The following is a 135,434-nucleotide window of genomic DNA, read 5'->3' as shown; positions in this document are numbered from 1 at the left end:
TCAGGCCGGCGCCGAGCAGCAGGGGGCTCCGGGCCGCTGCGGCTGGCGCCGGGCACCAGCGAGAGCCGCGGCCGCCACGGCGTGCGCCCCGGCCGCGGGGTTGGTGTGCGCTTCGAAACGCTCTTGACCAGGGCTCTGGGGTCTCGGTGATCGTTCCCTCTGAAAGCCGTTCGGCTTGCTGTTACTCCTGCCTGCAGAGGGTTCAAATGAACTCTAAATTTGTCCGCTTGAGAGCGACGATCGGTTTACTGGAGAACAAGTGATTTCTGCCCCGACGGCGGACACTTTGTGGTCAGTTTTCAATTACCACTTAAGTTGCATTAGCTTTTGAATACAATTTCAGATTAGCAACACTTTTCACTTAACAGAAGAAACATGTTGTAATGGCTCAGTGGAGAAGATGTTTTCAACAGTCTGCTAACAGTCGCTTTTGCTTCAAAAGTGTGAAAAACTTTCTCCGCACAGAAACCTAGAGGAAAGCAGAGTTCTCTCCCCGTATTTCTCAGTTGCTCCCACAGTTTAGTTCACATCAAAACCAGAAGCTCAGGATATGTATTAAAGCTTATAATAACCAGCTGCCACAACGTTAATAATCAGAAAAATGATACTAAAGCCTCTAAGTATGCTGGGAAAGTATGCCTCAATCCTGGTAGCTCAAGTTACCTCCCCGAAGTGCTACTCTGCCGCTAAGGAAAGGGTCTTCCCAGAAAGAACAAAACGCTCTGGTTGTGTTGTGCCACACGTGGAAATGTTCAAGAGCTTGCAGCTCTTGCCTGCGTTGTGTGCCTGCTTGGGGCAGCCCTGCTCCTGTCAGAGGTCATGGGAGGCTCTATAAAATACGTTGTCATGAAGGATTAATCCATCACAGCTCGGCCTCGTACATACTGCAAACCCTCCTTCCAGTGCGTGGCCTGGTACTGTGGAAGAAGGTATGAGACCACTGTGGAAGATGGCAGCTTTAAAGCTGAGGAGAGTAGCCCAAAGTATGGAAAGGAACAAAACCAGAGCTAATGCTTTACGACACTGATAGCAGGCTCTTCTATTGAGACCATGTCCGGACAAGCACAGGGAGCACTCCTTGCACCCCAGGGTTCCAGAGTGCTGCTGGTGCTGCTTGTTCTCCACCTGTAGCATGAGCTGCCGTGTTTCAACTGTTCCAACAATATCAACAGGCATGTGTTTTGTGTATAAAATGCCAATTACTCTTCTTCCCAAAGTTTGTTTTCCTGTAACATTTTTCCATCTGTATTTTCAAAATAGGCATCCAACCTTGTTGTAAAGTTATTTGCAGAGAGAGTAACAAGAAAAGCTTCTCAGCAATTAAAAGATGGAAATATAAAACAAAGTGGCAGTTTTTTTCTATGTCTAGGAATGAAATCTAAGCTTCAGGAGTTTTAACTGCCAAGAAAGAAGAGATGCTGTGACCTTTCTGTTAGGACTTCTTGCTGTGAGCTGACCCGTGTGGGAGTGTAGAGGCAGAGGAAGAGCAGCAAATATTCTGTGATCTGTTTTTAAAGTTACAGGGGTTTTTTTTAACTAGACCTGATGCTTCCTTCCATCTCTTGCATCAGCTAGTCAATATAAAAGCATAGTTGTTTGTGTGTAAGAATTGCTTTTCTTATGAGTAGCACTGTAAGATCACGGGTAAAGTTTTCAGGAATTCCCTCCCTCCAGATAAACCTAATATTTGTACCTACAATGAGCCCTATCAATCTGTAATACTCCTGGGGAAATGCAGCAGAAACTTTCAGTGCCTGCTTTTGAGGTTCCCCAAGGCAAAGCGCAGACTGAACAGAAGCATGTGCCCAACCCAGAACCAAATGCCTGGCCTGGGCCAAGCCTGTCCTACACTGCGCCCTTGCACCAGAGGCCCCCTCCCTGTTTGGGGTCCGCAGCGGCTGCTCCCCGTCTGCCCGCTGCAGAACCCAAGTGCCTGCCTTCTCTGCGGGGGCGCTGCCCACTAGTGAACTCTGGGGATCTTCAGATGCTTCCTTGTCTCTGGGCTGAAAATCTGTGATGAGATATTGTGGTGTTGTGTGGGCAGTCGGTATGGAAAGGCAGGGTCTTTCGGCTGCTTTTCAGTGAGCATCGCTATCAGCAGAAAGGCTGTAATCCACATGAGGGTACCGTCTACAAATACTTATATTCTGTTTTCACCCTGTTAACCAGCATATAGGTTGTATTTATATCTGTTGCTGTTTTTTCAGTCTGAAGATCAGAGTGTGCATGAAAAGGGCCTTCACTTTAGAGCAGTCGGTGGGGTGGGGATACACTTCGCTTTGATGTTTTTTCTTTCACACTTTCTCTAGAATTCCTGTCTGAGTAGGGAACTTTCTTAATTAAATACTAATGTAACTGACTGGGCTGTGTAGAAATGTGTGAGATTTTGATAATTTACTTTGGTTCCATTTGTTCACAAAAGTTACTGTTTTGCACTGTGGCTTTAATCTGATTTTTCTATTACTTTTATTCTTCGATGGATTAGCTGTCATTTTTTTCTTATAAAACCCTGATTTTAGTGGCTTGTAGCTTTGCAGTCATTTGAAGTGGATGAATTATTTCATAAGCCGACCAAAGATGGTAGGGGTGTAGGGTGAACCTAAAAGCTCAACTTTATACCTGTGAGCTCACAAGACACATATGTGGCAGCATATCTGGTTTTGTAGCCTTTGTAAATCATAGAAAATGACATAGGAGCAACAGTAAAAGGACGTTGTCAAGATTGTCTCCCAGCTCATTTGCTTAAATGTGTGCTGTGGAACAGGTGTGGCAGAAGACACAGGAATCGCAGAAGGGAAATGCTGTGGGTTTTGAACCAGCTTTCTGATTTGGGGCGATATGGTTAATGGCCTTCAGTTGCTGGGGTTAGTAACGCTGGCTCACTGTCAGCGCCCCAGAAATGCCATTCTCCAACCTGGCTTCTTGCCTTAACTTTCCTTTTTTTTTTTTGCTTTGGTTGCAGAGTATGGATAACATCAAACCAGGAAGTTTAAACAGTAAATATGTTTAATGATCCAAGTGCCTCTGATTTTTTGTGTCACCCTCACTTAAAAAAAAAACAAAAAGAGCGAGCAAGCAAGCAGGGGTAACAGGAAGGAACATGCAATCCCTGTTTGCTAAAGATGAACATAGCCTCGGGGGCATCAAAAAGCTTTTGCACATATCAAAAAATATTAAAGAGTTGTTCAGGGAGGGTGGGGTTTTTTGAGCTTTGTTTTTCTTAGCGTTTTCTACTCCCTCTTCTTTATTCCCAAGTAAGCTTACCGCTGATCTTTTAGGCGTATTGTAAAGCCCCGTCTCTGTTCCCAGGCGTTTGAGGAGGAAGAGGGCAGCTGAGGGCTGGGGGAATGTCGGGGTTGGGATTAGTACATAGCAAAGAGGTTTATCTTCCCTTTGCACATAGAGGAAATTACTAGGATTGCTTGTGTTGTTGGTGTTAATTTGTCTTTCTTAATATATGTCTAGGTGCCTAGAGCTTTTTGTGTTTCCATAAATTTAAGTAAACAAACCTACAGATAAGAAAAATATTCATCTTGCTATTGCAGCTACATAGACTGGGTTAGATTCTCAAAAGTTGCCATTTGGACTCCCTCTTTCCTTAAGTGGGTTGTGAACTTACATCCCCTTCAATAAATTAATAAAACTGCTGGTTATTAAGGACAATTTGAAAAAGATTTTTTTTTTAACTGTCTATGTGTCTAAATACCTAATTAACCATTAAGTTTCTGTGCTGCTTACAAGTTCTTCAAACATTTTAGCAACGGAAGGTATTCCCACCACCTAAGAACTGGCATGTAACTATGTGAAGGGTAGTTATTAGCAGGCTGCCCACAGAATCAACTAAGAGAAGTTTCTCCCCCACATCTCACCTTCTGGAAGGGTCCTTTGCTTTACATTACCCATCCAGGGAACTGGGGACTTGGCTTTTTCTAAATAAGCTGCTCGCGTAAGTGCCTTACGTCAGGCAGCATGATCACTTCCTCCTTCACCAAGACTCAAATATGACGATTTTAAAAATAGGAATGTCACCTTCACCTCCGTTCTTTTCCTGAAGTCTATATCATATATTTGTACCACTTCATTTTCAAAAAGAAGTGGAAGCCTGTTGGCTCCAGCCCTAACTACATCAGTGGCTCTGAGCTGAAACCTGTTTGAATTGGATCATGGGGTACGTACAAAGACAGCATACCCTCAGAAAAGATTCACCTGATGTTTCACAGCTCGAATCATTAGTCATAACCTCTGTAACCTTCCTTGACACAGTGTTGTGTTTCTAAGTTGTGAGCGGTGGTGGTCCTCATGCCTTCCTGGTCCCCGGGATATTCTGTACCTGCCTTGCTCCCAGCGGGGGTGAGAGCAGCTTTCAGCCTCCCCGGATCCGTACCCCCAGGGCACAAAGAACTCTTGCCCTGGCTTTCTTTCCCAGCACATAATCACTGCGCTACTGCTCAAAAGAAAAGAGTAAACAGCAAGAGAAGGCAACTCGCCGGATCCTCGTTTCAGTGAAGAGCCCCGAGGTGGATCCCCAGCTTTGCGTTAGTGCATTAGCACCAAGCGGCCACAGCAGACGGAGGGTTAGGGCTGCAGCTACGGGCTGATCCCTCTGAAACATTCATGCCTGTTCCCACCGGTGGTGGTCCTGAACCGCTGCTGCTGACGGCATGCTGTGCCGCAGTAACTGCCAGGCTGGGCTCCCCTCCCTCCTAACCAGAGCTGGCAGGGCAGGCTTGCCTGCGAAAACACTTCCTGGGTGAGGGTTTCTAACCCATGAAAATTATTTCCACTCTCCGCAAAACTCCATTTGCCAGCATTTGCATTTATAATTAAAAAAATTTCTTTGTGCCTGATAGTGGCTTTAATCTGTCCCATTCTTTTAGATTAAGAGGTTACTAGCTAATCAAAAATTCCTCTTCATTAAGAATTTTTAAATCACTTTCAAAAAAACCACTTTTTATTAGTCAGAGGAAATCTATTACATGACACGAAGTCTAAGGACCTAGTTAACAATTTAACTTTCCAAGTTACTTATGTTTTTGAAATATGAGATGTTTCAGATTGTTTCTTGTTTCCAATAAGTGATGATAAAGAATAAATTAGAAAAGTAAAATGAAGATATAGAAAAATTCTTATGCATTTATTTCATTTTTACACATTATTTTTTTACTTTTAAAATATAATTTAGCTAAAATTTATAAACAGAAAGGCATTAGCAAAACCCTTTTTATTTAAAAAACAAATGCATTGACAATGTGGAAGTTTTTCCCCAAGCTTTTCTTGAGCAAAGAAATTAATTGTAAAAAACCCTTTCTATAGTCTTACTTTTGAAAAAAAAAAAACCAAACCCAAACACTTTCCACAGGGAAATGTCTAACCAGATATTCCTAATTAGCTTTGGGAGGAAGTGACTAGTTTGTTCATTTTCCAGATCAACAACAGCTTTCAATAAAGCTGAGGAAAGCTGGTTTTGGTCCTGTAACCAGAAAGACCAAATTTAATATATCAGATATTTACTTGAAGGGCAAATGATGCCCGTTGAATGGAGTAGAGGAAACAATTTCTACCTGCAAAGGGCACAGTTCATTCCAACATATCATTACAGTTGGTTGGAGGAGGGTATTCCACTTCAGTGTGTATATCTGAGAGAGGGACATCTGGAAATAATGAAAAATTATCAACTGCTGCATAGCAAGAATCGTAAGGAAATATATGTTTCTTGGTGATCTTAATAATTATTAAGGGGACAGCTGGGCAGTAAAGCAAATATTCACTCTCAGGTGCTGGATTAATTGCACTGCGCTTAACTACAGTGTAAACAGGATGCCATGATTTTTAATTCCCCTTTCTGTTCTAGGAGTTGAAATGTGCTGGCATGATGTAAAATATCCGTCCCACTCCATTGCCCCGCTGGCTGTGTTGGGGGTTGATTGGTGCCACAAGAGGTATGCTCAAACCTCCTCTCCTGCCGTATCTCTTCCTTTGGATAGCTCACCTGAGTTTCCAGCTCATCTGCATCACTTTATCTTCAAGTACTTACTCTTCTGCACAACAGCTCCCACTGATGCATGTTGGTGTTGTGAAGTCTGAGAAACACGGGAAAGCAGAATTCTTGGATGTGGAATTGAGAGGGGACAAGCAGAATTCAAAACCACCAAAGCGAATGGACACTTTCAAATTTTTTTATAATAAAATTCCTGGGAATCTTTCAGTGCTGTAGCAAAGTCTGACACCTTGAATACTGACTCAAATATGTTTTCAGAATACTGCAACACAAGTCATTGTATTAAAAGTTATGTTTGTAATACACTGTGTCTTTATATGGTCTCATTTGGAAGTCTCAAAGCAACACACAGGTCCCTTTAGTTAAATCCCATAGTCTTGTAGGCAGGCAGGCAGGTGAAGGAGGCTGACTCGGTCTTATCATCCAACAGCCAAAGTGAAATTACTTCTCCCTTAGCATAACCAGTATCAGATTCACCTCATTCACCTGATGGCAAATACATTCCCATCAGTAATGCCAAAGTTTGGCCCCGAGGGTTCCAGTGAGTGAAAGCAGCACAGGAGCAAAGTGGCATCCCAAACCCAACTGAAAGTGAGTGTAAGAAGAAAACACATTTCTCCCTGTTTTTGAAACATTGGTTGGCAAAGGACTAGGTAGTGTGTCTTATTAGTTCTCGTATTTCTGTAAGAAAAGATCCGTAGTACTTCAGCAGTGGCCGAAGAACGATGTTGCTATGGTGACTTTTTGTTGTGTGGCAGGCAAGCGTAATAGTCAGCTGATTTGTCCATAAGGTCTAGCATATTAGTCAGTCTAGATTTTGTAGGGCTTTTTGTACCTTTATGAAAGCTGATACAAAAGACTGCCTGATGAGAAAATTACTAAATTTGGGCAAGAGAAAAAGAGAAGTGATGAAATACGGAGATATCATTTAAGTGGAATACAGAGTTCTTCACCTGGCCAATTAATAGTTGCTGATGTTGAAAAGATGCCATTGCCCAGCACTCTTCAGAGTCAACCCATTGACATATTAATAGTCTAGGCTGGTATTAACAAACTGAATATTTCATCATTAATTACATCAACAATCACATAAATTGAGTTTGTTCCAGAGCCACTTTGCAGGACTCAGTCAATTGATGAGGAGATGCTGAAAGAGGAAAATATTAAATAGGCTTTTCCCCTCATTTTACAGAAAGTAGTATTTCTAAAGACACATATGAGTGCTTTTTAGATTTATACTGACTACTATTTAGGCTGTGAGTCTGAAATCCTTAGACAGTAATAGATGTTTGCCAAGTCCTTGTGCTTCATTGAATTAGTGACTGCTAATGATTTGTATGTTTTTCCTCATGAAAGGGCAGAGTTGTTACAATTACTTATCTAATGCTGCAAGTGCTCATACTTTGCAGAACTCAAGAAAGGCATTGTGCTTGCTCCATGGGCATTCTCCTCACAGTGAAGCACAGGAGCACATCAGTGCAGATACGCCAGCGAAGGGTTCATTAAAGACAGTGGTTTTGAGGAAAGATTTGAAGTCAGGAAGCACTTAGGGACAGTCCTGAAGCCCACTGAGGCAGACGGAAAGAAAGGCTGAATCCAACAATGAATAGCGTAAGTGGAGCGAATGCACCGGAGTGTTAAAGGAATGCAGGAAGTAGAGAGAAGGGAGAGGGCTACCATCAGCGTAGAAGAATGGGGAATCATTGTCCGAGACAACAGAAAATCAGGTGGAAAAATCTTAATGTCCCTCTTAACGCTGGAGTCCCTAACTCACCACCTTGCCACTGGAACTGAGATGAAGATATGTCAGTTTTAATTGCTCCTCACTGAAGTACTGGTTCTGCATTAACCTGTTGGCTATAATGTAATCACTCCTCTGTCATTTCCTGCAGCACTGTAATCTAATACTGCACAAGCATCTCACCATGTTCACATCCTCTATTGAATAATTGTGGCTTCAGTTTCATGATGCATAGTCTGTTCAATCGGCCTGTAATTGCAGCACTATCTGGAGGTATGGTTGATATACCTATGTAATTATGTTTACTGTTAATAATGCAAATTGAATCTGTTGGGTTAGTGAAATCAGTCATCCTCACTGGCAAGCAGCAGTTTCCACAGATGATTTCTTCAGCTGCCAAGGGACTGTTTTTTCTAGTTCTACTTTGCTCATTCACACAAAAGTTACTCTTATTAAAAGATAACTTTGAACATAAGAACCAAAGCCCCATTGTGGAAGCGTGAGCACTTAACTACAGAGGCTGCGCAGAAACCTTGTCCATCCAAAACAGCTGGAGAAGGCCCTGAATTCAGTGGAATGAGTGTGGTACTGGCATGCAAAGTGAGAAGTGAGAAATGCATTAATTCCTGTTTGTGTTGCATGTTGCTTCATATGGGCTTTTCTAATAATGGGCAGGGTGGTAAATTCAGGAGTATTTGGAGATGCCAGTCGCCCCTGGAAAGGCACAGGAGCCCAACAGGTGTTGTGGCACTGAAGCCCTATTTTATCCTCTTCAAAGAAGTCTGTTGGAAAAAACTGTGTCACTCCCTGACACAGATTCTTTCCCCCTAGTCCCATATAAAGTCAGCCTTGGCAAAAGTTTTCAGATATAGGTTTATAGTTAGTGAAATGGGCCATGTTCCCTGCTGTAAAAATAGCTCTCTACTTCAGTTTTCTTCATACTGTATTACTCAAATGTTATGCCTACCAGGATAATATACTTCATTTTCTAGTAAAAAGTGTTTAGAGACCATATGAATTTGATTTGTAGGATTATTCAATTTTTCAATAACATCAAACTGCACTGGGGTCATACTATGACATTTTGGGTGTCAGCTTTTCTTCCATAATCTTCTGATCTAGAAGCTATGCTATTCACTCTAAATTGCATTTGAAACACATAAAATCACCTGTCGTATTAGTGATTTCTTGAATGGCAACATGAAGAGGTTGTAATGCTCTGGCGACGGGCTGATGTGCACAGTTCTTCATGTCAAAAGTATTACACTGCATCAGTGTGAGGACTGCAACTGTCTGCTGTGATCATTTGGTAGGATTTGTCTGTATCCCCCTAACACAAGAGAAAGGCTTCCACCAAAGATATGTAGAATTATGCAAGTTAGAGGTAGAAGAGACATTACCTTTTGCAGAATATGTTTCTCAATCTGCAGAAAAAATTGATATAACCTATGAGAGTACCCCAAGCTGAGGCTGAAGTGACATATCTGACACAGGCTACATGTGAATCAACAGCAAGATGCAAAATTCTCTAGTCTATTATACTGCTTTCATCGCTCTTAACACCTAAAGACAACTTTCTGCAGCAGCAGCGTATTGCTGGCAGGCCTCACATCCAAATAATGATCCTGCCCATACATATTTATACATGAAATGTGACTGCATCATGGCACAACTGTGGCTTCAGGAACCTCATGGAAGTGTTCTGGTTAATTAAATATGAAAGAGGAATAGTAGTTACAACAATGTCAGCATATTCTGCTGTCAGCTTTTGAAAGGAGAACTCTTTAGCTCATGGTGAACCAAACCTCCCCAGCCTGAGAATGAAAAAGGCGGATGGCCACTCAGAGAAACAATGGTCCTTTGCAAAACTAAAAGAATTCCAGCTAAAATGGTATGTTAAACACAGTGCACCACTGGCAATAATTACACAGGACTGTATCTATCTTTGCATCTAAGAGTATAATTTAATTTAGAAAACAATAATGTCTTCCCCTGACTGTTTGTACTTTTATTATCAATATCTGTCTTTGTGAGTGTATATGCTCCATCCACCTGTGCTTCCTTCTGATCAGCTTTAGAGATAACATGTTGTTTACCATGTATTGCCAGGATTCAGAGTAGAAAAGCATTTGCAATTTCAAAAACTGCCTGGTGTTGCGTGTCAGATTTAAGTTGTTTCTAATGAATTTCCTGGAGGTCTGGTTAGAAGTAAAATTCATTAAACACTTAAACGTTTCTGGACTGTCATTCTCATTTCAGTGATTCTCAGATAGAGTTTGCCAGCAGAGATCTTCATGTATATCTGTGCTTTTGTCTTCATGAAAAGATGCCCTTTTTGCTGGAGGTTATAATTTTTTTCCCCATTGTAACTCATTTATTGTTTGCTGTTGCTCCTACTGACAGTGCACATGTTCGCAGTGGTCATACAATCTAAGTAAACTGCCTCCCTACACAGAAAGGTCACAGCTGCAGAGAAAAATAAGCAAGACACTTATAAAACACAGGCCAGTTTAGCTCTATCCTAGATACATGATAAAGTGAGAGACTGAACAATGACAGAATGCAATGTGGTAATACAAATCACCAAGAAGGAAATATGTAGCATTGCAAAACCAATAATAAATAGAAAAAAAATCAAACTGACTAAGCAGTATCTAAACGTATGTCTGGGTATACACATGGCAACATCTGAGAAGAGCAAAATAAGTTTGTAAGCACCTGAAGAATATAACTGCTAAGAAGGGAGAGATAGTATGTAAATCAGAAAGAAGCAGAACATAATCTTAACTGCAGAAAATAAGCTGCCTAGAGATGAGCCTGTGGAGTATTCTTCTAAACAGAGCGTTGAAAATCTAGATCCGAAAGACATTTAAAGGGACAATGAGCCAAATGTTTGGGCACACACCACTGGCAATGTCTCACCCTGGCCATGAGTGGCTCTGGGTAGAGGGCAGGGACATTCTGCTTCCCAGCAGTATGTGGCACATCATTTCCTTCTGCCAAAGCCTGCTTTCTTGGGACTTCCCCATCAACAGGAATTACTCACTTTGTGGTCTTTTTAGCTCAGGATGCTCCTTTTGTAAATGAAGAATTGGTCATAAAGCATGAATAACATTTGAAAATGGATCTCTTGAGCACATTTAATTGAGACTGAATACAGCACTATTGCCATAAAATAAATTCAGTTCAGCCTCCAACAGCTGGGAACACTGCACAGTTTACGTTACACCATCCCAGAGTTCTCCCCCTCTTTTCTGCATTTAGGTGGTTGTTGGAAACCATTGGCTGGTACTATATTATAGTTATTCTGGGCAATTGATTGCCTATGGCTCTGTAAACTCCCTGAAAACAATTATTAACGAACCTGAGTACAGCTATTTACATAATGACTCTGGAGTTTTCTCAGTAAGTGCTCTCTGAATATGCAAATCTCTCCTCAGGTTGCCTGTGTGGTCCCTCAGCTCCAACTCTCCACCCATCACTTCAGGTTCCCATGTGATACAAAAGTGCACAAAGAAAGAACTGTCAAAAATGGAGCTTTCAAGGGGTGGTGTTATTTTCTTTACACAAAACTCCTGAATACCCCTCAAGGCATGCTCCCTCCATCCTCCTGTCTTGCAGCTGGCCTGCAGGGCCTGCAGGTTTGGGGCTGTGGCGAGACTGAAGAGTCCCTGCCCAGCTTGTTGGAGCTGGCCCTGGCCATGCGGCGACCATGCAGAGGGAAGAGCCTTGCTGGCTTCTGTGGGGCAGGGTTACAGAAAAGGTTACAGAAAACAGTCAAGGGGAATGAACCAAATTTGCTATTTCTTCCTTAGCAGCACTGTCAACTTGTTTCATACTTCATTCTTCTGTACAATTTAAGTTTTGAAGTTTCAGAATATTAGTATCAGGGCATTTTCCTAATAAATCCAAGCTTTTGGCTTTTCAGACTGGAGCATAGTTACTACTTTGTAAGTTAGAAGCACTTCCAAGTTGGTGCTGTAGCAATTAAATGGGAACTGTCACTGTTTCCCTAGAAGCTAGACAAGAGCCCTCTCCCATTGTTTTTGATTTCCGCTATTACTCCACCTCTGCTCTGCTCTGAACATGGGACTTTGTATGGAGATGAAATTGTTTTCTTCTCTACAATATGGGTAACAAATAACATTCATTTGTCTCTTCATTACACCTACTTGATAATAAGACACTATTTGCCTTTTTTCCAAACATAAACATCATTCCTCTGGAGCAACACCTGAGTCCTTGGAAGTGAGCATCCCAACAAAGGTGAAATCCCCATGCCAGGGCTTGGGTGAATGCAAACCATGTTATCTACAAACTGATTTCACAACAGAGAAGCAGGGCTCTCCTCTGAAACCTAGAGAGCAGCAGTGTATTCCCAGAAAGCCAGTAAGTCTCAGGAATCAGCTGTGATTACAGGGAGCGAAAACTTCTCCATTTTTATCCTGGTCTGTTCTTTAAAGATGCCACGTTTCTTCTATAGCAGGCAGTACACAGCATGTCTTAAACACAGCACAATGCCTGTGAATCTCATTCTGGAGGTCCTGACTTTTTCTATGCATTTCCCAGGGAAGCCCACACACCCAAGTCAAGGTCATGACTTCCATGAGATGATGAGAAAGAATTCAGAGTCATGTGATTCCAGAGGATTTTGGTGGGTATCTGAAGCCCAAATTGGCATTTACCCATTTGAGGGTCTAGATTTATGGCCTTTATAGTAATTGCAAACTGCTCTGTACTAGTATGAACCGTACTCAGGCAGAGGAGAAGCAGGCATGTTACTGTAAGTAATTGTGATACCCTGGTAAAACTCTTAATATTAAATATCGGTTCTTTAGCCAGAAAAACCTGTAGCCTGTATAGCCATGGTCTTTTTCACTTATGCTAGATCCCAAACTATTAATATGCTGACTTTAAAATATAAGGGAATTTAACAAGAATCTAATATGACTTATTGCCTCGTAAGGAGACTGTCTGTCTTTTTATTTACTAACTGCAATCTGTGTCTCCCCAGGGTATTTGGAGCAGCTGATCTGTCTTTTGCCTCATGACTGGGTTATTGGTTATATCACAACAGAATAAATGGTATCAAAATAAATGGTAGACAAGTGATCCATTTGTACAGTGAATGGCAGCACTGACAATTATGGTTTGTGTGGACTTCATTGAAAGTCTGCAAATTGTTCAATATCATACGCAAGGCAAACTAGAAGCAGGGATCTCTAGAGCTGGTGGATTTACTACCCCAACCAGATGTATTTTTCAGAGATCCTATTGCCAGTTGAAAAGTGATTGGCTATGTAATTACGGATATGATTACGAATATTAGATCAACAGGCTGATGATAATCATGGTAGCCAGATTTTAGTCTCTGGCAGAAATGAGATTAACAATTGAGAAGTCTTCTCATGGAGACTAACCAGATTTCCTGTACGACATAAGCATTCTTTATTAAGCTTGTCGAGCGAAAAGGCCACAAGACATCCTGAAATAGCAGTTCCAAGAAAACTATAATTCCTTCTATTTTTCCTCCTCTGAATAGGTCAGTGTCTGATGTTCCCATCAGTTTGTTCTATAGACTACTCATGCAGTGTGGAATGGGAGCCAGGTTTGATGAGCAATCCAGGCACGGCTGGGGAGGTGGCAGAGCTGGATCACTGCTAGGTGAGGTATCTCATCTGAATCTGGAGCAGGGCAACTCACATGGCTTCTGGACAAGCAGTGGGAGGCTGGTGTGTGGGCTATTTGGGGTAGCAGCCAGGTTTGAATTGCAGTGTCAGAAGTCACCAATGTCTGTGCCAAGCAGGCAAAGGTTTTGGCTGAAGGCAGTGCAGCTCCTGGGGAGGCAGCCATTCACTTGGGGTCTGCATGTTCATAGCACTGGATACCTTCTGTTTCTGCCAGTTCGCAGAGCCCAAACACTGTCCCCCTCGATGCTAAATCCATTGTGAGAGGCTCTTCCCAGAGTTTTCTGCTGTCTCCTCCTGATGATTTTTCTGTGGAGGCTGCTGACAGTCCAACCTCATGCTAACAGCTGCTGGCTGCAGTGCTTTTGTGTAACATTCACAGCGCTGCCAACCCCAAATCCCAAAGCCACACTGTAAACACTGAGATGAGAATCACAATCTTTTCCATGATTTTTAGAAACACATTCTAATGGTCCCTCAGCTCTATAACATTACAGAGTGCACCAGAACCTTGTGTTCAAGCTTTTCTTTGTGACCATGAAAGAGTACTTTCTTTTATAAAAGAAATGCAAGATGCTCCTGGATGACAGTAATGCAGGGGCTGGGAGTTCCAAGGAAAGTGTTCAATATTCTCAATACACCAATAAAATCAGCGGGTCTGACAAAAACCATTATTATTGCTGATTGCTTCAGGAGCAAAGTGGAGGCCTTGCAAAGAATGATAAAACAGTAAGAACAGGTTGGCTAGGCAGAGGGCAAAAATAGCTGAAGTGAAGAAAGGAGAGGCAGGGGAGCAGAGCTTTATAGGGGGGTGCTGCCTGGCTGCTAGCTGAAGTACAGAGGGATTTCAGCTGACTCCTGTCACCTATAGCCAGAGAAGGTATTTCCAGAAGAGGAAAGTGAGAATCTGGAGGAGATGTGTAACAGTGAATAGAAAAAAATGGGATCATCATTTCTTTTTCATCATTAGCTTGTGGCAGGAACATTGGAAAGTCAGTGTTTACATGCACCCCAAATAAAAAAGGAGTGTTGTGCAGGCAGAGGTCTGACATGTCCTCAATTAAAACCAGCAGGAATATGACATCTCTGTCTGTTCTGTAAGACTCCTTGGAGGAGGCAAAAATTGCTGGGGGAACCCTTAATCTTTTACTTGCTTTAATTTCCTAGGTTTGTAAACAATTCTATTCCCCCCATGGTAAAAGAGATGCAAGGGAGGAAAACAATCTCATGAGTTTCAGTTCTGGAGTGAGACATCCTGACAACAGCCTAGCCAGTCTTCCTAGGGATGTGGGGCTACTGGAGGGCTCCTGTACTCGCTGCTGGCAACTCAAAGACAGTATCACACAGAAATGTGAATGGCCAAGTGGTCAGAAGGACCAGGAGGGCTTACTTTTTCCTTCTCCTTTCCATTCTCCATGCATCATGACTGAACATACTGACAGCCTGGTGACTGAGGGTTTCTATACATGCCAAAGACAGCCTGGATTTCATCCCTACTTGAGTGACCTGGGGGGAGGGCTACACTTGAACAGACAGAACAGTTCAGTTTTCATGACCCTATCTCTCTCCATCCTTTCCCCTCAGCTCATGTGGTGTCCAGGCATCCCAGCTGCAAAATACCCTGAGGCAGAAGCATCAGCCCCAGAGGAACTGGGCATAGACAACTCACTTCCCAGAACAGCTGCTGAGAAACAATCAGCTACTGAAAGCATCCAGACCCAGCAGTCACCTGTAAATATGTAGTGACCGGCCCGGAGGGAAAATCACTGACTGCCACCCTTGTGCTCCCAGTCCTCCAGAACAGGCAAGCAATAAGGAGGAATGGAAACATACATAGTATCTCCTATGGTGTGTCAGGAAACTCCCTGCACATGCTGTTCAATAATAGACTTATATGCAGTTGGGCCACACCAAGGGACTAGCTCATTGATTTACTTTTCAGTGGGTGCACTGTTGAGAAAAAGAAGAGATGAGACTTTCCTCCCATGTGGCTTGTTGCAACTGATTGTTGTAGCGACTCACTGAGACCATGGAAAGTAGCTGATTAACATCTTTTTTTTTATTTAAATACCTGTTTGAAACATGTGAGTTGTTTGTTGCCTTTTTGGCCACCTCTGTGTTATCCCTGGTATGGTGGAGAAGTTCTTAAGCCCTTTGTCTATACAGCTAATTGAAAATAAACCACTACTGTCTGAGCATGAATGCAACACTCAGGACCAGGACTGGTTTGGGTCATTAGGCTAATTCAGCTTGCTGGAAGTAAGCTTACACCAGGGCTGACTGTAAGAGTCTGCCTGGAGTAAGCAGTGACCAGGGCTAAGAGCTCAGATGAAAGTCCAGAAGCAGCACTAATGCAAATATTGGAAGTTTTCTCACTAAAAAAGTGGAAGTCTGTTACAAGCCTGTGAATTCTTTTAGTTAAGCTTAGGTGCCTGCGACCAGAAGCATTTCATACTATTTGAGGATTATGATATTGAACAGCTATTGTTGCAATTAGCCTTAATAGAAAAATCCTCCTGAAAGCATATTTCAGTTCATTGTCTGAACTCTGCCTTTAGCTCAGTTATTCATTTCCTATCTAATTACCAAGTCATATTTCCTCTTCATTACAAATCCCCTGTTATTTTATCCCTGATAAAGAGCTAGTCTGAATTTTTACATCCTTACTGCTATATTCCTAACATGTAAATTGCTTCAGGAATTCACTTGGGGCAGTTTGTTAAGCAAAGCTCATTAATTGACTTGCCTGGATTGCCTACACACTCCTCTGCAGCTGGGAGTCAAGGTGCACACTAACACTGGTGACCTCATCTTACAAGGTGCTAGGTACTTCTTTCAGACACACAGCCCTGCTGTTGCTGCAGCCAGCCTGGCGCTGCCTGACAAGCACCAGCACAGTGAGTACCTTCAGCAGCAGCCACTTCAGAGAAGGAAAATACCAAGTTATCGTGGAAACTATATTTACTTAGTATCAATACTGGTGTTTCTCCTGACTGCAGGATGACACAATGTTTGGGAACTATGGGAGGATTAGCAGGACTGATGTTGATCTGCAGGCCAGCGGATATCATTTGACACTCTCCACTGCTCACTCTCTCTCTAAGTTACACTGCTGGGCTCCTTTCTTAATTATAGGCACACGGAGTGTTTATCTGTGGTTTCTGTTCTGTGTGGGAAATCCTTAAGTAGAAAAATCCCTGGAGGGTGAAAAGCTGTGTGGAGACACTGTTGCATGAAGTCCCCTGGACTTCTGCTACTGACTGCTGTTGGAAGCACAACTAGACCTTTGACCTGACCTGACCTGGCAGAGCTTCATTAAGGCATCTTCCATGAGTGGGTTTTTCTCAGTTTTTAATGCATCATAATACAGAGTCTGGTTTGTATACAGGAAAATGTTGAAATGAGCATGTACTCACATCTATTCTTTCGTGCTCCATGAGGAATAAAAGCTCATTACTAGCCACAGAAAGCATAGTACTGTGCAATGAAGTAGCCTTTCTATTCCATTAACAACTTTGTTTCAGGAAGGCTGCGAGGGATCCATGTTTGTGTAGCACCTCTTTAGTGAAGGGATGCCCAGGAATGACCAAACCCTGCCTCAAGAAATCTCCAGTTCGTGTGGTGTTTCTGAGGTGCAGAAGGCAACTGGTGGGACAGGAGACTAGGAAGTGCATTCACAGAATGTGCTTAATGGCTTGGTTTCCTACAAAAAGCTTATACTAACACGGGAGAAATGAGGGAAAACAATACCTGCCCATACCATGCAGGCTTATGAGGGGTAGGAGAATGGACTAAAGTAATCTAATCCTTTCCCCTGCTGGCACCGGCAAGCAAAACATGTGCCCCTTAAGTTGCCAGAGACTGCTCAGAGCAGAGCTGCATCCTGTCTCCCGGGCTGGCAGCCACAAAACCCATCTGTCCTGAGTCAGGCATGGCCAGAGCTTGGCTGCCTCTGTCCTCAGGAATTAATTCTAGAGTAAAGCAAAACTTTACCTTGTGCATCAGAATCAAAGAGCTACCAAGCACATAAAACATTCCAACAAGTTCAGAAAGCTGGAAGGGGAAGTTTGGGTCATGAAACCCAGTCTTTATGATCCCAGGCAGCCACACAATAGGCACATAAACCACTGCATTGTCCAGAGCATCCCCTCCATGCCATAGCTCTGGCCTGGAAATATTTCCCCATATCCTGTGATAAGTGTAACCTTTTTTGTACACACTACTGAAAGTCCACAAGACTGTAATATGCCATGACAAAAAGGCACAGGAGATACGGAGAGAGCCACTGCAGCCTGAGGTCCCTGCAGCAGTGGTGCTTTATGGGGTGAACATGCCAATCTGATCTAAAAACTGATGGCAGCTCATTTACTCTTCAGTTTGGGTTTTAATCTACAGATTCTTCTTTGTCACTTGGGGACAAAGAATTTCAGTGACTGTTTTCTTCCTGTAAATTGCATGGATGGTTTTGTTACTGTGCCTGTCAAACAGCTTCCTACCCAAGCACTTCTGATTACAAATTCCAGATTGTTTACTTCTGTCTGATTTGGTTTCTCACACAAAGCTACAGCCAGAAACCACGTCCACAAATGAGAGAACAGGGCTGTGTTGCTAATTAGTGCCCTATTTCATCAAGCCTAAGCTCCTGGCACAAATGGCCACGTGTTACACTCTGATCTAAATTTGCCCAAGAGATCAAATGAAAACTACGGTGGTTCTTTTTGAAAAAAGGGAAAATTAAAATTAAAGTGAATGTCAAAGGTTCTCTGAGGCCCTTTGTCACACTTAACAATATATTATTCCTATTGATTCATCTACACTGCATGAAGCATGTCTAAGCCACGTCACTGAGTGAATCTGAAACCTGTCAGGAGGGAACTGATCTGTGGAAAGACAAGATGATGGACAGATGAGCCTCACATTCCACATTCCCCAGCACTGCAACCAAACTGCAGGGGCACCCATTGCCCAGGCAGCTAACGCTGGTCTTTTGGCAGGGGCTGTGCTAGAAGGCACATGTGTGGAGGGCAGAGAGCCTGTCACAAGCAGAAGTGTCTATACAAATGCCCACTCAGAGGAAACTACAAGACAATGATGAAGCACAACAAAGGCAGTGCCAACAATCACAACTTTTCAGTTGCCTTTCTGCTTTATACATTAGCCCCACAGAGATCAGCCTGAGCTTCCCAGAGAACACACTTTTCCCCACAGCTGGGGTCAGGGCAGCCACCTCTTTCCCTGCAGCAGCTGGGTGTCTTCTCATTAGGATGGAAAGCACAACTGCGGTAATACAAGGGCTTTTATATTTTGTTGACCCCTGACTTTGCAGCAGCTGCTGCTACTGTCATAGCACCAAGGTGCAAGCTGAAGAAATAACTCATTCCCATAGCAGCAACCTCCAAGCCTTCAGTGTGGGGTGAGGCACGAAGGAAGGAGCATGCCACAGGAAAGCAGCTCCCAGGATTTTGCAGTACAAGATGTCGGTGCATCTGCCTGTCTGTGGGAGATGTGAGAGTGCTTTGGGGTTAACAGCAGTGAACCACCTTATGTCTATTTCATTCCTCTAGAAATCACTCTGAGATATTAGTACAAGTGCCTTCTAGCGGGCATATGTCCCACTACTGCTCATGATGCCAGCTGGGGAGACCATTTGGATTTGAAACATCTAGGAAGGACTGAACTGCCTCACAAAACTGTGAACATCCTGCACCCCAGCTCCCCAGCTGCTCTGCAACATCTGTTAATTCTCACACCGTGCTATGGTGTTGCTTTGTACTGCTTTGTTTATACAGGAATAAACAGCTTGAAGAATAGGTGACTGATGCTAGAAAGACAGTTCTGTTTGTATAATTTTACCAAGTTTGTATGTCTCCTTCCTAAACACTGGAGGAAATTTTACATACTGATGCAGACAGAGCTCTGGAGCTGAGGTGCAGACAAGAATGACAGAAAGGGATCAGCAGGGCACAACCACCCCCCCAAAGCATAGCTACACTGCAGTTGGAAGCTAATGGTGCCATCCATTGGCACAGTGTAGAGAATGGAGGCTTTTAGAGAGAGGATTTCCCTGCTGAAAGGCAAAAGCACTCACTGAGACAACTAAAAAGAGCATTCATGTCAGTCTGATGCCATTATGTTTAATGGAGCTGAATGTGTGGCTTCAGCTGAAATAAAATGGCCTTACAACAGTGGGAGGAGAGAGAGAGAGACAGACACATTTTACATTGTAGCATCCTCATGAGAAGGACGACAAGGCAATAGATGCTGCAAGCCTAATCACAGAATTGTGGTTGTTTTGTGCATTGCAAAAGTGAACATGGGGTTGATATTTACATAAATCCCCTGGGAGAACTGAGCATAGGCAGACTGACTGGCTTCCCCACTAGCATGACCCAACAGGCACATGTATCTCTGGCTCCCTCTTCTATCCTTTGTGATTTCTCTTTGCTTCCAACATCATGCCATTACAGAACCGTTTACTGTGGGGACTTGGTAAAATTAACCTACCCAGCAAAATAGCTTATCTCCTAAAATTTCAGAATTTTTAAAATCACAGAATCACAGAATGGTGAGGGTTGGAAGGGACTTCTGGAGATCATCTTGTCCAACCTCTCTGCTTGAGCAGGGACACCCAGAGCAGGGGGCATAGGGCCATATTCAGGCAGGTTTTGAATGTCTTCAGGGAAGGAGACTCCACAACCTCTCTGGGCAGCCTGTTCCACTGCTCTGTCACCCTCACAGGGAAGAAGTTTTTCCTCATACTCAGGTGGAACTTCCTGTGTTCCAACTTGTGCCCATTGCCCCCTGTCTTGTCATTGGGCACCACTGAAAAGAGCCCAGTCCCGTTGTCCTGACACCCACTCTTCAGATATTTATAGGTGTTGAAGAAATCCCCCCCTCAGTCTTCTCTTCTCCAGGCTAAACAAACCCAGGTCTCTCAGCTTTTCCTCATAAGAGAGATGCTCCCGTCCCCTGATCATCTTGGTAGCTCTCTGCTGGACTTGCTCAAGGAGTTCCCTTTCCTTCTTAACCTCGGGGGCCCAAAACTGGACACAGTACTTCAGATGTGGTCTCACTAGGGCAGAGTAGAGGGGCAGGATAACCTCTCTCGATCCGCTGGCCACACTCCTTTTAATGCACTCCATGGTACTGTCAGCCTTCGTGGCCACAAGGGGACAGTGGCTGGCTCCGGGTCAGCTTGCTGTCCACCAGCACTCCCAGGTCCTCCTCAGCAGAGCTGCTTTCCACCAGGTCAACCCCCAACCTGTACAAGTGCACGGGGTTGTTCCTCCCCAGGGGCAGGACCTTGTACTTGCTTTTGTTGAATTTCATCAGGCTCCCCTTGGCCCAGCAGCTCTCCAGGTCTCGCTGAATAGCAGCCCAGCCTTCTGGTGTATCAGCCACTCCTCCCAGCTTGGCATCATCAGTGAACTTTCTGAGGGTACACTCTGTCCCTTTGTCCAGGTCACTGATGAATGTGTTAAACAGGACTGGACCCAGCACAGACCCCTGGGGAACACCACTACTTAGAGGCCTCCAACCAGACTCTGAGCCATTGGTCACGACCCTCTGAGCTCTGCTGTTCAGCCAGTTCTCTATCCACCTCACTGTCCACTTACCTAACCCACACTTCCTTAGCTTGCCTGTGAGGATGCTACGGGGGACAGTGTTGAATGCCTTACTGAAATTAAGACAAACAACATCCACTGCTCTCCCTTCATCGACCCAGCTAGTCACACTATCATAGAAGGCTGTCAGGTTGGTAAAGCATGACCTCCTCTTGGTGAATCCATGTGGACTGTTTCTGATAACCTTCTTTTCCTCTACATGCCTGGAGATGACCATGACCTCCATGATGAACTGTTCCATCTCCTTTCCACGGATGTAGGTGAGGCTGACTGGCCTATAGTCTCCCGGGTACTCCTTCTTGCCGTTTTTGAAGACTGGAGTCACATATCTTTCCTGCAGTCCTCGGGCACCTCTCCTGTCCTCCACGACCTTTCAAAGATGATAGAGAGTGGCTCAGCAAGAACATCTGCCAGCTCCCTCAGCACTCGTGGGTGCATCCCATCAGGGCCCATGGATTTGCGAGGATCCAGTTTGCCTAAATGATCTCTGACCCAATCCTTCTCAACCAATGGTATGTCTTCCTTTCTCCAGACTTGTCCTCTCTTTTCTGGGGGCTGAGATGCCTGAGGGCCAGCCTTAGCAGTAAAGGCTGAAGCAAAGAAGGCATTCAGTAACTGCTTCATCTGGATCCTGCGTCGCCAGAGCCCCTTCCTTGTTCAGCAGTGGGCTCACTGTATCCCCAGTCTTCCTTTTACTGCTGATGTATTTAAAGAAGCCCTTCTTGTTATCTTTGACATCTCTCGCCAGATTTAATTCCAAGTGCGCCTTGGCCCACTTGGAATGAATAAGTTAATAAATTGTTGTTTGGATTCTCTGGTCAGAGAGGTAGGTATGAATTTTCCTTTTCCATTCCCATACACGGTCTACATTGGACTAATGCACAGTGGAAAATTGGAGGCAGAGAAAAATGTTCTTCCTCCCCCTTAACACATGGTCAGGGTCTCACTCTCTGGCCCCAGACTGGATCTTGCAGTAGAGTAAGGTTTGACTCCTTCTTTTCCCCACTGAAGTGTATCTAGATAACACTGACCCTCTGGTCCCAATTTTTCTCTCAGCCCTTCTCCACAGGGCAAGACTTGCTAGCACAATGAGCAGTTAGATCCACAAAGGATTCATGTGCCCAAATTCAAACAAATGGCCATAGCATGACCATAGAGAAAGTCTGAGATGCTAAACTCTAAACACAGTTGCTGCCCAGCCCTGGAGGTACGTGGAGTCATTTCTGCAGTAATATCCTAAAAGTGAGTCTGTAAACAGCTGCATTTTGGCTGAGCAGCTGGCTTATGCTATGGGGCATTAAGGTGCTGCTCCAGCTGTTTTGTCTGCAGGTGTTTTTGGAGCATACCTAATTGAACTTGGGACAAAGTGGACCTGGGAACAATGGGACCTCCCAGCTACCCTTCCTCCAAATGTGGCAGTATCTGTAGCACCTTGCACATATGCTGTTAACACTGGTTTGCCTTGGATGTCAAACAGGCATGCTCTTTTTCTGCCTACGCCCAAAGGCATAAACAAATCTATACTCACAGAGGAGATGATGGGGTAAGAATAGCTAAAAACAGCCTCTCATCAAAGTTACCCCAAATCCTGGTATTTATGGTCTGCAGATTATGGATATGCTACTACTCCCCTAGATCAAAGTCACATTCATAGCCCAATTATCTGTGCTTTTAGTGCCATGTACATAGGCCAGATCAGTAGTGATATTGGTACAGGGCAGGAAACATCCCAAACTAAATGCAAAATAGACATTAGCCTCTGGTCGTCTTCCAGAGTTGGGCAGCTGGAATCAAACCACATGATTCAGACCATTTTTGGAGGAAATGACATAGCTACCATCTGGCTTTGTAGCATGGCTCACTGCAGTCTTTCCTCAGTGCATTTTTTCAGCGTACCATTCAAGTAAATTTTAGAAAAATAGATGGTAATGTGACTGCCAGTCAGCTTTTTCCCTTCTCTTCTGTTATAATTATGGGTCTCTGTTCAGTGCCTTATTACTCAAGGAATCTTTGTTTTGTCATGACTATTTAATTAATCCCATTATTTTCTGGATTACAAATCAATTTTGCCATTTATCAAGGTGGCAAACCACTTGATCAGTTTTACAGTACAGAATTCCCATAAGGTCTGATTATTATAGATCAGCTCTGCATCACTGTGTTGCATCTATCACTTGAAGCTCAATCATTTCAATAACCAGCAGGAAAAGAAAGCGTTTTGCATTTAAATGACATCATTTTGGTCCCAATTCAATAGAACGTTTAAGCTTATGGACCATGCTTATGGACTAGGAGGTCACCAGGACTCAGCATGGTTTTCAGCAAATGAGTGATGCATTGTTGTGTCAGGGAAGGACCTGAAAGAACTTAACTGTGTGAAAACAGCAATCTGCCCCTCACACATGCCATGCACCTCCAGCAAAGCTGCTTATCTTACAAGTATTACACAGATGCTCTCTGCAGGAGTTAGGGGATGCTGGTAGGGTCAGCAGCAGCATTTTAATCTGATTCATGTTTCTGAGGGTCTTGGGCCCAGATCAGTATAGCAAGGATGCGTGCTTAAATCCCACTGCAGATAACTGGGCTGAAATCCATGCCAACCTGAAGGTACATGCTAGCTGATATTGCTGCCTCCCATGGCAGCCCCGCACGGCTGTGTGTTTGTTCTCCTGTACACTTCAGTGAGAGCTACTGGAGCCCTGTAGTGCTGTAGTTGCTCATTCCTACTCTAAGGGTGACAATCTTAACACACTTTTTTCAGAAATATATTTGTTTCTTTGCTACCTTCTGTTCAGAGGATGAAGAGAGAGCCATTAGAAGATGCTTTGCGTGTATCCTCCGCAACACCATTTTATCCAAGCGAGGTGTACCATGGCAACCACTGATGCAGATCTCAGGGTGTGGGAGATCTGCCAAGGACTGGCAAAGCATGTGAAAACTCATCTTTGTCAAAAGGTACCAAATGCCATTCAAAACGTACACCTGACCATGGCAACCTGTAAAAGACTCAAAGGATGCCACCCAAATTAACTCACTTGTATTAACAACTATAATCCTTGGAACTTCTTTGGTACCTTGCATTCGGTAGACTAAAATGCTATAATCAAATTAAAATCCAAAAATTCCTTTTCTACAGTATGGACAAGTTACTTGCAAAGCAAGATACCATGTGAGTTTACAACGTGGAAGCGTTGGGGAGCTGGTTTCTCAATGGCAGGTGTTGAAAAACCTTGCAGTCCCTGCAGGCTGGGTGGCTGGCACGGAGAGCCATGTGGCTGCATGTTCCTAACTCAGCATACTCCCTGGTAATCTGCCTGCTCTGTGCTGGCTGAGCTGTGAAGGAACAATTTTGATGCTCATGTCTTGGGAGCAAACCTGCGAATGGACTACCAGATCTCCTACCCAGCCCTGTGACTCTCTTCTTTGGATCAGAGGACAGACATAAAAAGTTTTCTTCTGAGAGGATAAGAAAAACAGTTTTTACTTTGTTTGTAGGGTTTTTTTTCTGTCAGTAACACAAAGTTCTAACCTTTTTTTTCCTCAGGGAACTTCTCACTCAACCTTGCCAGGAGGTACTGTATCAGTATAGCATTATGAAATCAGCTTGATAAGGTGTCTCCAGTTCTTCTGACCATAGGTAAATGTTCTATCAAAAAAGGAAACAATAATTTTTTCCCTTCACTTATTTATTTGTGGTGTGACTTACCATGGGTGTAAAAGCAGACGACCTACTGGCATTAAGACCTATTTAAACATCTGATCTGTATGAAGCCATGGGCCAGTCAGTGATTTCATCCCTATGGATCTCAGCTTGGCCTTTCTTGTGAAATTCTGTCAGCCCCAAAGATCACAGTGTGCTTTGTCTGGGAGCTTGTTACCCCCATGCGGTGTACTTGCGCTTTGAAGATTACAGTCAGACGCAGAAAATACTCCTTTAAAATACTGTATCCTGAGCCAGATCCTGCCAGGACATCATGTGCTCCCACAGCTTGCTGAGAATCTAATTTTTATAATCTCTCAATGGAATGATGCAACAGCTGCAAATTCAGGAAGAAAAGGTTTTGTCATTTGGACTCCACCATGAACCTTTTGCAGGTCTTTCCTTTATTGGTCTGACTCAACTGCCCTCATTTGATGAATCAGAGCATCCACTTCATAAAGAGAGGAGTCCTGGCACAGGGCTGCCAAAGCAGTGAGATGTATTTGGGAATAACCGGTTGGGAGCAAAGTGCTTGGACTTCTGTTTGGTTATAGTCAACAGGTAAGCATGCTGCTCCTGCAGTTCTGAACATCCCCTTCTGGAGGGCTTTTTGGTTTGCCCAGGGACTTTCAAAGCTAACAACATTAAAGTAACAGCTACTATGAGAAGAGTTTGTGCCTCCAATGCTTCAATAAATAAGTACATCATTGATTCCTGAGTGAAATACACTCTGCTGTTGTATCATGCAGTCTGTGTTACCAGGGTTTCTCCCGGATGAGACTGCATTTCCTACTCTCTTCAGGTTTTGTATTTATTAGTCTTCAGAGTCTCCATGTCTTCAAGTCATCAGACAGAAGTGCAAGAACACACTGGAATGGAGTAGAAGTTAATATACTGTCTCAATACTTATACTAATTTGGGAAGAAAATTTGTAATTACTTTCAGGTCCATAAAGATAAATCAAAAGCACTTAATGCATAAGTGCAGTGCATAAATGCTGTTTGTTACCAGTGCTTTTCTTCTGTAGGTCTCAGTGCATCCTACAGAAGTAAGCTACTGCAAACCATTCTACGGGTGGGGAAACTGAATTACAGAGAGCTTAAGTTACTTTTCCAAATCACTGCTCTGAACCAACATCATCCAGACAAAGGCCAAGCTCTATAATTCCACATCTGATGCACCATAGTGCATGAAGTACTAATCACATATAGAAAAGCAGTAGAGTTGTGCTCCAAGCCACAAATTTCACACCTCAGTTTGGAGCCCAGCCTACACATTTCCCAAGCCTTGAGTGCATTTTTGTATTTGTATGGGTAGATGTGCTAGAAGTTCCCAAGTGAAGGCCACTAAATGCAAAATGCAGTGCAGCTTGAGTGGCCAGGTCCAGTTTTTCCAAGGTCCAAGGGAAAATGAAACAGGAAGTCTGAGCACTGATTTGGGTCTGCACATCTAGAAATGATGATCTAAAGCACCCATAGGACTCAAGATTCATCTGAACTGAAAGTGAGCTGGGATCAGAAGATACATCTAAGGGTGTGGGTTTGCACCTTCCCAGCTCCTTCTTCCTTCTCCAAGGATCTGGCCCCCACAGGACCTTCTGGTGAGTGCCAGCTGATATTTCTGCGCTCTAGTGAATAGACCTTTCTCTTCCCCAATGCTTGGAGCATGGACAAAAGCCCTCCCTTCCTCTGGTAGCAAGCTGTTCTGGTGTGAGTGGTCTTGTCAAGCTGTGTCCTGAGACAGCTTGCACTTCGTCTGACTATGGTTTGAGGGTCTCTAGAGCTGGATCTGTTCTCTCATAATGCAGAATCAAGCTTGAAGCAAATCTCATACCATGAAGATCTGGAATTCACTCAGGTAGCTGAAGTTCCTTCAAAATATTTGTGCTGGCAGGCTTGCCAAGGTTGGATTTTCATCTCCACAAAGTCATGTAAACTCCTTATTCTGTGCTCTGGGTAATTTAATAAAAATGCAGTTGCATGTATTTGTTGGTTACTCCAGGGCTCAAGTATTATTGTGTGGTATATGGATCTGCTGTTAACAATCACAGACCATGACAGTGGGTGTGATCACAAGAATACTTTCTTCAGTCTCTTCCAGCTGCTCAGTAAGGAAGGATATTCAACAGCTAATCTGTTAAACTAGGAGAGTTTACCTCCTGTGGTTATCTGAACTCAGATAATCACAAAAAATGTAACACACTGTTGGACCCTTGCTGAGGACAGAACTCAAATACCTCGCGGAAGAGAACCATGAAAAAGCTATATACCAAAACATGGACGCTGATTCATTCATTATATGGTGGGAAGATAAACGTTCATCTCCCTTTATACCTCAAGCACAACAAGCCTCATTAGACGTCTATTGACAGCTCATAGCAAGCTATAGACTCAAAAAGAGACAGTGAACTTCAAGGGAGGTGTAAAGGCAAAGCTATAATTAATCATGATCAGATTCTCTGGTGACTAACTGTGAAATAAATTATTATATTATTCTTGTTTTTCAAACAAGCCATGGCAGCTTTACATTGCTGAAGGCAAATATTATCTCTGATCTTAAGATATTGAAATGCTGTGATATATTCAGGTATTTAGTGTTATAATTTCTGTGTTTGTTTGAATTTGTTTACTCATACAGCTCACTCTTGAACAGATGGCAGGAATTTTTGCTTCTGAATGTTGCTCTGATGATGGAGGGTCAAGAATCCCCCAGTTACAGCAAACCATTGCAAAGGGCAACAGCGATTGGAAAGCAAGTATGGTTGCTTTCCTTTCCTGCACAGGCAACCAACCGACCAACCACTCTCTACATGAGCTGGAATGTGTGCTTACGGTGAGACAGCCACTGCTGCTGGTCATGCACCTCTCTGCTTCCCGCTGTGGTACATGTGGAAGATGGAGGTACAGAAGGAGTTAATTATATAAATGTTTTGGCTACACAAGTAAGATGTCAGTTCCAAGAATATTAGCTTGATTAGAGGCATCTTGTTGGGCAACACTTGTTTTTACAATTGAAGATTAACTCTGTCAGTCACAAAAAAATCTTGACTTAGTCACAAATATGCCCAAATATGGACTCTGAGAAGAGGATTCTAAGGCTTATAAAATGGGACCTAACAGGTGACTCATTTCTGTATTTGTTAGAAAAAAATCGAACATTTCTGTTTAAAGAACATCCAGTATTATTGGCTTTGTAGGAAATAATTGCCCAGACAGGCCCAGTGGTTTGGATCAATGCAACAGCCATTATACCACTGGGTACATTCTGTAATTGTTCTATATTTAAACAGTGACTAGAGTCTTGTCCCCCAAACTCCATCATCCTGATCACAGCTACCTGCATATAATAAGCTCTCTCAAACTCTCCCTTCTCCTACCATACATGCTGCTGGCAAGCCTTGTTGTCTCATTTCTCACAAGCCCAAGTATGCTTGCTTTTTGCATCAAGTAAGCTTTCTGCTCAAACGGAACACATCTGCTGTGCCATGGCCTCTCACCTGAACCCACGTGAGGAGCTGCTGCTCTCACACCCTTCACCAGTGCTATACCATCTGACCTGTGCAGTTCAGCTCCTGCTCCTGCTGCCTCCCTCCCTGCACATTTCTTCAATGTACGAAATATACCCCCATGTCCCAGGCTGTCTCTGTTCCCCATCTCACACAACACAGTAATTCCTGTACTATTTGGACCATCAGCCTCGTTTTTGTTCTCATGGTACTTTTTAGGAGAGGTCTTCCACAGCTAAGAACCAAAAGGGACTGTGGCTCTTGCTCATGATGCAGAGCCTATGGCACATATAGGCTGCTCCAAGGAACTGGCTGTGCCAGGAAGAACCTGTAACAGTGATGAATTTTTCCTTCTCTGCGCTGTGCCTTTCAGTGCGGGTCACCCTGCTCATGTCTCAACACAAAGACCACAGCAGAAGAGGCCACCATGATGCTGCTACTGTCACTCTTTCATCTCTCCAGATGGGAAGGAAAGAGAGTAAAAGGCAAAGGAAACCCAGCCTTTGCTGTCTCCCACTGAGGAAGCTGTGCCCTGCAGAGTGCCACCAGAGCAGCAGAAGGGCTGCTGCAGGGGAGGGCCTGAGCAGGCAAGCACAGGGGCACATACGGCAAACTAAGGGACCTGCAGCTGTTAGAGTTACTGGTCAAAGCACCTCACGGCAGGGAATGGGGTCACTGCTGTCACCAGTGTAGGGCATTTTGGTGTATTTATCAGAGGACAAAACTTGCCCTTTTTCATGTTGCCATAGAACAAATTGCCTGCACAAAACAAGAGGTTTTGGAGGCTTTACTCAGAAAAGGAAGACACGCATCTTGCCAAGAACACGTAGCTTTCACCTGCTTTGCCTAATTAGCTTCCTACAGTCCAGCCTGTGTTGTTTCAGAACCTGATATATCCCATATCCGACAAAGTCATTCCTGTTTCTATGTCATGCTTCAATTGCCCCAGTTTGCAGGAAGTATTTGGATGTTAAATTTGATTTAAGCCATTATGTTTCATTTTCATTGAGAATCTTTGAGTCACCATTTATTTACCTGCTTCAGTTGCCTCTATGGCAGGTTGCTCATTGCTAAGGCATCTGAACACCTCATCACCGGTTTAAAAATCTGACGAGCCCCAAATCCTGAGAGACTGGGCCAGATTTTACAGAGGGTAATTAATCTTTCAGTTGACAACTTCCAGCTGCTGGTATCGGGAGGTTTAGTCCTCTGTATTGACAGCACAAATGTCTCAGCCAGTCTTAGCCATTTTATGAGATACAAAGGGATAATGTCTAAACTAGCTGACCCCTGATGCAAAAGGGCTTGCCCGTGTTTATTGGTAATATCACAAAGGATATGTACTCTCTGTAATGGCACTGATAGCCCTTGATGCCAGTGAGAATGGAGCAGAGGCAGTGGTGTCTGTGTGTCATTTTCTTCATCCGTGGTATCAAGATTATGAATCAAGACTGAGTGTGAGGCATCTTGTAATGAAGCAGCATGGCTGGGAACCGCAAGGAGGAGCACGCATGGTGCTTTCCTTACAGCCTCAGAGACCTGGAATTAGTGAGTAGGTTGTGGGGGATCATGGGATTGATTTCTAATGATCCTGATGGCAGTCTACTCTCCAAACAGTGTTGTTGAGAGGCAGAATCATTTCACTAGGCTACAAAATGCATAAACAGCAGACAAGATTTATGACACATCGTCTGTGAGCAATGAAGTTGTTTTTGTAGTTACAAACATTGGCAGATACAACAAATACCTGAGATCTTCCAAGATTAGGGTATTTTTTCAAGTTGTCTTTAGAAAGCCTCAGATCCATTAAAAAGAACTGGAAAATCAAATTAGGGACTTCAGAGTAAATTCACAAAGCATAGTTAATGTTAGTTTTAGACAACTATATAAAAAGTTTAGATTCTCAAAACGAATGTTCTGTTACTACCCAGTCCTTGAGGGCTTATAAAACAGATCCAGTAAACACACAGCCTACAGGCATGTGGACAATGACCAAGGTCTGAGTGGCATCCAGCCTCTTCAAGCCTACGAACTGGTGGTACACTGAGCGCTCTCTGACCCACACTGCTTGCACAACCTTCATCCAACAAGCTAAGGGCATTTCAATGTCGAAACACCACATGTTTGGGAAAAGGTAGTGCCATCCGTTTTGGGCAATGCTTAGGGCAGTCTTCATGATGATTCCCTAGATCCAATGAAAGCGTACTTAACACAAGCTATAAAGCATAGAGGAACATTAGCACTGAAACTGCTAAACACTCCTGAGACATTGCCTGCTGTTTCTGGTGATTCCTGTTCTCCTCACTAACTGCTGCAATGGCTACACTGGAGCGTCAGCCCCACATGGGGCCATGATCTGAACCTGGGGATGCTCCTGCGCAACTTCCCAACCCCACCAAATCTTAGTTTTAAGGCAGGGTTGACAAATAGGCATTAGGGCTGTGCGTGCCGAGGAGAATTTGCAAGCTCCTATTCACATCTGTGCCTGCCCAAATACCTTTGAGAATCCAGGCGTGAGGCTGCCCACTGCTCATAGGGCAGCACACACCATTTCAGCCTCGAGATTCAATGTCACAGAAGACAAAAAATCAAGAGGATGTCTGCATAGCAGGATCTGGGTCCTAAGAGTCACATAAATTTTATAGCACAAGTGAGTACTGAAGTAAACAGCAGCTGAATTGTATAAATCCCTGCATAAATGTTTTGCAGGATTGGGCCCCCTATTGCTTGCTTAGGACCAAAAGGCTTGCTTGTCATACACTCTGACTTCCTTCCTGCACAGTTTTTAAATTTCATCATTATATTTGAAATACGTAGGAAAAAGATGCTTTAAAATATTTACATTACTACCTGAAGCATAATTAATATTAATTTTTTTCAGGATGATGAAATAGAGCAGAAAGTAACCCTGATTTTGGATAAATTCATTTCCTAACACGTTCAGTTAGGGAAGGAAAGCCCAAATTTTTCTGTTCTACAAGCTTTTATGATGTTTCATGCAAAAATTCAATCACAGCTACATGCAGGCCTGCAGCCCCCATAGAAGCCTGACTATTGCTAGCAAAAGGTGAAAATCTGTTTTCTGGCCCCCTCCCAGGAAGGGCTGGCATAATTGGGCTGCAGGGGAAGGGTGTGCTCTTTCTTAGATTTGGTTCTTTCATTAGTTATACCTAGGGCAGCAGTATAATTTTTTTTAAAGTCCAACTCAAGGATATTAAAGTTACCACAGGGAAAAATAATTTTATTGGATAACTATCCAACAAACATCTAAAGTGATTTTCTGCCTCTGGACCTGCCTACTTGCCTTCCTTAAATTAACAGCTTCTCAACTCAAATCAGAATACTTCCTAGTGTAAAAACCACCCGTCCTGTTTATTCACACCTAGCAGGGTGAATAGTTCACTTAGCAGGCTCAAAAGTAAATCATTGTAAGCATCATCTGCATCATCTGCAGCTGGACAAAGGTTGCCCCAGGGCTCTCTGAAAGTCCCATCTATGTCTTTCTGAGTCACAAAGTGCCCAAGACAGCCAGAAGGTTTCTTGTAGTGTCAAAGCAGACAGGGCCATAGTCTATGAGCCAGGAGAGCCAGGTGCTGCTTGATGCAATTTGCCTGTTGCTTGGCCCTGGCGGCCCTTGCTGCTGGGACAGGGTGTTTGTGCATGTGCTGGTTTTGGCTGAGAAGGGGTTAATTCTCCTCACCGTGTGCGCTCAGCTACCTTTCCAGCTTCCCTCTGCCACGTGGCGGAGGGCTGGGAGGGGCGGGGCCATGGTGGGGGCGGCTGACCCCGACTGGCCAATGGGATGCTCATTCCATACCATGTGACACCATGACCAGTATATTTGGGGGGGGGGGGGGGGGGGTGCAGTTTGTGGCTTGGGGGTGGTGTGGTGTGGTGGGAGGTTGGTGTGTGGTTTGTTCCCTTCCCCTGGGGTTTTGCGCCTCTCGTTGCTCTTTACATTGCATTTCTGTTGTTGTTTCTTTTAATTTTAATTATTAAACTGTTCTTATTCCAGCCCACAAGTGTTACCCTTCTGATTCTCTCCCCCATCTACTGGTGGGGGAGTGAGCGAGTGGCTGTGTGGGGCTGAGCTGCCGGCTAAACCACGACAGTGCAGCAGGGGCTAGAAACAGCAGAGTGAGAAAGGATCCTTCCTGGAACCGTGGAGCAGAAGAACAGGTTTGCCTTACCTATCAGAGCTGGGGGAGGCCTTTCCACCTCTTGGCAGTGTTCACAAACCAAATGCTAGCTTAGGAAGTGATACTGGGGGCAGCCTTCAGTACCTAAAGGCTGAGATGTTTGTCTGAACAATTCTGAACTTCTCAGCCTATAGGAGAGAAATGGGCAGCACTCAGTGTAACACTGTTCTCTGCACTGTGGTTCTCCTTTACTGTTTTCTTCCAAAACTCTTTTCTCTTTCCAAACCTAAAGTACAAATCATAAGGAAGATATAGTAAAGTGAGGAGGAGGGATACCTGCCTGCCAGAGTCAGGAGAGGAGAGGCCCTTGCTCTGGAGCAGGAGCCAGGTCCCTTTACATACAAGGAAAGTTGTAGAATCATAGAATATCTCAAGTTGGAAAGGACCCATAAGGATCATTGAGTCCAACTCCCTGCTACTTGGAGGACTACCAAAAAATAAACCATATGACTAAGAGCATCATCTAGACACTCCTTGACCTCTGACAGGCTTGGTGCTGTGACTATTTCCCCAGGAAGCCTGTTCCAGTGACTGACCACCCTCTTAGTGAAGAACTTTTTCCTAATGTCCAATCTGAACTTCCCCTGATGCAGCTTCATGCCATTTTCTCATGTCCTATCGCTGGTCCCCAGAGAGAGATCAGCACCTCCCCCATCTGCTGCACTCCTTGAAGTTGTAGACTGCCATGAGGTCTCCCCTCAGCCTTCTCTTCCTCAAGCTGGGCAAACAAAGTGACCTCAGCTGCTCCTGGTAACTCTTGCTTTTGTGGCCTTTCACCATCTTGGTCGCCCTCCTCTGGACACATGCTAAGGGTTTGATGTCTTTGTATTGAAGCACCAAAAACTGCACACAGTACTTGAGGTGAGGTTGCACCAGTCCAGTGCAGAGTGGGACAGTCACCTCCCTTGACTAGCTAGCTATGCTGTGCTGTGTGCACCCCAGGACACAGCTGTCCCTTTTAGCTGCCAGGGCACACTGTTGCCTCATGTTCAACTTGCCATTGACCCAGACCCCCAAATCTCTTTCTGTAGGGCTGCTGTCCAGCCTCTTGTCCCCCAGTTTGTATGTATAAGCAGGATTATGCCATCTCAGGTGCAGAATTTGGCACTTGCTCATGTTAAATTTCATACAGTTGGTGATTGCCCAGCTCTCTAGTTTATCCAGATCTCTCTGTAAGACCCCTCTACCCTCGAGGAACTCCACAGCTCCTTCTGGTTTAGTATCATTGGCAAACTTACTTAATGTACATTTGATTCCTGTGTCCAGAACATTTACAAAAACATTAAAAAGCACTGGCCCTGAAATGGAGCCCCAGAAAATCTAAAGAGTTTCTCATAAACACACAGAGCACAGAGATTTAACTAATTTCCAGCTAATCTTAATGATATTCACTTTAAGACAGTCTTTCTAAGCTGTGTAGTAAGCTACCTCACTAGTAAATATCTGGATGTGAAGTACCACTTCCTCCAAGCCCAAGATTGGTGCAACCCTGCTTTAAGGTGAATCAGAACTGACCAAAAACTGTCAGAGACACATGCAGGAAAAGGCACTTGATATAATTCCACATTCTCACCAGTGAACAGGTCAGAGTTAACACTCCCTTTTCTGGGATGAGAGCTACAGATGTCATGGGATGCTTCTGAATAGTACATGGTAGAAGCAGCCAAAAGCTGAGGGCAGAGACATTGAGAGGGGTCAGAACTGTGGCTCCCTCACCCCAAATTCTCTGCAAATAACATCATGAGGCTTTCTGTCTTATTGAGAGCAGAGGTAGCTGTTGCTCAAATAAGACAGACCTGCATTGCAGAAAAAATTTTAAGACCATTATTTTATGCTTGTATTTGAATACAAGAAAATGTGTGCATCAGGTATCAGGAGCGATTATGGTAATTACACGAATGATTAGGTCAGATCAATGATTGCAAAGCCTCATAGCAGCTTACTGGTTAAATAGAATAAATTTTCAACCTATTTTCCCTCCATCCAGCTTCAAAAACATAGCTAATATTTTATGTAATTAAATTCCTTAAACTTAGGGGTTTGGAAGCTAGCCAAATATCTTTAAATTAGATGAGATTATTTAACAGTATCCTAGTACAGTTTCGGAGTGCCAAGTTTATACTGCAGAAGGAGCTGTGCATGTAATATTAATAGTGTGCAGAACACTTCACAGTGGTACATAGCTTGCCTTACACCACAGAGCTCCTGTTTGTGACGGTACATAGCAAAGATGATTTGGGAACCCCTGGTGTAAAATTAAGGAGCTAAAGCTCAGAGTAACAGCCTCTAATACTAATGATGCTCATTAACACTTCTCACTCATCATTTTGCCTACAGTAAACTATGACATACTGCAAATATGGGATTATATTTTAATGAACAAGTGCCCGAAACTCCCCCTTCTCTCATGTTAAAACTGGAAAGCTGAAGTATCTAGATATTTCTCAGGGGAAATATATAACAGCATGTCTTTCTCAGGGACTGTCACATGAGGTTACATTCACCTTGTTTGACCTAACATTAGACACCTGCAAATTACATTATGAGCAAAACTTGGAATTGTGTGTGTAGTTAGGGCAGTAATATAAGGAGATTTATATTACAGACTGTGTTGAACTGCAAGTATTTTTACCAAGAACTTTTTAGAACAAGAGCCAAAGCTGAGAAAAGTTGCTTGAAATCAAGTACTGATGGCAGACTGACTGAGGCTCACCAACATGGCCAGTGTCTGTCCAGGCACAATTTCCAAAGCAATCTGTGCTGCCTTAGAGTGTCTCACACTACAGTCTCAGCCTTTCAGCCCCTAAATGACCCATACAGCATGCATGCATATGCATATTTCTGTGCTGCTTGACAGTGCTCAGAAACTACCTATTTGGTTTTTTGCTACTGCAGGGTAACACTGGGGAGGACAAAAAGACCGTGGCTTACTTTGAGTAGCAGGTTACATATGGGTTCCTCCAGCAGCAATAAACACCTTCACACCCCTCTGAATGGGCCACCTGTGCACTTCCTCTATGTGTGGAACAATGTCCTACTCCTACTCAATGTATGGCTTTGCAACACAGTTTTGTAATGCAAAGAGCAGTTTTTAAGCTGAACATTTTGCAGGTTCAAGTCCCAGTAGCCTCAGATTGCATGTGACCCTGGGCAGCTCATCAGTGCACTGAAGGACCTGTTCACGGCCATAGAGGAGGAGGATGCTTCATTCCCCTCTCAAATGCTGTGGTGGCAATGGTCACCAAGAAATAAAACCAGGGGGAAGTGTATAAACACCAAAAGCAAGTTCCAGCTTTCCCTAGCCACCTTCAAGATTACATAAACCAGTATAGTGCTGCTTCCCCTTACACCTGAACCTCATGGTTTCATGGCCGCCATACTAATTTTAGGCCTGCTAGCACCTCTAAGTGAGCTGAGCTGGGGCAGAACGGGAACATGCAGAAATGACACTGTCAAACAATAAGACTATCCTTTGGATGAAGGATGTACATCTATTATACCATGAGAAATCAGAAAGCAATAACTGTAATCCACAGGACAGTCAGACACCTTAAAATTAACTTATTAATAATTTAGTTTGTAAAACTTAGGTATTTTTTCATGTGAAGGATGCTTTATCAGAAGACAACAAAATATCTTTTTTTTTCACTACTGCAGTTATCTTACTGAAGTAGTATCATATGTCACCTTGCCTTCTAAGAAAAATGAGTACTTTTCCACCAACTTTGCAAAGTGTGTAGCTGAAAGGGATACAAATGTTTACATAGATGTAATAGAAAATAAGTTATTAGAAATAAAAAAATGAGTTTTCCCTGTAAATTTGGAAGGATGGGGAAACTGGCAAATCAGTGAGACTTTTCCGGGCCCAGTAGAATGTTGTATGGTGAGAGTGAAGATTGTGAAGATGGTTCAGTGCTTAAGGTCTTGGAGAGTTTTGATCAGGAGCCATTTCCACAGAAACAGCTCAGTTTTAGTAGCACTGGCCTTATTCTCCACTGCTTTTCTCTTATGCATTTTGTGTAGATGTTTAAAATGATACACTCAACCCAGAAACTACAGTGCCTGATTTCTTTTACACAGAACACAGTAAGACTGTAAGATCCATCTGAACAGGACCATTCAATATTAGACATGACAACTTTCTAAGCAGTATAAACTGTACTGTTTCTGGACATAAGCTACATTCTAAGTGAAAGACTTTAAAGAGAAATGTTGCAGATAAACAGATTATTTCATAGATATCCATTAATAGAATTCAGGCAGTCTTCTCTAAGGCATCTTGCACTGGTTGCTGCCAGACACAGATGTGAATACACCATTCAACTGATCCAGTGTTATATTATTCTCTCTCCGTAAGGATAAATGAAAGTCCTACATGTTTATTCTGGGATTTTTTTGGGGGGTGGGGGTGTAGAATGAGACAAGGTGCTGGAGGATTTATGGCTTTGAAGTTTTTGCCTCAGGATGCTCCCTACCACCTCTTAAATTCAAATGCGTTACATTTCAAATGGAAATAGTTTAACTGCACTTCAGGGGAAAAAATAAAATTACTACCAAATCCAAAGTATCCCACCCTTAAAGGCACTGGAATTTGGAATTTACGTACAGCAAAATAAAAGAAAATTATTACATTGTGATAATATTTTCCCTGTGCAGGTCTTGACACTCTTTAAAATACTGATTCTGAAAGGCATTATTTTAAAAGAGAGACCAACATGACAACAGACTTTGGAGCCAGACACACGTGTGTTGGAGCTGGATGGGTTCATCATGTCCAGGATGTCTTTATACAGCTTAATTGAGTAACAACAGAAGCCAAGCTATGACAGGCACAAGCACTAACTTGCACAGGCCTGCCAGAAAACTTCAGTATTAACTTTTGTATCTAGGGCATGCCACAATGTTTATACGGAGTTTGTTATTCAAACTCAGTGGACTGAGGGGGCAGGTGGTCACTGCAGTGACTGCAACGATAGAATTGGTAGCAGACCTCAGAATCAGTGAAGTGCAGCCCTTTAAGCATGATCCCATCATGTCCAGCAGAGAATGAAAAGACAATGCACAGACAAAATGTAAATTACCTTTTTTTCACCTTTCAATAACTAGCTGAGGAATAATTCAGAAAGATGCAATGGTTCTGAAGAATCAGAGGCCTGAGATATCCTACCTGTTGGAGTGTAATCTAATTACCAGATGACAGGTTTCTCTGGGGCAGGTCTTTTTCTCACTCTCCTTTATTGCAGCTGTATTACATATTAATATTTGTATAGAATGTTTAAACAGTCACAGTGCAATAAATTGGCCTTTTAGGTAATCTAGCAAGTGAAATACCATGTTTTCAGACTCTGTTCCTGTGGAAATAAGTGTCTGTATATGAAAACTGGACTGTCAGCAGGATACTCCTTAGGAGAAGGAAGAAACCATCTTGAACACTTGGGTACAGGTACAACTTGAAGCTAGCTCTTTTGCAACCTGAGCATATACTGCAGCCACAGGTGCTATAAGATCACTATCAAGGCTAGCAATAAAAGACCTTTTTTTATTGCTCGGTTGTGACCGTTTGGCCAACGCCTGAATTTTGACTGAGACAAGTAAAATGGGTGTTTTTTCTTGACAGTGTACTGTTCTATTAAACTTCCATTACCTGGGAAGATAATTAATGAAAAAAGTGAAATACCAAGCAATAGATCACCATGATACCAGGAGCTGGCTCTGAGCAGAGGCAGGCTCAGGAAGAGCGTTGCCACCCAGATGGAGCTGTGCGGGGAGAGCACAAACACAGCTGCAGAAGTACCCAAAAGGGCAATGAAGCTGGTGGGGCTAAAGGCTACATATGACAAATGAGGGCAGTGTAACACACCTTACAGCTAGAAACATGACATTTAAGTCTGGTATAGCAACTTCCTAGTCCATACAGGGAGGGATAGAGAAGGGATTGGAAGTTATATGGTGAGAACAGAACTGGACTAAACGGCTTTTGCAGATCTAGTCTGTAGTTGGTAAGGCCAGGGAAGGTTTGTTTAGTTCTCCATAATCCGTAGCTCAAAAATATCTCACTAAGCCCAAACATTTCAGAGGCATTTCCACATCCATTATGAAATGTTGGCGCAAGTGTAGAGCACTTGAAGGGTAGGAGGAGATAGTTCCATTGGAGCAAATTGGAACTGAAGCAGACAGCTGCTGCTGTTTCATCACAGTTAGCAGAAAAAAGTGTCTCCAAGTGACATTAGAGAAGAAATATTGTGTTCAGTAAAACAGATTTTCAAACTCACATTTCCAACTAGCCTGTGTTAACCATAGGCAGTGTAGCACTCACCACCATACTCCAGCTGCCTCTATATGAATGCATATTTGAAAAGTCCAGTTAGTTAATGGGATATCTATAAGCTAGAGGAAGTGGGAATCAACAGTTTATTTCTGAAGTGTTTATCTGAGGAGCAGAGAACACAAATGAGTGATTTAGTGAGAGATGGAATTACCTCCCTCCCCTTATGGATCCCATTTTGTAATTGCCAGAGCCAGGCTGCTCTCTGAAGGCTCTAAGTTCCATTGTGTCCTTTTCTCTAGACTCAGATAATTTTTGCCAAGAAAATATTCCATTGAGCCACTTGGGATTGATGATATTTCTGAATCTTGTCAGGAAAAGATGTAGCTGCTATACTTAGTGAACAGAAATTGCAGTGTCTAACTTTGATAAGCAAAGACAGTGCAGGTTGCTGGGGAAAAAAAATAGCTCATTGGCCTCAAAATGCTTCATTAATAAATACAGTTTTGAACTCCACTTGTTTTACATTCAGAACAGATGGCCTGGCAAGGCCTAAGGATGTTTAACCAGGCCCTGTCTTTACCACAACATTTGCACTAGAGTAATGATTAGCACAAAGCCGCTTGGCGGTTTTGAGTTTTGATTGTTGCAGATATGACCTTTACTTCCAATGTCTTAGAAAGTCTTAGAAGGATTTTCTTCTTCCCTCCCCACAACCCAAAACCCAGAACCTTGCCCAGTGTCCCTACCCATAGCCCACGTTCAGAATGTCTGCTAGAACTGGAGTTTGATCTAATTTCTGCTTCTTTCAGATGGATCAGTTTGTTGGCTTGAATGATTCCTTACCAAATATGAGAACAGGCCACACCAGAGAAACACCAATAAATGTGATGCAAATGCAAAACGCTTAATACACTGTATCCAAGTATGGATATAACCCATTACTGCGCATGTTTAAAATTAATTCTTCTCCCTGAGAAGAGTGAAGTAAAGTGGACTGACAGCCAATGTTCTCAGAAGAGATTCATCAAGATAATCGCTACTGACAACAAAAGAAAAATGTCTTAAATACATCAGGGAACCACCTGCACTGTGGTCCTTTATTAAAGCAAGTGCTAGTAAGATGTCTAAACCAACTTGTCAAGAAACAGAATATCTACAAATTACCTTGCAGATTTGTGACATATTCTCAGAATATTAGAGCTATTTTAGACCAAAGCTATTTTAACAAAATGTGTGCTTAAAGTAGTGCTGCTTTGGGGATAATTGTGCAAGTACAATAAGTGTCTGATTATATACTTAATGGCCAGGTACAGGTGTTCTTTTCATATTGGAAAGTGTATTTGTCTTGCTCTTACATTTTTGTTGCAAATGGAATCGCTCAACTTTGTGGTCTATTGCTAAAGCTGTAGCAAAGTTAATTCCTATTGCTTGAACAAAAGGTAAGTGCTTTTGAAGTAGGATGATCAGATTTTTGTCCACTCTCACAGAGAAATTTCAAATGCCTGTTGCATGGTGATAACCACAAAGTGCTAGGTGGGCATGGGTTTCTTAAAAGGCTTACAATTAGGTGAAGTTTTCATCCCTTTCCTAACACAGATAATTCTGTTACTTCTGTCTCCAGGACATGAAATGGTAGAGTAAGTAATTTTTAATATTTTTACCATAAAACTTGCCTGCTACCAAGTCATTAAGAGGCAAATAATTCTGAAAGTTGGGAGAAGAGCTACACAGCAGTAAAAACAGCGGATGCATGAAAAATGATTATGCAAGATGAACATACTAAGATTTGTTTAGAGCTAATATAAGGCATGGCATACACACAAGAGAGAAACCATGTAGTTTTCTAAGGAAGTTTAGCTGAATACATCTCTGGGATATATCTCAATCATTCCTCTTGCACAGGCTGGGCTATGAGCTTATACTGGGGATTTCAGTTCAGCCTCATTTCCTAGACTGCTACAGATGCAGTATGAAAAAAAGCATTGCCTTACGTAGTGCTGCCATTTAATCTATTTAGCATTATCATTCTCTTAACATTTGGCTACCATCCCAGGAAAAGCACATAGGTCAGGGAAACATTTGCAAAATAACAGAGAAGCCTTGGAGGAGTTAATTCAAATAAAAGAAACAATTCTTTTCTGCAGGTATCTTAGAAAATCCACTTGCATAAATTCAAGAAACTTAACATCTAGGAAGAAGCTGATTTTTCACTCTAGGTATGATGGTAGTATGCGTAAATAAATCCACTGCCAGTTTTTAAATTAGCTATCTGGACAACTATGGCAAAGAAAACACAACCCTTAAGTACGTTAGCAAGTTGCCTGTACATATGGCAACTGTATGGGTAGAATCCCTAGGCACCTTGAGCTCTGTTTCCTGGCTGACAGTAAAACCCAGACTGCCAGATCTTTACTCTGCTGCTTTTTTCCTGCTGCAGTCAAGCCTGAAACTTCTTATCTGAACATACTCTAGATCTCCTGTGTTGTTACTTTTACCTGTGCTTCCTCTTGGAGGGTAAAAAAAGTATCTATGGCTCTGAACTGTGCGCCTATAGACTTGCTCCAAGACTGCACAGACATCCTCACCTGTAAAATTGGCAGACTTGAGGTAAAATCATATGACCTAATATAGTTTTTTCCTGTAGCTGTTCCTAGAGAAGATAGAATGAAGTATTCTCTAGTTTCTGCAAATGAAGAATGGAAAGGAGACAAATGCTTCCTTGCTCTTTTTGAGGTCATCTGTCCCATCGCAAATTCCATTTAAACAGGCTATAAGAACCCTGGTGTAACAATCAGAGAAATGGAACCTTCAATCATCTCCATTTCAATCAAACATTTTCATTTAGAAGCAGAAGACTGCAGTACAGGACGATACGGTTACTCATTCTGCTCCTGTATATCAGATAATTAATTCGTAAGGATGCTACATCTGTTATATGCAGGGGGGAAGAGGGAGTGCCATAAATGCAGAGGAAGCTGCCAGTGTGCTAAGGAGCAAAATTCCATGAGTGTCCACAGATTTCTATCAATTTGCATATGCAGACTTCCTCTGAGCACAGCTTCTGATATTCAGAACAAAAATAATGGTTAAGAGGTAAATGAGACCAATTGCATTTATTTTCATCAGCAACAAGTGGGTTTAAATTATCACAGTGGCACTGGCATGCTATGAAAACCTCTGAGTCAATCAGGAAGTAAAAGGATGTAATCAGTAAATTGCGGTAGTCTTAAAAGTAAAAAAGAGGACAAATTTAGCAGGAAGGTCTGTGAAACTTGACATGAAGGACAGTTGTCCCCCCAGCTGCTCTCAGTTTGTTTTTGGTAAAAACAAATCCATTTTCAAAAGTTAGTTTAAGCTACTTGGCTACACCTTAGAGTAAGAACAAGGCTTTAAAACATGATTAGAGTAACCAGACAAAGTAGAAAATACACAAACTGAAAAAAAACCATCCAAAATCTGCCTCACTACTTCATTAGGACTATACTAATAAGCACTAAGAGAAATTGGTCACCCAATAAATGTCAGAAGTAACACTTTTAACTGGAAAAAAATGGCAGAACTTGTGGTTATTTAATCTGAAAACTGAGATTCTTAGAACTCAAAGACCAAAAAAAAAAACCAACCCAGAAAGAAACCCAAGAACAGAGGTTACTCACTAAAGGAAGCCAAGTTAGAATGCAAACAAATGAAGAGTAGAAAAGCTGGGGGACCTATGCTGCAGCTCTGGTCCCCCAGCTTTCCCTGGCTATGCATCAGTGGCACATCCAGAGGCTGGGCTTGAGATCTACACTTACCTCCAGGTTTCCTTCAAAAGGAAGTGGTGGCACAAGTGAAGGGGGTGATCTATGTTGCCCTCCAGCAAGCCTCCAGCAAAGCTGGGTGTGGAGGAAAGGGTAACCTGAACTGTGGAACATACTAGGGAGAGCTCTTGTCCCACTATGTAGACTCAGGGTTGACAGTGATCACAGCAGTACAGCAGAGGTTAGTTTTCAAATAAATACCTGGAAGGACCCATAACAGACCTTTTCCACACCAGTTTGCCTAATTCCCCTATGAAATAATTTGGCTTTTTTGTCATTTACGAATTAGATAGCTTTCCAGGCCCATAGTAACATTTTTCTAAAACAGATATAACCCAAAGAAAGCAGTCCATAACCCTGTGACTAAGACACTAACCTGGGATATAGAAGTCTGCACTTTAGAAGAAAAAAAATCAGGTCTGATCATTTGTTTTCAACAGGGGTTTCAATCTGAATATTTGTCCTCTGTTTACATGAAGCCAATGCATTTTCCTGCAGCATTTGTTATCTTATACCAAGCAAGGCAGGAGTAGAGGGCTTCAGAAATCTGTAAAACAGAAACCTGGGTTATGCTCTGAGAACAACGTAAATCATTTACTTCCCATGTGGGAACAACGTTCTCCCTCTATTCATCACTAAGACCATTTTTGTCAGGAGCACAAACTCAGCCACAAGAATAACTTCTGAAAAAAATAGAACTAAAGACATAAAAGTAATCTTAATTATACCAAGTGAGTTTCAGTGAACAGAAACACCTGCCTTTCAGCAAACAGCATGCACAGGAGCTGTATGCATGGATTTGATACATTGCATAAGAAGAGAGAAGTGTCTCATTTAGCTGTTTGCTGAGAACACGAGAGCATTTTGACAAGCTGTGCTAACATACTAATAGATGGGATTAGAGGCATTCTCACACAAAATGGCCGGAGTCCGTGACAGGCAAATTAAATTAGAGAGCATTTAATTGACAGGCTCTCGTTTTGGCAGTGAGTACTGACTGTCTCTCCTGTCACAGGACATGGCGGGGCCTCGCAGCGCTGCAAGGAAGCAGCCATGTTGTGCCGCGCCATGTGAAGCAAATGGCTGGTGGAGTCTGGGAGCATCACTGGTGGGGGTCTGCCAGGGGACAGAAAATTAGCTGAAGCAAACCACGAACTTTGTCATGCTCTCGTTGCTTCTTGAGAAGTTCCTGCCTAAAATGGCTGTTCCTTAGCTCCACCAGCTGACAGACCTGTGCCTGGGGGCCCTGTCTGAGCTGAGCTCTCACCCTCACCTGGGCAAACCCTACATGAGTCAGGGCACTGAGAGCCTCACTGGCCCTGATGGCCTCCCCCACCCTGCCCAGGACCCAGGACCCCATGTCAGCCCAGGGCCTGTCAGTCCCTGCCACAGTGACACCCCAGCAATGCCAGTCTCCAGCTCCCCAAAGCCCTGCCCTGCCCAACCACAGGCTTACATCCTGGCCCAGCCTTGGCCCAGCCCCAGCCCTGCGGCCCTGCCCGGCCATCCCAGGGCCATATCTGACCCTGGTTCCCCTCAGCAGGATCTCATCAAAACACACCTCACCCTCAGCAGGTCTTGGGCAGGGGTCTGTCATGATGCCTCACAAGCTTGGTTTTCTCCTCAGCCCCCCCTCAGAGTGCGACCTTGTGGGGCACAGGCCAAGGCATTCTGTTCCCCCCAGGGACTGGCTCACCACTGGCTTTCATCCTGAGTGTCAGGGGACCAGCTGGTGCCTCCCCAAAACACCTGGCAGCTGTGAAGGGGGAAGAGGGCCTGCCTGTGGGGCTGAGAGCATCCCCCCATGTTGGGGGCTGCTATGAGGGCCAGGCTGCGTCCCTGCCATACTGCAGGAGCAACAAAAAGCCTTCTCTTTTTAAAGGATTGAATTGTCTGCTCATACAGCAGGCTTTGACTTGTGCAATAACTTTTGTATTGTGTTCCAAAGTGCCAAATTCCACTTCTACCCCAAATCACCAGCCATAAGTTTCTGTGCTTTGTAGCAGTGCTGCTTATCCTGCCCTTACACACTCTGAAAAGGTGTTTGCAAAAAAACCAACATGTTTCCTAATGTCTGCTGTTTGTAGTGTTAAGCAAGTAGTCATTTTGTTCAGCATTACCTGAAAAAAATTAATCCACGCATGTATGATAACATTACTATCTTTTATTGAATAGAAAAATATCAGTATCTGAATCTTTAAGTAACTTACAAACCACTTCTGGGCATGAAAATAAATGGATTGTATGCTACCAACACTCTCATAGCTTCTTGTTTGCGGGAGCCAAACTCAGTGATGACAGTGCTTTTATAGGGTCAGATTTTATATTTCCTTATTGCTTTCAGCATGCTGCACTAATCTTTCTAATAGCTCGTCAATAACTGAATATCTCAATGAGAAAGTATCATCAAATGAATAGGTAGTTCAAGAAATAGGGGGAAAATCACTTTGAAAGACTTGAATCTAATAAAATGTGAGTATTGAATGATACATTATCACAGTTGCCAATCTTCATGGAACATTAGCCTATTCCCTGATGCTAACCTTATGTACCAATTCCCAACCTCTGCAAAAAGCAAAAACTGAATAGAATAAAATGATGGAATACAACACTTAAAACGCAGTCTAAAAGATTCATACAGCTACATATATTAGCACAATAGTATTCCTTATAGGTCTTTAACATAAATGTACTTCTACACTGTACCTCTACTGTTTTTCTAATATCTAACTGCTGCAAGGATCAGAAACGTGAGCACTCCAGAAGGTTTTTGAGAGACCAGTACATTAATTGGAACGAGCTGGCCTAATATTTGGGCCTCAAAGTGCCAAAAGCCAAATTCTTCCCTGGTGTAAATGTCAGTTTACCCCCACCTGAAAAATCTGTTTGTGAAAGTGCTTTTCCCGTAGGCATTTCATAGCATTTACCAAAGCTGAAAAGGAACTTGGTACTTTGCACCCATTTGTAACAAATCTGTTGCTTTTCTAAGCATTGGTCAGTGGAGAAGAAAATCTTTAAATGTATGATATGGTTGCAGTATATAAACATACATTTTGCTTTTTCAATAGATATTCTGTTATGTGGTCTATATTGCTTTTAGCACAGATATATTTATAAAGTAAATTTGCTTTGTTCATGTACTTCCTGAGCAGTTTAGTAGCATGGGAAACAGTGTTTAGGAGAACTGCAGAGGCTTATTGGTCTGGTTACAAGTCCATAATGCCACCTGCTAACGAGAAAAGTTTAAAAACTTCATATGCACTTTTTGTAAAACTTTAGGTTTTGCAGGAGAGGGCAATTTTTTCTTAACATTTTCTGCCTGGAAGGATGATGGTTCAGAAGCATTCAGATAGCACAATTATTATTTATGTAAGCATCCATTTTTTAAAATTCTGCTGCATTCTTTACATGATTATTGCTCTGCATTAACTAAACACAATCTTAAAAGTGCTATTTTTTTCCTTTTATTTGCCTTTTTTGGGGCATTTTATTCCAATTAATTCCTTTTTAATTATTTCAATAGAAATAACTAGATGGGTCCCAATATTTATTCTGTTGCTTTTATTCTGCAGGTAGTAACTCTGCTGGGCACCCTGGGACTCGAGTGAGACATAGGAGCCTTGCTTCTGTGGTACCTGCATAGGAGGGAATAGCTGCCCTCCTGAGCACCCAGCAGAGCTCGTGATGAAGGACTGGCTTTGCTCAGTCATGCCCTATGCCCCTTGCTTCTCGTCTTCTTTCCAGTCACAGTATAAGCAAGACTCACATTTATTTCATGACTCAGATCTGCAAATAGTCCTGACTTTCTGCTTGCCTATATGTGCATGCCTTGGAAAGAAGTATTTAGGGACCTCTGATTTGAATATTTTTAGTTGCTTCTCCTTGGGCTTTATTTTTTTACTTTTGCAATCATCATTTAGTCAAGCTATTACAATAATAACCAGGATGAGAACGTATATCTTATCTATATAGCACAATAACACATTGTCTTAATACAGTTTAACATGCTACTTCTTTTTCACTTGTTTTGCACCTTGAGCAGATGTCATCATTCAGCTGCCTTTGGTGACACAGGCAATAGCATTTTTACTTGTCTCTATAAATATCATTCAGAACCAGTCATGCAGTTTAATGTTTTCTGTTTAAAATAGGTAAGTGGTTTATGGTATTTATGGTATTTAATGTTTTCCATTTAAAATAGATAAATGGTTTATGGCATTGTATCTGATAATAACACTGTTTCTGGAGTGCCTCAGATTTATCTATAGCTGTATGGATGTGAAATATTCTTCTTTGTTCAGATTTTTCACCGACTCTGAAATATTCTGATATTTGTTCCTGAAATACTCTGATTCTGATTAATTATTAGAGTATTTGTGCTGGCAGCTGAACTGGATCAGATACAGATTCCTTTCCCTTCATCACAATATCTGCTCAGTATTAGAGGTGTGTCATGGTTACAGACTCCTGCTCACACCTTTTGTTGGTAATGAGCTGGGAACGCAATTGTTTGGACTCTTTCAAAGTATTTGAACCTCTTGGTTATTTTCAACCACATTTGATGCAGGGGTAGAAATATAAAAGATATTAAATTTCTACAAATACTGTGAAGATAAGTGCCTGGGAGAGAAGTGTGCCTGAGGGAAGGACAGGGTGAGCTGTCACCTGGACTGTTAGCAGCCTGCCTGGATACCACTGGCTTAGGATGTACTGGCTGGGGATAGGGAGCAATGCAGGAGACGGGGGTATTAAAAATGTGGAAAATAATTAGGCTATCATAGTGGGCATGCTATGGCTACAGGAGGGAGCTGAGACTATCTGAATATTGGATATTGGATATTGGATATCCAACAGGGGTATTGGATGTATTGGATTAGGGTGTCATTGGCAATAGAAAGAAAGGTACTGGATTGCTTTGCTGGTTGTATAGGGAATATGTGGATGTTACAGTCATTGCAGTGAACAAGCATAAGGGACATCAGAGATGTATGTAAACAGGCATTGTTAGTTCTGCTGCTCACAGGAAAACTTGCTTATGGCAGTTTCTGCTAGCTTTGTAAGTAAAGGAACATCTTACAATTTCATCCCCAAACTGCCCATCCCTGCAAGCATCTGACCCTGGAACATGCAGGGGCTCTGGGCACCCAAACTGCTGGCTGGGCAGCGAAACCTCCATCAGATGGTGGGCAGACAGCCTGAAGTGCAGCCTTTGCTGCTGCTGTGGTGCCTGAACACAGGGCTCTAGGTGGGTGCCCTAGGACATGGTGCCTGGGGGGACCCAGCATGTGTGGCTGCCTGGCTGGTCAGCCTGCTCCCTCAGAAAATCAGAGCTGGATAACCATGAAAACAAACCACAAGAACAGGGAAGTACCTTGCTACTGCAAACACAGCAACCCTTGTGGGATGGGACCATGCACGCCTTCGAACCTGCCAGGCACGGAGGGGCCCCAGCTCAGTGTGTGGAGCAGGAAGCATGTGGTGGCCATGTCCATGTCAAAGGAGGCATTTGGGGTGACATGACCACATTGCAAGTCGGCGTTGAAAACACAGATGCTGTTTTAAAATGACCTGTGGAACCTGACTGAAAATAACTCTAATTTGAGGGTCAGTCACCTAAGTCTTTGGGAAATTCTATTATTTGGGAGCAACTTGGTTTGTTTAAGACACTTAAGTGCCGCTGTAAGTCCCTTTGTAAGAATACTCTGTTCCTGTAATAATAATGCAAACATGCTTTGATTTTCACATATTTCCCTCCTGCAGCTCACAATGGCAATAGGATTACCAGGATGCCGCATGCAGCAGGATCTTTCACTTACACACTCAGGGGCAACTCTTTGAAAAAGCAGCCCTAAAAATTTCTTGCTTTACCATACATCTGAAAGGAGACCTGTGCTTCCCTTCTAAAAGTCCCAGCCCACTTGTAAAGGTAGTCCTGGTAGAAACCCAGTGTCAGTTCCTAACATTAGTAAGAAGATGAGTATGTTTAGTGAGTTCTTATCACTTTCCTCTCTGTTCTACATTGTTTCTTCTTTGCTATTATGATTAACTTATATTTGCTTCCAGAGGACCCATTTAGGTCTGTGTTGTTCTGTGCTGGAAACTGGTTATTGTAGTTATTACTGTTGCCAAACAGCTGTGATACAGCTCCTCTCATCAGCCCATTCAAAGTTTATCAAAATCAAGAAAGTGATGGCTTCACTGTATTGACCTGCTTCCTACAAAGTGGATTTTATATATTTAATGTGTAACTCTCCAGGGTTATGAGAGGGAGCAGCACAATTTCCCTCCAGCAAGCCTTATCTCAGGCCAGCTTCCCTGCAAGGAAAATTTACCTATGATGGGTATCTGATAGGAAGGCAAAGTACATTGCACACTTTTTTTTTCTGTTAGACAAACATTTGGTAGTGGACCAAGAGCCAAGATGCCTTAGAGGAACAAATAATAAACTCACATTTGGCATATTCATTACAAACCCACAAGGTTTCTTTGGGAATTGAAGCAAGGAAGCTTCTATGATCTGCTGGTCACACAGCTCTATTCCTGCTGTCCTCATGGAGATCAATGCTTCAAAAAGATAATCAACAGCCTGACACATCAATGGAAAATTGTTCTTGAAAAACCTTTTCATCACACACACACACACAAAAAGTTGTTCTGTGTTTCAGTACTTTTATCCAATCAGGTTAAACATGTCTAGCAAAATCTAATCTAAAATAGGATTTGATGTACAAACTTAAAATTGAACTCATATTTATAGAAAAATATTCCATGCTGTTGTTTGACTTCTTTTTAATGGTTTTTAATCAGAAGAACAGAAATACATAACGTGGAGGAAAAAACCCAACCCAAATCCTACCGTGTGTTGCTGAAGTACTTTTGTATTTTTCAGATTGAATTCTTCCAGGTAATCTTTCAAGTAATTTAATGTACTTTTGTAGCTCTGGGAGCACAATTATTTTATAACTGTAAAAGAATGGAGTAGAGTTTTGTGTTGGAGGCTTGGTAGATCAAGATTTCCTTTTGTTTGATTTTAAATTTTAACTACTTTTTACCCTAATAATCAGTTGTGCAAATTCACTCAGATCTGAAAGCTAAATCTTTTCTGGCTCATATCTCATGACCTGGAAAAAAAAAAGTTGCAGTTGCAGCTTGCTGTCATTTACACTTGAGGAAACTGACAAAAGATGAGTGCAAAATTGATTAGGAAAACATGTTCAGACAACAGTATGTACAGAATGATAGTTTAGTTTCAGAGTGGAAGAAGTTATCTACTGGGCTCTGCAAGACTTGTCCTGGGTCAATATTTTTATTAATAACTTGGATGATGGAATAGATAGCACAGTTTTTAAGTCTGAAGATGGTAGTCAGGGGTGGCAAATATGCTGAAGGACTAGGATTCAAAACAAAGTAGATAAGGGAAAGGGATCTGAAAAAATAGAAACAATTCAACAATACATGTAAAATGGTACATAGGAATAATCACCTGCATAGACCGGAGACACCACAGTTTAGATAACAGTTTTGCAAAAAAGCTTTGGGCATTAACAGCACATGACAAACTGAACATGAATCAACAGTGTTATGAAATGGCAATCACCGGCCTAGAAGCTAAATGAAAAGGAAGTTGTATAGAATCATAGAATCATTTAGGTTGAAAGAGACCTTTAAGATCATAAAGTCCAACTGTTAACCTAACACTCTCAAGTCCTCCACTAAACCATGTCCCTATGCACCACATCTACACTTCTTTTAAATACCTCCAGGGATGGGGACTCAGTCACTTCCCTGGGCAGTCTGTTCCAATGCTGTGGGTGAAGAAATTTTTCCTAATATCCAATCTAAAGCTCCCATGACACAACTTGAGGCCGTTTCCGCTTGCCTTATCACTTGTTACCAGGGAGAAGAGACCGACACCCACCTCACTACAACCTCCTTTCAGGTAGTTGTAGAGAGCGATAAGGTCTCCCCTCAGCCTCCTCTTCTCCAGACTAAACAACCCCGGTTCCCTCAGCTGCTCCTCCTCTGGACTTCTCCAGACCCTTCACCACCTTCGTTGCTCTTCTTTGGATGCACTCCAGCACCTCAATGTCTTTCTTGTAGTGAGGGGCTCAAAACTGAACAGTATTTGAGCACTTAAAAAAAAGAAAAGAACAAACCTGGATCAACCAGGCAGTCTGGAGCACAACAGGGAAACTACGGAAAATGTCACATATGGAAGTGGATTTTATTAGTCTGGGGCAGTAAAGGCTGAGATAAGATACTGTAAAAAATACCTTCCTTTGGAAAAGGAAGGGAATATTCTGCTCTCCATATTCCCCATGGCTAGAATGCAAACAATGTGCCTCAGCTCTAGCAAGGGAGAGTGAAATCAAGCATTTGGGAAAATGTTTAAAAGTAAAATTAATGATGCTATGTAATAGGCTGCCTGGGACAACTGTGGAATATCTAACAGTGAAAACTCATTAAGAGCACAACAAAGTCCTCCATTTTCTTATTGTCATAGAGTGCGGTCTGCAGATGCTAATTCTTGCTATTGCACAGACTATTACATGGTGTCAAACAAGGACCTAAGCTTTTGCAAATATCGTGACACGTTTCTGTAGTTTCAGTTGTTCAAGCACAGCAACTTTAAACCTTGGGCATCCAAAGAAGGTAACGGAGCTCAGGGCAACTATCAAAGAAGCTGACTGATCTATAAATTAAAAAAGTTAAAATTCTGGCAGATTAAAGGTACCTTTTTTTAGTGATGCTAAAATATCACAACATTCTTTTTGATGCTTTTCAGGATCTGGCATTTCAGGAATTTATAGAAAGGAGATCAGAAAATCTTACTGCTGATATGAAAAAATTTCTCAGTCAAAGACAACTACTTTTACTATAAGCTAGCTACATTATGAGACAAAAGCATAGGTCTGTCTGCGCTGGACCACATGAAGCTGTTTTCCCTTTGGATCTGTGCTGTGAGTCTGGGGAAGTGTAAGCTCTGTTTGACACCTTCTTGGCTGACAGGACATTTGGAACATCATTCTCTCTTTGTGCCTCATTTTCTTTTCCTCCTGACCTGCTTTGTATGGCTTTTCTTAGATCTAACTTGTTGCGAGGCTGCCTCTCAGACTTTTTCCAAGGCAGGTGCTAACATTTATCTAAATGTGTAGGAAGTTGATTCTGTGTGAGACCTCTTCCCCTTCGGCAATTTTGTTTGAAACTGGCCAATGTTTAAAACGGAGCAGAGGCACATGGACACATATGTACAATCTGATCCCCTGGACTTTGTTTCCATAAGGCATCAGACAAAAATGCTTTAAGAACATCTTATTATTTTCCCCAGTACTGGTGGGAGAAATTCTACTCAAATGCCAGTGGAATCATGGCTGAGAAGCTGATGAGATAAACATCTTTAACATCTATGCCAGGGTTGTGTTTTATATCAGCTATGAAGATTAGACTTTATCAAAGGAAGAAAACTGAAGTCAAGACTATTGTTTGCCTAATAAATGAGCAAGTCTGGAGTGTTACTGATTGTTACTGTGCTCACAAAGCAATGTAGACCCCTTCATTTCTTAAAAATATAGTAAGCCAAAAGCAACAAATATTGATACCATGAAGCTGAATCAACTCATCAGCCTTTACTGAAGGCATCTGTAGAGAACATAAGTGTCCATTCAGATTGTAGGCCAATAGGACGTACAAAAAGAGGCAGAATTCCTTTCAGCTGCCAAGGAGTCAAAGACACTTCTGCTACTCGCCATCCAAGTACCTGTGATACTACAATTCCAACTCCCTAAAAACTGTCTTGATCCTTTCAGTGGAAGTAGGAATGAAAAATAATAAAACCACATCTTTATAATTACATTTAATGGGTGATATATGGCTCTGAATCCATATTGAATTGTTTTACAAGAATCCTTTTTTGACAGTGAGTCCACTTTCAAGTGCAGTATTCAACAGAGGCAAACCCCATGGTATATTTGGCTAGGAGAAGGATTCGATAAATGGAGACAAAGATGAATGGAAAGAAAAAAAGGAGGGAAGAGGATCTTGCAGGTATGGACTGAGGGAAGAAAGTTGAGGGAAACAACAAGCTGACACATTCATCCAGCACAGAGCAAAACCTGCCCTTGCAGAACTGCAGGAAGTTTCAGGGAAAATGTGATAATTGTCTGAGTTTTCCAGCTGAGGAAACGAGTGACTACCAACAATTCATGGAGATAATAATCTGGATAGTTTCAATTTTAAGTAAGTCTTCCTTATAAGTAGATTATTATTTTGTAGACCAAATAACGGTTCCTGGTAATAAGCTGGTGCAGAACACAGTACTGCATAAGTAGAATTATCATTTGCACAGCTGGTGGTAAAAGCAAAGCAAAAGGCTACTCAACATTTCCTGGATTATTTTGTAAAGTGAAATTAATTCTTGTGAAAAATGACAGACAAAGAGCCCTGTAGCAAAGTCTCCATTGATTTCAGCGGAGCAGGATCAGTTCCTGAGCCAAGAACACAGCCAAACCCAACGTGCAAGGCCAAGACAAGATGCCACGGTTGCCTGCCAGAGGGGTAGTACCCCTGCCTAGGAGCCTAGGGCTGATACACTGATTGACCTTTTCAGTCCTTGTCATTTCTAATAAGACTGCCAACAATAATGATACCTAGGGATCAAAATGCCCATCTGCTATGTATTAGGCTGAGAAAAGCAGCTGCCTAGATGCTATTTACAAAGAAATGTAACTTAGAGCCAGGTATTTGCCCAAATGCAATAGCTGCATAGGAAGGGTTATGACTTCCTCTTGGTACGGGGGGGTGGTCAATATTTCATGAGAAGGGCACTTTCAGCACAGTGAACTGAGTGCTACATGCAGAAGCATCATCACCCAGCAAATTACAGATATTTGCTCTGAGATGGGCAGGAACTAGCTGGACCTGCTTTGAAAAAGGCTTTGGAGACCAGATGGCATCCAGAAGCCTCTTCCAGAGTAAATTTTTCTGTGAATTTCTGGTGGTTCTGGACAGCATTATCTCTGTCTACTTTGTCTACTTCTGGCCCTGGACAATAGATGCAGACAATATGACACCCAGAGGTTAATATCCAGCAGTTCTGCTCCTGCAGATTCTACTGGTCACAGAGTGTCTCCCTGACCATTGCAGAGGTGTGAGCAATGGTCATACCAGTCTTTTTAACTGTAACAGACTTAGCACAGCGTCCACTATTCAGACGATCAGCTCGTTGCCTGCATTTAGAACAGATGAACAAATACAACTTTGAAGTTCTTTGATTTGAACTGTGTCTATTCACTGATAAGACCAAACCTCTTCAGTGAGCTGGAGAAATTAAACTCCAACGTAAACTTTGAGTTAGCAAAATGAGGAGGACTTTAGCAGCTCCAAGCAGTGTGTGTAAAGGTTATGTACAGTTATTTTCTTTTTTTCTTCATTTGCATATTTCTTGTTCTAAAGATAACAAAAAGCATGGTTAAGTTTTCTCAGACAAGACCACAAACAGAAATCACTGGGAGGGTTCTATTTCTTTGAAAAGGGGAATGCTTTGAAAGATAAAGTTTGAAAACTAGGCCATCTTGCCTCTCTCTGGGAGCTTCTGCATGGACACCTAGTAGGAAATCCATTTGGAATCCAGAAACAGGCACACTTGCTTGGAAAGAGAGAGCACTAATTCTAATTTTAATCAAATTTTCTCTTTATAAAAAGCTAGGCAGCCTGAGGAAAAGGATATTTCATTTTAAACTAATCCCACTAGTATGCCTCTCAAAATCTTTGCAAATTTATATTCTTTATTCTATTATTGCAAATTATTTAAAATAATGAAAAGTGTAAACAAATATTAGAGTGGAACTGTAGAAAACCAAAATATAAATTAGTGTATCTATTCCACAAGTTTGTTCTTACATTTACTAATGCTTTTAAAAGTCTGCAGTGACAGGGTTTTTCTCTGGTTTAATGTGAAGCAGCTCTATAAACATGGGCTGTATCAAAAAGCTTCTGATTATTTGGACCTTAAGTGTAATCCTTTTTGTTCGCACTGTGTTTCTCTTGAATCTAATAAAGAATAGGACTGTGTTGGACCACTTAGATGAGCAATGGCTTTAATTTTCCTAGTAAAATGTGATATTTTAAGCAGTAAGCACAGACTCTTGTATGGGCGTTGTTGACATATGTTTGGAAAATAGGGAAGAGGGAAGGGATTGTGTTCTTATTTCCTGGATTAATCAAAACACTACTGTGAAAGTTCTCAAATAGACAGATTGTACTGGTATATTTGGTAGCATTTTCAGCACAGGGGAAAGACAACACTTGGTGATTCTCTACAGCTTGTACATGAAATTGTACAAAAGAACTTCACTATTTCTTGAAGAGTCCAAGGAATTACAGTATTAGCCAAATGTTAGTAACCTAACTCAAAACAACAGACATGCAAACTGTATTGATTGAAATGCTGACCCTTCTCTCAGCTAAGGCTCACTGAGCTGCTGTTCCCAGAGCAGGGACATTGGCAGGTCATAGCAAACAGCACCACTCCCACAGCCACTGCAGAGGAGTCATCCAAACAGCTTAATACCCTCCACCTCCAGATGAGCTTTATTCAAATATAAATGTTAATCAGAAAGCTCCTTCTCCAACTTGACCTCTTTCTCTTGATTAATTCAGTCTGAGAAATGGAGCTGGTTTGTTTTTCATGCCCAACCCAACCTTCTCTTTGTTATTCAATTTATAAATGTGTCAAATATAATTAAAACTGGCAGAAGCCAAGATTAAATCTAACAAACTGTAAACATTGCTTGTACTTTTTGGTTGATGCAAAGCTTTCACTATAAAAGGCTTTTAAATAAATCAATTCAGCTATTACTGTGCTGCAGCACTGAAACCTTGCTCCAAGTGTTTGAACTTCTCAGGGACACTGTCAGGTCAGCTTAGATTCAAAATCTAAAACATGGTTGGGATTTTGAAATTGCCTAAGGGAATTAGGCACCTGACTTCTGAAAGTCAGTGCACGGTGGGAAGTGAATTGACTTTCAGCAGGAATTAGATGCCTTTGAAAAGCCTATTCATGTCCTTGTAAACAAAGGACCATGTCCTTCATGGAGATAAGTTAATATAACTCCTTTGACACCTACATATGCAGCAAAGCGTCTGATGCACAAATTTTACAAAACCTGAGACTAGCCAAAAAAACCCTAAGGGCTACCTTTACTTATTTGATTGTATTTTGAATAGCACTAAATATTTGCTTGCAATATTTAATAATTGTATTGTACAATAATGACATTATTAAGGGGTGGCATAACTATAAGCCCAGGAAATCAGTGTGTTAACGACTTTCACTTTCAGAATGTGAGGCTGCAACTTGCAGTTTAACCCACTGATTTTAGTGGTACTCCTGACCTGCTGAGTGCAGATTCAGAGCCTCAGTACATCCAAGGTTTTCTGCAAAACATTTTTGCATTAAAAAAACTACACCTATCTCTCATTAGCTATCATAAAAATTCACAGCAGGCAATGGGGAAAGTCAGCACTTTTGAAAGCAAGTTTCTGTCTTGTTGACTAAGGTTGCTAAGCAATACGGCATTAAAATTTAGATTGCACAGATTTGAAAATAGATCCCGGGTTATTTGACACTATTTCCTTTAATTCCCCATCTTTGGGGAATTACTTTGAAAAGTAATGCAAGAAATGAGATGTTATCTGTATTTTTATTGTATCTTATCTTTCACACAGGATGGGCATTTGTCATTCCTATAGTAAATTCTGCTTTTTTTGACACGTGTATGTTTATATCTCCACATGTTTTATGACTTTAATAACCTGATGCTACATTATGAATGGAGCTTTTGGGGATTTCTCTGTCCAATGCCTTTAGAAAAAACAACTGTTTTGTACCATTGGACCAGTGTAAAAAACTTCCCTTTCCAATTTTAAAAGTCTTCTTAATTATCCCCAGATATCCTCTAAGAATTCTACTGGTCTCATAGGTAAAGCTACTTCATTCAACATTCAGTATGGCTTCTAGAGGGCGAACTCAATGACAAAGTTGGAAGTCATTCGGGGACAGGATGACATCATGATACAAAATGGCACAGTCACAGAATGTACTGGTCCTTCATCTCTGAAATGGCAATTCACATCTGAAGAGAAATGATTAGACAAAATTAGTGCACTTATTCCCTCTTTATCTTCAGTGGACATGAAATCAGACCACAAAAGCGCTGCAGAGAGCCTTGCAACTGGCAGGCTCAGGTCATGAGGAAGCCAGGGCTTGAGAGAGCAGGAGGTCAGGACTGCCCAACAAAGGCAGAGCTAGCATACACCAAAGATCTCATACAACCTTGCCCAATCTGTTTGATCAACACTACATATTAGTCCCTTGCTTTCATAACCATAGATGTTTTTAGATCTATTGAAGATTCCTCTGTGGTGATGAGTAACCGAGGCTTGGTATGACAAAGAATGGAAAAGAGCAACATAACTATCTCATATCTCGGGAGCAGCTGAAACCATCTGAAGACCATCTTAATGATCTGCTACTGGGCTGTGTCATATTCTAAAAGATAAATAGTTTCTGTTGAATTGACTATACAGATTGTAATGTTTTATCAATTTCCATCAGTGTGTACATTTCTCTTTCCTTCAATTTGCTTTCTCACCTCTTTTCTGTGACTATTGCCCTGTGTTTAGACTTCCAGAAAGAAATTTTGAAAGATAATTTGATATAGAAGGATTTGAGTAAAAGTCCTATGTGGAAGCCAGGTCCTTCATTAATGATGACATGGAACTATATAATAAATGAACTAAAGAAACTTGCATGTTTTGGTTGTTTGCCTGAGATGATAATGCACGTTACCTCAATCATCTGGAAAACGGAGTAGTGTTGAGTAACTTCTGTGTTCAGTGCCCAGCAAAATCGGACATCTGCAACTAAGAGTTACTGTCATAATGGGAGAAGAAAGCTGCAGTTTTCAAGCCTATGGCTGTTCTGATCAGAATAAAAGCCCTGCTTAAGCAATGAATCAAGTCTTAAACTAGTTCTGCTAGTTGGCAGCAAGAGGAACGCTTCTGTAACAATGAGATCTCACGGTTACCGGCAGTGAACAGAGGCATTGCTGAATGAATTTGGAAAGATGGCTCCAGAGCAGTACTTTTCTCTTTTTATATCTAAGCATTTTTATTCAGTGAGGTTGAGACAAAGAAGGTCTTGGGAGAAAAAAAAAAGTGTAACAATGTAATGCATCTTGGGTACTATACTATAATCTAAAACAGTTCAGTGGCAATTTTTGCTAATGCATAACTGCCCCAGAAACAAGTCAGATTGCTTTTCTCACCATAGTTAGGGTTTGGGAGCCGATTTGGATTTTACATGGATGCAGCTATTAGGGATATTCTACTGCTGCACAGATGAGTTGATATCAGAATTTCGACTAATGGCTTCAGCTTGAAGCTCCCCTTGTAAATAAGGACAGCAGGATTTGACTTTTAAGCAGTATATTTTAGCAGTAATATGTCACAAAGAGCTTGCTAGACTTTTCACTAGTTAAGTACAGTTGTTTAATATCTGGGTTAACTTTCTGATATGAAAGGTTTCCAAGAGGTATGGAATATTTAACTATTTGAAACCAAGAGGTTTTCAAATTCAAATATTGTTTAAAATGAGTATTAAAATGTTGTCCTACAGTATTGTATTAGGAACCTAAGTATAAGAACTTTTGGCCAGACTGAAGAAAAAGGATATGATATTAATCCCTAATACAAATTAAAGAGGTTATCTGCATTGTTCTGAATAAGAACTGCATACTGGTGCTTTAAATTCCCTAAAATCGTAGTATTCTGCAAGGTTTTCTAGCTGTAAGAAAGCATTTAATCCTAATGTATGTACTGTTCTCTTCAGGGGGAATTAGATCAGGTCCTTTGTGACCAATTCTGCTGATTTACACTCTCATATACTGTTTATCTTTAATGCGCTGCATGGTTAAAGGAGAATCAGGAATCCAGCCCACTCTTCCTCAAATTCTTGCTAGACTTTATGTTAATTTAATCCCTTATTTCTCCAGTTATTTAATACAAAGCATGATTTCACTGTCATTAAAGATCACCTTGTTTCCTGTTTTTATATTCTTCTCACTGTTATTATTCCTCTCATTGAAGTCTCCTTTCTAGTCATAATGAACACTTGGAACATTTCATTGAGAAAAATGAGGAGTTAAACATTTTCTATTTCCCTAATCAAGACCCTGCCATTATCATCAATGAAAGCCCGAAAACAGGTGAAGAATGACAGAATTGCATGAAAGGTAAAAAGCACACTGCCAAAGCGATTTTATCATCACAGTTGCTTATAATAATACACCGAATGTTGGCATGGCAATCTAATTGCATAGTAAAGCCTGTTGTGTAAATTCAGTTACTAGTTGCATTACATAATGCTGATGCTCAATTGCATCAGTCACAATTGAACATAATATGAATAGAAATTTGGAAAAGTCTCTGATTGTTATGGTGGAATAATTCATACAACTTGTCAGCATGGCAGTTTTCAATTTGATTTGATATTTTCGAAACAGAAAGCCACAGTGATTCAATTTTAGAAAAAGTAGCCTAGAAAAAAAATAACGTTTTGCAAATGGAGAGAAGAAAACAGAAGTAAGATAAATTTTTATTCTATCACATTTGACAGTATCCTTTTAAAGGGAAGACTACATTAAATACTGAAGGCCAAATTCTTTTCTCATTCACATCACAATTGTTCCAGGGTAGTCCTACCAATTTTCATAGAGTTAGTCCAGATTTACACAAATATTAATGGCAGCAGAAGCTGGATTTCAAGGCTAGTTGTTCCATAACAGGAATACATTTTAAGAGGTGATGTATAAAAGAAAATACTTTGGGGGTTTTATTCCATTAAATTAGATCTGCAATATCACATAGAAAGGCTGATTCCTCCTTTGGTCTCAGATAAGCTACTTTCAGAAATCAGGTATGACGAGAGCAAGACAGAAAGTTCAGAACAATCTTTGAATTAAGAATATGTTCAGTAGACACACTTGGTTTCTTCCCATACCACAGATTTCTTATCCTGAAATCTGTATTTCACATAAATGGAGGAGAACAGGACATGTTCAGAAAATTCATCTGAAGGCTAAATTAAATTTCTCCTGCAGTGACCTCTTTGAGGCATGGGAATAGGGAAGGCTGAGACTGGTGCAGCTCAAAGAGCAAAGACATTAAGTGACAGCCCCCCAAAAGTGTCAGAGGTCATCCAACAGGAGGTATGCTGTTCACATCCATCCTAACCTCTGGCGACACTCTTTCCCTAGCTATTTCCACTTGATTCATGTTTTGTATATACTTGTTGAAATGGTTCCTACTGTTTCACTGTTATCACTGCTATTATTTTACCTATCCACACTTGTCTCTGCCAGTCTGTTATTCATAATTGCTAGGGCTCCAACCCCACCAGAGAATCCATTTTGCTTTGAATTACTGCTCATTTGCCTTGGATAGCCATTAGCAGTTTCCGACAGCTGTTTCTGCATGATGGCCAGTGAGACTTTATTGGAGGCCAGGAAGTCTTTCATGGAGATCATCTCGCCTGACAGCCGGCGTCCATCTGTGTCACTCTCATTGACAACATCAGTCTCGATGGAGATGTTTCTCCGGCTGCGCACATTTCCCGGCATTACCACGTTCCTCCGTGAACGAAATAATTTTCTTTGGCATCTGTGGCAGCACCTGCAGTCCAGCTTCTTTAATATCCAGTTTATGGATTGTTTGATGACAATAGAGATCACATTAAATAAGGAATAGATGCAGCATACCCCCATGAGTATGAAGACGAAATTGCCAAAGCGGTAAAGGCCTTGGCTCTCATACTTCATGTTCTGGCTACTGACCAGATCACCGAAACCAATGGTGCTGAAGGCCACAAAGCAGAAGTAAAGTGAGTCAAAGTAACTCCACCCTTCAATTGGTGTGTACATTGCAGAGGCACAGCAGGAAATGATGAGTGATGCTACACATAAAATCAGCATGACATAGTACACGGAGGGCTTCCAGCCTGCCAGGCTGTCCACCTCGGAGGTCCCTGAACCCCGCCGGCCGTTGTGAGGAAGGACACCTTTCCTCCTCAGCTGTCTTTCGTGGCAGGACTTCATGATGTAGGCTATGACAGTGATCAAACGCTCCAGGAACAGGTTGAAGAACAAAATGGTCCCTGCACATCCTATAAGGCCATAAAATATCAGAAAGATTTTGCCTCCAACAGTGGCTGGGGTGGTCATGCCAAACCCTGAAAGACAAAACAGAACAGCTGAAAAAAAATCAACCTGTAGTTGCCATGTCAGGATTTTTGTCACAGAAAGAACTGGCAGCAAACCCTCATAGCACACATCAGCTCTGGAAAAAAGTGAGGACCCTCCCAGACTATTTTCTACTTGTGCTTGACCTTGTCCCAGCAGTAAGGGGAAGAAAACTCATGCCAGAGTTTCCTCCACAATCAGAATGAAACAAAAAGCAGAAGAAAACACACTGAAAAGAGAGTTTAGTGAAAGTCTGAATTTTGGTCTGGTTGCTAGACTCGCTCCATCCTACTTTGTGCCTTGGATTACTTCCAGAATTTGTGGTTATTGCACCCACTTCCTTCTCTCTTACAGTGCTCCACACCATAGGTCTGATCCAGGGCTGGCTCTTACCTCATAGGGGTCCATCCCCACCAAATGTTTTTAACCCAAGGTGAAATATTTCTAAGCCTCACTTAGCTCCTGCTGTAAGCGTGGGTGCCACATCAGCCAGCACCAAGCACCCACTGCAACCCAGCCAGGGGAGCCCAGGTTGGGAGCACACACCAGAGAAACAGCCCCTGACAGGGGCAGCAGACCCTCATAGGGATCCCCAGCAGGCATTAGAGCTGCCCTGCATATCACCCTGGTGTTGGTCGCCCATTATCAGCCCTCTTTTAAATCAGCATTGCTGATTTAAATCAGCATTGCTGATCCTATTTCTCTGTATCCCACTCCACAGCTCAAATCTGTATGTGAGTCTTAAGGAGAGTCTCCTCTGGTCTCATTCCCTGTCATGGGATTTCTTAGGTCAGAGGTGCTTCAGTCTTCTCTCAAATCTCTCCCTTTGTAAAGCCTATAAATAGTAATTTTTTTGTTTCAGTTACAAATATTGATAAGACAATCTTGCTTTAGTAAGATATTACTGAATAATAAAAAACATGTCCAGAACATCATTGAGCAAATTCAAGTAATACTCATAATAAATAACTTTGCTGCTTTTTTATTAGGATTAATAAGGGATTACATAACTGATCAATTAAGCCAAAACAATCTTGCTGAGAGGACAGAAAAATTGTGTTAGACAAGGGATGCTTTTATTTGTTTCCTTCTCTTTGTAATTATGAGATGCTAATTATGAAATAAAGACATTAGGCTCTGGGAAATAAAGGAAATCATATTTGGTGTGATACTCTTGTGCTTGGAAGACACAACTGCTGTGTGAAGGGACCATGTTTCCAACAGCACTGAATTATGCCCATCTTCCCTTCACTGGAAACCTTCTACCAGCACAGATTCCTCTCTAACACCACTCCTGTCTCACACAGTTAAGCGACAGCCCTTGCCTTCACCCCTCTGGCACAACCCCCTCTGAATGACAGCCCCAAGTGTGGGCTCTCAAGAGTTGCTGCATCTTCACCTGCATCCACAGCCAAACCACAGCAACCAGAGGACCTACAGAAGGCACAAGCCTCCTCATCAAATTTGTGTGCTAGAGAGAGCTGGACTGTAGTTCTGAGCCTTAGGGAACAGCACCATGAGACAAACTACATAGTCAAAACATTCTTCATTACAAGAACTTTTTGCCATTGTTCCCCTTGGCACACAACTATTTCCACTCACTTTCTACCTTCCCCTTCTGCTCCATAACCTGATCCTCTTATAATTCTAGTTTTGATGCTTATTTTCTGTGCAGTCTGGCTTATATGCAAGTCATGACCTCCACCCTGTGGACAGACAAGTAAAGACCGATGGACGAGGGGAACCTCCCTGCAGCTGGTGGGATCTGCCCAAAGCAGCTGGCGGGTCGGGAGGTGGGGTGCTGCTATGTCCCTGGCCCACCCTGCTCTTTGAGGAAGAGAAGTGGCTGCAGATTGGGCAGAGGCGGAAAGGTGGGGAGCCTCTGGCACAGGGTGAAGGGCAGGAGGGAGCAGCATGCACCTCTCACAGCATAAAGCAAATGCCCTAGGAAGAGAAATGTAGTTCAGGCTCACACCTCCAGTGTGGCATTACTCCTTCGGGCTCCTTCCCACAGGCCCCTCTCGGGTTCCTGTCAGTGGCATCGTGGCTAGAGCCTGAGCTCCTCAGGTTACTTTGTTTAGTTGGCTGGATTTTATCTCAGAACTCAGATCTGTGCGGGTAAAAACCCACAAGCAAAGGCTTTACAAAGGCACCCAAACAGGCATGACAGGAAACGCATGGTGAACCTTAAATACCAAAAGATGCAGAACGTTGATCCAGAGAGGCAGTGAGGCTCTGACTGTGACTCTGCCCCTTGTCAGCTCCTCCTCTTCAGCAGGGGCACTGTTTTGACATCCTGGACTAAATGTAAATGTTTGTTTCTTTTTTTGTTTGCAAATCTCAATATGTAGAAATTAATACTAACGTTTCCAAAGAAGCACTAAAATGAAAAACCTAAAAGACTATAAATATATTAACAAGTTTTTCCCTTCAAAGATCATTTATCAAAAATGAGATATAGGCTTTTAGTTCCAGAATTAATTTCAGTTCTTGGAATGCCTTGCATTTCCAGGTACTGGGCCACACTATGCCTGGTTAACCTTGACCATCCCAGTATTACACTCAGGATTAATTTGGAATGCTGTATTATAGAGTAGGACTTTTTTGACAGTAAGTACATTTTTCTTAAAAGGGATTCTTGGAGTGTTTCACACATTCATAAATCCAAGTAAATTTGGTGAATTGTTTTAGCCAATGGCAAAATTGTACAAGGCTGAAACAGTTTAAATGAAATAAAATGTTCTCCTTTTGGCATTTTTGTGATATAAGTTTTTGTTTCAAAATATCAATCACCTTTTGGTAAAAAAAAATCAGTTGGAAGTAAAAAAATTGAAAAAATACTTTGAAAATTCTTTCAGATTTTTAAAAGTTTCATAATCTTAAAATGGAACACATTTCACTAATGATCAAATCAAGCCTATCAAAAATTTCATTATATTTTATCCTTCTGAAAGACCTAAAAAAAAAAAGCTGTTCCTATACAGCTTCAGGTTAAGGTTTTTTCCTATTTTTCCTGCTGGCCATCAAATAAGAAATGCACTGCTTATTAATTTCTACAAAAAGTTAATTCTTTCAAAAACCCTTTTCATACAACAACCCTGCAAATGCTAGCTGGAAGTAAATTTTTATCCTTCGTGGGATCTGCCTCTTTTTTCCCCAAAATTGCTGTAAGGAAAAATGTGACTCATTCATGGACAAAAAGGTATGGCAACAGGATTTGCTCCCGTTTTAGTAAAATTATCGATGATCTTGTGCTGTGCAAACACAGAGGATCTATAGATTGGTCAGTTCATTCGGGAGGTTAGTGAAAGCTCTCATGCCAAAACTCTCCCCTCTAACCTAAGGACACCGAAATAAGCCTGATGTCTGTGCACTGGGATCATACATATTACCTGAGCATCAGAGGACGCACGAGCTGTTCTCTCTGAAAGCAAAGGCAACGCTTAGCATAGCAATGTCTGTCCTGGGGCCAGGTATCTCTGCAAGTCCTGGAGGTATGGATGTATCTCCATACGCCCCCTCTGCATCCTGGACCTGGTCAGGGCTTGCAGTGGCTCTTTTGCGTGGAGAGACGTGAGTGAAGGCTGGTGCAGAGCGCATGACATCTCCACATGAATCTGGAACATGCACCCAGGCCTCATAGCTGCAAAGTGCACCTGTGTATCCCCACAAAGACACAGCATTAATGCCTCACCATATATTTTCCAGAAGATTGATGAGATACTAGCGAAAGCAGTATTTATCCCCTCTCTTCTGTTTCAGATACTCTACATGGCAAGGGATTAAAAAATGTGGATTCCCTGCTTTGCTTGTAAAATGCCTTTTTCCCCCTCCATTATAGAAAAGGAGAATGGAGCCTGAGGTGCCACTACAGCATTTAAAAACTGAAATATTGCAGCATTTAATTTTTTTTTCTTTTCAAAAAAGTAATGTGAAAAAACACCTGGCAGTTCTCTTCAAAGAAGCTGAGGGTTTCTCTGACACACCACATGAGATGCTGCCTACCTGACAAACTGAACCAGACAGGAACAGGCCATAAGGTATCTGAATTGCTATTCACATGCTTGATTGAGGCAGTACTTTTAAACCAAAATATTTAATTTTTCAGCTGAAATATGTCCGTTTGAAGTCTTGGCACAATGGTGGGACACCTGTTGCTCTGCCTGGTGTCTTTCTCCAGTCCCTGCGCCCTCCCAGGAGAATCACACTTCCCCTGTTTCCTGTTGGGGCACCCCAGCACTGGCCAGCAGCCCCCACTTCCATGCCTGTGACCTGTACAGGCAGAACTGCTCCTGATCTGCCCTTTTCGCATAAAAGAGGGTACAGCCTTACAAACGGCACACTTTTCATTTCCAGTCCCTTAAAATGTTAAGCAAAGGCAGATTCCTTATAACTTCAATGATTCCTACAAACGCTAGAGAAAAGACTGTGCATATAGACCTACGAGTTCATTTTAACTGTCTTCTTGAGATAACTAAGAGTGTCACGTGCAAGTATTTCTCCACTGTAACTACAAGATCAGGTTTATTCACAAACTGGAGCTACATAGCTTTCACAGCTGCAAGTCATGTTTATCAGGAAATGTAGCTCTTGGTATTGTCATTGTCAAATCAACCATCCAAATACCTGCTACAGTTGTGTAACTAAGCCTTCCTAGTTGCTTGGCTTTTCTTACAGCAAAAATGATGGGTTTAGAAGCAATTGCCATGTTTTTGCTTTCCAGGAGGTGGTCATCCATGTACTACATGTCAGCTGCCTGGGGATTAGAGACTTCAGATGAGCAGGACGAAGCTCAAGGACCCAGAATCGCTATACTGGGTCAGGCCGCTGTCTTTGAAAGTGAAAAGATATAAGCAAGTGTGAATAGCGAAATAAAATAGGAACAGAGTGATCTTTCCCTGGGACATCCTCCCAGCTCGCAGAAATCAGCAGTTTAGAGGCTTTGAGGACATCACGTTTGATCATCAATCTCATCAAATAGTTTCTCAGATCATTTATACTGTTGGTCTCCATTAAACCTGAGCGAGTAAGTTCCCCAATGTAATTAAGCTTTGTGGATAGGAAGACTTTGTCTAACCTGCTGCCTGACAATTCATTTCAGGCTTCCCACTTTTTGCAGTTAGCTGTAGCGATCATCATTCTCCACACACATTCTCCCTTCACCGCCCCCCTTCTGATTTTATAGACTTCTGTTATTTCCTTCCTTCTCATTTCTTCCCAGTCTGAGGAGGTCAATAATATTTAGTCTCTAGTTTTCAGCCTGCTAAGACATACTTCTAACCAGCCCTATTACCTTTCTTGTTTGTTTTCAACCTCAATGGAGTCTTTCAAAGATAAAGGGGCAGGACCAAAACTATATACAGTATTTGCAATGCAGAAGAACTTTGAATTGATGCAGGGCATACCAATGTGTTGTGCTTTGCTCTCTTTTTCACAGGAATTCCTGTTTGCCTTTTTGATTGCTGTGGACCACTAAACTGGTATTTTCAGCAACCTATCAACACTGGGCCTTAGATCCCTTGCTCAACAAGTGATGTCTGTCTTGGAGCTCTTCATTGTCTGCCTGTAATTAAATCTATCTTTTTCCATGTGCTTTACTTTGCATTTGTCACCACTGAATTTAATCTATTTTTCTACTTAGTTATTCAGTAACATGACATTCTTCTACAGTTCATTGCAGTCAGGTTTATAGTTGACTATCCTGAATACTTCTCTCTTCTAAGCAGATGTTGTTATTAATTTATTTACCTATTTTCTTACATTGTTTATGACTGTTGAAATGTGCAGGTGTCAGCAAAGAGCCTCAGAGACCCTGTTGTTAATGTGCTCCCATTTCGAAAATTGAATATTGATACCTAGATTTTCTTCTATTTTTTTAAACAGTTATTTATCAATGATAGGACTCCACTTTTCATCCCAGTAGAGTTTTATTTCTTTAGATGCTTTGATGAGGATTTTTGCAAAAAGGCTTTTTGAATGTCCACGTACACCATTACTTTTGTGCAACGTAACGTCCCTCTGCAAAAGCTGTATCACCTTTTTGAGTGTCCTGACTATTTACATTCCTGTTTCCATCTTCCTAATGAGCCTCTATGGAAGACAGACTTACTGGCCCATGGTTTCCAGAAATATTTTTGCTGTCTTTTCTACAAATTGTTCTTACATTTGCTATCATTTCCTCTCTGTGCACCAAACCTGATTTTAGGCTATAAACCACAGTAGTTAAACAGCACTTTCATGTTTGAGTTTGTAATTCCTGCATGAAAAACTTCAGTCCTAGCGGTTTGAAAGAGATTACTCAAATAGGATAAGTAGAGGAGAAACCAACATTCAAATGCATAGAAGGGAAACAATAAGCAATTAGAGCAGCAGTCTGATCCACGCAGCATAAGAGTGAAGGGGCAAGAAGTTAAAATGGCAGACTGGGAAGCAAATACAGAATGAAATTATGAAATCACATTAAAGAGGAAATAAAAGAAGTGGCTGACACTTAGGGATTAATTGAAAATACAAGATTGTTTCTTGTGACAAAGAAAAACAGGAAACAACTGCAGGAAAAAATGGTAGTGATGATTTTTTTATGGTATGAGAGAATGCTGATGAAATTTAGTGAACTTTATTTTGCAAGTTGCATGACGTTTCTTGAAAAAGAACTATTTCAAGTAGAAATCAAGGTTATAGTTAATCAAGTGGGAATCAGAGCGTTCTGAGTTTGGAAAACTGAATGTTTTTAAGGTACTGAAAAGTGTTTATGTGTGTTTATATGTTTATTTGTGAGATATGTCTGCGATATGGTACTATATTATCACCATTGACAGATATGCATGACAAACCTTAACTTTAGCAGCCTAGCAATGAAGAAGGCCTGCTCAGTAAAAATTTCAGATTTCTATTCTAAAATCAGTGTGATACTGATTTGCCTGTGTCCCACAATATTTTGATGACTACAACCTGGTATTATCTTTCCCAGTATTCAGCTGAACTGAGCAAATGCAGTTAAAGTTAGTTGAATCTAACCAAGTTTAAAATTTCCTTCATGTATTATGCAGCTTTTTCCACATGCTGCTTAAGCAAGGATTCAGATTTGTTTCCTGAATATTCATACTAACTCAGAATTTCTCTGTAACAGAGCTACATTTTGAGAAGTTGGAAGGAATTTAAACTCCAAATATAGTCCATAAAAGTTTTCTAAAGCACTGCACACCTCCTATGCAAAGCAATTTTGCCTTGACATCAAAGTTTCTATCTTGCAGATTGTTATTGCAAAGTGCTGTAAAATCCACCTGTGTGTTCATGTTATATTGTATGACCAACCTGACAGCCTTCTGTGATGGCATGGCTGGCTGGGTAGATGAAGGGAGAGGAGCAGATGTTGTTTACCTCAACTTCAGCAAGGCCTTTGACACTGTCTCCCGTAAGATCCTCACAGGTAAGCTTAGGAAGTATGGGTTAGGTGAGTGGACAGTGAGGTGGATAGAGAACTGGCTGAACAGCAGAGCTCAGAGGGTCATGACCAATGGCTCAGAGTCTGGTTGGAGGCCTCTAAGTAGTGGTGTTCCCCAGGGGTCTGTGCTGGGTCCAGTCCTGTTCAACACATTCATCAGTGACCTGGACAAAGGGACAGAGTGTACCCTCAGAAAGTTCACTGATGATGCCAAGCTGGGAGGAGTGGCTGATACACCAGAAGGCTGGGCTGCTATTCAGCAAGACCTGGAGAGCTGCTGGGCCAATGGGAGCCCGATGAAATTCAACAAAAGCAAGTACAAGGTCCTGCCCCTGGGGAGGAACAACCCCGTGCACTTGTACAGGTTGGGGGTTGACCTGGTGGAAAGCAGCTCTGCTGAGGAGGACCTGGGAGTGCTGGTGGACAGCAAGCTGACCCGGAGCCAGCAAAGTGCCCTTGTGGCCACGAAGGCTGACAGTACCATGGAGTGCATTAAAAGGAGTGTGGCCAGCGGATCGAGAGAGGTTATCCTGCCCCTCTACTCTGCCCTAGTGAGACCACATCTGAAGTACTGTGTCCAGTTTTGGGCCCCCGAGGTTAAGAAGGAAAGGGAACTCCTTGAGCAAGTCCAGCAGAGAGCTACCAAGATGATCAGGAGTCTGGAGCATCTCTCTTATGAGGAAAAGCTGAGAGACCTGGGTTTGTTTAGCCTGGAGAAGAGAAGACTGAGGAGGGATTTCATCAATATCTATAAATATCTGAAGAGTGGGTGTCAGGACAATGGGACTGGGCTCTTTTCAGTGGTGCCCAATGACAAGACAGGGGGCAATGGGCACAAGTTGGAACACAGGAAGTTCCACCTGAGTATGAGGAAAAACTTCTTCCCTGTGAGGGTGACAGAGCAGTGGAACAGGCTGCCCAGAGAGGCTGTGGAGTCTCCTTCCCTGGAGACATTCAAAACCTGCCTGAATATGGCCCTATGCCTCCTGCTCTAGATGTACCTGCTCAAGCAGGGGAGTTGGACAAGATGATCTCCAGAAGTCTCTTCCAACCTCTACCGGTCTTTTATTCTGTGATATTCCAAAAGGTTATAGGTGGTCTTCTATGACAAAGTGACTCGCCTGGTTGACATGGGGCGGGCAGTGGACATTGTCTACCTGGACTTCTCCAAGGCCTTTGATATGGTCCCCCACAGTCTCCTCCTGGAGAAATGGATGCGTTATGGCCTAGACAAGTGGTCTGTGCAGTGGGTGGGGAAATGGCTGACAGGCTGCACCCAAAGGGTGGTGGTAAATAGCTCTTTCTCAAACTGGCAGCCTGTCACTAGTGGAGTCCCTCAGGGATCGATATTGGGCCCAATGTTATTCAATATCTTTATAAGCCATCTGGATAAGGGCATCAAGTGTAGCCTGATGAAGTTTGCGGATGACACCAAGTTGAGTGGAGAAGTAGACACTCCAGAAGGGGCAGCTGCTCTGCAGGGAGATCTGGATAGGCTGGAAGAGTGGGCCAGCAAGAACCTTATGAAGTTCCACGAGGAGAAGTGTAAGGTCTTGCACCTGGGAAAACATAATCTGGGAGTGCAGCACAGACTGGGATCCACCTGGCTGGAGAGCAGCTCTGTGGAAAGGGACCTGCGGGTCCTGGTGGACAGGAAGCTCAACATGAGTGAACAGTGGGCTGCTGTGGCCAAGAAGGCCAACAGGATGCTGGGTTGCATCAAAAAGGGCATCACCAGCAGAGATAAAGAAGTCATCATCCTGCTCTACTCAGCGCTTGTCAGGCCACACCTGGAGGACTGTGTACAGTTCTGGTCCCCGCTATACAAAAGGGATGTGGACAGGCTGGAAGGGGCCCAGAGAAGGGCCACCAGGATAATCAAAGGACTGGGAAGCTGCCATATGAGGATAGGCTGGGAGAGCTGGGATTGTTCAGCCTTGAGAAAAGGAGGCTCAGAGGGGATCTCATCACCATGAACCAGTACTTAAGGGGTAGCTACAAAGAAGATGGAGACTCCCTTTTTACACAGAGTCACATGGAGAGGACAAGGGGGAATGGACACAAGGTGCTCTTGGGGAGATTCCGATTGGACACGAGAGGGAAATTTTTCACAGTGAGGACAGTCAACCATTGGAATAATCTCCCCAGGGAAATGGTTGACTCTGCCATGTTGGACACTTTTAAGAGTCATCTGGACAGGGTGCTGGGCCATCTTGTCTAGACTGTGCTCTTCCTAGAAAGGTTGGACTTGATGATCCCTGAGGTCCCTTCCAACCTGAGATTCTGTGATACTGTGATTCTGTGATTTATACAGAAGAACAATTAAAAAGTGTAAACACATTGATAGTATAGTATAATCATGCTTCATGATTTCCTGAAGGAAGTACTGAGTATAACCAAAGAAAAGCAAGCAGCTGAAATTCTTATCAATAGTCAGTTTGATAAGAAGGACTGAGGTCCAACAGGAAGTTCTCCTAATGTAGAATCCTCTGACAGGAGGTAAATATTGACTAACATTAAGCAAATATTGATCTAAATCTAACAGTAACATGTTTATATTGAAATCTCACAAGAGGAAACAGGCATCAACTTTCTACAATTAATCAACTCTACAAAAAGATCTAGTTTCTCTATTTTCTGTTCTCAATACTCCGCTTTATCAGCCTCTGAAATTCTAGAAAAGCCGAATTAAAACAAGCACCAGCCTGCAAAAACCAGACCCCTGAGACAAGGCTGTGCAGCGATCACACCCAACTGTCCCGCTGTCCCATCATATCCCATTCCGCAGACACAGACAAGGGGGCACAGCCTGGGGTACTTGTGCCACCCATGTCCTGGCATGTCCTTAGGAGGCCAAAGGGCACAACACACAGCCTCAGGGAATCCAGCTGCCTACTCCATGCCAATATCAGGTTATTTCATCTTTTCTGTTGTAAACTACTCCAGTGCTATTGCTGTAAGTGTTTCTCCTGGATCATTACCCACACTTGTCTTCCTCTGCCTGGTGGCACACGGTTTGGCATGTGTTTTAATTCTGGATGTCCTGGCATTCACAGGTTACATTAATTAAACCTTCAGTTTTAATTTCCTGGTATGCTTGATGCCATGAAAGACTGTGAGAAACAGTTCATAAGTCCTAACCCCTCATGAATGAAGCCTGGCATGCTGAATATAATGTGTGTGTAGGAAGACTAGGACCAGACATATAGATTTTACAGTTAATTTTGAATCATGAGATTGAGTCTTCCTATTTTTCTGCAAAATATCTCTCTTTTCTGAGAGGTTTCATTTCCTTTTTGAATGTGTGCAGTTCGCTGCTCCTGCCTTTCCCACAAAGAGGAAGTGGGTAGAAAGAGGGGGGTAACACTATAGCAACAATTATGAATCATTGTGATGCTAGAAATATAAATATCCTCATGAAACAGTTTTCCAGTTTAGCCTGTGATCAGAGCTCTTTGTCTGTGGTGTTGTGCCTGTATTCCTAATACATTTTCTATTTATTTGATTAACTCTTTTTCTTGTTTTTCTCTATCAGTTCTACTTTGGTCATGACTCATGGGGGAAATGGTGAATTACACCAGTGGAACAGTGGAACCGTCACTGAAAAATGATTGAGGATTGTGACAGGTATCAACTAAGCTAAATAGAACCAAGACTTTCAACTGCAGTGACAAGATCATCAGGAAGATAGTAATTAGGAAAGAGAAATATAGAAAGTCTTAGATAGCTGCAAAACTCCTGACCGTACTTCCCCCAGATACATTCTGCACTGAACTATCTATGTAAGGACCTTTTCTGCTTCTAAAAGAGAGGCAGAAGAAAAAACTCTAAGAGAAGCTGTACTTCAAAGACTTTCTTGAGAAAATGTCCTGTACTGTGCACTGTTCCTACAGTGTGCAGACACTAATATTTTGGCAAAGTTCACTTCTGCCACGATCACCTATTCTGGTGCTGTTGGAGCAGAATAAGTAGTCCTAGGAAAACTCTAGTTCTGCTGGAGTAATTGTCACCCATAGGAACTCTTGTAGGAAAAGCTAAAGCACTCTCAAATCATGTCACATCACTCCACTTATGACACTTCTACATCAGCAAGCTTGTAGCATAGTCCTGTTCCGGAAAGGAACAAGGACATTAAGTCCTTCCCAGGAAGAGAAGAAAAAGACACATTTCTGTCAAGACTTTCACTGTGTGAGAGGAGACATCCGTAGAAGCAGGCACAATGCTGTCACAGCTACCTGGCAGAAGTAAACTTGGACTTGCGTCCAATATCTGGTACGAAAAAAAAGTCTAGTGTGGTTCATTTTTCTAAATGTATGAGCAAAATCACACACACATGCACATGCACACCACCCCGTCCCCCCCGTCCCCCCCACATTGATTTCCCATCAGTGGAAGGTCAGCATCTGACCTGTGTGGCTGTCTGGTAAGACATATGTTCCTACATGTTGTCAGAACCATTCATTTCAACATGTTGACCCTCTCTCTGACTATGAGGGGAGAATGAGTTAGCCACATTACTGAAACTCTCCATTACTGCAACAATTATTTGACAAAGTAATATTTATCAGGGACAGCCTGGTGTGTGGTAGCATTTATTTCACTGGCACATTTATTTCACTATTTTCTCGTGTAGATGGCTACATGGTGGAGAAGGGCTCAGCCTGCCCAGGAAGGCAGGGGATGTATGGCTATAACAGCTCTCCCTTGTGCTATATGCTCTTCTGTTTCCAGACCTGCCTGTCCGAGCGAGCTCTGCGCCTCCTGCCTGGGCATCCCAAGCACTCTGTGGAGCTGTAAAACCTGAAAATGTCTCCAGAGCTATTAGAGCTGAGTCATATCCACAGATACACTGCCACGCTGAGTGACTGGCTGCCTGGTGGCCTGGGACCCTGCCTTAAGTGCCATTGCTGCTGCTTCCTTCTGCGCTGCTCCGCACCTGCAATATCGTGCTCAGGCAGGCTGAGAGAGATGTAAGCTTCTGCAGAGCTCATAGCAGGGTTAAGTCCATTCCTAAAGGGCAATATTGATGTTGAAACCAATGATCTAAGATGTTTTGATGAAACAATAAATATAGTTACCCAAATACAATCTACACTTTCTCCTATATATTGAGATTTTTTTTGCCTCTCTAACTTTTTTTGAGAGTTCTCAAACTTGGCACAGATCACTCTTGCCGCTATTTCACTGAGGCTGAAGGATAGGAGGGAGATGCTGCTCCGAGGACTGCACAAGTCCCGTGCTCAGTCTGTGCCACTGTGGGGATATAAAAGACTTGTGTGAAAGATTGGGCATAACATTTTTTTCCTGCTGAGAAAAGCCTTCTGAGAACCCACTCTTGTTACACAGATATAGGTTAGTGTCATGTGAGTGTGTGAATGGGGCTTTGAAGGTAGAAATCGCAAAATCTTGGGGCTTTTGCAGATTTGTTTTTGAAGCGCATAAGAAAAGCTTTTTTTGTGTTTTACTGTATGTGAAGCAAAGTCTGTATTTAATACAGTGAAGTTCAGCTCACAGTGAGTCATTGTTAAAACCAGTCTAAAGAGGTGGATATCTGTTACTCTCATTTCACATATATAAACTGCATGTTCTGCCTTGAACAGAAACCTAACTTAAGAAAAGCTTCCAAAGTTAAGAAATCTAAAAGTACAACATCGGATGAAAAATGTAATAAAAATTAAATTTTAATAAACAGTATCTTTATGGATCTGTTAATAACTCTATTATAATGTCTGTGTAACGCTTAAAGCACGACTCGGAGAGAGAGCCTCTGTAATTTTCATTACTGTAAGTTTTTTATATAAGATAATTTACAGAAACCTTGCCATTCTGCTTTATAGAATTAAAGTTATATTTTATTTAAGGTTCATTCCAGGTCTTGTGTAAGAATGGTACGCTGCCTTGTTACAGCTCCTGTGCTATCATAAATCCCCTGTATAAATATTTTACGCCTACCTTCTGGCTTCCCTTTATAATTTTTATGTAGTTTTTGAAGCCTGAGGTGCTATTCCCAATGCCTTTCCATCATCCCTAGATAGATTGGTAAGTCTGTACACCTTTTGTGTTTCTACAGGGATAGAACAGGGTTCGGTTTTGAAACTACCTTATTATTTTCAATATTTTGGGGATTTAATGAACAGTCATTTAAAGGTTTGTAGTTTTTATTTAGTCTTAAAATATAAAAACATTTATCTAATTAAATAATCTACAATTTATTAACAGATATGTATTTACTATTTAATTAAATATTAATTTTAATTTGTTGTATGAAAAGGTACTCGAGCCCTATATATGGGTGCAACACCACATCTGGTTCAGCCTGAACACCCATCAAAGCCAGCCATCAATAGTTTGGCAAGCTCTAAAAGGCAGAATAATACCAGTAACTCTGCTGGGGCTGCAGAAGTATTCAAGTGCTCGATTATACCTGTACTAATACCTCCCGGCCTCTGGGAAGGCAGTAAGGGTTCAGACCCTGCAGCTGTTTGCAGATGTGCTGCAGACACCAGCTTCTACCTCCCTCCTCCATAGAAATGTCCACCCCGATGGTGACACCAAGCCCAGCTTTGGCATGGCTCAGAGTCCTCTTTAGGTGCAAATCTGAACGTGCATGGCCCCAACAGACAACCTGAAACCCTGCACCGAAATGTGCTTAGCAGGTGATACCTTGGTGTGGATACCGTAATAATGATGAGTGTTAGTTTTGTGGACAAGTAGCATCAACTGCAATTCAGCGAGGGAAGCTGTTAGTGCTCTTGTCCGCCTGCCTCAGGCCTCTGGCAGAGGCTGCAGCCCTACGGCTGCTGTCTGAGTGTACTGGGAACCAGCTTTTTTTGCTACTTCTTTTTGGAGAAATTAAAGCTCTATTTGATGACTTGATAAATAATTATGCTAAAGCAGTAGTGTTTCTCTTGTGCAAAGTAAGTAAATAAAAAACACGTGGACTGCTTTGTGCTGGAGGGGTGCCCAGCCTGTACCTCAAGGGGAGGGTGCCCCTGTTTGTCCATCCCGACTGCACCAAAACCAGGGGACTCATCTGACCCTGCCACTAACCCATTTTTTAAAAATGTAATTTTCCATAAAATTATAATAGCTGCAGTATCATAAACTCCAAGCTATATAGAAATTTATTGAAGGAGCTATAAGGAAATATGGTAGAATGAATTGATCCTTTCCATAGTTAAAAAATGCCATGGCTGAGGCGGCAGTATATATAATACAGTAAAAAATAGCAGTCTCAGCAGTTCCATTCCCATTAAAAACCACCATAAAAATACAAATAAATCAAAATTTTAATCACAACAGAAATATATTCAATTTGAAAGCCAAAGGTATATGCTTTTGGATTTAAGGTCACTGAGAAATGCAGTAACAGTCTGATTTGTGGTGTACGTTTGGTTAACATTTAGCACCAAAAGCAGTCCCTATAAAGACATATTTATGGGAAAAGATGCTTTAAAGCATTGCTCTTCTCTTACCGATCCCAGAAGAGGTTTTTCAGAAGACAGGAATATACTGTGTACACTGTATATATGATGTGTCTGTGATGCATTTAAGAATCAAAACCAGACCTAAAGATCTTGAAGTGTGACTGAAAGAGGGATTAAATAATATTTCTTTGTCTCAGTTCCTTACAGCAGAAGGAACTTAATGAATGGATTCATATATATGCAAGACTGAAAAACATATAATTATCTTTTATATATACATGTATGTGTGTGTGAGAGAGATAATCATGTGCATATATAAGGAATACATATATATGTATATAAAGCTTTTTTTTCTGTTGAATAGTCTACCTTACTAACAATAAGCAGCAACTTCAAGCCATAATTCATCTTGGCAGGGTAATACTTTATCTGAATCATGAATGTAATTAACACTGTTTCAGGAGTTTGTTTTCAGTCAGTCAATTTGTGTAAACATAATAAGTTCATCTATTAAGAAACGGGAACATAATGCTGTGTACTAATTTAGCTATAGGTTCATCTACATTAAAATTTTCCTTTTAAATATTACAAATCTGCCTGTATTTTAAGAGTTTTCAAAGGTTAGTTTAAATTTGCTTATTGTGAATTTTATTCTTGTCATGGATATATAAGTTACCTTACATTCCTTGGAGCAAAAAAAGTGTTTCTGTGTCTCCTGGAGGGCATTTTTCACATAATACTGTAGGAAAGGTATATATGTCTGTAGCTTCTGTCATTTGCTTTTTCAGTCCAAGACGTATTAATACAGCTTTCCTCTGGAGTAAAGCTTTAGTCTTTCTTCTCATTTTGGGGTAAAACTGTGGGAAGTAAGGCAGGTGTTTTGGTTTCACCCAGTGGAAAAAAACAGGTGAGGAACTGTGGTGTCTGTTTGTATACTCGTGGTAACAAAAGTCTGGGGAAACACTGTTAGTGGCATTTTAGTGAAGGGGATTTTGTAAAATTTAAGCTCTTCCCTGACTTTAAACAGCAACACTATCAGAGCAATTTTATGCCGCAGTGTCACTTGCAGTTCAACTAAAGCAGCAGGACTTTGGTTGTGGGTGTTAAGCTCAAAAAAAGTGAAGAAGAACAATCATCTCCAGCATTATAGGCTGGAAGGAAGCTGGACACAGGTAAGGAAAGCTAATTTTTGGTAAGTGAAGAAATGATATACGTACATGTATGCAATTACATTTTCCTAACCAATTTCAAGCCTGATCTTGATGGAAGAGAGGAAGGTTGGGAGCCATCGCTACCAGAATCACCACGTGCCAAGGGCCTCAGCATTGCTACCCTCAAGGAACGGAAAAACCTCATCTAGAAAATTAGGTTGGCCTGATGCTTGGATGCATCACACTGAAGGACACACCAAAGCAGCACAGCATAAAAGACAGCACAAACACTCCTGTAGTTCCTCAGAGACTGACAGACAGCCCCAAAAAGCTAAGAGTAAAGAAAAAAAATTGACAGTACCCAAGCAGGTGCTGCAGGGACTGCAAAGGCAAAGCAAGGATCATGAGCTCACACCATATAGAAAAGGCTGTTGGTATGGTTATGTAGGAGGGTTTTTAAAATATTCTGTAAAAAAGAGGAAGCAGATATTAATACTGTGATTAAAATTATAAAAACTGGTAGATAATGCTGACAGCAAATGTTATCAGAGATTTCAGTGAATATTTATCACTGGTGAACTGGTGACAGAGAACTGACAATTCTGTGAGTGCTTGCGAAGAGCACATGATGACAAATTTGAACACGTTTTATCAACTTTGAATTTCTTATCCATGAATCTGTGTCTCAAAAGCTAGGAGTTATGAAGGGGAAAAGGCTATTTCTTGCCCTTTTTGACATTTTGAAATGGAAAACTTATGCTGAGGGGGCTGCTAGATGGACACTTGGGAATAAAACATGAATTTGTGAAGTAATCATAGAATCAGAGAATGGTTTGGGTATAAAGAGACCTTTAAAGATCACCTTGTCCACTCTCCTTGCCATGGGCAGGGACATCTTTCACCAGATCGGGTTGCTCAACCTGAATAATGTCAGGCCACTCCAAAGAATACATCACCTACAAAAGGAGAGTTATTGCCACCAGGTGCTAAAATGTCAAGACAAACTTAGGACATCATACAGGAAAAAAAAGTCTAAGAAACAGCAACATAGAGCACAGTGAATTCTGGCTTGGAGAAAAGAGTAAGTCATTGCCAAAACAGTGTGCTGGCTTCTCTCTGCACAACGACAAGGCATATAGTCTTGTTCTCAAAATGTGTGGCTTTTTCAAAAGGCAAGGACTTGCTAAGTCCCTGGCTTATGGATGGCCTAAATGTAATGCACGTGTCTCTTCCTGTAAAGCCAGAGATGCTCTTTTAGTGACAGGTCTCATGGCATATGTCTGTAAGACAAACTGAAGCAGGCCAATGATCCAGCCTACTCATAGGATTTTACAGGTCCAAACACTCATGTAAAAAAGGATCTATATGTAAAATAGGACAGGGAGGTTCACACTGCACTTACTCCACGTCCTCCACAGCAACCTTGTCTTGCTGTCGAAGTATTGTGCCTTGGCAAATGTTAAAAAGAACCCAACACAATACCTACTGCAAGGACTGATTCTCTTCTTACCTACCTGGATGATGACCAATCCTGCTCTCTGTGCATCAGGCATACTCAAAAATCTCAGTATCAGCTGCCTTGCCCACGCAAACAATTAAAAAAGAGCAAGACAAGCATGCAGAGGAGGGTAGAATTGAATGAGATTATAACAAGATGATAAAAAGTGGTCAAAAGCTACACAGCTGGGTGTTTTCTGATATAACTGGACAAGTGGTGTACCACAGGACATGCCAAAATCCAAGGATAGCTAAGGTTGGAAGGGGCCTCTGGAGACTGGCCAGTCCTCTGAGCCCCTCTGGCCTCTGAGCCCCCTGCTCAGAGCAGAGCCTCCCACACAAAGTAGGTGACCAGCCAGATGTGAAGTCATCTAGAGGATAAAAGGGATGCCAGGCTTTCCAGTCAGATATTTATAGATTTGTGGAAAAAAAATCATACTTTAATGATGTCTGGAAAAAGAGACATTCATTTATGCAAAGATAAAATCGAAGTGAATCCTTTCAGAAGCAAAATTTGCAAAACTGCATCTGAAATACTTTTGATCAAAGGTTAAACATCCAATAGTAGCCTTTGAGAGACCCAGAGAAACTCTTTGTTTCTCTCTGCTATATGAGGTTTCTCTCTGCAAGTTTGTTAACTGAATTAACAGCTTTTGTATGTGAGCAAACACTGCACTGCTGTTGGAAACGTAAGCCATTTCAGAGGGGCTTTCACCTCTGCCCACAGGTATCTGCAGCTACCTGGCCCAGCAAAGGACATGCCTACCAGAGCTCAATATTTGTCAGCCTCCAGGATAAGTGAGCTCTTCTCTGAGTGATTACTTGAAGACAATCAGTTGAAATCATAAGGCTGAAAAATATAAGAGTAAAAACTGTGGTGGGAAATGCCTGTCTGAACTTTAAAGAGATTATGTGGACTTCAGAGTGCAACACACGAACTCACTTTCAGAAAGTCTGAAAGATCTAACCTAGGGCTATGTCCTGCCCTTTGTGCTAAGAAACAGTCACTTAGGAAAGGCCGTCATTTCAAACACTGGTGTTAAATGAAGGAAAGACATTTTAAAAAGCAGAAAGATAAGTTTATCACAAGAATCATCCTACCGATTTCAGATTATTCTGGAAGATAGCTTTTCCCAGACTTTCAGGAACTGTTAAGCCTGGAAGCAGAGAGGTTCGGCTGTTGGCAGCCTGGGTACACCACCTTGCTTTGTAAATAGCTTTTTCACATGTGTTTACTCGATACTGTTAATGCTGATCAGTTAAATAACTATGTTTAAATTATTTTTCACATTCTGCTTATGAAAATGGTGAAGCTGAGAAAGTTTTTACTGCATATGTTTATCCCAGGAATGGAAGTATCACCTATTTAGTTCATAATGTATTCTGCCAGGGAAAGAAAAAATGTGTGAGTAAGTCTACAATATACTTGGTTCATTTTAAAACCCTTGAAAAAATATCAAAGTAAAGTCTTGGAACTTTCTAGAAGTTCTGAAGATGTCACCTGTACTGGTAATACATTTAAATGCTTCTAACCTCATTATTCACAGTGCTACTTCCCCAGCTGAACAGCACATTTTACTTTGGAAAAGAAGCACAGAATTAAATAACAGGATTTCTCAGGACTGTAAGTGACCAGTGCTGTGGCTAACTGTGTGAAAACAAATCTGGAAGATTTGAGGCCATTTATCAAGACCTTTGTACTAAAAGGACTCTGTGCAGTCTTTTGTCTCTCTATAATGGCTTCCTGGAAGCCATGTCCAAAGCAGTTTGCCATACATAAAAAGGAAATAGTGCTTTGATACAGCATATAATGCACATGCTGAAAATAGGAGCAAAAGCCAGTGTCACCAAGGAATCTCTTTTAAAATAAAAAGCCTGTCAGTGAAGTAGTTGAAGAGGGGGAGTTTACCAGACTTCCACTAAAGGCTCATTTTCTTCTGAAAAAAGGGTTTGGGAACTATGTAGAAAAAAAATGATTTTTTTTTTCCACCCAGCCAAGAGCTGAAGAAATTAATGGTTTCAAAGTCACAGTAACCTTCTTAACAGATAGAGAAATAAGTGACATTCTCCAAAGGACAGTTTTAAAAGAACGGGAAAAGATTAAGCTTTAATGTTGTTGTGTTTTAAAAAAATTCTCAACAACTATGATGCAGAATGATATAGACAGAGAAAAATTAACCCCATTTCAACAGAACAGGGAGATCATAACTGCCAAACTCCCGAAAGTGCAAAATAAGGAAAAAACCCCGCCAAACACAAGCTGTTTTTAAGAGTATAGCATGATTTGAATATGTACTAACATTAAAATGCTGAACGACCAAGTTAGCTGGTCCAGTACAAACACCTTTTGTGACAAAACAAAAGGGAGCTGTAGACTAAAAACTGGTTAGTAATCAGCTTCATCAAGGCTATTAGAGCTCCTGGGGTGCTGATACTTTAATGAAAACTATGGCTGAACTAGCGATGCCATATTTTGCTATGTGCTGAGTGTTGTTGCCTTCCAGGATCTCTGTGAACACCTGAAAATCTGTATCACACACACTGGATTTGACCAAAGAAAACCCACCACTGTCCCTTCTAGAAAGTGAAAGTTGGCTAAAATACTTTTTGCTCTGTATATAATTTTTAAAAATATTTTTAAAGACATGATTTTAAAGATTGACTTTGAATAAAATTTTCTTTAAAATAAGTTTTAATGAATGTTTTCTTAGAAGCAGTTAAAGCAAAACTTACGAAAAAGTAAAACCAGCCACCAGCTGTCTTGCAGTCCCAAGAGCAATGGTTTACTTAGAAACATGACAATGATGTTCATTACCAGATACATGGCTGGGCTTGCTAAAAAATGTTTTTAGCTAATTTTGACATGTTTATGACTTTATGATTTACCTTTTACAAAATGCACCACTAGAAATCCTCTAACAGAAGCACTGGAACAACAAACTTTAAAAACAATGATAAAATCTTCCAGTTGAGGTAAGAGAAAAAGCATCCAATACTGTCCACGAGTAAGTATCCAGTCAAAATATAACATAAAATCCACTCTTGAACATGTAACGACTATTGTGGAACAGCATATATGGTTCAGGGAAAGAGGCATGAAGATGTCCTGAGAAGTGAACAGCAAACTAAACCCCATCCATCACCATGAATGTGCATTGATGGATGAGTCCAAGGACATTAAGACACCCTGTCACCCTAAATAAATTTTCTTTTGTGTAAGATCTGTTAATTGCCCTTGTAACAGCCATGGTAAGGTGTTATCAGACAGAAGACCTGAAGACATTCAGATAACCATTGGCTAGCAATAGCAGCTGTTTCATAGGCATGTTATTGTTGATTCAAGTTCTCTTCCTTGTACCTTCTGACCTCATATTGTGGTTTTGGGTTAGCCTCATAACGAACAGCACAATGTTTAAAGCTGAAGATGTTTTAGCAGACTTTCTACTAAAGATATAACTTTCAAAAAATGTGACTTTTAGCTTAAAGAACTACCTCAGGAATTGTACTGCCAGTAACTGGTCCAGCTGCTTAAACATCTGTGTGTCATTACCATATAAACCGTGCAGTGTTTCTCAGTGAGGAAGGCCTAGCAATACCTTCACCTCCTTCCCAAATTCTGGTGTGGGTGCAGCCTGGAGTTTACCATGTTTGGTTAGATCTTCACTAACCGAGCAGATTAGCTTATTGAAAGTCATATTAATTTCTACTTCCATTCATTTAGTAAACTTGTCTTGAAAAGGCCTCCTTGTTGCTCAGTTAACTCAGAAACTATTTTTTTTTCACTCTGGCAATGAGTTTTACTTACTTCTTAAATCCTGTTCCCTATTGCCCACTTCTGCGTTTTTTTGTCACTGGATATATTTATAAAATAAACAAACAGAAAGTTGTTAGGTGAAGTACTGATGCTGAAGTTAAGCATCAGTCTTTGCATGAGCAGTAGAGGCTACAGAAAATTTCAGAAAAGGAACGGCAGTATTCCATTTGAAACCATCTAATTTATGCAATTCCCAGGAATAAAAATGTCAAACAGGATTCCTGATCAGCCTCTGTAGTGCTAGGAGGGAAATTATCTACTTGTACTTGATACTGGTCTGCCAGACAACAAACTGGAGCACAACCAGTTTGGAACTAGTACACCCTTTAGAGTCACAGGGCAAATCCACATGGATGCTAAAGGGTTTTCTTTAATCCAGGAAGTTCCCTTTTCTTCCCAGGCATCCTCTTAGACTTTCCTTAATTATAGGTATGACAGCTTAAAAAATTCAGAAGAAACAGCATGTCAGCATCCTCTCAGCCCAGATCCTTCACGTTGATCAAAAAGGATTGGGCAAAGTGATGCACTATATCCTTGGCTATTTTGGAGATGCTGGTTTTTACACAGTTGCCACTCTCAAAAGACTGGCCTTGAAAGAAGGCACTGAATATTCCTAACAAACACACTGGTTCCAGGCAGCACGGTGTGGAGGTGGAGGATCTGGAGTCTCTGGGTTTTAAAATCCTAATGCACTGCAGCAACTTTGCTAAAGCAAATGGAGGTATGTCTGCTCTGCCCTTTTCTGAATTATGATCATGTCAGGGTCATGTTTATTTACAGATGCAATGCAGTTTGCCATAAGAGTTTGAATGCAGTCTGGTAACGTATTTCTTGTTTATTCTTTAGATGGGAAGGCAATGCAGTAGGATATTAAAAATCCTCTATAAGTGGTTGTTACTTGATTATGTACAGAAACAACCAGTTTAAATCTGTATTCATTTTTACTGAAGACATTGGATAATCCCAATGAATAAAATCAACAGATAATACTAACCTATTAGCTAACAATCCACTGTGTAAGAAGGATCACAGGATTCAAGTCTAACCTTATGATCTCTGTGGTTTCTTTCATATATGTAATAATGCAGGGTTGAAAGGCTTCCCCACAACTGTGGTAGCTATTGGATCATCCAAAGTAATTAATTAAGAAGCACTTTTAAATGGCCTTTCCTTCTCAGCTGGAACATTTTAATCCCTGTCTTTTTTGGGGCTAAATAATTCTTCAGTCAGAAACAAGAACTGTTTTCATAATCATTATACCTGTACTCAGGTCTCAGTCTCTTGCTTAAGATATCATGCACGATGAACAAACAGTTCAGCAGTAAACATCTGCTCACAACCTTTTCAATAGATGCCTTTGATTAAAGGAAGAAGCCTCGAATGAACTGCCTTTGAAAATAGGTTAGACAGGGCAAACTGCCCTCAGCAACCCTTTCTATGCTCTTAGAAAATCTGTGGGGAAATGTCAGTACATATGTGACAGGCATTTGACAAATTTTGTGTTAAAAATCTTCAAAATCCAACAAAATGCTTCTTAGTGAACGCTGCTGTGAATCAGAAAATGCTTCTATGCCCTAGAGGTTAAGCTTTGTTTTGCTTCTGCGATTGATGAAGCAAAAGCTTTTAACAAATTGCTTCATAAGTTATTAGAAATGTCTCCTCTCTGTTTAAAATTGTTGGTATACGTGTCTTCTTCTTAAAAGGCTTTGAAGAACTCGGGTTCTTCATGAACTCTATTGTCTTTCAGACCTAAGGACTGAGTTAGAGAAAATATCTAAAATTTCACTCAAAATTTCAAACTGTGTTTGGTGACCTGCCACCATAGCTGCCTATCACTGAACCACCTTGCCTGAAACAGTTTTTAAGTGTGTTTGTACTGGTGGTTACAGTGGAAGCCTTCTGGCTTGGAAATCACATTGTTATCTGCCTACTGTTTTAGTAAGTGCTTTTTGACTGCTTGTAAAAAACAGCATTCACTATTTCAAAATTCCCACTTCATCTGAGGAATGATACACTATCTCTAAAAATGCTTTCTGTATAAATGTGAAATATTATAAACTAGTGGAGACATATTGGTTACATAGATTATAAAAATATTAAATAATACAAACAAAAATTATTTAATGAGGTGATAATATATAATGTTTTACAGCTGTTTGAAAAAAACAACTCCCTTCCAAACTATGGTAATACAGTGTCCTGGTTTCAGCTGGGACAGAGTTAAATTTCTTCATAGTGGCTAGTACAGGCTATGTTTTGGATTTGTGCTGGAAACAGTGGTGATAATGTAGAGATGTTTTAGTTGTTGCTAAGTAGCGCTTACACTGGTCAAGGACTTTTCCAGCTCCCCGTGCTCTGCCGGGGGCACAAGAAGCTGGGAGGGGACACAGCCGGGACAGCTGACCCCAACTGACCAATGGGATATTCCAGACCATATGACGTCATGCTCAGTATATAAAGCTGGGGAAGAAGAAGGAAGGGGTGGATATTTGGAGTGATGGTGTTTGTCTTCCCAAGTAACTGTTACCTGTGATGGAGCCCTGCTTTCCGGGAGACGGCTGAACACCTGCCTGCCCATGGGAAGGAGTGAATAAATTCCTTGTTTAGCTTTGATTCCATGTGCAGCTTTTGCTTTACCTATTAAACTGTCTTCCTCTCAACCCATGAGTTTTCTCACTTTTACTCTCCCCCGTCCCACCAGGGGGCAGTGAGCGAGCGGCTGCGTGGTGCGTGGTTGCTGACTGGGGCTAAACCACAACATACGGTGTTTGAGATGATTTTCATATCATAATTTTTTAATACTCTGAGTGTCCTTTTGAACACCCCCATCAGGCATGACCAGTGATGGAGGGTGAACATAGAATGGTAGGGGTTGGAAAGGACCTCTGGAGATCATCTTGTCCAACCTCTCTGCTTGAGCAGGGACACCCAGAGCAGGGGGCACAGGACCATGTCCAGGCAGGTTTTGAATGTCTCCAGGGAAGGAGACTCCACAACCTCTCTGGGCAGCCTGTTCCACTGCTCTGTCACCCTCACAGGAAAGAAGTTTTTCCTCATACTCAGGTGGAACTTCCTGTGTTCCAACTTGTGCCCATTGCCCCTTGTCCTGTCGTTGGGCACTTTTGAAAAGAGCCTAGTCCCATTGTCCTGACACCCACCCTTTAGATATTTATAGGTGTTGAAGAAATCCCCCCCTCAGTCTTCTCTTCTCCAGGCTAAATAAACCCAGGTCTCTCAGCCTTTCCTCATAAGAGAGATGCTCCCGTCCCCTGATCATCTTGGTAGCTCTCTGCTGGACTTGCTCAAGCAGTTCCCTTTCCTTCTTAACCTGGGGGGCCCACAACTGGACACAGTACTTCAGATGTGGTCTCACTAGGGCAGAGTAGAGGTGGAGGATAACCTCTCTCAACCTGCTGGCCACACTCCTTTATATGCAACCCAAGATACTGTTGGCCTTCTTGGCCACAAGGGCAATATATTGACTTGTGCAGGGCTGCAAATGTGTGGTTTCTGAAAGGCTTTAAAAGTCATCATCCAGCTATTGAGAATGAAGAGAAGAAACAGTAATAAATCACAGCTTCTGCTTTTCATGTACTTGAGCAATTGCTCTCCTGACTGCACCCTGCCTTTCGCTTTTAGCTTCTTTTGCTGTTCGCTATCTATTTGCCTGTGCAAATTTGTTTCTTGGTTCAAACCATTACATGGATTCACTGAAATATTTCTCCAACAAGAGTTCAGAACAGGAGTGGTCTTTCCCCTTGCTGTCTGGATAGCCATCACTGACTGATGGAGGTAAAGTGATTAATAGTTTTTAGGAGCTGCTTTCTAGACATCCACGTTTCCACATTACATTCTACCTCCTGGGGAAGAAAATTTGTCCTGTTTGAAAACTTCTGCTTTTGAGTAGCCCCAGCCTGAGCTACCCATTGCTGCCTTCTCTTCAAGTGACCACACAAGGCAAGGTAAGTTTGCCAACTGCAAAATGTTTATGTTGTTTTTCACAACTAATAAAAATGCATTTCCTCATCTCTTTTAAACTAGACCTAATCCTTATTCCTACTTAAAAGAATGTATAAAGACAGAAAAACACACTTTGCATTCCTACCTCATTTCTTATCACTGCACATAGGGTCTCACACCTAAAGAGTTCTTATATTCTGGATGAAGAACACAATGTAATAGGTACATGATTCCAGGTTTAATTTAATAGAAATGTCAATGTCATGGGAAAGATAAGTGAATTAAATAGGAAGGCAGGGCATGGGTCAATACGACTATACGCATGTGCAAACCCTTCCCAAAAAACTTATTGGCTGTAAGTAAGAGAAGAAGCTAGCTGAATCTTTCAATTCAACAAGAAGCTTTGGCGTTAGCAAATATTTGCTCTGTGTTAATCTGAACACCAAGGAGAATTCTGAATTATTAGTAGTTCCTTTCACATTTGCAGCCCCTTCCTTATTGAAGCATTTACATGTAAATTGTCCTTGCCATCTCCCTCCCGTCCTTGCAAGAAACACCCATTTCAGTAGGATAAAAGTCAGAGGGAGTTAATCAAATTGTTTCTAATCAGTTGAGGCTGAAAATATGTTTCTTAAAATCACTTTAAATGTTTGAATTTAGTTGCTCGTTACTTTTATTTCCAGTAGGCAGGAAAATCCAGTTGCCCAAGCAGCAATTACACAGTAGTTTTAGCCAGATTTCTGTACCCTTTGTACATGATGGCATATCAGAGAAATTCACCAGGCAATCAGATTTTGGCCTTGATACAAACAATATTTTACAAATTAGACATAAATCTATTAAGATAAATGGAATTATATTGGTTTTGCAGCAATAAGTGAGGTAAAATTTGATCCATAGCCCTGGGGTTCATTGGGAGCTACCTATTTATAATGAAAATATCTCAGTAGATAGAAGCATAAATGCTAAAAATAGAATGGTTACTTTTGCTGGTGTTTTATCTTGTCTAGAAATTGGGGGTTTCACTGCTGCTATTGATGTGAAATTCCTGGAAATTGCTATTCATGTGTTAGGAAGTTTTGCCATTAATATTTGTGATGAGAGTAGATATACTGCAGAAGCAAACTATGGAAAGCAAAGGAATAATATAGACCAAGAATAATATATATACTGATGTTGTGTGCTACTCTTGTCTCTCTCTATGTTTGTGTAACCTTGGCCAAGATCATTCAGCTTCTTAAAACCTGGCAGCTGATTCTGAGGAATGAATGAAAAAGCTACATGACATCTGATGATGATTTGAGGACACTTTGTAAAGTGAAATAAGTTCAAAGGAAAGTTTGCAATTGTATGAAATTGTCTGTCCTGATATGTAGCAACTCAGCTTAGGGCTGACACATACCAACCTCCTCTCTGGAGTAAATAAAGAAACAGAATAAAACAAAGAAGAACTTGACCTCAGTAACCAAATTCTGGGTAACTGATGAAGGTGCCAAGAAGGGTCTGAAGCCAGAAAATAATCAGTTTAATTCCCTTCCTTCTCAGGGAAGGAACAATGCGTGATGGTAGGTCCTGCAAAGGAAGAAACAGAACTGATTTAAAAAGAAAAAGGGAGCCAAAGGCTGTCAGCAGAAGAAAGGTCTTCAAGTCCTCAAAGAATAGGACTTTCTGGTGAGCAGAAGGAACCATGTTTCTCTAGAGGAGAAGCTGTGATAGCTATGAAGAAAGAAGACTAAATTAAAAAATGGAGGATACTGGATAGTGGTCCAGTCCATCTTAGCAAACAGTTAGAATGTTTGAATAATTATTCTGCTTTTCAGAGAAAGCCATGGTTGATTTTAAATTTTGAAGAATTTGTGTGGGATGTGCTTCAACATGCGGTCCTGGAGAGGTAAACCACACATCAGGGCTCCCTGGGGCTGAAGCTCTGGGAAGGATGGGTCTTATGGGATCAGTATCAGTCCTGGAAAACCATGACAGCCAAAGAGTAAGAGCCATGAAGTGAAAAAAACCCAGTCTTTTCCTAGAAACATGCTGGAGAGAACAAAAAGGTTTCAAGCTCAAACTCAGGAAGATAAAACATGCTGTCCAGGAAGTTGGGTGCAAGCACAGAAATTTGGTGAGAATGCAAAGAAGGTCATTTAAAGAGGGACTACACAGATAGATTATTTTTCTTCATTAAAAAAGAAAAAAGAAAGAAAGAAAAGCACGTCATCTTTTCATTAACATTTTCTGGAAATAAACACAGCTGGGAACTTACCTGCTGAAATAAAAATTCCTGTGCTGTCAAGAGCACCTAGCAGTTGGATGTATATTAAAGAATTATTGGATGAAGACAAGAGGATATATTGACTGTAAAGTAAATCTTTAAATATCTACCAAGAACCAAAGCAAAAATGGTACCTCAGCACCTGAAGTGTGTTTCATGAAAAATTTAGGTGACAAAGTCTAAGAAAGAGATGCACAAAACCCCAGCTTTTCCTTAGATATTGAAAAATCTGCAGGTAATTATGTTCTCCCCTGACACTTCTCTAGATGTTTAGCTTTGCCTGAGCGCCTATAGATGCTGTTACCTCCACTGTTGGCCTGAGCGTTTCTGGAATACACAGGCAAGGCAGTTCTCTGCCAAGCTCCCCACAGCGCTTGAATGACTGGCTGTACTCTAAACATGGCTAATGCGCAGCAGCAGGACTGCATTTAGCACAAAAGACAACAGCTATTGCCGCTTCCCCTTAACCCGGCTGGCACTGTCTGCCTGTTATGGGAAGTTTGAGATTTGGATTCAGTTCCCTTGACGTAGCTCCCTTGTGCAGAGCATTGGGGTGGAAGCAGCGTACGTGGACCTTGTGTAAAGCACAATAAGGGATTCCCCTCCATGCTGTGAAGAGCAAAGCTGGTGTTTGGAAGCACAGCACCCCAGTCTAGCTGGGATGAGAAATGTGTCAAGCTCTTGACATCCCCTGAACATGTCTTGAATATAAGGTGCCATCAGATACACCTGCACAGCAACTAGATAGCTTTCATGAAGAGCAGCACGCCAGGTGTCTCCATGGACTTTAGAGCAAGCCAAGAATAGGGAAAGGAATAAATCACAATTGTTTTAACAAAGTATAAGGTTGCACACCTGATTAGAGGACTGGAAACAATATTACAGAAAAAAACCATCAAATATCCACTTGAAAATATCTCTGTTCAGACTCTAACTCAGGTTTTCACTTTAGGGGTCAGAACTATGAACACAGCCTCACAAACATTCCACTCTAACAGATACTTCACATCCAAACTTTCCTTTCTTCCTATATTCTTCCTTTATTAGATATCAGTGAGACCATCTGCAGATTCAAAGTGAAGCTGGATTAGGTCTTTATTTTTTTTATCACCATGTCACTGCCAGCAAAAAATGTACAAGAGAGATTCTGTACATTGATATAGACAGGAGATCTTCTGAATGTGCCAATTCCGCAAGAATCAGTATTGGAACCAGTTTTACTTAGCATCTTCATCAATGACTGGGAAAGGGAGTGCACTGTGAGATCCCCAGGTTTGCAGATAACACTAAGATGGTTGGTGTAATCAAATGCTACACTGACATCAAGGAAGGATTTCACAAAACAGAGTTTGCAGAAAGGTGGCAGATAAACTTCAGTGTAGAAATGTAGAGAAACACAGCACGGGAAAAATAACCTAAACCATGCCTATAGAACGAACTCAATGTGCAGCAGCACTCAAAAAAAAGAACAAAAAACCTGTAAGCTAGAAAAATAGAAACAAGGGCATTGTCTGGCTGCTGTGCAAGACTCAGTGTAGACACGTTGAACTGCATTCAGTTCTGGTCTCTGCTTCTCAGGAGGGAGATACTGGAGTTAGAGAAGGTACAAAGAAGGATAACTAAAGTGATTAAGGGAACGAAGTAGCGTTCATATGCAGAGAGAGAACTTCTCTATTTAGAGAGGAATGTGCTGAGGATGGATATGATTAAGGGTTGCAAAATCCACACAGTAGAAAAGTTGGATTGGGGTATGGTATTGACCAGATTCTGAAATACCAGAACTAGCACATCATTCAATGAAACAAGTAAGAAACTGCTTTAAGACTTAAAGTTCTTTCATACTGAAAGGGTTTTGAATGTTTAGAATTTGCCTCCAAAGGAGACCTTAGAGGCAGACAGTATGAGCAAACTCAAAAAAGAATAGGAGAAACTGATAGACAAAGGGTCCATGAGCAGAGAGGAATCAGAATGGGTCAGTACATACCTTCTAACACACATACCCAATGATTGTGATTGCTGAGGGAGTACAAGGACCTGGGACTTTGACCAGGCTCACATCCCCAAATGGCACTACCTCCTGCTGGAACCTCCTGTTGGAACACAACACTGGACTAAACGGAGCATTGACCTGGGCCTTGTTGGGAATTTCTCATGTTATTAGAAGAGTCTTGCTTTCTTTCTTGCCCAGTCAGGGTGGGCTTGTGACTCCAACTCTTCTGATAATTTGGTAGGAAGGCTCCTTCTATCCTCCTCCCACCTTTCCTTTAGTTATAGGTTAGATGTCACATTCCTACTGTGTTCCTTGGCAAAAGTATTAATGCATCCTAGAAAATCCTTTTTACCTTAGTTCATTACTTAATGAAGTGTATATCTTAGAAAATAACTGCCATGAAAACATCTTGGAAACATCTAATTAATCAGCTTCCAGCATTTCATAGAGATCAAACACAATGTACTTACTGACACAATGAAAAACAACATGAGATGAGGGATGTTGGGCTGACTGACATCACACATGTGATTTGGGTACTTCCTCCAACAAGTTTTGATGTGAGAACTAATCTGTTTTCATAAAATGATTAAGGGATATTAGCAAATCAGGATTATTTTACTCCTTGTCAATTTAAATTTGAGTACAAGATTTTATAGCTAAAAATATATATTTGAATTGCAAATCACTGTAGTGTCTCCTTACATCATTCAGGTACATATTTCCCCTCAGCACAAATAATCACAACTACACGCACTTCAATTTTTGTTCACAACTCAATTACGAAAATGCACAGTGCTGTGCAGATGACCTCCTACATCTCTTGCCACAGCCGAGGCCTTGGAGCTTGTGAGGAAGAGGATGTGCAGTTCTTACATTCTTGTCTTTCCACAGAACATTCACAATTTCAGTTAAAGACTTTGCTATTTTTACCTTGGAACAATTGAGTTTGAGGCGATCTCTGATGATTCAGGCAAAGGCACCATTTGATTTGCAGTCCATTCAGCATGAGGAACAGTAACAGCTTTTTTCAGGGACTTTGCTCGCTGCAGGTTTATTGAAAGTGCCCATCATCAATGCCTATGGTGTTCTTTTACTTTGGTACATGACAAAATGCAAATTAAAAAAACCCTGCAACCTTTTATATATCCCCATAAAAAGCAAATTATAAAAACCTGAGTTCATCCTTTTAAGGAGACTGTGCAATTATGTTTCTTATATTCTTATATATAAATAAATATTGCTTTACTTTTTCTACTGAGGTTAGTAAATTGTGAGTCTTTATTATGGCATCGTCTAATTAATTCTATTTTAAATAGGTTGAATTGACTGGTTTTAAACTCAGCAGTGTGAGGGCAGTAATTCAGCATAATCACAACTTAATGGTATGAGCAGGTGTGAGGGAAGGACAGATTTATTCCAGTGCTGTACAAGTAGGCACATGCTAAAGTAGCCTGCTCGAGGATCAGGTCTTCTACAATGTAACAATACCAACTGGTAGAGTACAGATGTCTTTAAAATGAAACATCCTTTATTGCTTTGACTTGTAAGATGCTAGTACATCATTTAAAAACTTCCAAATTCCCCATTTTACACAACCCTTTATTGCAGCAATGCTCTCTTTGGAACGAGGCAAAGTGTACAGCGCTGCCTGCACTGATCCCCTGAGAGCTGGATCAGGCGTACAAACAATTTTGCAGGCTGAACTAGTTTAAAAACTTAAAGATGGGTTGACTGCTTTGAGTAGGAAGGTATCTGTGAATATTTGAGCTTTTCTACCCACCACACTGGCTAAGGAAACTCTAGGTTCCCACTACTCTTTCCATAAGCTTCTCCTCCAGGATTTACACACCTACTATATATTTTCCAAGTGTCTCTAAAACACATGCTTTACATAACAAATAGAAATTCAATTTCCATTTGAAAAGGTATAATATACCTCTATTTCACCATGTTTATTAGAGGCTTGACACATACGCTTTTCTAATTTGTATTTGGACATGAGAACAGCCATGGCTGTGAGAACAGAAATAACAAACTCCTTCAGGAAATCATCACCTATTAAGAGAAATTCAGTGTAATGCACACCAAATAAGAAAATAAAGCCATTATTAGCACTGGGGAGAGACAGGTTTGAAGATCTTGAAGCTTCAATGCCCGGTTTTGAGCTGCACCACTATTCTGAGTTACCACATACTGACTTCAGCAGTTCTTGCTCAGTGATCTCACTGTATTGAGCCTTGCTAAATGCTGTTGGAGTTTTGCTATTTAAGTAAACAGAATTTGTGTAATCGGATGGGTTAAAAGGTACAGATCCATGGTTTCACATAACTGGCAGGTGGTGGCATATGTTGGGAAAGCAGAGAAGAAAGCAGATGCAGAAGGAGCTTGGTGTGGACTCAAATGACCTGGTGTAGAGAGCTTAGATCTGAGTCCAAACATCCCAGCATTAAGGTTGAAAAAGACTTGGATCTCCAGGAACACAGACTTGACAGGTGCTGGATCTATATCAGCATGGGGCATCTTTTACCAAATACCTTATACCTTCAGGTGACGGCAAATTTGAGTGCAGGACTCCAGGGTAGGTGAGTCTCACCTACCAAGTTCTAAGCCCTGTTGCTGTAGTTACACCAGCATTGCCAGCATAAAGGCAGAAGTTGTCAGCTATACTGACAAAAAAAAAAAGAATGTAGCTTTCTCAATTTATACTGAAATTTGACAAGCACTTATCTCAGTGGCAATGGCAGCAGAAGCAGCTCTTGCCCACTTAACCCAGGCGCTGGCTTTCCTGTTGTGCCAGTGCAATTCTCTGTGGCCAAATACTGATCCAGAGGAGAGGTTAAAAATAACCCTTTTGTCAGAGTATTTTTAACTAGATTAGTTCCTTGATCCAGTTAGTTGCACAGCCCCACAAGAAGCAGGTAGGTGGGAGACAGGAGGTGGTGCCTGGTATTGGATGTGGAAGGGATTCGGTCTACAGGGTGCAGCACTGCCTCTGAGGGAAAATGCACAGAATTAGGGATGTGGTACTTCCACCAGACTGGCTCCTAGTAAGTGATTCATCAAATGCTTTTGGTTTTGGATATGCTGTCCTCTTATTCCTGGAAACTTGTTTTTCTAAGGGTGTGTTTCCTTCGGTCCCTGCTCACCAGGGGAGGCTGAGAGAGCTGAGCTCTTCCAGTGCTGCTGCTGGTGCTGGCAGAGCTCCCCTCTGGAGGACCGGAGAGACACCACTGGTGGCCTTTTCAAATGGGTGTTGCTATGGGCAACTGTATATAGGAGAACGTAGGCTAGAGTCAGAGAAAGCCAGGGGGATGAAGTAGAAGCAACAGCCCAGCAGGGACAGCTCTTAAGGCGGGTACAAGTGCTGATATAATGGCAATTCAAGCAGTCTGCCAGCAATTGCAAAAAAATCACAGCCAATACACCAATGGGCTAAAAGTTATCACTTCTGGCAGCAGATGTGAGTTTTCATGCTTCCTAAAATGTGGACGTGGAGGTGCCTGTTCCTCTGAGGACAGGGAGCAGAAGGAGAGATGCAGAGACTCAGCAAAGCAGTCAGCTTTGCACCTTCCTCTGCTGTCTTCCCTCCTCTCATGAAAGAGGAGCTGACATCTGCTCAGGGAGAGTTGTCCATCATTATCAATTTACTACCTTCCTCACACCTAGCTTGGCACAATTAATATTTTTTTTTTTAATTTGGAACCACCAAGGAAATTCATGTTTAGTTTCTCTTAAAGCACTTGCAGAGTGTCTGACAGGGACTTATACAAGACAGTTTAATCTGAGCAGTTTAGCTGTCCAAGAAAAGAGTAGGGTTGCTTCTGTGCATCCCTCCATTGAAGAAAAACATTTGTTTTTTCCATTAATACAGAAGGTAGCAGAAACAGCTATTATGCACCTCAGTTTAAAAGCTGACTTTCACCTCCCGTTGCTTTGCAATTGCTTTTAAGAGTCTAACTCCATGCATACCACTATGCCTCAGTTTTGGTAACCTTCCATGACTCTACAGCACTGAGCCAGAACGCACTGTGAAAGCCACATACCAGGTATGTCAATGCTACTGCTGGAAACCCATGAAAGAATTGTTTTCCCTCTGTATCCTTCAGTTCACCTTCCCCTGCTGCCCTGCTCTCACCCTCGCATACTTGTGCAGGGGAGCCAGGAGTGCAATACTGCTGCTTCCATCTCAAAGGCCACCTGCACAATCAAGTCATTGATTTTTCTTAATTTAGTATCCCACCCTGTTGCTGTTGCCTTTCTCTTTCACATCCAAGATAAAGTATTACCTTGTTTGACTGTTTTACTTTTCCTTAGGCACTTCACTGACGGAGGTCCAGCCAGCTCATGAGGAGGGGGCTGAACCAGGACATTACACAGCTAGGCTTCTTTGGGACACACTTTTCTGGAGCAGACTCCAAGACTCCATCCACCTCTGATTTGTACAAAGGCAGTTTGGCTAAATCAACCTTTTTTTTTAAATATGGCCAATTACTCACTTTTTAATACAAACCCAAATGAGACTAAAGTCTCCTGGGATCTCATTCAGCCAAATGTTATTCATGCACATCTTTGAGTTTCACGCATTATGACATTTGTTTCTAGGACAAGAAATCAATTGCAAAGATATACAAGAACTTACCCTGAAATTTGCAAGCAGCTTTTTTAATTTTGAGTCATTTATTTTAGTCTTCTATTTCCCAGAGGATATAAGCAAGGTCTATGAAGAAGTGATAGAGAAATAGTCATTGCCAGTTTGTATTTCATTGCCATTTTTTTCAATGGAGGATGATTTTATCCAAGCCCAACTTTATTAAATTGAACTAAATTATATCAGGAACTGTCACATCTTCAGGTCTCCAATTATTTTCTAGAATCATTAGACAGGTACAGTAAGAAGTCTGAGACATCATCTAATTAGGTGTGATTCTACCTGAAGACGACATCCAGCTTTCCTACCCCTGTTTTTTCTCTTCTTACATTTGATACATGCATATTTTGTCAGAAACCAACAATCTCCCTTTCTTAAGATTTTAAACATCTCTCCCCTGATATTTATATGCACATAAACTAACTGGAACAGTGCAAGAGAGCATTATAGCTTTATATAGGAAATACAGAACAGACAATATATAACTTTAAAGCAGATGTACAGCACATGCACAGCCACAGATGAAGCACTGTGTTTTAGCACACCGGATAGGATGCAATTGTTCACACCAATAATGAAGAAGTAATTTCTAACATTTCCCACTGCAGAACAAGTGAACATTAATACACCCATTAATATAGGCTGGGTCTTGCCAATTTAAAGTAACAAAATGCAGGAAACTGCCATATTTGCTCCCCATGGAAAGTTAAGCATATCACCATGAGCGATGGACACTTTTGAGCCTTATTCCCACACCATAAAACTTATCTTTTTCTGACAAAGCTTTTTCCTGCCTTCCAGGATAAATCCCACTGAATGTCAATGAGCAATATTGAACTGCTATGAAAAGATGCTTCCTTTTAGCTTGACAGATAGAAATTGGAGCCTTGCAATGAAATGTGCACAGATGGTGTGGGGCTTATGCCTTGAAATGAGTGAAGTGGTGATGGGAAACAGGAACTTCAACTCTTTTAAAAACAGTTGTTGATGGCACATTCAGATGTGAGTGCGCAATGTGTGCAGTGAGGCTGAGTCTCCAACACACAGACTTCCCCTTGAGTTTCTCACCAAAAGGTGAATGACTGAAAATATTGTCACTGCTATCAAAAACTTACACATTTGCTTAGTTTATCCTACGGTGGGAAATTACTGGCTGGAAGCCATGACAAATTGAGGTGCATGGGTGTATCTTTGAAAGACGGATGAATAAACCGATGGATGGCTATTCAATCCCACTAGTGATTTTTTAGCACACTCTCAGTTACAATGGATGGGTCTGAAATTTTCTTTCAGTTTTACAGAAATCTGATGCTCTGTGCTTTTTTTTTTTTTTTAATGGGTTAAGTTGATCCTTATAACATTACCATTGATTCTCCAAGAGGTGAATTTTGTCTCTACAATTCAAATCAAGACCAAGTATTTATTTTTCTTCTTCAATGTTAAGAACACAGTCATAGACTATTGAAAGTAAGAAAAACAACATCAACAACAAAACATTTCAGTAATTGCTATCTGTGGCCTTTCTGAAGGGTTTTTCAGTTATTTTGCAGTTATTGAAAACAGGTATGAGTCCTGCTTTTATATCTGGGCAGATTCTCAGGCACCAATATACAATGCCGTAACATTTTGGCTGCAAACACTACAGCAAAATGATTCTTTAAAAATATTTCCATTAAATAATCACCATGCCTCTCACAATAAAGTGTTCATAAGCATACGGAATGGTAATTAAAGGCTAGAAGAAAACATTAAATTAGCTTTCTTTCTAAGATTTAGACTGTCTCTGGAGACAGATACCTTCCACAGAGCATCTTCTCATGTATTTCAATGCCTAGAATGGACAGAAATATGGGAGGAGTAACTTTTTTTCACATGTATCACATGAAATTCAGAAACCATGGCAACTAAAACAAGGAAAAACCATTGAAAGCTTGAGCTGGCCAAACCATACAAACCCTACTGTAAGACTGGCTATCTTTAAAATCAGTTTTCTGTTCTTCATGCAGTCAGAAAAGCATCATACACACTCCTTTTTAAAAAATCAGAATGAACTCAAGGTTTTCCTTAGAAAACGAGTTTCATGTTACTGTACTGTTCCCATGACTCTTTCCCAAAACTTTATCTTCTCCCTTCGAGAGCAAGGTTCACTGGCACTCAACACTATGTAGCTGCAGTGGAGCTGTAACCTCCCTACCTCTCAATATCTCCTTGCTGAAACAGGTAATAAAAGCCCTGGCTCTTCTAGCTGCAGAAGCCCATGCAGGCTGCACGCCAAGTTGCTGGCTATGCTAACCCCCCAGAACAGCTGAGGAGCATTTCCATCCTGCAAATACTACCTGCAATGTTTGTTGCAAAATGCACGGCATATCACATTTGCCTCGTTTGAAAAGCGTGCTGCCTGCTGGTGCTTGTTACCCAGTAAAACCATCAGATACTCGGGAACTAACCCAGTCACACAGGTTTCCACCTCCCTTTAGGAACATGCATGTCTCCTCCACCAAAGGAGGAGCTTGCTTTCCTCTTGCAGTTTCCCTATTCTTTGTATGTAGTTTGAAGTAAGAAAGACAAAGCATAAACTTGACCAAGAGACAGAAACCTGGAGAAGTTTATTAATACATCTCAGGTGTCCTATTTAAAAAAATAGATAAAGTGAAAACCCCAAGCAGTGAAGCAGGATATTAAACAGAGTCTGTCATAACAAATGGCTGTCAGTACCCTGACATTATTTGCTCTCAAACCAGGTTGAGGCCATAGGAAAATGCTTCTCTGTAACTGTAAAGCTCAATGGGGTACGCCAAACAAACTGTTCCATTGCGTTAAATGTACGAAAACCCCTTGCACTTGCAGTAAAATCTTGGCTTGTCAACGGTAAAGCATCACCTTGAAAACTGAAGCAGCTAATGAAAATGATGATTAACAAAGCTTTAAAACTGGTGTTTATTTGTACTTTTCATAACTCAAAAACTTAAATATTACATTCCATTACATATCTGATTAAACCAAATCTTGCTGCAGTTGTATTAGATAATTAAGCATTTTTGCCTAATTCGGCAGATGTTCAAACTGAGGCACAGGAGAGCCAAAGCCTGCCTATCAGCTAATGGCAGAACCTCAAATAAGTGCTAAAAGTTTTTTACTACCATTTGTTTAAACAACTTACAGCACTAATTCCTTGACTAATCAGCTGTCCCATGAGTATAAAATAAATGCTTATCAAGATCACATATTAAATACTAAATGTAAAAAAGACTCTGCAACTCATATCATCTAACAGAGCAACCACAATGGCATAAGGCATCCTGTGGTGCACATAAGTGCACAGCTGACCTCTAACTGACTTTCTATGGACAAGTTATTCTACACTTGACTCCGCGTACCACTTCCATTGCTAAAGCCATGGCAGTACACTGTTGCTGTGGCAGAAAGGATGAGCTCCAAAAGGCCATGAACAGCAACAGCCTCACATCTTTCCAGTCCATACACTGCAATATTCCCACATTTCCAGCCTCCCTGACAAGGCAGCACATTAACCCTGTAGCACAGTTAAGATTTCTGCCTGTTCAGGTTTGGAGGCCAGTTTCAGTGGCTGCTCTCACCCTTGTGTGCTCTTCCCCATGCCAGCATCACCTAATTACATCTGCAATTTTAAAAGAGACCCAGGCACTGATGTTCAAATATTCTGCCTGTTGTACAGTACAAGGCAATATACTTAGCGTGGGAGCCCTGCACTGGGTCGCAAACTGGAAGAGTCTGTAAATGGCATTAAATAAAATCAAGAGTATCTTTTAAAAACTGCATTCACTTCCCTACTCTTGTGCAACTGTTTGGCTTCCCAAGGAATATAGATATGGCATTACGGTGTCTACGTGCCCAACACAGTATACCCTACCTCTGAAAGTAATCAGATAACTAGTCTTCAGAAAAGGAAGGGCTGCTGCTGATTGATTTTAAGACAAATTGGTCACAGAAAGTTTCCTTTTGCCTATGTCAGTTAGAGAGCAGTTCAGACACAAAAGCATGACTATTTACACAGCTTATTAAAAACACCTCAGAAAAATTGTCTCTATTTGTGTATATTCTCATTAGCCATGCACATAGGAAAATTGTACACCAGCCGAAAAGTTTGGTCTAATGCTATGTTATTCCTTTCTTATGCCTTTGTAACTCCATTATAAAAAACGTGTTCACACTGGGGAAACACAATGATGAGTCAGACACCAAGACAGCAAATTCAGTGACATATAAATGTGCTGTAAACAACAGATGTAAAGCTTTGCACAAATGACTCAGTGTGTAGCAAACATAAATATTATCTGATAGGGATGACAAAAATTGGGGGCAAAACCCCATCAAAAATCCCAAATAATTTTAATAGCCTAGTTGAGTAATAAGCTACATAATATTTCAGCTATATTTCTTTTATATTACATAGAAAAAATCTGAAAAGATTTAGTATTCTGAAAGCTACCTGTTGGGCATAGCTTTTCCATTAAAATAAAGTTACATGGTGTTCCAGAATTTAAAGTGGGATCCTTATTAAATTAAGACTTTTAACCCACTGAAGTTGGATAAAATATATCATGTAGTAAGCTCTGCATAACTTCTAACAAAATATTCATCATTGACTCATAACATATTCAAAATTCTTTTCCTGTGCAAGAACCACATCTTACTAGAAGAGATGTTTCATAGATGCCTCTTCTGCTTGTGACTGAGCATGTCAGTTCCCTCAGCATTTGCAATCGCAGCCCACCCCCATGCCCAGCTTGGCACAATTGCAAACTCGAAGGAAATAATATGAAAAGATTTGCAAGACTTAATTGCCTTGAACACAACTTAACAGATCAAAGTAGCTAGAACACTTAACAGCAAGCATCTTCTAGACCACTGCTAATTCAAAACCACAATCTGACAGCTAATGGTTAACAAAATTTTCAATTTTTTTCCCCAATATTAATCTTAAACTTTTTCTTGCTTAATTTTACTATTAATCATCCTCTTTTTCATGCTAAGTAAATCCACTCCTCCCATACCTTTACATTTTCAAATATTTATAGATTATCACCAGTTTATCCTGTATTTACGGGCGCTTACTTAACTGACTTTTATCATGTGATTAATATTTGCCTTTTTAATCCTCTCACCTCTATCTGCACCTTGACCTGCTGGAACTGTGTAGCTCTCCCCTAGATTCCCTTTATTCTGTAAAAATTTTGCTCAAAATAGAAATAATATTAATCAAGAAGGTCCAAAAAGCTATGTGTGTTTGCCCAGATGAAGTTGCGAGTAAGCATTTCAGGGACCCACAAACCTCCTCCATTTGGGCCAGGCACGGAGGGACTGGTTCGGGTGAGGAGCTGCCCCAGCTTGGTGCCCACCCTCTGGCACCGTTTGCCTCTCTGCCTGGCCATGGACAAGGACGGGGACAGACAACTCGTTTGCTCTGTTGCCGAACCCTGTGCAGGTTTCTGGAAGCTTCAAGAGGCATCAACTTGAGGGTTTTCTAGAGAGGCTCAGTGCTAGAGAGGCAGTACAAGAGCTGGTGCTACCTTGCTACTGAAATAACAGAGGGTAAGAGGTGCTCTAGGAACTGCTCCTGACTCCAGGCATCTGCAGAGCAAGGAAAAGGACATCTTTCCTCTAGTTCCTCGCCACCTTCAGAAACTGAATGAATTGACTAAGCAATTACTGAGTTTTCTTGTTTCTAGAAGTACAATGGAAATACTTAACCTGACTTGCAAAAAACAATTGTCTTTTCCTTGCCACTAAAGCATTTATCATGAGGACATGCTATTACTGCTTTTAGTGTTCATGACTCAGAAAGGGAAGGGAACTGAACTGCTGGTTTGTTTTTTAAAGAACATACTTGCTGGAATACTTCCTTAGAAAAGGGAGGGTTTATTTTTAAAAGTCTGTAAAAGTCACTTAGATTCCTCACAGTTCTTTCAAAATTACTGAAATGTGTGATATATTCATACCTACAACAACTGCATGAACATATTTATTAGGCAACTCATGCTGTCTTCCACCTAATACCATAATTTGCTCTAAAACTCAGTTTCCACTGATATTCATGTTCTGAACAATGATCTATTAGCAGCGTTAACTCAGGGCAGCTCTAACGAGCACTTAGGAGAAAAGTCTGCGTGTAGGTCCCTGTCAAAGCTTGCGGTGACTCTACAAAATCCAAACACAGCCTCCATGATAAAAGGCACAGTTAGCAGTAAATTTATCCCTCTAGATGGCCTGTGTTTTAGATTAAATGACATCTTTTCAGTTTTTCTCTGATGTAGACAGGCTCTGAATTAAGAATTCATTTCCAAGCATTGATTTAAACCACCATTCACATGCATGCACTACAATCGCTATCAAGGGCTACTTTAATAGACCGGAGCTTTTCTGATTTCATTATATGTCCTGGCCATGGGCAAAGTTAAAAGGCATAATAAGTGCTAAAATGGCAATAATACAAAATATACAGAGGCTAACTTATTTTACCACTAGCAATTTTGCTGTTACTATGACAAGTGTGAAAGCATTGCTGTTATTTAAGGCAGGATTTTGCAGTGCTTTAAGTCCTCATGCTGTTATCCTCCCAATTCTGTAAGAACAAACAATCCCAGGAATACTTAAATACCGTTTTCATATACAAATCACTTCTACATCCACCTCTGGCTTTTCCCTTGTGGAAAAACATTACTAGCCCACACCCTCACATGTTGGTCACAGCTCTGAGGCTTTCATGACAGCTTCAACACAGCATCTCAATCTAATCCTGTCTGAAATGATGTGCATGTACCAGCTCTCCTCCTGATTTCATCCTCGCCCAAGGAGATCACAACTGGGCCTTGAATTTTGCCAAGGGAGTACTTCAGTAAAGAATCTCCCTCAAAGAAACAGCAAAGTGGGGGGAAAAAAGGAAAATACATATGGAAGAACAGGCATAAAGTAAAATAAGAAAAGAATGGTTAATGAACTAAATTAGTCAAATACATGCCTCTGGAAGGAATGGCAAGAGGGGAAAAAGCCTTCCACAATAAAAAGAGATGCTGATTTGCCCCACCAAACTATTTTATCATTAAAAAGATATAGAGCTGAGTAAAAATCAAGATAGCTAACAAATGCTACAACATAAAGAACAGGAGATAAGATTAATCTAAAATATGGTACAGGCTAGGGTATTATATATAAAATTAACGCTAAGAACTTATGCAGATTGCTGGGGGTGGTCAGAGTGTGCAGCTCTGCAAAACCCTAGACCACATTACTGGTGTGATCTCATTGTAGTTATTATCATCAGCTGTGGACTTCTCTGAGTGTAGGAGAAAGAGGATTTGGGGTAATAACAATAACGATGAAAAGCACAGGAAAACTGCTGAATTAAGAGAGATTGAAAAGGCTCTGCCTGCTGACTATGAAGGGAAGGAATACTATGACAAAAATAAAGATATTTAGTGGTTTAAAGAAAGTGAAATATTCTTGCTTATGTTTTTTAACCCAAGAACAGGAGGGGTTTTGTTTAAATACAAATACTGATGAAGAAGATAAAATATTTTCACATTATATAAATTGCTGGAGCTGGTGGTTGCACTTTACCACATACTTGCACAAAGCAACCCAGAAGTGGGTATAAGAACTCTAGACACCACTGCAATTTAAATATGAATAATTCAAATCAGCAATAATAGCAATGATATATCACAGAACTATATCATTAAAATAAATAACGGTCACACTGCTGGAGGACTCACTGCTTTATGGTAACATGAGGTTAGCAAGTATCTGAAAAAAATAATCCTCTTGTTGGTAAAAAAATGTAAAGAATATACAGATCTGAACACTTTGAGGCACAAGCAAAATTACAGACCCATCGAAGAAGAGGAGATAGGACTGGAAGGATCCAAAAGGTCATCTCATCTATTACTCCACCCAGATCAAGGTTGCCTAATTGCTTAGTAAGATCCAAAAGGCACTGAAATACATTTCTGCTAACATCTAGTCTGCATCTTTGTCAGTCCCCCTAACACATCTCGCCCTGCTCACCGGACAGAGAGCAGACTGCTCCCTCAGTCTTTGCAGGTTCCTTTCATGTAGTAGAAGATTCTTATCCCATTTTCCTTCCTCTTTCTTTCTTCAGTTCAACCCTAAATCTTCACGTTTTGCTAACAGACAATGTTTTAAGGTTCTGATCATTCTCAGCCATCTCCTCTGGACTCTCTCCAACTTAGTTCCACTTCTTGCTTGAAGTGCAGTGCCCAGAACTGAGGAGTACACCAGTAATTGCAAACAGGGTCTGAACAGATGGCAACGGTTGCTTTGCACACCTTACAAGCAATATTCTTGCTCATACGCCACAGAGGGAGACCTTCTTTTCTTTCCCAGCATGATACTTACTGTCTTCTCACGTTCAGTTCATGATCCTCTACAACGCCCAGGTGTTGTTATTGAAGAATTTCTATGTGAGCTGTTGTCCAGCTTCCTGCTGGTGCACACTTTTTGCATTCCCATGTATTAGATTTCACCCCATTCTTGCAAATCTTTCCTCCAGTCTGAGTTCTCATCCTGCCATTCGAAATGCTTACACCGCTCCCACCGTTATGACAGCTGTGAGTTCAATAAGTAAATTGTCTTATTTTTCATAGAAAGACTTCCAGCAATAGTACTGAGTAATTGCCCTGGTTCCAGGTTGCTGAGCCTTAGGAGCACCACCTGATATACGTACACACTCACAGTGATGACTTCTGTCTGAACAGAGCTTTGCAACCAGTTTATGCCCACTTGACAGTAATTTAACCTAGACCATGTTTGTACAGGATGTGCATGAACAGCCATGTGAGACAGTATCAAAATTTATGCTAAAAAGATGACCTTTCTGTTTTCCCACTGAAAGAGCCCATTACCTTGTCATGGAAAGAAATTAATTCACACAGGCCATCCCTCATACACCAGCTCTCATGTTTTTGCCCCTTATTTCCTTCCTACACAATTTTTCTCAGCTTATAGGAAAGGAAATTATTTTCTTTCTTTTCCATTTACTGTCAGTATATCAGCATATATATATACATATTTAGATATTTAGCCTTTTATGTATTTCTGCTGTTCTGTATTCCATATTATAAAAAGAGAGGAAGAAAGAAAACGTCCGGTTCACAGAGGAAAGATTCTGGCTGAAGCTGTAGTCCCTGCAGATGCAGGGATCCAAACTTCAGGCTGCCTTTCCCCTGACTTCACAATTACAGTGGACTTGCAGCTGGCAATACACCTCAGCAAAATGTTTTTTCTTGAAATGGTCTAAAAATACTGAAGTGTGACCAGGCAGGAACCTCCAGTGGGAAAAAATAGTTCAGAGAAGCAAAATACAATTATTCACAGAAAGCAAACAAAAAGACCAAAAAATGGTTAAGTAGATGAGCTGTCACCTAGCATGGCCACCTCACCTGTCTGATTCTCAGACCTGTTTTTTCTTCTTCCTACCTGAGATTCATTGTTCTTTAAAAAAAATCTAGCAATTTTTTTCTACAGAAGAAACTTATTTTTAAAAGGGAGATTTTCCAATTATTTCAATGGAACATTTTCCTCAAAAAAAATCTAATATCAGTAATGAACAGTTGTAACTTTTCAACAGCTGTAACCAAACCATTTGAATCAATGAACATGCTCCAATTTATTCCAGATATCTTTTCAACCCATATACATATGTTCCTGAAAATTTGGATTTTCTTACTTAAATGGCTCAATTTTTCTATATTTTGATTGTTACCTGGAAAGTGTACTTTTTACTTAATTTTTTTCTCTTTATTCCAAAGGGACAATAAAAATTTAAGGTTTTTTTTCCAAATTAAATAACCCATATTTGGCAAAATTATCAAATATATTAGAGTATACAGTCATATACAGGTTATGTACTATGAAAGAGTATATAGCATAGCATGGCTGAACTGGGTCTTACTGATTTATATTCTAAAATTATCCTAATTTAATTAAGACTATTTTATTTTCATAAACAGAAGTCGATCAATTGAAGTCCACTTATATTTGTCACAGCTTAATTTGTCAAGATATCACATAATTGTTTCTGACATCTTCCTTTTTTAGTGAAGTTACTGTCTGATCTGTAACTGCTTGCTGTATTTCAATGCTCAGGTAACAGTAATTCTCCAGCTGTCTGTCTGTCACTACAGCAGTCACTGGTCCACTTCAAATCTGTTTTTAAAGCTGTTACTAATATTTTGGTATTTTCTTTCTTTATAACTCCCACTGTATATTTTCCTAAGCTGCTTATTGTGTGTCTCTTCACTAGCTAATGAGTCCTTCAGCAAACTCCGCTCAGCTGTTCCCTGCCAATTTGTAAAGTCAAACTCCATCCTTCCTCTTCCAGGTAAGCAATTGCAAATATTCTTTCCATAGTTTCCTGGTGTTCTTCTAAGCTTCTAACTGCTCATTTTCAGTGGGTAACTTCACACTTTTTTATTGTCTGCATATCATCTTTAGGTTTCAAGTGAATGAGTGGTTATTTCACACAAAGCAAGCAGCAAAGCTGTCACAAGAGGTAATAAATATTGGTAAGTCACAAACCTCCAAATGCTCCATTTTGTTTGCTTACCTGTTGTTTAAGGGTATACCGTGAAGCAAAATGCTTCATCACTGCATGGGAAGATGTGTGATGACGACCTCATGAAGATGAGCATTTTTCTCCTGATTGCTTTTTACCCTGGCAGAATATCACAAATTATTTCTTTTTGGTTAGAGAGCTTCTTAGGGAAGCAGGGAAAGATAACACTAGCAGATCATTATTCCTATTGCATTAAAGGCCAAGAGGCTCAAATCAAGAGCATTTATGCATGTTCCAAAAGAACATGAAGAATGTGTGTATAACACCAATGTGTTCACCCTCACAAATACTTCATAAACACTATATATATACACATAAATAGAATCATAGAATGGTTTGGCTTGGAAGGGACCTTTAGAGGTCATCTAGTCCAACCTCCTGCAGTGAGCAGGGACATCTTTAACTAGATCAGGTAGCTCAAAGCCTCATGCAACCTGACCTTGAATGTTACTAGGGATGGAATGGGATATGTATACATGTCTTATACATCTCTTGTAATATATATAAAATATATACACATATATTATACCTTAAAAGCATGTAGGGATTTTTTCTTTGTATTGCATTAGGTACGTGGCTGATTCATAAAATATATTCTCTGACAATCTCTAGCCATTTGGAGTATCATCTCAGGTATGCTCAGGTCTTGCCCCAGTGCAGATCCAGACCTGGACCCACGAGCGGGAATCACTGCCTGGTGTGCAGGTCAGCCACAGCTGTCCTGTCTCTGCTGGGAGACTAACACAACTCCCCAGGTTCAGACAGCCACTACGGCACTGTGGTGATGGTGGGTCATATCAAGACCATAAAGACAACTACTCGCTTCATTTTTAGCAGAGATACAGGGAGAAAAAAACAAATCTGAGAATTGTTCCTGTTTTTTACTTCTAGCAAAACACCCTGTTATCTCTGCTTAAATTTCCATGGCATCTCCTTTTGCATAGTCATCTTTGCCTCCCACTGACAGTGGACTTTGTACTTTCTTCTCCTTAGTTTATTTAACCCTTTGGGATCCCATGCTAGCTAAATTTTGAATTGAAAATTTTGTTTTGGTGGTATTAATAGGATATAATTACTGAATACTGTCAGAATTTGTAATCAAAGGATTGTTTTGTTAATAAACTCAGATTTATTTAGCTGCATGTCAGCCCACAAAATACAAGCTAAATTTAGCCTTTTTCTTTTCAATTATATTATTGCATGGAACAAACTCAATTTTCTTTCCTTTTCCTGCTCACGTAGGTAGGGACAGATTGTATAGTGCAGTATGCAAGACAAAGACAGCAATTTCTGAGCTGGAGCCATATGACAGGCTCTCCTTTTTATGCAATACAGGTAACAACTTCCTGTTGCAATACACCAAATACGTATACTCGTATTAACAAGGACATAATCGGGCAAGCTTTAAATGAGGTAGCAATGCAAAGTATGGTGTAGTGTGGGATCTGACAGTGAGTACAAGTTTCTGTTGCAGGATTTAACTGTGCTGTTCAGCTGACATATAGGAAGAAAAAGATGACAGAAAATCTTGGGTTTGAGTGGCACTAGCCCAACTTTCCTATTTGATGCAGGTATACATGGGCCTCAGTTTTCAGACAAACAAGACGTTCTTCCACTGAAGTCAGGCTGCCTCTATTTTTGTTTATTTTGAATTATTCCTGCAAGGAAAGATGAGCAGTGCTTATGTAAGGCCAAAAGGGAACAAATCCTTCCCTCACACTGAGACATTAAGCCAGTGTTTCTTTTATTCATGCATGGTTGCTGTGGAGGTGGGATGTAAAGATCTCACAGCATTTAAAAAGTGTGGGGAAGTCCTGCAGCCCTCATCATATTCCCATCTTCCCATTTTCCCACCTGCTGAGGCACACATCCCTTCACTCTGAGAAGGGGAAGCCCTGAATATCACTGTAGTACAAAACCAAATTTGGAAAGACAAAAAGATCTGCAGGAAAACATTACTTCAGAGCTAACTAAACACCAGTTTTCAGTACCTTGAAAATCATCCCTGACTTCATATAAATGGGAACTCTGAGGTACCTGTAACTCTGAGCACAGCACAGTCCACTTCAATTGTAAAGTTCAAGATCATCTGTAACAAATTGACAGCAACACCTTGGCTGCCACATCTGTCGAAGTATGAAAACTAATTTCAGGGTCTAGTCTCTTGTACTGAGATAACCAAGTCCATATAGTCCAAAAGGACAATTTTATTCTAATTTTCTACTTAAAATATCTTGTCAAGGGAGGCACCTTTACAAGATGACACTGTTTGCAGTATTGTAAAGACCTCAGTCAAGTCATACCTTTTAGCACTACCTGGCAAGTGTAGCTTACTGATTTTTTGGCACATTTCCCATTCCAAAGCACTGAGGACTGAGGCAATATTATGATATTCCAGGATTAAATGCAACACAGCTGGATGCCTCATCATGAAAGCATTAAATTTCCCATTCCTTAAAGGCATTCCTTTCCTTCCAGATCACACATTTGTATTTAAGAACAAAGCACCACTTCCCAAGGAATATATCCAGTAATACAGAGCTTAAAATAAAGAAAAAATACATAATACAAACTTTTGTAGGTGAAAAACTGTGATATCGTTTCCTTTTAATTCCTTCCTTCCCTATTATGAATTGACTACCAAGAAATAAAGGTGTTGCTCAGTTTCCAAATTCAGGACTTTCTTTTTGAACTTAGATAATTACCATCAGGCTCTAACCTAAGACAGTAGACCTGTTGCTCAAAGCACACTCGGTTCCCAGCAATAATCAGTGGCACTGCCTCTGTCTGTGAGGAACTAAAATCACTATTAACAGTGAGTTTCATATCCCAGTGTGCTAAGCAAGAATATTAGCTTTGTAAAATGTGCAATCACCAGTTTTCTCCTAATGGCAGAGCTACTAATTTCATTGCTATAAGGCTCCTGAAGTGAGGACAGAAGTCTTAGGATTATTTGCATTTCAATATTGAAACCAGAAGAACCTGAGAGCTGCAAACTCAGCTTCATAAACTCATATTGCCATGGGTACAGGACTGCATTAGCAGTGATATTTTCCTAGCAACTAACAAACATTATCAGGACAGCAGGCTTTCTTGCCTATGCCTGCAATACTATTCTTTCTAGCTGGCACTATATGTTGGTTCTAAATGACGGTTCCATTTTTTTAAAGTTATAAATACCTGGGTGAACCAGTGAATGGTTTCCATTCTTTACATTTCAAGGCTGATTATTTGTCCTGGATTTTCCCTCCGGGGTACTCAGAGCTCTGACAATTTGCCAGATGCAGGATTACACTGGGGGATAGAAGAGTGAAAATCTCTCCCACAGAATTTTCCTCAACTGACTCAAAAGCTGCTTTCTCCAGTAACTCTTTTCTTACAGCTGCTGAGGAAGATCCATCATGCTCTTGATTTTCATTAAATCATGAGCAATGTGCAAGAGTCAAAGATGATTCACTGAATTTTATGGGGAGAAAAACATGACTGTTCCATTTTTACCCTGAAACTTTTTTCATAGTCCCATGGCAATGAGGAGAAATACAATTTTTCAGCAGAAAAAATGGTAGAGATAATGATGCAGATGATAGCAGCTGAAAGATGAAAGTAAAGTCTTGTCCTACTCATTTTCATAAAGGATTTCAGTTTTGTCTTACTCATTTTCATTTGCTGCTCAGAAGTTGCTAAAGTTGTAATCCAAATGTGTGTGTGAACGTCCAGTCGATATCCTTCCTGCTCATCCTTTACATCCTGGTTTATTTACAGATTATTTACAAAGCAAAAACATCTTTATGCAAAGATTATGTTACTTTGTAAAGATCTAGAACTCATGGGTTCCCTGCCTAATTCTGCTATGAGAAGCCTTCTATACCTCTGTTGAACCTATGTATGTACACATAAAACCTGTAAATACAAGAACATTCTTACCATGCCTAGCCAGCAATTAACAACAAAGCAATTACACCCACAGGTACACTGTGAAGCTCAAAGCTTTCAGAAATCTAAAGAAAAGCTTGGCATAGGAAAGTCCAGTAGGGACAGCAACTGAAACAGTAAGCATATATATAGTTTTAGTTGGGCTCTGCAATAAAATGGAGCTTGTATGCCCACCTGCCCATCTCTCTGATTACCTGTCAGTCCTATTCTGTTTGAGTAATTTTTGGAGCTGTTGATCAGTCTCTGCCAAATCTGAAACAGGGCTAGAAGTTTCCAAGATAATTATGATCCTACAGGTTTTCTGACAATAAAAGTTTGGGTAACAGACAGGGACACTAATTTATATTATTCTAAAACAAGAGTGGTCTAAAAAACTTCTATATATTTTGTTTGACAGTGGTTAGCATATTCACATTGACAGCATTTAGCAATGTAGTTCTTGATAAGACATAGCATGTGCTGACTTTTGTGAAATTAAGGGGATCAGAAGACACTTAATGGTTACTGTGGAGTGGGTTGGCTGAGGGAATAAAAGGAACAAATTAAAGGAAATTGAGTTCAAGTAAAAAAAATAAAATTAAAAAAAAAAATAGATAGAATTGATACAATCTTAATTAAGTTTCAATACTTCCTGACAAACATCTAGGCCAGTTGGGATGTTACAGACTCACAGTTCACTCGAAGTTGAAGTTCGCTAAGTTATAACATCTCAGCTTTGTTTCCTGAAGTTATCACCAGGTGTGTGAATGCACCAGGTACAGCTAGAACCATCTCCAAAACCATCCCTAAACTCAGCTCCTCTGTGTGGAATTCATAGTAATCACCGGTATCCCTATGACTTTGATCAAATACATACATTTTGGTGTTCAATACAGGAGTATTACTCCTGCATTTCAATTGCCTACCAGACACAGAAGTCAGCTAAATGATATATATGGTTTCTACATGAAAACATGCTTTCTGCAAACAGGAAAATCCCATATCAAACACTGATAAATTTGAGGAAAGCTTTGTGGGTTTGGTTCATTTCTATTTATTACTCCACTTGTTTGTGTGTAGGTGTGTAAATGAATGCAGGCCTTCTGTGGCATGGCCACATGTGTGTCAAATATACATTCACATAGAGGTGTCCCAATAGCCTGGGCAGCCCTTCTCTGTAACTTCTGCAAGGAAGCATTCTGTAAGATTATAAATCTTCTAAGTGCTAATGCACCAAAAAAAAAGTAATTTCTACCCAAGTCTAAGCAAATATCGCCACCCTGCACATGCAGATTAGCACAGTTTGTAGGCACAATGGCCCTGGCAGTCAGGCTCCTGGCAGCACGACGCGGCAGTCCTTGGCAGTGCGGCATCTTGTGCCGAGACCTTGTGATTTAAGGGCAGAAAGCCACACAGTTTAGGCTTCACACTTCATGCATACAGTTGGCTAATCACCATGAAGCTGTTATTGCCATGGTTCATTATGTTATGTCAAAGGGGACAATGACTGGTTTTCCAATAAAATGCTTTTAATTTAGTGAAACTAAATTGGTATCAATTACAATCCAGAACAATTCAAAGGAGATATCATCTCTAAAATGCAGCAGGATTGTTGTTTTTTTGTTGCTAATTTGTGCATGTTTTGACAGTAATCACCGAACCCTTTGATGTTTCTGGAGGTTCCCATGGTGCTGTTGTGAGAAGCTTTGGCAGATTCTGTAGTCCTCAGATCAACAGCAGGAGGATTTATTCAACAGCAGGTATTGGGTTTATTCTTCTACCTCACACATCAGAGCTTCAAGCCTAAATATTTTTTTCATAATACTTTAAAAAGAAAATTTTAAATGTAAAATTATATGGATACTAAAAACTTGACATCTAATCAATCTAAAAAATCGGTTTTGTCCTTCTGAGATTGTTCGTGGTTTTAAAAAAGATTTCACTTGCTCTTCTGTTTCACCTTGCTGTAAGAAATGCCAGTATGAAGAAAACTACCTATACTTCACTGTCCCGTGAAGTACCTACACCTGTAGGTAGTTTCTGTGAAGAAATGAGGAAATCTCAACTACACTGATTATATGTTTCTTGTGTAATTGCAGAAGGAAAATTTAAAACTAATTTCTGCAGAGACCTGTTTATACATATTACTTGCCCAGAATAAGGAAGTAAGTAGTTCCATTACTTCAGGGTGATTACTGAGGATGTGTAAGGTTAAGCATCTGCATAAATCTGGATTGGATGTAAGACACTGTCTACAGCACCATCTATTTTAGGCACATTTTCAATACAGAAATTCAGGAGTGCTATTCAGACTCTCTCCCCTTTGCAGTTACCTGACTTACAAAATTCCTAGAGCCTCATTGATCCTCCACAAAGTACCCGAAGCATCTAAATATGAGTTGCCATGAATACAGCAACTCAGCTTGACTATGCAAACCTTGCATTCCAGGAGTCATGCAAAGAGATGTCTAAGCATTCTTTGCATCTCTTGACTTGCATTTGTTGACTTTACTAGGCACTGGCAATTATAAATTCTGTTCAAAATCAGTAGTCGTGGTGCCCGATTTTATTGCATATAGCGGGTAATGACTGAAGTAACCCATCATCTGGGAAGTCAGAAGCTTCAACTCTAAGTCCTTCTTGTCCACAGGGAGGTTTTAAGCATTGTGCTCTTTCCCCAGAGCAGTGTCTAAACCACCAGGCTGAATGCAAGGATGGGACGGAGCCTTTTATGTCCCTTCTTAGGGAACCTGGCCCACGGTGCCAACTATAACAGGAGGAGAAATGGAGCATGGACACTGGCTCAGGGAAGGGCCCTCAGGGGCTTCTCCAGAGCTCTGTCCTAGAAGAGCACTCTTCAGAAAAGACAAGATCCAGTCCAACACAGCCAGAAAGCCTCAGTCACATCTGTGTTGTCATCAGGGACAAGGTAATGGTCAGGAACAAATGAACAAGTACACAATAAGGAAAAGAGCGGGATAAGAAAAAGAAAGATCAGGTGCAAGTTCTGTGGTTGTTGAAAGCAATTTCATATAGAGTGGAAAAAGCATCTGGATGAAACCATTCATAGCAGTGTCTGTTATACTCGTGCTGTCATCAGACCCCACAGCTTTACTGAATCCTGAAACAAAAAACAAGACCCAGGGAGTCTCTGAGAAGGATGTACTTCTCTGTATGGACTAGTTGTAAACACTACATTCTCCGTTTTAGAAATAAACTTCTGAAATTGAAAACCCTACTACTACTGCTTCTATTCGACCAAAACTGAATTCATACTTTTAGAAAACAAAACCTAACCAGTTCATGGTATTTCAGGGTCTGACCCATCTTACAGCACTAATTGTGCAGTGTTTAATTATGCATCTATTCTGCTGAGTATCTTTTTCTCTTACATTGCTTAGTTTTGTGGGATCTTGCATAAATTTAGATTTTTGGATGTCCTCTGAAAGGGCAAGTGCTAAAGACACTGTATTGCTAGAAAATCAGTAGTCATATGATTCAAAAGTACTTGCCCATTCTTTTGAAATGGGAGTTGTTATAAGTACTTAAAGTTGTATATGATGTAATTGAGGCTTTTCCTTCTTGTTATAGATCTCTGTCTATAGAGTTTTTAATCAGCTCCTAATTAATGAAGTAATGACAACCAATTATATTTACATCTAACAAAAAGCATATTGTTAAAGTTTGTTGTACCCACTTAACCTTCCTTTTTGCACACAGCATTGTAAACTTAACATTTGCTGCCTTTCTGCCTTACTGCTGCTGGAGCATTAATCAGTAAAGTTAGTCCATTTTAACATTTTAATTAAGTGGCAATTAAATATGAAATGTCTGCGTAACTCACGTCTCTCAGGATGCTTTTTCCAAGTGAAGTCTAGAAAAGACTTAAAATGCATCAGGATTCTGTTGTTTTGCTATGGACAAAACCTCATTAAAGCCATGAAAGGGAGCCACACACCTCTCTGCAGGGCTAGATCCATGTTTTATCACTGATTTAGTTATCTGTTCTCTAAGTCAGAGCCCTGCAAGAGCACAACCCTCAGACATGGTGAGGAAGGCCCACTTCACTTTATGTTCACATCTACCAGCACTGTCGGGTTTTTTGCCAAGGAGAATTTGAATTTGGCTCTGTGGTTAAGGCAGAGGCTTCTGACATCCTCTATGGAACAAAAAAAGTTTGTTTGTTTTCTCTGGATTCAAGTAAAATTCTGTTGGCCACCACCACATGGACTTCATCGAGCAGAACAAACTGACTTCTTACCAAGTCGCATAATAATTACGTGATGTGAAGAAAAGCCCATGTTGCCAGATGCTTGATTTATTTCTAATTTTAAAAATAGAATATCTTTTAAAAAATTAAAAACAATAAGGGAACAAAGAAAGAAAATTACTTATATTTTAATTGTTTCTGTGTGGTGGAATTAACTAGGAATTTTCTAACAAAACATTTTTCATGGGGAAATAACAAAGCATCAAACCCAAGCATTTCACAGAAACATTTTGGTTTTGACATATTTTTCCCAAAACAGAAACAGGATTCTGACAGCTGGGAAGGCATCTTCCTTAGTGGTCTGCTTCGAGAGCCCTGGTTTTCTTGTGTGTGGCTGAAAGACAGCCCTGCTCTGTGGGTCATCTGGTGACAAGTAACTCATAACCCCAAAACAACCTGTTGCGGAGCCAGAGGTTCACAACAGCCCAGCTGTGTCCCTTCGGCATAGGGAGAAACTACCCTTATTCCAGGAAAAGGTCTCCAACTGCCCCAATGCCAGAAATTTGCAGAACAACTCTCCTTTTTAGATTCAGCAAGTGGAGTCCTCAGTGCACTTTGCAGTGTGCAGAATCACTGACGTATCTGGCTGCTCCGTGTTGCTTTGGGAAATGAGGGAAAAAATTATTCCTGCAGACAACTTTTTGTGTAGGACCTGTAGAAACTTTTGGAGTCTCTGTGCAAATGCTATCTTGAGCTTGAACCAGCTCCACCGGGTCACCTGCTACCCCTAATCCCTTTGAACATGCTGCTATTGCAAGCTGTCCTTGAGCACTCTAACTGAGCACTAACGCTGCGTCCTGGGACAGCTCCAGAGTTCAAGGGTTTAGTGGGCCAGTTCCCAACTACTAGCTAGCTCCTTTCTTCATAAAGTTGAGCATCTGTTTTGTAAACAGTTCTGCTGTTCTGTTTCTTAAAACACATTTTCATTTTATAACATGGTCTGTAGATCTGAATTATGCAGTAGCGCTACAGAAATGAAGTCACAGATATCCTGCAGCCTAATTTACCATTAAAGGGTAGATAAAATGACAAAATGTGGAGCTTTACAAGAGCTTGGATAAAGAGGAATACTATTTATTCCAGGTCAGAAGATGAAATTCAGCTGGAGTCAGGAGGAACCTTAAAATCCACCTTTTCATAGCTGGTTATCTGCACTCCATGATTTCAGCTTTACAGCAGGATAGAGGGACAGAGCCCACTAGGCATTGCATGGAAAATAAGTCTTGCAGAACAGAACAGAAGAATGAGAAAGAAAATATTTTTGCAGAAAGCCAGTCCTTCCTCAGAACAAGAGGCATAATCCCCTGGCAGCTGGGGAATAGTGGGCTGGATACTGTGGGACAGTAAGACAGATCCCACATCGCTGGTTAGAGGAGACTCTTACAGCAGCCAGTATTAGCAAAGGGCTTCTACATACTGCTCTGCTGAAGGCATCTTCCTTCTTGAAAATAGCAGGCATCAATCAAGGCATGAGGATTCAGTTTTTCCAGTTATATAACTTAGGCACGGCTCCAGTTAATAAGTAGGATAACAATCAAAACAGCATGAGGGGAGAGGAGACTGCATTTGCAACCAAGATGCTATTTAAGATGAAAGGTAAATAAATCATGTGATCTTAATGTCTCAGCTGAATCAGACATGTCTCCTCTGCTGTGGATACTTGTTTTTCTGTAAATTCAGAGCTCTTTACATTTATTCCTTTCTTCCACAGCTACTTTAACATACAGCTTAGTCACCTGACCTTTCCAATATCACAGCAAGGCAAAAGTGGGCTTCTTCTCCCCGTAGCCTCCTCCCTGCAGACACTGGTACCTCGGACTGCCGGCCTGCATTGGGAGCAAGTGCTGGGAAGTGCTTACAGAAGTCAGAGCAGCTCTTAGCCATATTTCTTGCTTTGATTTTTCTCTACACTGAGCAGGTGCTGATTCTCTGTCAACTCTAAGATATCTCAAACTAATACTTAAATGTGTTTCATGGGTTTTTTTATTACTCATTATGTCAGGAGCTGACATGATTTTGTCAGGATTGCAAACACTTGCCAATGATCCCCCTTTAATCTGTTGGGGAGGCAATTCTAGGTATGAGACTGTTGTATCTCACAGCCCTAGCAGCAAATAAACAGATCAGAAACTGAGCTGATATTTTTGTATGCTTCTGAGCTGCTCATTTTCATGCTAGATTTGGGCTACTCCCTATTACTTCCTTCTTGTGCAACATGTTCTGCTATGGAAAAAATGATCTGTTTGCAACTGAAAGTGCTACTGGTATAATGCATTGCTCTAAGTAAAAAAAAAAATCAAAAACATAGGTGAAGAAACACTACTTTAAGTCATTTATTCTAGCCAGCACTTGATTTACCCTAGTATGGACAGAGTTACACCCCACATAGTCGGAGAGATTGTTCTACTGCAAGGGAATTTTTTCCTGAGCAACTGGGGGGGTGGGTAGGATGGTGGGGGAATGGCAGCAGGGTCACCCCAGGGACCCCACTGAATCATGGCAGTTTTGAATTCCATCTAGAGAGCACACAAGAGACTCTGAGAAAGGATTCCCCAAAAGTATGCAGAATCAGTGACAGTTAACACACTTGTTGTGCCCTTTCCTCGTCAGTTTCGGTGACTGCTTAAACACCAACCTGACTGTCTCAGATCATCATGACTCCTTAACCTGCAGGTGAACTTTCTGCCACCAAGGTAGGTTCTGTCAGTGGCACTCACGGCACAGCTATAGTGGTGTAATCTAGACCTCTGCAGCAACGACTGTGCAGAAATCTGCATAATTTTTTAAATCCTTGGGAAGGTTCCCAGCATGCTGGGACAGCACAGGAGAAGGTTCTGAGCAGGACTGCCAGGCTGAAGCTGAGACAGAGGGAAGCGATATATAGAGAGAGATCATTTTCACTCTAATGGAGTTCCTGCTTCACATGAGGTCCTTGTTCACGAAATTCCTACAACTGTCATAGGATGGGTCCCATGCCTCTCCATGCATGTAGCTGAAGTTTTAACTTCTGTGCTCTTGATTAGGATGAGATGAGGCAAATTTTAAGCCTTTGCCACAGGTAAAAGAAAACACCAACAGTACCCACTCCAAGCGACTACATTTTCTACAGATGTTCTAAGGGAATAACATGCTTCCCAGTGAAGTGGTGAGAACTAAAACAGGCATTCCCTGTGTGAAATAAATGGACAGAGACCATTAATGAATGGATCCTTTAATTATGTTAAAGGTCTTTCCCCTTCAGGGAACTACAGATACTCCAGTTAGCAACAAAGCCTCAAGCTCTGAGTCCTTAAAAAAGAAATTAAATGTTGTAGGAACAAGCACCTGTGTGAAGCTGTAATTGTCATGTGTAAGGGACAAAGTCTGCCTTAGGACTCATTAAAACAAGCAGTCTGGGAACATGCAAGCCAAAAGAATTCGGAGCATAGCTTCACTGTTGAAAGGCAAGTGTCTATATTCAGCACATTCTTTAGCCAGACCTATGTCTTCAAAACATCTGGAATACCTGCGAATGAGGGACAAAGGCATTTAGCCTGGATAATATTCAGTGGTACTAAAAGACAGCTGGATCACTTCAGTTTGAGCAAGGGGTAGCGAGTACCTGTGCTGCTGCTGAAGCCCAGCAGGTGACTCTAAGCCTGTGATCCTCATCCTAAACACTTGCCTGCCCACTGGCCCCTTACAGGGAATTCCTTTTTCTCTGCAGTTGCCTTGGTCACTTCTACTGGCCACCTCCTCCTCATTTCTGCCTGCTCACTGCCCAGGCACCTGCTTTTAAAAGAGTGGTGATACCCAGCTGACTGCAGCTCTGCCTTTGAGCATGGACAGAAGATTAGAAATAGGATTTACATCTTCTTTTCTGATGGGGTATTTAGGGTAATGAGCCTCAGAGGTAATGGGTAAGTACTTTAGGAAGAGCAAATACGTCAACTAGTACTAATGGATGATATTTGATGGTTTTTGTTCAATGGGGCAAAATTTGATTTTTAAAGTGCAAGCCGGCTCTGAAACTTGACTGTAAAATCACCTAGCAAACAAAGCAGATATGTTCTGTGTGTATTTTGAGTCATGCTAATGTTTCCTTTAGAGTGAGAAGGGTCTGCAGACAGGTTGTATAAAACATTTAGTTTAGCCCCCTGAATGCTGGTAAGAAAAAAAGAATCTTAAAATTATCTGCCCTTCAGTGCAACAGCCTCTCCAAGGTATGACACAGACTTGTAAGCTAAATAAAATGTTATTTCAAAAAACAGTATTTTGTCCTTGATTTGAGTAGCAGAACACTTTACGATCTATATAGAAGTGCACTGCAAAAGATGGCTTTTAAACTGTTTGCAAATTCACCCTCCTTGTTACTTACATGCTTACTTGATGCTTAAACACATCAGGAAAACAGTTCCAAAGCTTCTGCAATAAAACTTCATCCAGTTAATGTCTTTTTTCCAGTACTGTCCTGAATCAGCTCTTGAAGCAGGAGATAATTCATTCTGGGGGAGCGACGGGAGCGACAGAGAAAAAACATTGCTAACAGGAGCATTTCTCCTTATAAAAGGACAATTTGCAAAGTAGTAACCCAGCTCTTGCTGCATAAATTACGAAATATTTAGTATCTAGTTATGACAAACTTGTTACATGCTAACTCCTATTCCTCTGCTCTTTTGGATTCCAAAGAAATTGGAAGGAACAAATGCAGGAACCTTGAAATTGTCACTAATGGCCCTCAAGAGTAAATGAGGGTGCTCAAGAGTAAATGTTTTATTTCTTTGCAATACTTCAATACTAATAACTTCTGAAACGCATTTCTTTCCACAATGATTTAAGATTATATAGGAGCATCTTGCCACTGGCACTGAACTACAGCAGTCTTGCCATGAAACAAGGCTGTAATGTAATAGCAAACAAAAACCCATGAAAACATCCAGCTGAAAGGGAACAGAGACAGCATCCAGCTGGAAATGTGGGGAAAATTCCTTTTATGTACCTGTACCAGGAGCATCCAAATTAAAATATGGTCAAGACTAAAGTCTTACTCTTACAGAGGGTGCCAGGACAGGTCTAACGATACGAGGCCTGGGTTTACAGCTCATCTCAAAGGCAGTGTCTCTTTCAGCACAAGGATGTTTGAATTTGTGGTGAAGTAGCACTTCAGAGGAATGAATGGCCAGTACTGCTCCCTGGAGCACATGGGACAGTCTTAAGAACTTTCTCATTAAGCCACAAACCAAGCTTGCACTTGCTTACTCAACAAACTAGGAACATTGCAGCCTGAGATGGACGATGCAACTCTAGATCTTTGGGCAGACGAAAATTCCTATTTAAGGCATTATACATAAAAGATGAAAGGAGGAAGGGCAGCCTGTATAACAAAATTAACTCCTACTTAGAAAAAGAGAGAAACTGGCTATTACAAAATATAATTTTTCTTACAACAAACAGCACCACAGTGCCAGTGCACAGCATAGAGGGAATGGAAGAGCTGTGATGTAGGGAGAACACAAAAGGAAGGAATACAAAAAAATGAATTAATCTGCAATATAAAGGAAAAGTTGCATTTAAAGAGAAGGTTCTACCCTAACAGCACTATCCTAATCATGTTTTTATAGAAATAACTTCAGAAAAAAATCAGTTTCTGCTTCTAACTGGACTACAACGGTTACTTATTTTCAAAGTAATTCATGGAACATGGTGGTTTTGCTCCAACTAGCTTTAAGATTTTTGAGCCTGACTACATAAGTAACTTGATGTGTGTGCATAAGAACACAGAATTCAGTATCATGCCTGTTTGGTAAGCATTATCCTCTAGCAGACAGAATCAGCAAAGTTCCGCTGTCTGCACAGGCTACATCTACATCGCTGGCATGAATAAGAGAATCACAAGTACAGATGTACACAAGGAGGAGTCTATCTTAGCAAGAAGTCTGGACAGCTGTTGCTGTGAAGTTCTGACTAATTACTGCAAAAGAGTGTTGCAGAAAAGTACAAAATGGATGGAAATACATGCTTAAAATAGAAAACTTTTTTTAGTCTGCATCCTCAGTACATTTAAATTCAGTGCTTTGCTACTTGTTTTGCTTTTTTACAATGTTGGTCTTACACTGAAGCAATACATACTTTCCACTTTAGTTTTTTAATAACTGAAGACTCTCAGATTTTCAGCAGAATTGCTTTCTATTTAAAAAGCGTCACGCTTTATTTAAAATAGTCATCCTTTCTTTTGTGTGAATAAAATCACATTTAGGGTCTTACTAGCATTCCTACTGTGAGAACAAGACCACCTCAAACTCAAAATTGGTTTGAGGTTGCAAAAAGCCTGGGCTATATTTGTGATCAACAGCACCTTCTGATATATTGAATTTTCACACATCAAGAAGACTGAAACACTTCCACAAGCTATATTCTTCCTTCAGTGATGGCAGCGTGAAATCAATGGAACACTTAAGCCACACAAATGCTATAAAAACCCCAGTGTTATAATCCTAAATATTTTTTCCTGACAATCTGAATTACATAATAATATTTCAAAGAATACTACACATATATATAAGTAATTTTTTCATTTTTAATATTGAAAAAATTCTGGGTTGAAATATTTTTTGCTGTGCTGAAAAAGCTTTGATATATTAACTATTGGTGCACCAATCACTTGAACAAATGCTTTGCTTTAACAGATGAAATAATTCCACTGAATAAACAGTACTATCCATACAAGTAAACATAAACAGTAACAAAAGCCTTAATTTTCAGTATTTTATATCCTGACTAAACCATTCTAAAATTCAGTTAAGACAGTCAGCTACTATTGGGATTTAAGTTTGCAACTCTTCTCCCCAGCTTTTATCATTTAATTAGTACAACTTTCCCATTCTTTTGATATGTGAGCTAATCTAAGTCAAAATAATTATTTTATATTAACAACTATAATATAAAGCATTATATGAACTGAGTAGTTTTTAATCACTTAAGTCAATATAGTCTCTCTCTTTTGTTTTTTGGACAATCTTACTATTCAGTGTAACTAGACCCTCTTTATTCCTAGAATTCATCCACTGGACAAATTAAGACTGCTCCCATAACCAGCAAGTAATTTGTTTAAATCAGTGTTTTCTTTTCTCCATCCAACTTATCCCACTTCATGGCATGTCTAATGTTCTCTACCCTGATTAGGCTTTTGCTTTCAATTTAAAAAGTCATTTTCCCTCCAGGAGATAGGAAAACTTAGTACTGCATGTGTCACCACTCCAGTCAGAAAACCCTCATTTGCTGTGTTCTCCAATACATAGAATTAATCTCCAGCTCAGCCTGCAGCATGCTTCTCAGGAAACTTCTGGCTTGGAAAATTATAGATGCCTTAGAAGTAAGTATTAAGCAGAAGTAGAAGAATTATAGCAGGGAGATCCTTTCGCAAGGTGAGTAGGCTGGAGAGTGGCCCATCTGGAGAATGGATCCACTCCCCAGCTGGCCCATCTGGAGAAAGCCAACATCTGCCAGAGCCTTCCTTGCCCTGGTATTTGCACATTCACTCTTGCAGCCAGGGAGCTGCAAAAGCAGCCATGAGCATGGCATGTTTCCTGACCTACTCACCTTTCTGCAAGGGCTGCAATGTAGATAGCTTAGGGATGGAGGCTGCCTGCGACACTCCTTCACCTAGCAAACTGACATTTCCTTTGGACACACGGTCCTCCTACAAAGGTCCCTGCTGCATGTCACCTGAAGGATTATGTTCCATTTTCAGCAGTGTTTTGTGCAAAAAATGCCCTGGCTTGGGAGTATATGGACTTCCAGAAAGTTTAATTGTGTTAAATCACTCCTGAATATAGGATTGGGCCAGCCAAATCATTTAGGCCTTCCAACAATTTCAGATATCTAAGATTTATTATATGTCTGTGTTTGAAAAGTGGGATCCCACAACAGTGGCTTCAGCCATGCCCCACCCGTACATGAAGGCAAGGTCTGGGCATGCCCAGCCATCCTTCCTCCCTATATTTTCCCCCAACCCCTGGTTTCTGCAGGAAAACAATGCTAGTGTAGAGCCCCAAAGTGAGCAATGGTTTATTTTACTAGGTCTCTCTTTTCAACAAGAGGGAGATGAAGGGAGCAATGGAAGGCACAGTGGAGAATATCCGCTGCTTGGTTTAAAAGGAATTTCATTGCCTTAATTCTTCATCTGTTGAATACAGATAACAGTACTTTCCTCATGCTCTTTGTCTCTGAATCATGCCAGTATATGTAACACTAGGAGAAGGAACTACAATTATTTACAGCTGGCAAAATAGAGACTTCCAGCAGAATAACTAGCTCCTTACAGGACCAAGTTCTTCGAAGTAAAAATCTGTTTATTTTTAGCTGGATTTTGATTAATCTTTTTTTCCATTCAGGGTTTGGTTTTGGTTTGGTTTTTTTTTCATTCCAGTGCAGTAAAGATATTGTTATATCTGATTTCGCTCCTTTAATTAATCAAGTGCTTCTCAGTCCATGATCAGTTCTGGTTTAGGCTGTTTTAAAGTTTATTTAATTTGAGATGTATACTAAGCAGGGCAACATAATTGCACATGTCAAAGCCTGCTTCATCCTAATATTAAAATGTTGCTTTGATTTCTTGAAGGTTTTAAAAAAAATAAATCTATGAAGTTCCATGTTAATTTGCCACAAAACTCTTTTTTTATCTGCATTCTAAAAACACAAGTGAAAAACTGCCAAAGAACAAGTTTCTATATGAAGTGTGCCAAGCACCTTGCCTTTTTGCTTTTTTTTTTTTTTTTTTTTTTTTGAGGATGACAGGGATAATGAATAGATATCCTAGAACCTGGGGAAAGGTTCTGGCAGAGGCATAAAAAGGTCATCTGGTCCATTCACGGCCCAGTGATGGAATTAAACATTCCAGCATCATTCTTGTGGGATGTCTGGTTAACCTGCCTGTAAAGGACTCTGGTGATGGAGCCTGTACAGCATTCCTAGGGAGCCTGCACAACTGCTTCACTTTACTACTGTTAGGGAACTTTATGCATAACCTGAATCTTCTTTGTTGCAATTTAAGCCCATTAACCTATGTCCTAGCTGCATCCACTTAGAGAATAGAGAATCAATCCTTCCTGCATCAGATTTCCATGTATTGTGTTCTCCCTTACTAATTCCCTTCTTTTAGCTGTGCAAGTTCCTTAATTTCTTCCGATTTTTGTATAAGCTCTGTTTTCAAGATGTCTGATCATACCAATCATTTCAATCATTTCCTTCTAAACCCTGTTTCTGGAAGTGAAGCTGAAATTTGAATTTTTCAGATTTCCTGAAATCTGAAAACTATATTCCAGACCATGCTTCTCAGTACAGCATATAGTAGAAACATTACACTGCAATCTTCCTCATACATTTCAATATGATTTTTTTTAAAAGTTTTTTTACAAAGGCATAGCAACAGTTCTGGATCAAAGGCAGCTGGCCCCTGTAGAACCCCATTTGATACATCCTCCTAACTTGACAATGATCCAGTGAAAACTATTCACTGAATACAATTTCCAGCTGGTCCATTGCAGATTCATCACAACCACACTTCCCCAGCTTGTGAGGCAAGGTCAAAAGTCATGCTAAAGTCAAGAGATCTGATATCAGTTGTTTATTTCTTATCCACAGGGCTAGTTACCTTGTCATACAACAAAATAGACTAAATTTGACAAGATCTACTTTAGGTAAGTTCATGTTGATCGTTATTTCACTCCTTGTTTCCATTTTGATGTTTACAAATAGTTGATCTGATTACCCATTCAAGCAATTTTCAGTGAATTAAGGTTAAGTTGTTTGGGCTATAATTTTCTCTTTTAATTCCTTCCTGTCATCATGCCTTTTTTAAGGACTGGCAAAATGGTTGCCATTATAAGTTGCCTGGAATTTCAGCCCCCTCCCTGAGTTGCCAAAGGGCTCCTTATTGCTTTAGTCATTCATTTGAATATTCTAGAATAAGGTTGAATTGGCTTAAATGATTTGAAAAGATCTGACAGATTTTGGGATTCTAACCTGTTCTTTTACTTTCCCCTTTATCACAAGTGTTAACTGTTACCACACAGAGGTTCAGAGTTGACATTTTCAGGAGATGGGTGCAGAAAAAGCATTAAGAACATTTCAGCCTTCTTGGACTGATTTGTTGAGGGCTCTCCCTCTTTTCAGTACAGCAGACCAATATTTTTCTTAGTCTTTCTCATCAGTATAGTGTTGATGAATGAGTTCACATCACCCTTGATGCCCTTTGCTAATAGCATCATGTTTAGAGAGTCTGGACTTTTTATTCTGTTCCTGTATTTGCGTATTATTCCTTTTATTCGTCTTCACTGATTTATTTTTCCATCCATTTTCTATATGCTTCCTTCTTGTGACTGAAATCAATAACTAAAAATTCAGACATGTTGGTCTCTTACTACAGTTCCTGTCCTCCTACATTTGGATCATGTGAGCCAGCACCTTTTGTATCTTTTTTCCGAGAAACCACTAGCCTTCCTTAATTCATTTTTTCTTTAGTTTTGGTTCCTCTGAGATTGCACACTGCAGATCTCTGAGTTCATTAAAAGTTTTGCTCTTGAAATTCCTTGGTTTTCTGTTCTTCCTCCTTCTCCTCTAAAGAATAATTAACTCTGCCACTCCGCAGTCACAGAAGCTGCCTTCTACCCTTGAAGACAGGAGAGAGTCAAATACAGAAAGGTTGTTTATATGTTCCAAAAATTTGCTAGAGAACTTGTGTTCATCTCCCAGCACATAAACCACTAAAGAGATAAATCCCCTATTATGATCAAGTCATGCCCTGGAGAATCTTGCTAGCTCCTCACGAAAAACCTAATCCCAATTTTGAGAAGGTGTAACTGATAAAATTATTTCCTCTGCAGACTTCAGAGTGCTTTTAACTAATTGCTGATCTCGTTTAAGAGAGAGAGTACCCGTATCACAGAAATTATAGTCAGCGTTGCCAACAGTGGTGTGCTTCTTTGGTTCTGCTACTGCCTGGGTGCCCATCTTTAGATTGCTAGGGTGGGATTTATTTCACCTAAATTTCAACACCCATATTATTAATATCTACCTTTGCGCTTGGCACCTCAGCTGTTTTTTCCAGCCAGGGAAGAGGAACAGACACATTAGGACATATTAATTCATCTGACCTATTTTAGATATCTTCTGTAAAACCAGCTGACTTGAAGATCACTTAAGACTCTGGCACTAACAGAAGTAACAAAATTTACAGAGGAGAACTGATCTGGCCTTTCCCCTAAACTTGTGGGTTACAATAATATGGTTTAACCTGTCCAAGAGAGAACATGCTAGGCTATCACTCCCGTAGGTTTTTTAGATCTTGCTCGTAAAAGGATTTCCAGGTTGGTTTAATTTCATAGTTCCACTCTATTACATGGTTTCCTTTGTTTGAAGATTTCTACTTCGTTCTGCATATAGCAGAGACTGGTGGCCATTCTGTCATTATAGCCACCATTCTGCTTTTCACACTTTTTCCCACATCTTTGCTTTGTACAGGTCTGTCATATATTACAGAAAGCTTTCAGTAGAAGTTACAGTGAACTGTTCACTTGAGTAGGTAAGTCTTTCAAAGGTGGGGAATGTTCTGCTTTTATTAACAGATGCAGTCCTAGGCTGGAGGCAATTAAAAGTTAAGTGAGTTGACAACTACTTGGTAGTCTCTGTAAAGCATGCAAATGGCCTCAGTTTACCTTCAACTTCCCTAAAGCATCAGCCTAAGCACCCCTTATTGGCAAACACAGAACCAAATGGGGGTGGAGCAGCTGGGGGCGGGGGAGGGGGGGGAGATGAAGGACGGGAGAAGGGAAAGTGAAGAGCCTTTAGCTCTAGAGATGCCTTTCCTGAAGCATCCTCCGGAGCCCACGGGAAAGGAATCAGTCCCATCCTCACTCTCAGACCACACACATCTTTCAGGCTCTCAGGGCTATCAGTGCAGGAGTATTACAATGCATTTTAAAGATGACCTATAATTAATTAAATACTTTATTACATATGCTAGACAAACCTCTTCTCAAAGTATTAAAATGAGAGAGGAAAAATTTTTCTTCACCCCCACCCCACCCCGTCAGCTCCCTGCATGTCAAACAAACCTCCTTGTTCTTCTCTGCATCTGACTTCATAATTTCTGGCTGCTGTTTCCTCTTGTTGGCATGGGGCAAGCCTTGTTGTTCCTCTTTCTTTTGTAGCTCCACTTTTAAGACATCTATTGTGCAAGATTTTTTAAAAAACTTTAATTCAAATCCTCTTTGCAGCCCTCTTAATGCAAATGCCACATTATTTGGAAAAAAATAAACCCTGTTCTGTTCTACTTACACAATGAAGGCCAACAGGAGTGTTTCAGTACCTTCTGAAAAAACAGCCTCCAAAGCAATCGGTGTAGCATTTTTTTTTTCATTTTGTTTCTTGTATATCAGTGAAATATTTCAGAGCAAAATGTTCCCTTCTAAATTTCATCTCCTTGCTCAGTGTTACTCATCCAGATGCACTTTTCACTTTTAAATTATCACCATACAGTTGTTGATACCTTAATTACTGCAATGACATTTTTATGAAGCTGTTCCTTGTATATTATTTCTGCTCAATAGAATTCCTAGTTTTCTGCACTGAAACTATGAGATCTTTGAATATTTTGTCATCATGGAAACTAATTATCATTTTTAAGGTATGCCAAAAGGAAAAGGACAGCAGACATGACATCCAGTAACCTGTATTCCACCTTTTCAGGCTACAGGTGGAATATGCTTGTCAAGTCAGACACTGCAGGATATGGTAAATTCAAAGGGAAAGAGAGAGTGGGTGTCACAGTAACTCAAGCAGTCATAACCTGCATTGATATCTAGGGTATTCCTGTCCTTCTGGAAGCTCTGCAGTAGAAGAAAGCAGGGAAACCATCAATACATTACCTTCAACAGAGCTTGTTGGAACTAAATGTTTTATTTCTCATTGTTTATCTGAAAGACAATCTGAACAGCCTGGCGCAATCTTTACGCTTCTGCTGATAAGTATGGCAAGATGGCAAAAAATACTTTATAACCAGGAAAGGACCCAGCGGTTTAGTGGCTGCAGGAATGTAGCCTAGTCCTTGCATGCTCTCATTCTGCACATGATACCAGGAAGAAGGTAGGCACCTCAGAAGGGTATCTGAAGCAGCCCCCATGCCGAACAAAAAGTTCTTCCTAGGAATGTCTCCATCACTGAGAGCAGCCTCGGTGAAAAGCATCTTGGAATCAGTAAAGGACCCACAAAACTGAAAATTATGTACACATTGCCTTCCACTAACAGCCTTCATCAAGAACAGCCAGAATGTGTGAGCTGTGGTCAAAGCAGGGAAACGAAACTCAAACTCCCTTGCTTGTATCAGAACTTTAATCACTATGCTTTTATTCAAGAGCTGCATGCCACCGGTTTAAGGAAAAGAGGATCTCTTTAAAAGAAAATGTATAGGGGGTCACATTCAGGACAGGATTCAGGGTCTGTTGGTGTCTTCTGAGTTTCAAAACGAGGCAAGAACAAAAATACACCTTATGGGCTTAAAAATGAGCTTTGCCCCTCTGATTCAAAGAAGAGCTTTATTCTCACTGTTGGGCTGGAAAAATGATGCATTAATGAATGAGGGGCACAGCTAGGAGCATCACTAAAAGCACTGACTTGTATCACTTTCCTCTAAATGGTAGGACACACTGCATATGCACAACTTCCTTGAAGTGTTGTCTCACCAAGAGGAAGAATCTATGATTAGAAAAATCCAGAAACTGAATGAATCTATGAAAAAAAAAAAACAAACGCTAGCTCCTGTGAGCTTATCTCATTGTCCCACCTAGGATTACAGAGCCCTGGTTATGGCTCAGTGGCTAAAGCAGGTCATTCTGAATTACTAGGGCTGCAAGCAGCCCTAATAGAATATAAGAAAATAAGAAGAATAGCATATTAGAATAATAATAGCATAGAACAGAAAAAAAACTAGAATAGAAGAAAAATGTTAGCTAGGAGAGCAACACACCTTGTGCTGAACAAGTTCATATAGTTCAGGCATGGTATGGTTAGGTAATGGCGCATCCTGTGGTCTCTGACACCAGCAGTAAGCTTGGCCCTTGACCCCAGGTGCAGCATTTGATGCAGTTGCGACCCTTTGTTCACTTTGCATATGGTAAAGACAGGGTGATCTGAAGGCTACAAGCAGTAGCCCAGCTCTCCAGTTATAATGACCTTGGTGGTTTGCTGGGCATTGTCCCACACACACACTTTTTTTTTACACAGCTGTAACCACTCAGTAGCAGGTACTGCATTTACACAGGTGAAAATTAGGAAACCAGCACTTTCTCTGAGACTGATCAGCACTCCCTCCTTCATTCCACGACAGACTGCTGTAAGGTGGACAGTGTGGCTGTCTCTCCTTGTGCAGATTTCCCCATTAGTAAATTACATTCCCCGCAGCAACACCCTCAAGGCTGCTTTAAAAAGACCCTGTGACTCCTTCTACCCCTTCTTTACAATAAGCTGCGTGGTTGCTTGTCACTCTCTACTGTAAAAATCTCACCCTTCACTCCAGGAAATTTTACCTTTTGGGCAGACAAATATGTTTTCTCACCTTGTACCAAGGTTTTACACCTCCAGCCCAACATGCTGCAGCTTCTTGCAGAGAGATAGGATGCAAATTTTGCTAATTTCTCCAGAAAAGATACCTCATTTTATGAAGATGATACAATTTCCTCCTTTGCCTCAGTGCTTGTAAACAGTTCAGAAAAGACACAGGCACAAACTGAAATACAGGGAATTCCATTCCAAATACTGGAATTCCACAGGAGAAAATAAAACCCCCTTTTACTGTGAGGGTGGTTGACCTGGTTTCAGCTGGGATAGAGGTGCTGAATGGGGCTAAACCACGACAGTGGTCAAACACTGGCACCGGTTGCCCTGAGAGCTTATGGAGTCTCCATCCATGGACATATCCAAACCCCAGCAGTATGCAGCCCTGAGCAGAGTACGGGGTTGTGGAATAATCACTGGAGGTGACTTAGAAATTAAACTTATGTTTTTAGAAAAGGTACAGCATTGAAGAAGCTGTCAGGGCGAAGTGCAGCTGCTATGTGAGGAATCCATTCCACAGAAGTTTCCTAGTAACCAGAGATGTCGGCAATGCCAGGAGAACTTGGCGCTCTGACACTAAGAGGAGTTGTCGGGAGGGTGCAGCAGCGTGGAGGCATCGCGGCCAGGCTCTGCGATAAATGGGGAACTCAAGGTACGATGGAGCTGGTGCGCTGCATATTTGCTACCCTGGGCCAACAGCCCGTCATACTTCTGACAAAATGCTGTCCTTTTGGTGAACTTTGCTCATTATAATATCATTATAATACCAAAACACACCTCCATCCCAAAAGCTACCTGCCTCTGAGGTGCGACCACCCCTCACTGGGCATGCGCTTTGAATTTCTTCTAGTCTATGCTTTTAAAAGCAAAGTGAGGAAATTCTACACCAATCATAATAAAGGTATGTATGACTAGAGTCACTCAAGCTCCACCTGAAAGATAAAAAATAATATAATATGTGTGAAGAGAAAGAGGGTGTTAGGGAAGATACCACTCTGACTTCTGGGACCAGTCAACAGGCTGAGCCCCTCTTCCCCCCCACTGGGACACCTTTGGGTAAGACTGGAAACCTCTGTAGAGTCACTTTAAATCCCTAACGTATTGGAGTTGCTTTGCTTCATATTAGAGTTGCTTCATATTTGTTTAGCATACTTGTAGCCAGCAGCGTACTCATCTTTGGCATTTATGTGTGTCTTGTAACCAGCAATCTTACCACCGGTAAGCCAAGGAACCCGTGTGTCTGTTGCTTTAACAAATCGTACCGTACATTAATCTAGCCATGCTCGTTCTCATTGAATGTGACCAGCCTGGGCATCTGCCAGACTAGTTACTAACAACAAATACCCTAATGAGTAGTTACTTCTACAACCCTTAGTAAATAAACCGTTGAGCAAGCCTGAGACTAAGACTGGGCTTATCTGCACCTAGGCTCCTCTCGGAGGAGGAGTTTAGAAAGCAAGGGGGTCCTGTCTGAACCTCGTGACTCAATGGTAGGGTCTCTCCCCAGCCACTCCTCAGACTCCTACCATTAACGCAACAGGGGTTTGGACTAGACCATGTCCAGAGATCCTCTCCAGCCTCCACCAGCCTGTGAAAAGGGCAGCCACATCATATGGCCAGTTTGAGTTGCTGCACGCAATGCCTTTAAGATACACTTTATTCCATTTACAGTTAAAATAAACAGTTTTTCATCAAGATTAAAATAGGGGCTGGGGTGGGAATAGGTGTTTGGGTTTTTTTTTTAAAGAAAAAGATAAAACAGTCCTTTCAATTTTTATTCAAAGAAAAAGAGCTGTACATGAGATAAGGGTGTCGTGATGCATTGATAAATTCTTCATTTGATGCAACTGAAGTCAATAACAGTTCTTTCCAATGGTTTCAGAGAGCAGAGGAGCATCTAGATGATGCGAATTTCCCAGTATGCTAGCCCGCCGTATTGCTCAAGGGTAGTAGTATCCACCTATTTCGAGTGGAATTGAGAGTGCCCAGGTGTCTGTCACGAAAGCTAAGCAGCGATCTATCGTGCAGATCTTCAAGCACCTGGGCAGCAGCTCTCTACCTCTTGGAGGCACTACTGCCTCACGGTACCACAGAGGTCCTTAGATAACAGAGTGCCTGCTGATGATTGCGACCTTACAGTCTAATAATGCTGCTGAACACCCATAGCCTACCAAAGGCTGCCCCCCTGTATAAACCACAACATTCACTGGAGTGAATTACCTTGTTTTACTTTCTTGTTCTGCAGAATATTTTATTAGTCTATGCAAAGGGGAAAAGTTTCAACAGAAAACACTGGGAGCCCTGGCTTAAAATTATTCCTCAGAGCAGTGGTCAGGGCACTCTGCTGAGACACGGGGATGTTGCTTCAGGTCCTTGTTGAGAAAGGAGTTTCTTTGATCTCTCGCATCCTGAGACAGTAGTACTACCACCTGATTCCTAGGCAAAAGTGACACTACATTATGTGACAAAGGGCTGATTAGAAACCAAAGTGGGCTTATAGAGGAGCCCACTACACACGTGTGGGCTTCTCCCTGCAGGTTAGAGCTAGGCACCTGCCTAATGTTTCCACTTACTGGATAGGTAACTTAGTGCTAAGCAAGAGACACATCAAGATTAGGAGTGCTCAGGCTGAGCACTGATAGGAATAAACCTTTTATGGAACAAACTCTAAATTACTAAACTGAGAAAAGACAAATTATTTAATTTTTATTAGTTCAGCTCTGTTTAGCTTTGTATTTTCTTGACAAATGGAAATAGGCTGGTTAGATTTAGTTTAGACCTCTTGACTCGACTGACTGGTATCATGCTCCAATACCTGTGTGACAAACATTTTATGTGAACCTTAATTAAAAAGACAGTATTATTCCCCTAGATACTGCAAAACTCTCTTCTTTCTTCTGAAAGCCAAAAATAAATGATGTTATTTCTTTCTAGCTAGATGCAGGAAGCAGCTGATGCTACAGGTAATGTTTGAGTGAAGCTTTAGCAGTATATCAAAGCAGCTAGGTTTGCTTTATTTACCACAGAAGAAATAAATTTACTCTGGCGGTGTAGCAAAATAATTTCCACTATGCAAAAGAGAAAAAAAAAAAAAACTTCTACAAAAGAAATAAAAGATGACTGCTTTTACAAGAATTAACTTGCTAAATCAAAAGCTTCTATACCAGCACATAGTACTGAGTGTAGAAGGTTAGCTGATATTAGGAATACACCGTAAAGCAACTATTGCTGAAAAAGTGCTGTTAACTGAAGGCACCAAATTTTATTTAGCTGTAGAAATATATATAGCCACCAGAAGTATAGACTGAAAAACACATGAAATAATCCTTCCACCTTCCTTGGAACTAGCAAGGTCGCAGCTGGAGTCATACATTAATTTTGGGGCACCGTACTGGGGCATGAAAGAAGATATGGACCATTTGGAAAGGGCTGAGAAGAGAGCAAATATATTGATTTGAGACGTGTAAAACAAAATCCCCAATACACTCGATAAAAATGAGTGTGTGGTTGCAGAGCCTGCCGCCGAACGCTCCTGCCTGGCACAGCTGAGGGGATCTGGACGAAGCACAACAGTTTTGTGAAGGTCTGGAGAGCGCACCCCGCATCACAAGCTAAGATAGAGCTGAAATGCACGATCAGCCTCACGAAGCGCAATGCTACTGAGAAGATTAAGAAAGAGCGGTGACATTGATAAGATTGAAGGAGTGCAATGCCACTGACGGGATTAAGAAAGAATGAGGCAATTGATAAAATACACTGAGAAAGTTACGCCATTGATAAGACTGAGAAAGAGCAATGCCAGGTCAAAAGAAGGGGCAGGACATAAATCGCCAAAGTCTACAGACCATACACAATCTGAAGGAAAAAGGGTTCTCAGGGGCATTTTCTGCAGAAACATTGACGGAGCTCTAAATTGTGGGCAATGGAAACCGGCAAGCCAGAGAAATTACCAGAAAGTGTGAGTGGGTAAGTGGATGCCTGTGTTTGCAAGCAGCTACAGTTAATATGACCACATATACCCTTCTCTCCTTAACAATCTCATTTATATAAGATAAATATTAATGTTAAGAACTACTGGCATCAGTTAATACATTTGAGAAGTAACTGTATCAGTGCAAAGGAGGGCTTACAACATCGTGGCTTTCTGAATCAAAAGAAGACTGAAGGGACACATGACAACGGTCTTTGAGTACCTAAGAGGCCATTCTCTGGGTACGAAAGATGGCAAGACAAAAATAATGCAAGTCATTGAACTGCAGTAAGGTGGACATCAGGAAAACCCTTTTTCTTCTGGTGAGGATAACAATGTGCAAGGCTGGATTCCTTGTGGAAGTTGTGGGGTCTCCAACAGTGCAGTTTCGAAATGGCAGCTTGGACAAACAACTATCAGGGAAAAAAAAAAAATCGCATGTAATTGACCTCTAGGAACCAAGGTGGAGCAGGTCTTTGGACACCTGGTCCCACTGGTCTTCACTGCAATTTCATGGCTGCAGCAAAGGTTAGCATCAACACTGCATTTTGATCATACAAGAAGCACACCTTAAGGGAGATGTTAGAATGGCAAACAAACTACAGCAGTTTGCCAAAATGGGCTTAACAATGTTATAAATTACTTTAAATTACCAGTTCAGCAGAATATTAAAGCATAGTTCTTGGGTCTTACAGATTTTAAGGTCTGAGGATACAAAACACCCAAATCTTGATGCCCTGAGGAAATATAAAACCAGCGCGATGACATCTTTCATGACAAAGTTAACTCCAGACCTAAGAAACTCAGTATTAGGGAGAGGTTGAGCAGAACCGCTGGAAAGCGTCAGGTATTCCACAAACTGAAGGACTGCACAAACTCCCACCCGTCCCACATAAAGCCAGACATCTCAAAACACCTCTTCAGGGAACAAGTGTTAATGGAGATCTCCCAAAGAATTGCTGTTGGTAATGAAACTTTCACGCCTCAGTGTGCATTTCAGACATGGAGGGAGGCTGATGTGAATTGGAGATACCATTTCTAAGATTTAGTGACTGTATATTTCACAGCGGTAAATGCACACAAGATTACCTGTCTTTAACTAAAGCAAGCTCCGTTTCTCCGGGGCTTTTAGCTGTCCCCAGCCGCCTGAACGAAGCCTTTCTGTTGACACCCATGGGCTCCCCGGGGTGCTATGTCAGCTCCTGCTGCTGTCCCTGTTCATCTTAAAGTACTCTCCTCAGCCCCCTCGGAATTTCTATTCAATATCACCTTCCCCCGAAGGCTCCTTCAACCTGCATAAACTTGGGTTTATTCACAAACGAAATAAGCAGTGCCCACCGACTTGTTGATTTGCTTCAGATACCAGAAGAGCAAAAAGCCGAGGGTTTGAAACGCAGCCTTTCCAAGTTGTACACTTTGCAGCTGGACACGACAAACTCTGTTTTATGGTTCCTGTTAAGACCAGCCTAGATCCTCAGAAAGGTCCCTTCCGAGCTCACAGCCTACGAAGCCACCTACCTCCGGACCTGAGATTCGCTGTAAGAGGATTTCCCAGGATTTAAAGACACAACAGCGTTTGTTTAAAGCTTTCGGCTGGGGGTGCGACTGTCCCCTCACAAAGTTCGCCGCCGCATGCCGAGGCCAGGCTCCCCCGCCCGGGCAGGCCAAGCTCCCGGGGAAGCGCCCGGCAGCCGCCGCCGCCCGCCCCGAGCCCAGCGCCGGGGGCGACCCTCGGGCCGGCCCCGGGCCCCGGCGCCGCCGGGCGCTGCGCGGCGGGGCGCGCTCCGCCGCAGCGCCTCTGTGACAGCCGGGGGCGGGGGGGTCGCGGAAAAGGAGCAGCGGGGAGACAGGAGGGTGCCCGGCACCGGCGCGAAGCCCGCCGTGAGCCCGGAGAGCTGGGGAGCAGAGCGGGGACTGCGCGTCCCCAGCCGCCCCCGCCTCGCCCCGCCGCCGCCCCGGCCCCCTCCCGGCCCCCCGCGGCCGCCGACGGCTGCCGCCGCTCACCGATCGTGGAAACGACGGTGCCCACGAAGTAGAAAGCGCCGGTGAAGTCCCATCGGGGCCGGATGTCATCGACGCGGATGCCGGCCACGCTGGCCTCCTCGTACTCCCGGAGGAAGCGCCGGAGCTCGGCGCGGCTGAGGTTGTGGCGGCGGGTGAAGTTCTCCAGCCGCGCCTCCCAGCGCTCCTTGGCCTCCCGCTCCGTGGGCAGCTCGATGGCCGAGAAGACGGCGGCGCCGCACAGCATGTACAGCACGATCAGCACCGCCAGCAGGAGGAACCGCGCGTTGTCCGCGTTCAGGCGACCCGCGCTGGAGCAGCAGCAGCCGCCGCGACACGCCATCCTCCGCCCCGCGGCACCGGGCTGCCGCCGCGCCGCCACGCTACGTCGGGGCCCTCCCGCCGCCGCCGCCGCCGCTGGGCATCGCGGCGCCGCCCGCAAGGCGTGCGCCGGGCCGGGCCGCGGAGCTCAGGGTGCCGCGGAGCCCGGCGGCGGCGAGCGGCGCTCCCGGGCGCCGGCCGCCACCTCCGCCCCGGGGGCAGGGCGCTGCCCCGGCGCGGCCCCGCGGCGGACGGGCTTCGGGCTGCGGCGCATCCTGCGGGCGAGGGAACCGCCCGCCCCCGCCCGCCCCGGCCCGGCCCGAAACGCTGAGCCCCTCAGCCCCGCCGCGCCCCGCGCCCGGCTCCCGCCTCCGCCGGTTTCATATCCCCGTCCTTCCCCCGCCCCGAGCACGTCGGAGCGGGGCGCGGGGACCGGCACCGCCAGGCGCCTCCTGCCTGCCGGGGGGGGCGAGGCGGGACCGGCGGCCGCTCGCCCCGCCGCCCTCCCCCGCCGCCACGGGGCACCTCCGCCCCGGGCCGCCCCCGCCATGGCCCAGGGGGCCGCCGGCCGGGCCGCGGAGCCCCTGAGGGAAGCTCCCCTCGGCCCAGCTGCCGCCGCCCCCGGGGGTCCCCCCGGTGCTCCGGGTGGGGCAGGCCGGCACCTGGCGGGGCGGACCGGCAGCGGGCGGCTGCCCCGCAGCCTCCACCCCTCGGAGGGGCGGGGGGCTGCCCCCCAC

At 41.6% G+C, this 135,434-nt stretch overlaps 1 protein-coding gene across 1 annotated transcript; it reads right to left on the bottom strand.

Annotated features, from left to right (window-relative positions):
- Positions 1 to 57,226: 57,226 nt before the first annotated feature.
- Positions 57,227 to 134,719, bottom strand: KCNK13 (potassium two pore domain channel subfamily K member 13). Its single transcript, XM_064460552.1, has 2 exons — positions 134,380 to 134,719; positions 57,227 to 60,809 (listed from the first exon to the last, which is right to left on the bottom strand). The coding sequence occupies exons 1-2, from the start codon at positions 134,717 to 134,719 to the stop codon at positions 59,917 to 59,919; spliced, it is 1,233 nt and encodes a 410-aa protein (XP_064316622.1). The 3' UTR covers positions 57,227 to 59,916.
- Positions 134,720 to 135,434: the final 715 nt, after the last annotated feature.

Source organism: Phalacrocorax carbo, chromosome 9 (genome assembly GCF_963921805.1).
Source record: "Phalacrocorax carbo chromosome 9, bPhaCar2.1, whole genome shotgun sequence".
NCBI classification, from domain to species: Eukaryota; Metazoa; Chordata; class Aves; order Suliformes; family Phalacrocoracidae; genus Phalacrocorax; species Phalacrocorax carbo.
The sequence above is the reverse complement of the archived record's forward strand: the minus strand, read 5'-3'. Positions and strand labels throughout refer to the sequence as shown.

Excerpts from the sequence above, each read along its gene's own strand:
- KCNK13 (XM_064460552.1), bottom strand. The coding sequence starts at position 134,719 with ATGGCGTGTCGCGGCGGCTGCTGCTGCTCCAGCGCGGGTCGCCTGAAC. Across the intron at positions 60,810-134,379 it reads CACCGTCGTTTCCACGATCG|GGTTTGGCATGACCACCCCA; the intron begins GTGAGCGGCGGC and ends TTTGTCTTTCAG.